We start from the raw sequence: 144,179 nt of genomic DNA, 5'->3' as shown, positions 1-144,179 counted from the left end.
TCTTACTACCCAGTGTAGCAAACCTAATGTTCAAAAATCAATAAAAGAATTATCCACAACAAAGGAGAGCCTCAGACTGAAAGAAATGTTAATCACAAGGCGAAAGCAATATAATCTTGCATAGACAAAGTATTGGTCTACTAAAAATGATCAACATTTTTACAACTATTTACAAAGTACTGTACCATTTTAAAATAAAAATACTTACAACTTCTTACGTTGGTAGCCAAAGTGGGTGTTCAGGAAAGTCTGCTTCCAGGAAGCATGCTCTGTTTAGGTTGTTTTCAATAACAACAAATACACAGGAAACCTTCAATGATTGCAAAGGCCATTACCATCAACACAAAGAAATTATATCTACACTTTCTGGTGGGAGTAACACTCAATCTTATTCAGTTACTTCTTTTCCCTTCCCTGGCCTTTTTGCATCACATACCACAGGTAGGTAGCCCATCCACCATCCCAACTCCTTCAGTGTCACTCTGATATCTGAAAACTAAAAGATGTGCAGCAGTTGCCTACTTTGTTAATAAGTAACTATAGCTGTTCTAATATCCTGTACCAGAGTGCAATGTTCTGTGGTAGACTCTTAACTTCTATCTACCAAGGATTGCTCAATACCAATACTAATTTCAAGGAAGAAAATAATCCAATTTTCTATCACAATTCTCAGAGCCACACTACTCGAACATAAAAATTATTCAATTGTATGAACTACAAATAGGCCCATGAAAGAACTCCATATATTCTATGAATGTGGCCCACCCCACACCCACTAGGCCATGAAATCAGGTAGGTACACATCAACATAGTCAGAATTGAAATTCTGATTCCACAGAAGAAGTTTTGCAAGATTTTGAGATTGTGCAATATGTGTGCAGAATGAAAATTGTTCCAATGATTAATTCACTGTGTGTTTCTGAAGCAAGCTCCTCACTGAGCCAAAGAATAGGTGCTGAGAGGCTTCCAATATTTCAATCCAGAGCTGTACCACTTAAGACTAGAAGCTAAATTTTACGTTGGTAAAGCGGGAATACCGTAGCCCTTCTGGTAAATTAAATCCGACATGATGGTGTCCGGTCATGAACCCAAAATCATCACACTGCTGCATCATAATCAAAATCGGCAGCCCACCCACATTTTGAAATACCTAATTAATAAGCAATTAAGGTTGTTTAGAATCCAATTGACTGGGATAAAACATTGTCCATGCCATATTGCAGTGGGTGCACGAGAAACACAGCCAGTGGGAGTTATGTTTCTTTTCCAGGGACTGTTGAAAGGGCAGGTATAAAGGCTGCAATTTTGACTATACCTAATTTTAAAAGACGATTCATCTGAGACTTAGGTAATGTTGAAAATTTTGCTTTCCATACCATTTTCGTCTGCATCAGGGCAATTCCTCAGGGAAGAGGCCAAAAAGGAAGTGCTCTTGTCATCATTGAGCACCGCACCATTTATGCTGTGAAATGCTGCCCCCTATGGGAATTGTACATTCTTTTGGAGGCACTTCCTCCAGTGAGGAGAGGAGGATGAGGAGGAGGAGGCCAGATAGCCAGGGGCAGGTGCACCATGAGGTGCAGGGAGATCAGCGACCTGCTGAGGAGCAAGGGCCTGGGGAGTGGGGGGAGGGTGGGTGGCAGCAGCAGATACAGATTGGGTGACGGCCCTACCCTGTCAAACGAGTGTACAACGTCAGAATTTCTTACCTTCAGATGACTGAATGAAAGGGCCTCCAAAGACTTATACGAACAAATGAAATAGGAGCAGAAGTAGGCTACTTGGCCCTTCAAGCCTGCTCCACCATTCAATAAGATCATTGCTGATGTTTGTTTTTCGAATTCTACGTTCCTATCTAGCCTCGATAACCTTTGTTTCTCTTGTCTAACAAGAATCTATCCACCTCTGCCTTAAAAAGATTGTGACCTCGCTTCCACTGTCTTTTGAAGTAGAGTTCCAAAGTCACACAACCATCAGAGAAAAAAATTCTACTCATCTCTGTCCTGTACAGGTGCCCCCTAGTTCTGGATTCACCCACAAAAGGAAACATCCTTTCCACATCCGCCTTGTCAAGACCATTCAGGATCTTATATGCTTCAATCAAGTCACCCCTCACACTTCCAGACTCCAGTGGAAAAAGCACAACCTGTCCAACCTATCCTCATTAGACAACTCACCTCATTCCAGATATCAAACTAGTAAACCTCCTCTGAATTGCCTCCAACGCATTTACATCGTTCGTTATATAAGGAGACATAAACTGCACATTGTATTCGGGATGCAGTCTCACCAATACCCTGTATAAATGAAGCATAACATCCTTACTTTTATGTTCAATTCCTCTTGTAATAAAGGATAGCACTCCATTAGCCTTCTGGATTACATGCTGTACCTGAGTACTAACTTTTTGTGACTTGTACTAGAACACCTATGTCCCACTGCACCTCAAAATTCTGTCAAGTTCTGTCGAAGGGTCATGAGGACTCGAAACGTCAACTCTTTTCTTCTCCGCCGATGCTGCCAGACCTGCTGAGTTTTTCCAGGTAATTCTGTTTTTGTCCTCAAAATTCTGCAGTTGTTCTCCATTTAAGTAATGAACTCTTCCTGACAAAGTGAACACTTCACATCTTCCCACATCATACTCCATCTGCCAGATTTTTGCCCACTCACAACTTATCGACATCTATCTGCAAACTCCTTGGGCAGAATTTTATGCTGATCAGGCATGTGTGCGCCCGACCCGATCAGATGCAAAATCGTATGAGATGAAATCAGGCGAGAGTCCCAATGTCATCCCGCGCTCGTGAAATATTTCAGTCCGTAGGCGCACGCAATAGCAGGAAGTGCCAATTAAAAGGCCAATTAAGGTTATCAAAGGTACAATTGTCTCTGAGTTTTGTGGTTGGCAGACGGGCGAATCAGCCAGGGGGACTTTGCATTTTTCATGAAACCTCATCCAAAGGCGGGGTGAGGTTTCCATTATTAAATGAAAGAAAAATAAAAATCCATGGACAGCACTTTTGTCATGTATACGTTCAGGTGACTGATTGTGATGGTTAGACAATTTTTCCTGAATTTAAAAACTTTAGTTAATGCCTTTCAGGTCGTCTGCTCCGAGGGAACTTTCTCCCAGCACTGGCCCATGCCCATGTTGCCATCAGCGCCCGCCCTCTTCCTGATCCCACCTAGCATCGCTAAGCTTCCCGGCACTCATTTCATGCTGGTTGGCTGTTAATACTTATCAACATTCACTGTCAAATGGCTATTTGGAAATGTTCCCAAGGAAGAGTTAATGCCTTTAGAAGAAAAAATAAATGAAAAAATCTTATAATAAATATGCGGAGGCTGACAAAACAGCATTCATTTTTCTGTCCCTCTTCTGTTAAGTCCGGTAATAAGGGTGTTGGATACCAGCCAGTATCTTGCCATGCAGCTATGTTTGAATCTAAACAGTGAACGTTGGCAGGCAAAGTGAGTCCCTCCTTACAGAAAAACATTTCTTGTTAGCCAATCATAGACTTATGTTGATTGAAATGAGGAAATAACATACAATGGAGACTATCCTATCATCCTGAGCAAACAAGAAAGTATAAAAGTGGCAGGCAACATGACTGCCGGGAATAAAAACATTTGAGTGTGGGAAAAGGGTCTTCTTTTCCATTTTTTTTTAAGTTTGATAATTAGTTTAAAATCCAAAAGTGTTCTATACACTTCTTTTCATTAACTGTAATTGTTTCAGAGATGGTTTGGGTACTACATTATTAGTTAACTCTGATTAAGTTTGTATCATTTCTAAATAATCATTTCAATCATATTTTGTTTCAAATCAAATGAAACAATAAAATAACATAAAAATAACATGTTTTGTGGACTATTTGGAGGAGCAGCACCATTACAATATGGTCAAAAATAAGTATTGTGTAAAAATAATCAATTTTGTAAAATATTATATATTATTATCTATTGCAAAGTAAATTCTCAATCACAATAAACTGAGGCAATGCACTGTAACTATTGCAAGTCACAACTGTCACGCCTCACTGGGGATAGTGCGCTGCAATATCAAGCCCCACGACTCCCCGAGCCACGACAAATGTGAAAAAGTTTGATCATACCACCAAATTGCCCTAACTCTATCTAACTGTTTAATTTAGGTTAACAGGATACGAGCATCAGGTTTGTAAACTTAATAAGTAAATTACTGTTTATTGAACAAATTGTCTTTAACTAGTGGCAAAAGAAAGAAATATTAACTGCTAACTTCTAACATTGTAACTTGAACTCTACCCCCTTCTTAAATCCCTATACAAGACACATAAGACACACAAAACATGGATTTTAAGGGCTGAATTTTTCCATCGGTGAGCAGGGGGTGCGGTCCGCTCACCAACGCAAAAATGACGCGGGATGACGTCGGGGGAAACCCCCGACATCATCCTGCCCCATTTAAATCTTTAGGAAGACGGGGGCACAGCGAGATTACTTGTCTGCCCATCAACCTGTCAATGGCCAATTGAGGCCATCGACAGGATAATTAAAACAATTAAAGGACCTGCCCGTCCAACCTTAAGGTTGGCGGGTCAGCCAGGAGCCCCAGCGGGCTTCTGAAGAAACATGAAACCTCATCCGCCAGCGGGATGAGGTTTCATGTGGGTTTTAATAAAGTTTATTAAAGTTTTTGTGAAATTTATTAACATGTCCGATCTGGTGTGACATTGTCACATGATGGGGACATGTTAATGATTTTTAAAATTTTTCAGTTTTTAGGGTTTGAAAACCTTTCAGCGATCTCCGAGGCAGCACTTAGCCTCAGGGAGCCATGCGTTCTTTTGCGCGCATGCACAAAAGAGCGCACTCTCGCATTTGGAAAATTCCCTCCAGCCCGCACAGGAAGCACATGGCGCTTCCCGGCGGACGTCGCGCTGGGCGGGCCTTAATTGGCCCACTTAAAATGGCAGCGGGGCCCGCTTCTCCAGTGGGGATTGGCTCCCCGCCCCACCGGAGATTGGCAAAAAAATTCTGCCCTAAGGGTGGGATAAAACAGTTCAATAGCACCAATCCGGAGTACAGGATTCGATGGAATGATTTTGATCGATGTCTTCCAAATTCCTTTCAGTTCTTGTTGATGACACGAGGTGGTCTCCCAGCACTTTCAGTATTTAGTTCACTGGTTATAACTTGCTTTGCAATGTCTCTAACAGTGGTTTTCCCCTTTTCCTTTTTACAGGGGTTTCCTCAGAGAGAGAGCAGGCTATAGAGATATGAGGAAAAATTATTTTAGATGTTTTCTCTTTGCAGGCCGGGAGCTTTCTGTTTAGGGTTATTGGAATCTTAGACACACAGGAAAGAGAGGTTTTAGGTCTTGTTCCTTTCAGGCGAGGAGCTATTTAGCTGCACTGCCCTCACACAAAACTTGGTCACCTGGTCAGGAGCCAATTAAAAGGCTGTTGTTAGGCAGTTCCCTTGGTCCAGAATTCCTTTCCGGCACCATCTGGTCTTTCATGGCACACTCTGTTCCAGGACTGAAACATTGTAAATATCTTTCTTCCTGTTCCAGCTGACATGTCCTTTATACTGCAGCCATTGTAATTCTAATCCACAGTCCAACAGAAAATCAAAAGATCTGTTCTTTATAACAGTCCAACAGAAATAAAAAGATATGCTTCTTACATGTTTCCACCCTTAAAAGAGATGAAACGCCATTTCAAAAATGTTTTATCACAATGTATGTGACACATGGACAACAGAACGTGAGACTTACTTTCATTCATCCTTCCTCACCCTTATACAATCTTCAGCATTTCTCACCCCTCTAACTTATGTTAGTATATATCAGCGATCACCTTATTTTTGCCTGCAATGTGAACAATCTTTACATTGAATGATTGAAATAGACTCCATCTAAACAGTCTCGCATTTCAAGTTTTAAACATTCCAATGAACACCAATGGATTATGGTCAGTGTAAATTAGTGTATCTTTGTTATTGTGTTGCACATAAACTTCAAAGTGTTGAAGAGACAACAACAACACTAGAGTTTCTTTTCCTGCTTTAGAGTACGTCCTCCAAATATGAGAACACAGTGTCTAACTGTCCCAGTATTGTTGTATTGGTCAATCGAACTGTAGGAGGTTTGCTTCAGGCACTGTCTATTTCTTCTACCTTGCCCTAACTGTCTGTCATCCTGCATTACTTCTACACCTGGCACACTTGCATTGTTTTATCGTCTTCTCTGCGATGATATTGCTTTAACATGTTTATATGACTTAACCATTTCTTCTTCCTATGCTCAGGGGTATAGATAAGTCATTTTACTAACTCTCCTATCTTGTAGGGACCACTAAATTTCACTTTCAGTGGTTCACCCTGCAAAGGCAACAATACCAATGCTTCACCTCCTGCTTGGAATGCTCTAGTTGTAGCATGTTTGTCTGCCATTCTTTCATTTTGGCTTGGAAAATTTTTAAGTGCCCTCATGCTGCTTTACATGCTCCTGTGAGTCTTTCTAGAAACATGGACACATAATCCAACATGGAGGGTTCGTCTTTCTGCTTTAAGAACTTTTCCTTGATCACTTTTAATGGACCTCTTATTTCATGACCAGAGATCAATTCGAATGGACTAAATCTAATAGATTAATTCGGAGAACCTCTGGTAGGAAACAATAAGAAATCTAATCCTTTGCCCCACTCCTTTGGATATTCATGGCAATAGGCCTTAATCATGGTTTGAGAGTCTGAAGGCATCTCTCTAAAGCTCCCTGTGTCTGTTAGTGATAGGCGGTGGACTTTATTTGTTTGATACCCAAATTGCTGATTATGTCCTGGAAAACTTCAGACATGAAGTTAGAACTTTGGTCAGATTGTATTTCAATTGATAGGCCAATGAGTGAAAAACTGAGTTAACTTTTCCACTACCACCTTAGCTGTAATTGTCCTTCAAGGAATAGCTTCTGGAAATTGAGTTGTCATGTCCATGATATAAGGATACACTGATGTCCTGCTTTCATTTTGGATAATGGTCCTATACAATCTACTAATACCTGACCAAATGGTTCCTCAAAAACTGGTATGGGTATTAAAGGAGCTGGTTTGATTACATGTTGAGGTTTACCTACTACCTAGCATGTATGACACGTTTTACAAAATTGCATTAAGTCCTAACGAAGTCTTGGCCAGGTAAAATGCCTGTTTATCGATACTTGCATTTTCCGTATTCCTACATGTCCTGCCATAGGGATTTCACGTGCTACTCGCAATATCTCCTTACGATATTTGGGCGGTACCACTATCTGATGGACAACTGTTCATTCCTCATTTGCAGGTCTGTGAGGGTGTCTCCAGTTTCTCATCAGAAATCCATTTTAATGTAATAGCACTCTAGAACTTCTTCTGCCTCAGCTTCAGTGTGAGTTGTTTAGCTCTGGACCTGTTTTCTGAGCCTCAATAATGAAGACATGCCAAACACTTCCTTTGAATTATCATCCTTAAAGAAAGTTTAGGCTACTTTAACACCTGCTCGTAGTATTACTTTGGCCTCTGGTGATGGACTTTGTTTAGCCATTGCTCTGGTCACCACACACGATGGAAAACTACCGGGAACAACTTCTTGTAACTGCTCCGTCTCTTTAGCCTCTCTCGGACTTTCCATAATTATGGGTGATGCTATAACCTTCACTCCTGCCAAATCATTCCCCAGGAGTAAATCAACTCCATCCACAGGTAACTTCTTAACCACTCCTACAACCACCGATCCAGACAACAAATCACACTCCAATTGCACTTTGTACAGTGGAACCAGGATATAGTCTCCACTTATCCCGTTTACTAATACTTTAGCTTTCATTGAACGCTCAGGAGGGAAAACTAGGTCCTTCTCCAGCAAAAGAGTTCGAGTAGCTCCTGTGTCCCTTAACATAGTTATGCATTTAGCTGTATCATTTGATGAAAAATGGGTTATTTTTCCTTTAGACAAAAACCCTTTATATCTTTCATCTACCCTGTTCACTTCACCTGCATTCACAGCAGTGTTTACGTCCAGACCCTTATTTGTATTCAAAGGTACAATTTGATCTGTGGTACTATCTTTTTGAGTTCCCTTTTCAGACTCACTTTTATGAACTCCAATAAGTCCAATGGGCTTACCTCGCGACTTCCAGCCTTCTGAACAAATATGTCCCACTTTATTACAATGGAAACACTTAGACCTTCAAGTTTCACTTCCACTCTCAGTACCTTCCTTCCTGATCTGGGGAGGAAATCTCAAGGTATTCCCAGCTATCCAATCCTTACCCTGGCTACTTGTCTTCCTTTCACTCTCCCACATCCTATCCTTTTCAAATTTATGGGGGTGATGAAAAAATGGTTCAGTTTTGTGGATCAGCTCATAATCATCAGCCATTACTGCTGCCTGTCCACCAGTTGCAACCCTTTGGTCTTCAACATGGGTTCTTATTACAGAAGGTAGGGAGTTTTTAAATTTTTCCAAGAGAATGATCTGAGAACTTCATAGTTGGTTTCTACTCCTAGTGCTTGTATCCTCCTGTCAAAACTGCTTTGCTTAATCCTTTCAAATTCAATGTAAGTTTGCCCAGGCTGTTTCCTTAAATTTCGAAACTTTTGTCTGTATGTTTCAGGAACCAACTCATATACCCTCAAAGTGGCCTTTTTCACCACATCATAATCCCTAGAAACCTCCTTTGACAGTGAAGCATACATTTCTTGTGCTCTACCTGTCGATTTGTTCTGCACAGGCAAAGGCCAGTTTTCTTTTGGTCAGTTCATCTGTTTAGCTATCTTCTCAAATGAAATAAACAATGCTTCAACCTCCCTTTCCCAAAACCTTGGAAGAGCTTGTGCAAATTTAAACATCCCCACCGGGTTCTGATCTGGAAATAAGTCCTGCCTCACCTACTGATATTTCTTCTGAACTGCCAGCATTCTAAGCTAGAATTCTCTTTTCCTCTTTCGTCCTTTTCTAATTTCCTTTCTTGTTTTATTTCTCTCTCCTGCCTTTCTGCCTGTTCCCTTTGGAATGCCCTTTCTCCATCTGCTGCCTCCAATTCCAAATTTTTTTTATTTGCAGCTGAATTTGAGTCCATTCCAATGAGCCACCCCTTGGAGAACTCAGTCACTCGGGTATTCCCTCCAGTTTCAATGTGCCATCTCTTGGATTATCTCTGCCTCCCTAGTTTAGGCAGGGAATCCGACTCTTAATTTAATTGCCAATTTGATTATCCTGACTTTTGGGATCCTTGTAAGATCATCAGGGATCAGTCCCACTTGCAGGAAAGCTTTAGCAGTTTCCAGTGTGATCTTAACAAACCTGGTGTTTCCTTTCAGCTTTTATTACTTACTAAATCTATACCCAAATGTCGTTGTCTTTTGTTCCAAAATATCCCAGACGAGCCTCCAAACTTTGTCATGACTCACTGGGGATAGCGCGCTGCAATGTCAAGCCCCACTTCTCCCTGAGCCGCGACAAATGTGAAAAATTTTGATCAAACCACCAGAATGCGCCAACTCTACCTATTTAATTTAGGTTAACAAAATTCAAGCACCAGTTTTGTAAACTTAATAAATAAATTACTGTTTATTGAACAAATTGTCTTTAACTAGTGACAAAAGAAAGAAATATTAACTGCTAACTTCTAATACTATAACTTGAACTCTACCCCCTTCGTAAATCCCTTTACACACACACACACACACATATGACACATAAAACACAAAATATGGATTTTAAGAGTGGGATAAAACAGTTCAATAGCACCAATCTGGAGCACAGGATTCGATGGATTGATTTTGATTGATGTCTTCCAAATTCCTTTCAGTTCTTGTTGATGACACAAGGTGGTCTCCCAGTACTTTTATATTTAGTCCACTGGTTGAGAACTAGCTTTGCCTTTTCCTTTTTACAGAGGTTTCCTCAGAGAGAGAGAGCAGGTTATAGAGATATGAGGAAAAGTGATATTAGATGTCTTCTCTTTGCAGGCCAGGAGCTTCGTGTTGTAGGATTATTGGAATCTTACACACAGGAAAAATAAGTTTTAGGTCTTGTTACATTCAGGCTAAGAGTTATTCAGCTGCACTGCCCTCACACAAAACTTGGTCACCTGGTTAGGAGCCAATTAAAATGTTGTCAGACAGCTCCCTTGGTCTAGCACTCCTTTCCGGCACCATCTTGTCTTTCATGGCAGACTCTGTTCCAGGACTGCAACATTGTATATATCTCTCATCCTGTTCCAGTGGACATGTCCTTCAAACTGCAGCCATTGTAATTCTAATCCACAGTCCAATAGAAAATCAAAAGATATGTTCAACAGTCTAACAGAAATAAAAAATATACAATGAATTCCTTATCTTTCAGTTACAGTAAATGAGGCTCAACAAAAAAATGAAACTGGAATAAACAAAACAAAATGGGAATAAACTGTTTTCTTACACATTATATAAAAATATTCACTTAAGTTAAGGAGTAGACTTTCAAAACAAACATTCTCATGCACAAATAACAACAGAAGTCTTGCTATGGACAGCGCAGGAGTTACTCATCAGCCATCCCCCCCCATCACCCACCTCTTTCCAAAACACCTCTCCATGCAAGTGCAGGAGAAGCAACACCTGCACATTTACCTCAGCACTTCTCATTGTCCAAAACCCCAAACACTCCTTCAAGGTGATTTACTTTTGATTTAGTATACCCCAAATTAAGACAGCAAAAAGATTGGACAACTGCCTTGAGTCTGTAAATGTGACCCTGAGCTTCTAGTCGCTTGTCATTTGAATTCTCCACTTTGTTTCCACTCTAATTTTTGTGTCTTCTGCCTCCTGCAGTATTTCAATGAAGCTCAACGCAAGCTCAAGGAACAGCACTGCATCTTTCAATTAGGAACTTTACAGCCTTCTGGACTCAACGTTGAGTTCAACAACTTGAGATTTTAATTGTGCCACCATTTTGTTTCCTTTTTCTTCGCTGTTTTTTTCCCTATTGCTTCTCTTTTTTTCCTTTTCTTTATTTTCGGATGGTAGCGATTCATGATCCTGGCATTCACACCTCCTCTAGACATATCTTTTGTTTTTTTTTAAACTTGTCCCATTAACATTCCCTTTGCTGTTGCAACATGGACTCTTTTGACATTTAATCTCTCCTGCCCACCATCCTATCACAGATCTTCCCTTTTGTTTTACATTTCCAACTGTCCCCAGTTCTGATGAAAGATCACAGACCTGAAATGTTAATTCTCTCTCTCTCCACAGATGCTGCCAGACCTGATGAGCATTTACAGCATTTTCTGTTTTTTTTTCAAGTTCCAAGCACCTGCAGTATTTTGCTTTTGTCTTCTTATATCAAACCTAGATTTTCCTTATGAATTCTGCATGAAACCTCATTCCTAACAATATCTAGGAGCTGTCAAGTTTAGTAAGCCATTCATGTCTGAAAGAAAGAGATGAAAATCATCATCAGTCTAGCACAGTGTTAGAATCAAAACTCTCAATTAGTAGATACATACTGCAACATAATTATGTGGAAAAAAATCAACTAGGTTTCCATCTGCATAAAAATGAGAGGCTTTTCATCAGCATGAAAATGCCAACAGAGGCTTGAATCCATAAGTTGAGCCCCCGAACCCAGCCTCCGCTATTTTCACAGGGATTGGAATGGGGGCAGATTCTAAATCATACATTGGTAATTCATATGATTTTGGTAGGTGTCTGAAACCCAAAATGTGTAGATTAGACCTGGTAGGAGCAGGTCTGAGCCTTGTGGATTTGTTTGGATAGCCAGGGTGCCTTTTTGGAGAGTTAAGATCCTCCTTTGAATATGGCCCTGGGACACCTTTTGGTACACCCTGTCACTGCATCTCACCATTTCAAACAGCAACTCGGGGACACCATCGTGAAAATGGGAACAGCTCATGAAACTGATTGGGGATCAAATGCAGAGGTAAAGCAGCCTGCGCGAGCAGTCTGGTGCATTTTGGGACTGTTAAAAGTGGGCATGATTGTACATAAAAAGTGCATAACTCATGGGAACTTTTAAATCTGTCAAAGAACTGTCAAGTTGTCAAGGGATTTAATTCTGCTGGAAATGTGTGGAGTTTTTAAAAAAGTGCCTGCTATTTCACTCTATCTGTTGACATAAGCTGGAGGGCTATCATGTTAAGATTTGTGCAGTATGACTGATTTTACAAGTGAGCAGTTTGATTGACAGGCCCAAGAGGATAGAAATGTTTGTTTATTTAAGAGATTAGGTGAAGGAATTTAAATATATTGAATGGATTTTTGTCAATGAGAGTTTTTTTTAAAATAGTGACATCATCAATAGACACAAAACTTCATTTTATGTTAGCATGGCTCCCGAGGTTTGCTCAAGGTGGATACCAGGCGAGTTAGCATGGAGGCAGCAAGGGCAAAGGGTGGCATGTGGGGGGAATGGGCTGTCTTGAGTTGGCACTAAGATGGCATAGGGACTATAAAGAGCCTCGGGGATGAGTGGAGAGCATGAGTTGGCATAAGGGATATGAGGGGTCATGATGAGGTAGGTGGGAGGCATGGGATGGCATAGAATGAGGTTTAGGGAGTGTGAGTGATGAGAGCTGTGTTTTGTTTTAATCATTTTTTTAATATCTTCAACATGCTGGGGCACCAAGGCAGGCATTCCGCCCAGCCCACCTCCATGCCTGACCGCCTCCACACTTGTTCCGGGGCCGCCGTTCCCGAAAACGAAAATACGACTTTCTGGGCCTCTTGATCCCAGGTCAGGTTCATGGAGCCAGTAAATGTCCTGTTGCTGGGAAAATCCAGGCCCAAGTCTAAATTATAATTACATGCCCCCTACTGGGAAATCTAGGGAAATCATGATTGCAATTCCATGGGTGAACCTGTCAAAGGTTTTATCCACAACTACAATAATCACAGTGAAACTAATATTCATTGAACAAGTAGAAATGGTCATAAAACCTAGCTTGACCATGTAAAATATGTAATGTATTAAGTTATGTGAGCTGTGCATTTCATTCAAAGCTCATTATAAGTACAAGTTCCTTTGTCTATACCCCTTAAATAAGTTAAACAATGATGGGCCTTTTCACAAAAAGCACCACTTCAATCACATTTTGAAATGTAACATCCCACATAAATGTGTACATCACCACACAACCTAATGTCTGCAGCACATTCTATGAAGTCATCCCCGCTGGCTGAAAATACATTTAATATTCTGCAAGCATCTTTTATTCAAATGCCAGATCTTAGGATGGAAATAACTGCCTTTTCTTTCACTGAAAGTCCTTCCCTGACTGTTTATGCTCTGTGCATTTGATCCCCACTCAGTTTCATTAGCTGTTCCCTTCAGGTGGTTTCGCTGAGTTGCAGTTTGAAAGGGTGAGATGCAGTGACAGGGTGTACCAAAGCTGAGGTCCTCCTCTGCCTGTTGTTGGGCCTTCCCTTGGGGTCTCCCATCAATTTCACTGGTTGCCCACCAACATTCTCACTTATATATGGCAGGGCTCCAAAAACTTGCACTTATCCTTAACATAGTAAAATGTCCCAAGGTGTTTTGCAAAGGCAAAAAAGGAATTATTAGAAGGGATGACTAAAAACTTTGAAGAGGTAGGTTTTAAGGAATATATTAAGGAGGGAGAGATGGAGAAGTTATGTGAGGAAAAACCACAGCTTAGGGCTCTGGGGCACAGAGAAATTTAAGATAGAAGCTGGAGGAATGCATAGTTCTCAGAGGGTTGAAGGATTGTCAGAGATCACAGAGATAAGTGGAAAGTGTTGGAACACCATGAGAATTTTAAAATGAAGGCATTAGTAGACTGGGACCAATGTGAGCTAGCGAGCACAGCGTAATGGGCGATTGGGACATAGTGCAGGGTAAGATAAAGACAGCAAAGTTTTCGATGATTGCAGATATTGAGGACGGAGGATGTAGGCTGGCCAGGAGTATTCAAATAGCGACAAAAGCATGGATGAGGATTTCACCTGCAATTTGTGATGGGCTGAGGAAGGGGCAGGAATATGTGATGTCAAAGAGGTGTCAGTAGATATATAGTCAGAAGCTCAGCTTGAATTCAAGGAGGAAATTGAGGTTGCAAACAGTCTAGTTTGGGTTGAGACAGTGGTTAGAGATTTGCTGGTAAAAGGAAACAGGGTGCTGGGGTGGTAGTGGTCTTGCTAATGATTAGTTTAAGAAAATAGTGGCGTATCGATAGTTATGCCTTACAACCAGGCTGCTATCACAGACAGTGGAGAGGTTGAGAAAAGTGGAGGCGAGGTAGAGCCTAGCGCCATCAGTGAACAAATGGAACTGAACTACATGTCTTCAGACAATGTGACTATGGGGAGTGGGCCAAGGATAGATCTGGAGAACTCCAGAGATGATAATGTTGGGGTGAGGAGAAGCCTTTGCTGGAGGTTTTCTGGCTATGATTGGATAGGTCAGAGTAAAACCAAGCAAGAGCAGTCCTGCTCAGATGGAGACTGTGAAGAAGCATTGGAGAAGAACAATGGTGTGGTCAGTCAAGTCAAAGACTGCAGAAAGGAAAAACAAGGGAGGGAGGTGATGGTGCATGATTGCCAAAGTCATAGAGGATATCATTTGTGACTTTGATCAGAGATTTTTTCAGTGCTGGGGCAGGTGCCGAAGACGGATTCAAGATGTTCAAACATGAACTTCGAAGGGCTGCAATCGCAATCTGATTCCCGAGGCCTTCAGTGCAGTGTAGCAGCATTGGGGAAAGTGAAGCCATGCCCCCTTCTTACAGCACTAGCTGCTGCAAAGCAGGTAAGTTTAAAGGTCCCAGCCAATTTGAGAAGCCAGGAACATGGCAAGTGCGTAAGGTAAGGGGATGGGATGGGTTGGCAGGGTGGGGGTTGGATGGGTCAAGGGGTGGGGGTGGATGGGTCCGGAGACGTGGAATGGGTGGGTGGGCATCAGATGGTTAATCCGGGATCCGGGGGGGGGGGGGGGGGGTTAAGGAGGGTAGTCAGTACTATAGTTACCCAGGAGTTAGAAGTAGTTTTAATCTTTCTAACTCTTCCTGTGTAACTACCCTGGCAAGAGAGTTGGAACCATTCAAAGTCTCTGATTTAAATTGCAGTGTCGGATGGTTCCCAGTGTGGGCTCTTGGAATGCACACATTGAACCAGGGTTGATCTTCTGGTTTGGATGGTAATCCAATGCTGGGCCATGATCTCTCAAATTGACATCGAATATAATTCTGTTGTTGATTACCTTATGGATGCCCAATTTGAGGCTGTTAATTCTATCCTTAAGTCTCCCACTTAGCATAGCACAAAAAGAATATAAGAAATAGGAGCTAGAGTAGGCCATTTGGCACTTCAAGCCTCTTCTACTTCAACTCTACCTTCTTGCACTATCCTCAAATCTCCCAATTCCCTTTGCACCCAAAACATCTGTCAATCTGCCTTGAAGATACTCAACAACTAAGTATCCACAGCTCTCCAGGATACAGAATTTTAAAGATTCACAATCTTTCGAGTGATAAAGTTATTCCTAATCTCAGTCCTAAATGGCTGACCCCTTATTCTGTGATCCTCGGCTTTTCCCCAGCCAAAGGAAACATTTTCTCAGTATCTATCCTGACAAGCCCCTTAAGAATTTTATGTTTCAACTAGATCACTTTTTATGCTTCTAAACTCCAGGGAACGTAGGTTGAGTCTACTCAATCTCTCCTCATAGGGCAACCCATCATCCCAGGAACTAGCCCCAGTAAGCTTTCATTGTACTCCTTCTAGGGCAAAGATGCCTTTCCTTAGGTAAGGAGACCAAAACTGCACACAATAGTCCATGAGGGAGGGGGTGCATGGTAAAGATTTTATAGGGTACAAAGGTAATGCGAAGGACTGCAGACTCAACTGTCTATCACAATGCTCCCACCTTGGGGAGTCTATTCTATTTCTGGGACAAGGCATAGGCAGGGAAGAGGAATGGTGATGGAGAAGCCTGGAATATGATTGTGCGAGTACAAACATCAAGTTGCTGCCTAACTAGTCTATGGCCAGCTCTCCAACTGCTTTATTTTACAGACAAACCTGAGCTCCAACCCATAGATGTTGGTGAAGAGGACACTGCAGGGATTATTCACCCAGCTGAGGTTGCCGTAGTCTTATCCAGATACAACATTTGGATCAATGTAGATGGTACTGTTCAATTTTCTTCTTATTGAACTTGCCATTGAAGGCATTGAGAGGCAAGCACATAGTGTGGGAATAGATGCACATATAGGATAAAGGCGGCAGGCTCCACGCCTTGAAGAAAATAAGTGAACCAGTTGGAGTTTTATGACAATTTGGAGGTTTTGTGGTTATTTTTCCACATACTAGACCAGAAATTACCAGAATGATTGAAAAGCAAAATCCTACAGATGGTGGAAATCTTAGATAAAAAAGAATGATTGTAATGAAAGGTCACAGATCTGAAATGTTAACTCTGTTTCTCTCCACAGATGCTGTCAGAACTGCTGCATATTTCCACTAGAATGATGCAAAATCAATTTCAATCTCTCAACCTCTGGGTTGCAGGTCAAGTACCATAACCACTGGGTCAGTCTGATTGAGCTTGGAGTATAACCATCCATTTGTACATTCATATGCTGGCTGTAAAATAAAGCAATGTAATCTGCCCTTACCTTTCTATTTAGCCTGATAACTGAAAGATTGAAGAAGGGCATGTAAAGACACATATTAAAGATATTCACTTCAGATCACAAAGGGCCATTATTGTTATGCTCCAGGTTATGCTATTGTTATGACTGATGCAGTTGGTAAAGTGGAGTTATTAAAAAACCCGTGAGGGAAACTCTAAACAACTGTCATAACCTATAATTTTCTAAATTCAGGAATCAGACCATCAGTTCTTGAGCTTTTACATTAAACTAGTTGAAATATTTTATTAATTTACACAGGTTAAAAATATATATACATATGGCTACAAATTAATATCATAACTTCTAACAAATTCCTAAATTAATCTCCATTAAGGCATCAGCAACCCATAGACTTAACCAAACACCAGGTAAAGCATTTTCACCTTATGAATTCAAAATGAGGTCCCTTTCATTGTGGAGCCATTTGGAGGTTTGCAGCTGCCTTTTGATCTCACATTGCCTCTGCTCTGCAAACCCGAAAAATACTAAAGTTATACCCACCACCACTGATTGAATCAAATTCTCATTGTCTCACCAGTATCTTTGAATTTTACTTTTTAACAATGAAACCCCTTTCATTGAACCAATTTTAGTAGTAATACAAACATTGTGCTTGGTCGCTTCTAGACAGGCATCAAGTTTTCACCCCACTTCATGAGTGCTCTATTCCAAAAATGCAAATGCACGCTATCTCTCTTCTATATCAAACTAGTACATATCAAAGCACCCAGACAAGCTGGCTTTAATCCAATTAATACACACCCACAGACTAAACCTCTATTTTAAAAGAAAAATATTTCACAAAATACTATATACATTAATAGCTTCATGACAACTATAGTACGTTCAGATATTAAACAGTGCACGCTCTAGAACAAATGACACAGGGAGCACTTATGGAAGCAACCATGGAGGGGAGATGGTGGTAATATCACTGGACTAGTAATCCAGAGGCCCAAGCTAATGCTCTGGGGAACATGGGTTCAAATTACACCATTGCAGCTAGTGGAATTTAAATTCAATTAATAAAATCTGGAATTGAACACTAGCCTCAGTATTGGTAATCATCATTGATAGTCGTAAAAACCCATCTGGTTCACTATTGTCCTTCATGGAAGAAAATCTGCCATCCTTACACGGTCTGGCCTACATGTGACTCCAGACCCACACCAATGTGGTTGACTCTTAAATGCCCTTTGTAATGGCCTAGCAAGCCACTCATCCCAAGGGCAATAAGAGATGGGCAACTGCTGGCCTTGCCAGCGACACCCACATCCCATAAAATACAGAAAAAACAGCAGCACCATTGAATACAAGAGTGTTTAGAACCATAGAACACGACAGCACAGAAAACAGGCCATTCGGCCCTTCTAGTCTGTGCCGAAATATTATTCCGCTAGTCCCATTGACCTGCACCTAGTCCATAACCCTCCAGACCTCTCCCATCCATGTATCTAATTTATTCTTAAAACTTAACAGTGAGCCCGCATTTACGTCAGATAGTAGCTCGTTCCACACTCTCACCACTCTCTGAGTGAAGAAGTTCCCCCTAAACCTTTCCCCTTTCACCCTAAAGCCACGTCCTCTCGTGTCTATTTCTCCTAATCTAAGTGGAAAGAGCCTACTCGCATTTACTCTGTCTATACCCCTCATAATTTTGTAAACTTCTATCATATCTTCCCTCATTCTTCTACGCTCCAAGGAATAAAGTCCTAACCTGTTTAATCTTTCCCTGTAACTCAAATCCTTAAAACCTGGCAACATCCTAGTAAATCTTCTCTGCACTCTCTCAATCTTACTGATATCCTTCCTGTTGTTAGGCAACCAGAACTGCATTCAATACTCCAAAGTTGGCCTCACCAATGTCTTATACAACCTATACTCAATACTTAAGATTTATGAAGGCCAGCATGCCAAAAGCTTTCTTTACAACCTTGTCTACTTGTGAAGCCACTTTCAGGGAACTATGTATCTGAACTCCCAGTTCCCTTTGTTCCTCCAAACTCCTCAGTGCCCTACCATTTACTGTGTATGTCCTACCTTGGTTTGTCCTTCCAAAACGTAACATCTCACACTTTGACGCATTAAGTTCCATCTGCCATTTTCTGGCCCATTTTTCCAGTTGGTCCAGATCAATCTGCAAGCTTTGAAAGCCTTCCTCATTGTCCACAACGCCTCCAATCTTAGTGTCATCAGCAAACTTGCTGATCCAGTTCACCACATTATCATCCAAATCATTGATATAGACAACAAACAACAATGGTCCCAGCACAGATCCCTGAGGCACACCACTAGTCACCGACCTCCAGTCTGAGAAGCAATCATCCACTACCGCTATCTGTTTTCTCCCACACAGCCAATTTAGAATCCAGTTTATAACCTCTCAATGGATACCATCTGAACTAACTTCCCATGTGGAACCTTGTCAAAGGCTTTACTAAAGTCCATGTAGAAAACATCCACAGCCTTTCCTTCATCTACTTTCTTGGTAACCTCCTCGAAAAACTCTACAAGGTTCGTTAAACACGACCTACCACGCACAAAGCCATGCTGACTATCCTTAATCAGCCCTTGGCTGTCCAAATAATTATATATCCGATCTCTCAGAACACCTTCCAATAATTTACCTACTACTGACATCAGGATCACTGGCCTGTAATTACCTGGTTTACTTTTGGAACATTTTTTAAACAACGGAACAACATGAGCTACCCACCAATCCTCCGGCACCTCACCCGTGGCTAAGGATATTTTAAATATTTCTGCCAGGGCCCCTGCAATTTCTACACGAGTCTCCCTCAAGGTCTGAGAGAATATCATGTCAGGCCCGAGGGATTATCTACCTTTATTTGTTGTAAGGCAGCAAGCACCTCCTCCTCTTTAACCTCTATATGTTCCATGAAACTACTGCTCGTTTCCCTTCCTTCCTTATACACTATGCCAGTTTCCTAAGTAAATACTGATGCAAAAAAAACTGTTTAAGATCTCCTCCATCGCGTGAGGCTCCACACATAGAAGACCACTTGATCTTCAAGGGGACCAATTGTGTCCCTTACTATCCTTTTGCTCTTAATATACGTGAAGGTAAACCCGAAGGGTTTCTACAAATTATCTGCCAAAGCAACCTCATGTCTTCTTTTTGCCTTCCTGATTTCCTTCTTTAGTATTTTCTTACATTTTCTATACTCTACAAGTACCTCATTTGCTTCTTGTTGCCTATACCTGCTTTATACCTCTCTCTTCTTCTTAACCAGATCACCAGTATCCCTAGAAAACCAAGGTTCCCTATGCCTGTTAACTTTGCCTTTAATCCTGACAGGAACATGCAAATTCTGTACTCTCAGAATTTCGCCTTTGAATGCCTTCCACTTACTGAACACATCCTTGCCAGAAAACAACTTATCCCAATCCACTCTTCCTAGGTCCTTTCTCATTTGCACAAAATTGGCCTTTCTCCAATTTAGAATCTCAACTCGAGGACCAGACCTACCCTTATCCATAATTAGCTTAAAACTAATGACATTGTGGTCACTGGACCCAAAACGTTCCCCTACACATACTTCTGTCACCTGACCTGCCTGGTTCCCTAATAAGAGATCAAGTATTGCATCCTCTCTCATTGGTACCTCTATATATTGATTTAGAAAACTTTCCTGAACACATTTGACAAACTCCAAGCCATCCAGCCCTTTTACAGTATGGGAATCCCAGTCAATATGTGGAAAGTTAAAATCTCCTACTATCACAACTTTCTGTTTCTTACATTGGTCTGCTATCTCTCTACAGATTTGCTCCTCCAATTCTCTCTGACTATTGGGCAGTCTATAATACAACTCTATTAGTGTGGTCACACCTTTCCCATTCCTCAGCTCCACCCATATGGCCTCTGTAGACGAGGCCTCCCGGCTGTCCTGCTTACACACAGCTGTGATATTTTCCCTGACTAGTAATCCACTCCTCCCCCTTTCATCCCTCCCCCTCATTCACATCTGAAACAACGGAACCCCGGAACATTAAGCTGCCAGTCCTGCCCCTCCTGCAACCAAGTCTCACTAATAGCAATAATGTCGTAATCCCACGTGCCTTAAGCTCATCTGCCTTTCCGACAATACTCCTTGCATTGAAAGAGATGCACCTGAGAACATTTCTATCACGTACGGACCCTTGATTTCTGTCTATACATGCATTCCTCGCTTGACCTTTATCCTCCTCCACCTCACTATCTGCTCTAACACTCTGGTTCCCCTCCCCCTGCAAATCTAGCTTAAACGCCCCGGAGAAGGATGTTAGTCCCCCTCCAGTTCAGGTGCAAACCGTCCCGTCGGAACAGATTCCCCCCTTCCCTGGAACAGAGCCCAATTGTCAAGAAACATGAAGCCCTCCCTCCTGCACCATCTCTTTAGTCACGTATTTAGCTGTGTTATCCTCTTATTTCTAGCCTCACTAGCACGTGGCATGGGTAGCGCTCCTGAGATCGTAACCCTGGAGGTCCTGTCCTTCAACTTAGCACCTAACTCCCTAAACTTCTTTGCAGGACCTCCTCCTCCTTCCTATCCACGTCATTGGTCCCTACATGGACCACGACATCTGGCTGCTCACCCTCCCTCCTGAGAATACTGAGAACTCGATCCGAGATATCGCGGACCCTGATACTTTAAGATGGACATGAAACTTGAAATGGAGTCTATGAATAAAGACTAATAGCTACCATAATCTATGAACACAAAAACATAAAAGAAAGAATTAATCTGAAGATGAAAAAATGCTCATACAGAGGACAAAGAATAACAGATTTTAAGTTCAATGCACTCTTTAATGAATTTGTTTACACAAATGAGTATAATGCTAGAAATGAACTAGGGCTGTAGAGAAGGCTTTGAACTAAACAGTGAGGGGAGGGTTGGAAAGTTAAAGATGTAGGATAGCAATATGGGTAATGATAACCAGAGTATGACAGGAAGGCACAGAGCATACAAACATAAGAGTGCAATACCAAATGTCAGTATAGGGAAAGATAGTAAAAAGGCAGAATTAAAGACTCATTTGAATACTTGCAGCATTTGTAACAAGATGGATGAATTGACAGCACAAATAAAAATAAATGAATATGGTATGATAGCCATTATGGAGACATGGGGCAGAATTTTGCCCTTGATGGGCGGGCGGGCCTGACTGACTCGGCGGCGGGTGTGCAGCCGATCGCCACTGCCGAAACGGGCCCCACCGCCATTTTACATTGGCCCGCCCGATGGGAAACACTATGCGTTTCCTGTGCAGGCGGGGGGGATTCCCCAATGGCGCAAAAAAGCATCTCCCTGAGGCAAAGTGTTGCCTCAGGGAGATCGCTGAAAGGCTGTCAAATATTAAAAATAGAATAAAAAATTCATTAACATGTCCCCTGCTTGTGAAAATGTCATACAAGATGGGACATGTTAATGAAGTACACAAAACCTTTATTAAATGTTTCTAAATCCGATATCAAACCTCATCCTGCCACTGGATGAGGTTTGTAAAAACAATCACTTACCCATCTCCCCTTTGGGCCCATGCGCTGAGCCGAAGTTCGCACAGACCCCTCAAAATCCTGGTCAATTGGTGAGTTAATGGCCTTAACAGCCCTTTAATTAATGGCGGGCGTGCGTCCCGCTGCATAGCGTGCCCAGTGGGCTAAGTATCGCGATGCCACGCGCTGACATCGGGACGCTCGCGACATTTTAATCACTGACGGGCGGGCTCTGCCACCTGCCCATGAGCCAGAAGATTCAGCCCATGGTTACAAGGGTATTTGACATTTCAGAAGGATAGGAAGAAAGGAATAGGATGTTGGGTAGCTCTGTTAATAATAGATACTTATAGTAGTGAGAAATGATCTTGGTTCAGAAGATCAAGATGTAGAATCAGTTTGGGTTCAGATAAGAAATAGCTAAGAAAGGAAGTCACTGGCTGGAGTAGTTTATCGGCCCCCTAATATCAGCTATACATAAGACAGAGTATAAATCAAGAAATAATGGGGGCTTGTAATAAAGGTACTGTAATCATTGTGGGAGCTTTTAATCTTCACATAGCTTGGACGAATCAATTTGGCCAAGGTAGCCTGATGGATGAGTTCTTGGAGTGTATTTGGGACAATTAGAACAGTACATTCTATAACCAACCAGAGAACAGACTGTTTTAGACCTGCTAATGCAAAACGAGACAGATTTAATGACCCAGAATTAATAGTAAAGGATCCTCAAGGCAACAGTGATCATAACATGATAGAGTTTCACACTCAGTTTGAGGACGAGAAATGTGGGTCTAAAACTTGTGTCTTAAACTTAAATAATGGCAATTACAAGGATCTGAAGTTGGAGTTGGTTAAAGTGGGCTGGGAAAATAGATTAAAAGATAGAGGAAGCAATGGCCGATATTTCATAATTCTCAACAAAGATACATTCTACTGAGAAAGAAAGACTCAACAAGAAGGATGCACCATCCGTAGCTAACTAACGAAATTAAGATTGGTATCAAATTGAAAAAGGCATACAGTGCTGCGAAGATTAGTGGTAGGCTAGAAGATTGGGAAAATTTTAGAAACTAGCAAAGGATGACAAACAAAAATATGAGTACAAGAGAAAACTAACAAGAAATATAAAAACAGACAATAAAAGCTTCTACAAGTATATAAAAAGTAAAAGAGTAGCTAAAGTGTGCGTTGGTCCGCTACAAGATGAGACTAGGGGATTAATAATGGGAAACAAGGAAGTGGCAGGAGCTTTGAACAAGTATTTTGTATCTGCCTTCACAGTAGACACAAAAAGCATCTCAAAAGTAGTAGAAAATCAAGAGGCAAAAGGGAAGGAGGGGCTTTAAAACAAACACCTTCACTCGAGAAAAAGAACTGGGAAAACTAATGGGGCTAAAGGTCAGCCACAATCTTATTAAATGCCAGAGCAGGCTCAAGGAGCCGAATGGCCTCGCGTTCCTATGTCTAATGATCTTATGAAAATATACAAAGAATACTGAAAAAAATGAAACTAAAAGTGAATAAGACAGTGGGCCCTGGTGATAATACTTCAAAAGGAACAGGAGAGGAGATTTAGGCATTCAGGCACACAAATTAAAAGTGAAAGGGCAAGCTCATAAAACCGTTACATAAAGCATATAGAATCCCAGTTTTATAAATAGAAGTGTAAAAGCCATTAATTAGTTAGATCTCGGTTACAATATTGCACCTGATTTTAGGTGCCCTATTTTACAAAAACAACCAAGGCATGATGGGCCAGTATTGAAGCTATGGCTATCAAAGCACAATTTCACTGATCTGGCCACTTGTTGTATGGAGGACTTGACTCACAAAACAACTACTTTATGCAGAACTGAGTTCTGGATAAAGAAATGTTGATGGCCAGAAAGATAGAGATAAAGGTAGACTTGAATCTAACCTAAAGAAATGTGATCAGGCAGTTAGGCAACAGTTTTAAACAAGCTAGGGTTGTCAATAGGAGAAAGTGTCGAGGGAGAAAAGTGACAGTCTGTTGATGGTTGTCTTTCATGTCAGTTTTATAGTAAAATATCTCTCTCTAGAGTTGGTTTACAAAGTCAACTAAACGCTCGCCAAATCTCAAATGTTATCTAATGCTGAGAAATAATCTCACTCAATATTTTCACTTCACATCCGTCTTCACCCAAGAGAATGAGGATGAAGGTATTGAACTCGGAGAGAGACTGCGAGGTTCTTAAGCAAATTGATACAGGGAGTGACAAGATATTGGAGGTGTTGGCAGGCTTAAAAGTGGACAAATCTCCAGGTCCAGATGGTTTGTGTCCCAGACTGCTGAGGGAGACAAGGGAGGAGATCTCAGGGGCTCTGACCCAAATTTTTAATTCCTCTCTGGCAACGGGGGAGGTGCCAGAGTTCTGGAGAACAGCTAATGTGGTTCTGTTATTTAAGAAGGGTTGTAGAGAGAAGCCAGGGAACTACAGGCCAGTGAGTCTCACGTCAGTGGTAGGGAAACTATTGGAGAAAGTTCTGAAGGAGAGTATCTATCTCCACTTGGAGAGGCAAGGTTTGATCAGAGATGGTCAGCATGGCTTTGTCAGAGGGAGGTCATGCATAACAAATTTGATTGAATTTTTTGAGGAGGTGCCCAGGTGTGTAGATGAGAGTAGTGCAGTTAATGTAGTTTATATGGATTTCAGCAAAGACCTTCACAAGATCCCACATAGGAAACTTATAAAGAAGGCATATGCACATGGGATACAGGGTAATTTGATAAGGTGGATTCAAAATTGGCTTAGTTGTAGGAGACAGAGGGTGATGACAGAAGGATGCTTTAGTGACTGGAAGTCAGTGTCCAGTGGCGTACCACAGAGATCTGTGCTCAGTCCCCTATTATTTGTCATTTATATAAACGACATAGATGACTATGTGGGGGGTAGGATTAGTAAGTTTGCGGATGACACAAAGATTGGCCGGGTGGCTAACAGTGAGGTTGAGTATCTTGGGCTACAAGAAGATATAGACGGGATGGTCAAATGGGCAGATGGAATTTAACCCTGAAAAGTGTGAGGTGATACACTTTGGAAGCAGTAATTTGACAAGGAAGTATTCAATGAACAGCATGACACTAGGAAGTTCTGAGGAACAAAGGAACCTTGGTGTGTGTGTCCATAGATCTCTGTAGGGAAGAGGGGCATGTTAGTGGGGTGGTGAAAAAGGCATATGGGACACTTGCCTTTATCAATGGAGGCATAGGTTACAAAAGAAGGGAGGTCATGTTGGAGTTGTATAGAACCTTGGTGAGGCCACAGCTGGAGTACTGTGTGCAGTTCTGGTCACCACATTATAGGAAGGATGTGATTGCACTGGAGGGGGTGCGGAGGAGATTCACCAGGATGTTGCCTGGGAAGAAACATTTAGGTTATGAAGAGAGGTTGGATAAACTTGGGTTGTTTTCGCTGGAGCAGAGAAGACTGAGGGGCGACCTGATCGAGGTGGACAAGATTATGAAGGGCATGGACAGCGTGGATAGGGAGCAGCTGTTCTCTTTTGTTGAAAGATCACAAGGGGGCATAAGTTCAAGGCGAGGGGCGGGAGGTTTAGGAAGGATGTGAGGAAAAACATTTTTACCCGGGGGGTGGTGACGGTCTGGGATGTACTGCCTGGGAGAGTGGTGGAGGAGGGTTGCCTCACATCCTTTAAAAAGTACTTGGACGAGCATTTGGCACATCATAACATTCAAGGCAATGGGCCAAGTGCTGGTAAATGGGATTAGGTAGGTAGGTCAGGTGTTTCTCACATGTCAGTGTAGACTCAATGGGCCAAAGGGCCTCTTCTGCACTGTGATTCTGTGAATGCTGGATGAAAAAAAGTGTTAATCACATCCACTGCATTGAGAAATTTCACAAAAGTGTAAGCTTCAGTATGGTCCCATGGTTAACAATGCTATATTATAAGATATAAAGTTACACCTAAGGGAAACGTAGTTTGCTTTTGCTTTTTTTTTAAGTATCAATCACACCCATCACAGACTGTGAATAATCTTTTCTGTTTTGCATTGTACTTAAAAAGCATAGCTTAGATTGGTGTCAATATAATGCTCCACCTGTGGAAGTAATTAGTTTGTATTAATGCAGGCATGGATCCATGATAGTAGACATACTGGATGACAAGGTACTGTGTTCAGCGTTAAGTAACAATTTTGTGCAGAATTCATTTTTCTTGTTTAATGGCTCTCTTTGAAATGGCCATGTAGAAAGCATGCAATTAGTCAATCGTTGCCATCAGATGACCTGAATGGAGCATTGCTTGTCACTGGACCCATTGACAAGCCAACAGTGTCAATTTAATTTTTCAGTATTTTGCTCAAGTACATACCCTATTAGGAGCCACACTACATCAATTGTTACACTGATGATTAATTGGCTGGTGGGAATCAATGCTGATGCCCAGAGTCCTCGCACAAATCTGGAAAATAAAATGAAAATTTGCACGTTTTGAAACAGAATATACCTGTAAAAACAATGAAGACTAGTTAATCAACCTACTTTTATGACTTATCCCAATGCAATCAAAGGGGAAATCTGAGAAGCAGAGAATGCAATTATTATACCTGGAGAAAATAAATTGATGCAATTGGTGTCCTAATGCTTAATATGTCACAGGAGTAGGAAACAAATGCAGGCTCACCTATTTACAATGTCATGACAGCATTTTGGCATTTATATTTAGTGTATGATGTTATGATCTCCATGGACCGATAACTTTTAAAAAGATATCTGAATCCCCAGTGACTGACTGGAAGGATCACAGGACAAGATTTCAAGTTTTAAGACTTTTACTGTAATAAACAAACTAAAAGCAACATTGTCTAAACACTATTCAGTAAGGAACTTATACATTAAACTACAGAAAAGATCCCATGTTTAACATTTAAATGATCAAAAGTCCCTCTCCATGGTTATATTTTACTCTGTCCCTTAAGTGGAAACTTCATTCTCCAGGAACCAGTCTAAAGCAATTCTCAACTCCCAATGATTTGCTTCCTTTTGCCATTTCCAGTCAGATAACTTCTAATCCCTAAACTGATTTTCACAGTGAGGGTTACCCTGGAGATTTCTCCATCTAGCCAAACCTAAGAAAATCTGTCAGCCACTGTAAATTCTTGCAAACTTGGGTCTTTTCAATCCGAGCTCCCACCCACATTCTGCATGGTAAACAATAGAAACTGGCTGCCTCTATCTCTCTTTCTCAGATTCTAGCAGACTGGCCTATCTGAGGTCCAGGGATATCTTAAGAAATCTATAAGTCAATACTACAATGGCTCTCTATGGACTCTTCCCCTCTCAAACTCCATCTCCAGGGAAATATGAATCACATAGGCCTTGTATCTAGGTAGAAATGCTAACTATCTATCCTCTCGACCCCAACTCCATTCTATCCTCGAATTAAATAGACATGTTTAAAGTATAACTGTTGATAAAGACAACCTTTGTCCCTACTTTAGCCCTTAACAATCAAGCCACCCAAACTTCTTGTTGGGTAGAATGTAGAACAAGCCACATGACCTCCTTCATTCCTCCATTTTAAACTAAATTAAAAAGACAGTGCCAAAACATAACCTTACAAAATTCATACTCATAACAATGTCCCAGTTAGGTTTTACGCAAACAGTGTACAAGTTGCCTATGAAGGATTTATTTCTACACAATCTGAGGGGGAGCATGGGGTGGAATGGGGAAAGAAAACTAATAGATGGTGCTGTAATTTTTTTTTGTCAGGCAAGTAAAAGTGAGTTTTACTTTACCAACATCTTATGTACATTGATGATAAGTTGTTGATAATTCACAATGACAGACAGGTATTGCATTTTTATTTGCTGAATCAATGAAAAAATACAATATCAATTTCCCATAAACTAAAAGTAGTCTTCAGAAAAAAATGATTCTTCAGATATCTCAACTCCCTTTTAAATGATCTTTATCTTACAACAGCTTAAAATAAGTCTGATCGGCAGTAGTAAAAGCTATCCAGTGTGAAAGATAGTCCTTTAAGCACTCCACGCAAAGCTAACACAATTTCAAAAATAAAAGTCTCTTATAAAATAAAAACAAAATAATTCCTTTATCAGTGTGTATCATCTTATTATCTTCACTAAATTATATCTCCTTTTACATCTTGTATCAAAACTTTCAGGTTTTCTTCTCTGCTGCAGTGTTTGGCTGGCCTGTGAGATAGGCTTCATAAATGACATTCACAAAGTTGGTATCGTTCTGAAATTCAAAATAACAAAAATGCAGAAGTTAGAAAATATTCAAAATTGAATGTTTACAAGATATTACAAAATAAATTGCTATAAAATTTTTTTAACAGGGCTACCACACAATCAGGAAATGACAAAAATCTTACCAAGTAAATAGAGATGCTGATCCCAATTGGTTAACACATTCATGAGTTCCCAAGAAATTAAACTACCTCAACTTTAACAGAGCATTTCCAATAGATGAGCATGGAATTATTTATTGGAACTGTTACTGATTTACTGTCAAACCTACTTTCACAATTATGAAATGGGTATGAAACACAATCAGTATTCATGCCCAAGGGTTACGCAATATTTTTAAATTAAAAAAAAATTCCTACTAAATGTGTGAGAAAACTATTTATGTCTAAGAACCAAACAATGGATCAATTATTATTGAACAGGAACTGCTGGTGCAGACACGATGGGCCAAATGGCCTTCTGCTGAACCAAGGCAACAACCTCAATAGAGTTGTGTTTTCTAAATACATTATATTTGAAGTCATGGAATGGTGCTTCTTTGGGCCTTTGCTGTGTTGATGAATTTATTCTGCTTGCTAAGTCAGAGGAGGATCTACAGGAGTTGGTGGATCGTCTTGATCAAGGCAACCAGAAATACAGTCCCCTGATTAATGTTGATAAAACACAGGTCTTGGGGATGGGTGGAAAGAATAGCAAGATTTTGATTAACGGAGTTCAGCTTGAACAGGCTGATATCTTCCTTGGGTCAATCATCACAGAAGATGCAGAGTACCAAAGAAATTCAGGCTAGATTTAACAAGGGTCATGGTTGTGAACTCACAAAAGAGTATTGAGTACCCACAACATCCTGATTACAACAAAAATTCTTCTTCTGAAAGCACTTGCGTGGCCCGTGGCAATGTATGGCTGTGAAAACTGAACCATTAAGATGAGTGATGAGGCCCAAATATAAGCATTTGAAATGAAAGGACTCATCTAGATATTACATGTGTTATGGACTGCCAAACAGACAAACAAGAGGGTGCTTGAGAAAGCTGGTGTTAAGGGGAACTTGTTGGAGGCAGTGATAGCAAGGAAGCTCACACATGAGCTTTTGGACTTGCAAACAGGAACGGAGTGATTGGAAAAAGAGGTGAAGCAATGCAACACACCTGGAAAATGTGCACAAGCAACATCTAAGGTGGCATCGATGCATAATATCAGAATGTGGACTGGCCTCTCTACGAGAGGGGCAGTGAGGGCAACAGAGAACAGAATTCAGTAGGGAAAGATTATTCATCGTGCAGGCAACCCTCAGAACAAGGACGGATGATAGACAAGGATTGGTGCCCAAGTAATTTAAAACAAAAAATTCCTCTTATCTGTAGGATCAAGTGAGATGGTAGAATGGCTTTTGAATTTAAAATATTAATATTAAACTTTAACCTAAAAAAAGGAGAAAAAAATGACTAGTCTCTGTGACATAGTAAATAATAAATATATGTTTTTGAATTAATTTACAAGGTTATTACATGCAGTGACCAGAGCAATTCTTCCTCCAGAAGGTCCCAAATTAATTTATTAAAAAATTATACCTGCAAAAGGTACAAAAGGGTTTCCTGGAACTGAGTCTTGGTAAGCACATTTGGTGTTTTATTAATCAGCTCTCCCATCTGTGCAGCTGGATGCAAACAAACATTCAGCTGTTTAGGAACTGGAATGGTGTCTGTCTGTGGCAAAGGTATGGCACTTGCTTCTACCCCCATCATTGGCTTTCCCACTGTAGACTGGGCGAACACCATGGGCGACATCAATAGAGATGGCACCACTGTAGCTGGAATGCACTGTGGGGAAATTGCCTAATCAAGAAAGAAAACAAACAGCTAAGAGAAATACTAAAGCAAAGTATAACTGTAAATAAAAACAACAATTTAAATTAGGAATTTCCAATAATTATGCCGCTTTATCTTGCATAGTCTTCCAGAAAAGTAACTTCTGTTTGCTGTCCCTCGTTTTTAAAATTTCTTTCTTAAGCTTTTCTCCTTGTTTCATTTTCCTTTGTTTCCCACTAATCTTCCCAGGACCTGTTTGGATAAAACAATGGAATATGCTTTTCAGTTTCAGGATTGGGAGACAAGATTAAAAAAGAGTAGGACCACGAGGGTTTAAGGAATTTAAGGAATACTCCCAGTGCCACTCAGATTAGAAATTGTAAGATAAAGAATGTGAATGCATGGATGAAGACTGTAAAGAAGGGAGAGGATCAGATTTCCAACACATTAGGTTCAGTCTTTTACAGTTTTATCCACTAGTTTTTTGTGTCATCAGCAAATTTTGTGATTGTGCTTCCTGTACCCAGATTCAGATCATCTATATATAACAGTGGCAAAACCAGTGTAAGACCTTTGTTCAAGAAAGGAGAAAAAGATAAATTAGGTAACTGCAGACCAGTTAGTCTAATGAGTTGTGGGAAAACGCAAAGGAGTAAAAATTCATTTGCCTTTCATCCACTTGCACAGACACATTGCAACTACTGCCATATTATTTAAGATGCTCCTTTGGCATCCTGGCAGCTATCTGAAATAAATGCTGACTTCATTCAAATGGAGCTTTGGGTTTGCATTAGAACCCTTTTGAGAAATTGGTGCCAATTCTTAAACCTGCCCAAACATGGCACATTCAAGAAGCAAGCTGAGATAGTGGTATTTAAAAGGATCCCACCATCTTTATTAAGTTAAGTCTCTGGATAGTTGTTTTTGACTGCTGGGACTTTTGCAGTGCCTACTTTGGGATACAGTCACCACTTGCCACACCCCTGATGCAATCCATTTCCAAAACAGTCATGACATCCTCCTCATCTGGGAGAGGACCTGAATGAACACTTTCTCTCATCTGTCCATACTTCCTCTAATAATGACAGTGAAGAGGGTAAGAGGTGCAGGGTGAGGTGTCAGAAGTAAGAGGGGTGGAGTGAAATGCGCTACAATAATTGGAGCAGTGTGATGTGGTTCATTTATTTCAGGGTCACACAAAGAATGAGGTGAGATACGAATTAGATGTCTTATCTTAACAAGTTCAGTAAAATCATAAATGTTTTCCTATATTGCAGCCTTGTTCTGGGGTGATGCTCCTGGTGCTGACATGCATGCTTAAGTATATTGAAAAATGGTAGTCAAATTCTTTATTTCCTCTCTGACTTCTATCAACAGTTCATGTCATCAGTGGCTGATGGCTTCTCCAGGCTGCGGCTTTCCATTTTTTTCAAAACCAATTCCTTTTCTTTTTAATGGTCCTCTCTAACAACTGTTTGATATTCTCTATACATCTACTAATCACTTTGACTATTATTTGTAAAAATTGCTGAAAAGTGTATAATTTTTCCACCACACCTTAATCCTCTTGCTCATGCATTCAGTTCTTTGCCTCTCATATTATTAAAAAACTGTGAGATGTACCAGTTAGCCCAAGGTATATAGTATATAGCAGTAAGGGAAAGGAGTACTGAAATTTAGCTGCACTAAGGATGATTCTGAACTTTGGCAAAATTGGGGTGGATATCCTACAGTTAGGCAACACTGTAGTAGTCCTACCCAGGGTTGGCAGCAAGAGGTTTGGGAATTCTTTGATCTGGCATCACAGGGGAAAGGGAACCTGAACTAGGGGTGGTGTTTGGACTTACCAGTGAATCCCTGGTGTCTGTAATTGCAAGACTAAGATGCCAACTATAGTGCTCCTACCACTTGTGTGTCTGAAATCAATTAACAGACAATGGATTAAACTTGCAACATTCCTAGTCTGAGTGACTGAGTATCTCATTCATGTGCGCTTTAAGGAAGCTTCAATTTACTTTATCACCAAGTGAAAGACAGTGTAAATAAAGAACGTTCACCCAGTCACAAAATTGAAAATTATTAAACGCCACCTTTGTAGCACCACTTCAGATGCTAGCTGTGACTCATTTGGTAGCACTCCCACTTCTGAGTCAGAAGGTCGTGGGTTCAAGTCCATATCCAGGATTTGAGCACAAAAATCAAGTCTGACACTCCAGTACAGGAGGAGTGTGGCACTGTCGGAGGTGCTGGCAGATGAGCCATTAAATCCAGGCCCCGCTGTGGTCATGAAAGAAAAAAAAAGATTTGCATGCTACATAGTGCTTTCCACAGTCACCAGACATCTCAAAGCACTTTACAGCCAATTAAGTAATTTTGAAGTGTCACTATTGTATTGTAAGTGACACAGTTGTCAATTTGCACACAGCAAACTCCTACAAAAATCAATATGATCATGACCAAATAATCTGTTTTTGTATTGTTGATTGAGGGGTAAATATTTACCAAGACATTGAGGATAACTCCTCTGTTCTGCTTTGAAATTGTGCCTTGGGATTTCTTTTTTATATCAACCAGTGATGGCAGATGGGGCCTCAATTTAACGTCTTATCCAAAAGTCAGCAGCTCAGATAGTGCAGCACTCCTTGACTTATTGCCCCGTGGTGTCAGCTTTGTTCTTTTGCTCAAATTCAGGAGTGAAGCTTCTGCACAAAAACTTCTGACTCAGAGACGAAAGTGCCACCAACTGAACCACAGTTAGTACCTTAAATGTTGCTCCAAAGGTGCCATTTTAATAATTTTCAACACTGCGACGTGATAAGGCACCACATAAATGCAAGCTTTTCTTCTTTCTTTCACTTTAAGGTTTCAACTGCTTCAACTACTGAAGGTGCAAGTCTGCTCAAAAAGAAAGCTGTTTTAGGATTACAGTGAAGCGATATGCCTATTTGAGTTGCCTCAGATTTGCCCCTGAATCAAAATGTTACAAACTGCTTTGATGTATTGTTACGTCTTGAAATCTTTGAGATTGTTTCCTCTAGTATGAAAAATTGAAGAGCCTGCAATAGTGCAGCAAATAAAAGCAGCAATGACAATATGGATGGATACTGCGTACAAACTAAATGAACAGTAAAGAATATACAACAGTTACAAATTACAATAGGTCACAATATTAAGTATTTTTTATTATTTTGGTTTCCTGCATTCACAGGGAATTACCCACAAGCCTCAAAAGCTTTAGGATTTGTTGGTGTGGTTGGATCCACCTTACCTTTCCTGAGACAGAGATCTGGGTTGCCTGTGGCAGTGTTTCTAAATGGTAGCTATGTCCCAAATTCTATTGAGATGAACGTAAAACTGATCCACTTTTATCTCCATTGACTGGTATGTGTTTCAAAACGACTCAATGAGAATTCAAAATGGTATCAAATCACAATGGCAAAAATGTTTTGCAACTTTGAAATGCACACCACTTTAACCGCTAGTTTCAGATCATTTTTTTGGAAGTCATTTTCTGCACTGACAATGAGTGTAGAGTTAACTCATGACTTACATCAAACTATTATTTTTAGTATAATTTGAACTTTTGTGACCAAAGTTTCACTTAACTGCATGTCACGAAGACTTAAGAAAGCCTGAATGCATAGCATAGAGGAAAATGCACAAACCTTCAATTTGAAAAAGGCAGCATATTTTGTAGCCATCTGGATATTATTGGCTTTAAACAGTTCTTGCACCACATGTAGAATGTAAGCCATGCTTTAAAACATATGTAAATTAATTCAAAAGTTTACATTAACTTTCTTAGATATTACTTAGAATATTACAGAGGATGGAGTGGACAGTTTAAAGATGTCAACTGCAAGAATTAAGGCAAGAGAAGAAAGGCTAATATCTTCTCAACTTTGTTAGCAAGTATTTGGGTTTCATCAGAGTTTAGGCTAAGATGAGGTTTGTGAGTAACTGTTCCCTTAGTGATTGAGTTTGTAACATTACAAATTAAGTCACAGGATGTGTGTGGAGTGTAAGCAATGAGCCATTCTAGATTGACATCAAGCGGCAGAGGATGGAAGTCCCCGGGGAAGGAATGCTGAGCTCAAGAGCCAACTGCAATATTTCAGCAGAAGAATTTCTGAATTACAAAAGCCAACTATTATTCTAGAGTATAATTTGAAATTGAATGATGAAAATTTCATTTCATTGGATGTTACTGAGATTTAGGAAAGCCTGAATACATAGGTTTAGTGAAACCCGTGTTAGTGCTTTGTTCTAGAAGGTAGCCATTGAGACAGAGAGTGAGAGAGGGTGTGTGAGACACATATTTACATTCTCCGACTGGACATCAAGGACATCAACTCTGCTAAATCTACACCACAATGCTTGATGCATTCTTTCCACTCGTTTGTAATTTACCTTGGGGGTCTCATTAATAATGAGTTTTTTGGTGAGGTATTGCAGCGCCACCTACAGGCATAGTACCATTAGCCACATTATTTTTAATGTATAATGGATACAGTTAAAATTTGTCTGCTTTTGTCTGCAAATCAAGTGAGCAGAGCAAAGCAGAGTCTCTTGATGGCTTCTCCACTATTTGTTGGATTCTTAAGTATGTTTGGGTTAAAAAAAATATCAATTCTCAGGGCTTTGTTTTAACCCAAAAGATTCTTCTGCTGGTGAAGGGCTAGCAAGAGCTCAGCTTAACTGTAAATCAGAATATCTTCCAATAGATTGGTCAAAATCACTTTTCACAGCTTTTACATAATTTTCTCAATAAATTGGACTAATTAGTTTATCTCGTCAATTTTCTGGTCTGAGCTTAACGTTGTTATCTCCTTAGTGTAACTAGGGCTGGGAAATTAATGCAGTCGTCCTGGTGTTGCCTACATCCCAAGAATAAGCTAATGAAAATAGAGAAAAGGAAAATATGGCCACATAGATAAGATGTTGAATGGTGAAAAGCAAAGGAGGGGAAAAAGATAATGCTTTTCAGACTGGAAAGGAAATGCGTAAATACATATAAACACTAAGTCCTCAATTAAAGTTATAGTTGTATTCCTGAAAAGTGCAACTTAAGTGAAACAACATTAAACGATTCAGATTTTTCCATTAAAGCCAAAGTATAAGCTGTAGTAAGGATCTTTTTCATCTTAGGATAACATTAAAGCATTATACTCTTAAGTTGAAATACTGCCTCCTACTTGCCACAGATCCCATTCCCTGACCCCGTATCTTACAGCCAACTCTCCAGTTCATGTCCTCTGCCGCTCCCTGACCCTTCCTCTCGTCGAGCCTTTCATCCCTGCCTTTCTCTCCTGAGCCCTTGCTGTGAGTGAGGGTTCTGGAGAAGAGTGGCGAACGACAGGAAGCCCAGCTTCAGCTTGCAGCCATGAGCTGCAGAGGTAGCAAGAGGAAGCAACAGGGAATGGCAGGGGCAGAGGACTGGCAGCAAGAGAGAGCATCAGAGGCAATGAACTGGAAGGTCAGCAGCAAGAGGGAGTGTCAGGAAATGGCAGAGGCTGTGAACCAGAGGGCTGGCAGTAAGAGGGAGAGTCAAGAAACAATAAAGGCCACTCCAAAACAGCGCTGATAGGGTCACACGGCTCTTCAGGCTCAGCATTAAAGCACTTTAAAAAAAACTTGTGTTGCTAAGCGCAAGTACGGGTCCCATTAACTGACTGACAATAAAGCGGAACAACTTAAAACAACTTCCTTAATAAACCTGCAGTCACTCAAGTGACCATTATTTTTGTCCCAAATTATTGTTCCTAGAAGTTTCCTCACCATCAAGGTTAAATTGTTTGGCATGTAGTTGCTTGGTCTATATTTGCATCATTTTTTGAACACGGGTATAACACTTGCAATTCTCCAATCCTCTGGTACCAGCCTTGAGTCTAAGGAAGACTGGGAAATTATGGTCAGCGCTTTGCAAGTTTCCACTTTCACTTACCTCAGTACCTTCGGATACATCTTATCTGATCCTGGTGTGGAATCACACAAGACAGACAACCTATCCAATGCCTCCTCATCAATTTTAAACCCTTCAAGTGTCTGAACTACCTCCCTTTTCACCATGTACATCATCATCTTAATTGGTTCTGCCCCATGCACAAATCTCCTTATTGATTCCTAATTGGCCTCACACCACCTTTTACCATTTAAATGCCTATAAAGACTTTTGGTTCCCTTTCATTTTAGCTGCCAGTCTATTTTCATGCTCTCTTTTTGCTTTTCTTATTTGTTTTATCACTCCCCTCCAGAGCTTCCATGTTCAGTCTGGTTCTTGGTCGTATTATCCAACTGACATCTGTCATAAGCACACTTTTTCTTCTTTATTTTAATCTCAATCTTTTTCATCATCCAGGGAGCTCTGGATTTGTGTGCCCTAACCTCTCTCCTTTGTGGGAATATATCTTGAATGTGCATGAACCATCTCCTATTTAAAGGCAGCCTATTGTTCAGTTACTGTCGTGCCTGCTAACCTTTGATTCCAATTTATCCGGCTCAAAAACCATCCTTACTCCATTAAAGCTGACTTCCCCCAGCTACCTATTCTTACTCTGGATTGTTCCTTGTCCTTTTCCATAATCAATCTAAATCTTATGATACCATGATCACTGTCCCCTAAAAGTTCCCCTACTGGCACATGAGGCTTGGCCTAAATAGCCAAGTGGTTATGGTACTGGGTTTGTAACCCCAAGATCAAGAGTTCAAATCTCACAATGGCAAACTATGAAACAATGTAACTTCATCTGAAACAGATGGAAATGGGCTTGTACTCGAAAGAGTTACTGGCACATGATTCACTTGGCCCACCTCATTCTTAAGAGCCAGGTCTAGCAGTGCCTCCTTTCTCATTGGGCTGGAAGCATACTTCTGTTTAAAATTTTCCTGAAAACAGTCAGTTAACAGGGCCCATATTTGCACTTAGCAACACAAGTATTTTTTAAAAAGTACTTTCATGCTGGGTCTGAAGAGCCACGTGAGCCATGTCGGCACTGTTTTGGAGCAGCCTTTGCTGTTTCTTGACCCTCTGCCAACCCTCTAGTTCACAGAAAGGGAATATCCTTTCCCTCCCTACCCTTTACACGACTACTATCCCAGTCTATATTCAGTTAATTAAAGTCACCCATTATTACTATAATTCTTGCCTCTCTGTAATTTCCTTGCAAATTTGTTCCTCTACATCTTGCCCCTGGTTAGTGGCCTATATACTATAATGAGCAATTCAATTTGTACCATTTTTGTTCCTTAGCTCTGGCCAAATATATTCAGTCTCTGACCCATCTGGGGCTTGCTCTCTCTTCAGCACTGCAATGCTCTCCTTAATCAATACTATCACCCCTCCTCCTTTCCTCCTCCGATTTTTCCTGAACACCTTGCATTCAGGAATTTTAATACCCAGTCCTGCCCTTCTTTGAGCCATTTCTCTGTTATATCACATTTCCACATGGCAATCTGTGCCTGAAGCATACTAACCTATTTTCTACACATTGCACATTTACATACATGCAAAATAACCCTAATTTAGTCTTAGTTATTTTCCCTTACTCTGAACCCAACCAATACCTTACTATTTCCTACTCTAGTTCTATTTGTTTCTCCCAGTTTCTACGCACCTTGGCATTCCTCTCTGATATTACCTCTTGATTCCCACATGCCCACAAAGTTAGTTTAAATCCTCCCCAATAGAACCAGCAAATCAGTCCTCAAGGAAATCAATCCCAGCTCTGTTTAGGCATAACCCATCCAGCCTGTACAGGTCCCATCTCCACTAAGGCCAGTCCCAATGTCCCAAGAATCTAAAGCCCTCCCACTCCTGCACCATCTTTCCAGCCACACATTCATCTGCTTTATCCTCCCAGTTCTATGCTCACTTGCATGTGGAACTGGAAGTAATCCAGAGATTACTACTTTTGAGGTCCTGCTTGATAGTTTTGGACCTAGCTCCCTAAATGCTGAGTGCAGGACCACATCCCTTTTTCTGCCTATGTCACTGGAACCAATGTGGACCACAATCACTGGTTGTTCACCTTCCTCCTTCAGAACGCTCTGCAGCCTCTCAGGAACATCCCTAGCTCTGGCATCAGGGAGACAACATACAATCCTAGGTTTACACCTGCGGCCAGAGAAATATCATCTATTCCCCTATCAAATCTCTTATCAAGAATGCTCTTTCAGTCTTCTCTGTTCCTCCCCTTGTAGAGTTGATCCAATTGTGGTGCCAGGGGCTAGATTCTGGCTCCACTCCCCAGATGAACCATCACTTCCATCTCAAAACTGAATACTGATTGAGTGTGAGATGCACTCAAGGGACTCCTGCACTACATGCCAGTTTCTTCTTGACTATCTAGTGGCCGCCCATTCCCTCGCTTCCTGGATATGCTTAAAGTGCAGGGTGACAATATCTATAAAAATACTATCGGCAAAGCTCTCAACCTCACAGATGCACCACAGTGATACCAGCTGCAGGTCAAGCTGCTACAACTGATGACATTCTGCAATTCCCTAATAATAATTATCTTGTGATCATTGTTTAGCAATAAAATTATACCTAATCTGATTATTTTACTACAAGTGTGCCCTTTCTTGTTAATATTTTCTTGAGTACCATCTTAGTCTATTAATCTCCCTTCTTTTAAAATACATTTTTTATATGTTTTATCACTTATTATTTTAATAGTTAAGCATTAAATTTTTTTTGCAGTTTGATATTTGATCTAATCTCCCAATTCAACTGTGGGGCCCCAGCCTATGATGCACTCCTTTTCCTCTTGCTGATGCTTACTTGATTTGCACCTTTTCATTCCGTTTAACCATCCTGATTTATTTGCCAATTTTCTTTCCATTTAGTCTTGACAAGCTTCTTGTTCTTAACTTTATATTTTCACATTGAACCTAATTATATTGCAGTCACTCTTCCAAAATGGTCCTTTACTTTATGACACAAACCTTTCAGCATAAGGTTGTTCACTCATTTACTGGTGCAAAGCAGTAAAGAAACAAAGGCCCAAACTATTTACCAAGCCAATTATTTGAAGCAGGAGTTATGGATAGGAAACTCAGAAGTATCAGGACCCTGAACGCGGATAGTCCCTCTCCAGGTTGGGTAAGATAGGAAAGCCTACAGCAGAATATTACAGTGAAAGAAGAGGTAGGATATATCCCACCTGGGGGTTTTGAGGAAGCAAGGCACAACTGATTACTGGGGGGAAAAAGAGGGTCTTGTGGTAGTTGGGAAGGGGTAGAGGTCACGTGGCTGAAGAGATCACTGAGATATACAGCATGATTAGCAGGGGGGCAAGATGGCGAATGGATGGGTGGATGGGGAGCAAACAACAGGGCTTTACAAGTTAGGAAACACTGTTCCTCCTCTTGATCCACAAGTAGTGCTATAAAGGCACTTAGCTTTATGGATCTGGCCCTTTCCACCTCCTTTTACTGGCTGGGCTTCTCGAGGCCTAGGAAACCTAGCTAAGGTGTATTGAAACTAAAAAGGCTGATAATGGGTCCATGCAGCCTCTATAAAAGTTTTTACCAGCCAATCCGCTTTCTGAGTTCCTGGTTGCCTTACTGGCCCATTAAAAACAGAAATAGGCAAGTTCAAGCCCAGTTAGAAATTTTAATTTCTTATTTGGCCCAAACTGACTCATATGAGGGTTAAAATTACCTTCAATTTTCAGGCAGCTTAAATTTTGAAAACAGTTTTGTACTCACAGCTTAGTTAAGATGATTATCACAAGAAACTTGCATAAATGGAACACAAGAGATGAGGAGAAATTTCTTCACCCAGAGAGTGGTGAGCCTGTGGAATTTGCTACCACAGAAAGTAGTTGAAGCCAAAACATTGTATGTTTTCAAGAAGGAGTTAGGTATAGCTCTTGGGGCGAAAAGGATCAAAGGATATGGGGAGAAAGCAGGAGCAGGCTATTGAGTTCGATGATCAGCTATGATCATAATGAATGGTAGAGCAGGCTCAAAGGGCTGAATGGCCTACTCCTGATTCTATTTTCTATATTTCAGAACATACAAGACTTCAATGCAACACTACATGTTCTGAAACTTAATTGTCCAACTACTGAAGGAACATTACTGCAACTTTTCTTCTCACTAATGAAGATTTTTTAAAAAAGTAATCTGGCTACTTTAGATCTTCATAGTACAAATGATTCTGGTTAAACATTTTGTCAATTGTTCATAGCACAATCTTTAAATCCCTTTCATTGAGGTTTTCTTACCTGAAAAAGTAAGTTCTGCTTTTCTGAACTGATGGTTTTCTCTGTCTGAGAATCAAAAGGTTTCATTGACGAATTAGGCTGATTGACGACAGGAGGTGGCTGAGCTGAAAACTTAGCTGCTAGAGTCATTTTCCCAACATGATGTTGCTGCTCCTGCTGGACTATCTGAAGCTTCTGAAACAATTCATGAGGAGGTATGATACCCGAGGCCTGTATTTGGTTATTACAATTATTTGAGGCAGCAGTTCTCTTGGGCTTGTCTAAAGCCGGAACATGCAGCATTTTAGGTTGCACTTCTAGGTTGGAGCTAAGATAGGCAGCGTGAGACTGAGAAATAGGCTGCATCTTGGAACCATTCTGAGATCTGCTGAAGTAAAGTTCTGACTGTATTACAGTAGGACATGATGAAGGGAGTGGTGCCTGGGTACAATGAAGCTTCTGAAGCAAATTGCGAGTACTCTTAGAGAATAAAGGACTGGATTCATCCGAGGTCTTTTGCTGTGAAGAGACATTTCCTTTCGAAGACAGTGAATGGAAAAGTCCTACTAATGATTCTCCCATATTTTTTTCACTTTGGTTTTCACAAAGATGATTTTCTGGTAACTCAGACACTGGATGCAGGTCAACTCCACGACACATTAGTTTCTGAATAGCAGGACAAAACTGTTTTTTGATGGTTTGAGAAGTTTCATGCTCTGGCAGTCTCCTGGGCTCCTCATAGGACAAGGAACGTACTACAGCTGGTCGACCAGAAACTCTATTCTTGGATTCGTGTGTTTCATTTGACACGTCAGTTAAAGCAGACTTTTGTGTACCAAACAAGGCTGCCAAATTCAAATGCTTTGTTCCCAATTCAGTGCTCTAAAAAAAAAGTATTACTTTTGTGACTAAGAGAATTAACTTCAAAGTTTTGTGGAAAATAAATAAAAAACAATGTCAGCAAAAAAAATGTTGCTAGTGCTATTTACATGGGAGAAATTAGTATTTGGGCAAAAGCAAAAATAAGTAGAAGCAATTGGTGAAATGTTTCAATATAAAAGAGCTAGACTCTCAAAAGCCCCAAAACAAGGAGAAAATGCAGCACCCAGTTGAATTAAAAGGATGTATAATAGAAAAATGGATAATTGATTGGAATATTTTCAATAAATGCAGCATGGACAGTTTTTAATGGGAGAGCACCTTGGAGAAATTAAACACATGAGAATTTGATGAAAAAGGAAATTACCACAGACATCTCAGAATGAAAAAGACACATACAATAGATGGCTGAAAGGATGTGAAAAATGCATGATAATCAAATGTAAAAATTGACTTTACAAAGTACAGGAACTTACACAGGCAACAAATGTGAGGGATTTTTTGAAATTGAATGGATAGTATAAAGCTCAGTAGATATGTCCCCACAGGTCTGTGTAAAGACCAAGCTAATATTAGACCTGCAGAGCAAACCAGAGACTGGAATGTGTGACCAGTACAATAAGGGGTAGGGTTGTCATGATATGGAAATGTGCTGAAAGAAAGCCACAAGTAACAAGAATACATACTAGACTAAAGTTGGTAAAAGAAACATGGAAAACATATGAAGCTCCAAGAGATCATTTTAAAAAACACATCCCTGTTCAATACTGCAGAAGTAAACAAGGTTTCATAGTAAAGGAAGCTGGAAAATGAGAGGAGACAGCATTGGTTAAGATAGCTCCCAGAAGACTGTAGCAGCAGGGGGTTCTTTGCTCCAGAATGCAGACAGCCATGTGCGCCATAAAGGTATGGCCTAAAAGGTGGAGAATTGTCTACCTGCAGCTAGACTACATTGAGAAAGAGTTAAAAGGGGTACTGTAGGACTCAATAAAGGATCGCTGCTGGTAGCCCATCCATGCCTTTATTACCTTTGGAATTGATAATTCAACAGACTCTAGGTCTCCCACCTTGCACTCTCCATAAACTTAAGCTCATTCAAATTCTGCTGCCTATATTATAACTCGCACCAAGCTATTCACCCATCACCCTTGTGCTCGCTGGTCTACATTGACTCTACTTTAAAGTTATCCTTGTGTCAAATACTTACATGGCCTTCTCTGTAATCTCTTTCAGACCTACAACCCTCAGCAATATCTGCACATCTCCAGTTCTAGCCTTTCGCACAACCCCGATTTTAATCATTCCATCATTAGAGGCCAAGACCCTAAGCTCCGGAATTCCCTCCCTAAACCTCTCCACTTCTCTTTTCTTCTTTAAGACACTTCTGAAAACCTACCTCCTTAACCAAGTTTTTGAGAGTGTCAAATGTTATTCAATAGCACCATTTTACTATGTTAAATGCACTACATAAATCTTTGTTGTTGTTGATGTTGTTGTAGGAGGCTTATAAGCAAAATTAATCAAGTTTTGCTCCACCAGATAATCTATTTTAGTGCCATTGTTAGAGGGATAAATACTGGCCAAGATGCTAGGGAAAACTCCCCTGCTTCTTCTCAAAATAATGCCAAGGGATCTAATACAGCCACCTCTTTGTTCTCTGTTACACTTCCGCTATTTGGGAAAGGAGGAGTTGATTAAGAAAACCGAGGATATAAATGAGAATGGAATGGAAATTGACCTGATAAAGCTACAATGTGAATGTGTGCATGCTAACAAGTGGAAGCAGCATGGTAAGGATAGAGCTAAGCGATCCCACAACTGATCAGATTTTGCTTCATTTTGAAAGTAACTGCGTGATATTCGAGCATAGAAGTTCAAGAAGGCTCACCACCACCATCTCAGTTCTACACTCACTTCCACAATGATTTTACTCTCTCAGGTAATTAGTTTTTTAAGCTTGTATTTTTATTTTTGATATGTGAAACATCTGCTGACACTAAGTTACAGAATTATTAAACTGTACATTATTTTATACTATAGGGCCAAGTTTGATCAAGCTAATTCTCAAAGACCTCCAAAATTCTGAGTTTTCCCAGCTCTCTTATTTTCATGCTCTCTTTGGACCACTTGCCCACCTCCCCAATGTGCTCTCAGCCACCAGCTCTCTGCACCGAGGCCTTGCACCACAGCCAGTGAATACTCTAATGCCTCAACCTATCTATGAATGCTTCTTATCCAACCAGTCTTCTAAAGATCTCCCATTTCTCAGATTCCAAATGTATTTGAGGTATGATCGAAATAAATTCCCATGATGGGGTAGGGTAAGGCAACCAAAGCCAGAGCTCCCTGGATGATGAAAGAGATGAAGCAGGAAAAGGGGGTGTATGTCAGATGCCAGGTTGATAATACAAGTTGAGAACCAGGCTATATGTAGAAAGTTCAGAGGGGAAGTTCTTCTTATTCTTTCAGTGGACATGGGCATTGCTGGTGAGGTCAGCATTTTTGTTGCCCATTCCTAGTTGCCCTTGAGAAGGTGGTGGTGAGCTGCCTTCTTGAAGCGCGGTAGTCCATGTGGTGTAGATATACCCACAGTGCTGATAGGGAGAGAGTTCCAGGATTTTGACCCAGCAACACGAAAGGAACAGAGATATAGTTCCAAGTCAGGGTGGTTTGTGACTTGCATGAGAACACCATCACCAATTGCATCTGCTGCCCTTGTTTTTCGAGGTGGTAAAGGTCATTGGTTCAGAAGGTGCTGTTGATGGAACCTTGGTGAGTTACTGCAGTGCATCTTGTCGATGGTACACACTGCTGCCTCTGTACATCAGTGGTGGAGGGAATGGATATTGAAGGTGGTGATGGGGTGCCAATCAAGCAGACTGCTTTGCCCTGAACGGAGTCAAGCTTCTTGAGTTTTGTTGGAGCTGCACTCATCCAGGCAAGTGGAGGGCATTCCATCACACGCCTAACTTCTGCCTTGTAAACAGTGGTCAGGCTTGAGGGAGTCAGGAGGTGAGTTACTCCCCACACAGTTCCCAGCCTCTGACCTGCTCTTGTATGCATAGTATTCATATGACAGAATTACCTGGAAAAACTCAGCAGGTCTGGCAACATCGACGGAGAAGAAAAGAGTTGACATTTCGAGTCCTCATGACCCTTCAACAGAACTAGGTGAATCCAAGGAAGGGATGAAATATAAGCTGGTTTAAGGTGGGGGGTGGGGGGGGGGGCGGCAGCGCAGGGGGAGAGAAGTGGAGGGGGGTGGTGTGGCTGTAGGGACAAGCAAGCAGTGATAGAAGCAGATCATCAAAAGATGTCACAGATAAAACACCCTGGTCCACTCCTCCATCACCCCCTACTCCTCAACCCCCACCTATGGCACCTCCCCATGCCCCGCAAAAGATGTAACACCTGCCCCTTCACTTACTCTCCCCTCACCGTCCAAGGGTCCAAACACTCCTTTCAAGTGAAGCAGCATTTCACTTGCATTTCCCCCAACTTAGTCTACTGTATTCGTTGCTCCCAATGCGGTTTCCTCTACATTGGAGAGACCAAACGTAAACTGGGCGACCGCTTTGCAGAACACCTGCGGTCTGTCCGCAAGAATGACCCAAACCTCCCTGTCGCTTGTCATTTTAACACTCCCCCCTGCTCTCTTGCCCACATGTCTGTCCTTGGCTTGCTGCATTGTTCCAGTGAAGCCCAACGCAAACTGGAGGAACAGCAGCTCATCTTCCGACTAGGCACTTAACAGCCTTCCGGACTGAATATTGAATTCAACAACTTTAGGTCTTGAACTCCCTCCTCCATCCCCACCCCCTTTCAGTTTCTTCCCCCTTCCTTTTGTTTTTTCCAATAAATTATATAGATTTTTCTTTTCCCACCTATTTCCATTATTTTCAAATATTTTTAAATCTTTTATGCTCCCCCCACCCCCACTAGAGCTATACCTTGAATGCCCTACCACCATTCTTAATTAGCACATTCATTTAGATAATATCACCAACTTCAACACCTATGTGTTCTTTTGTTCTTTTGTCTGTGACATCTTTTGATGATCTGCTTCTATCACTGCTTGCTTGTCCCTACAACCACACCACTCCCCTCCACTTCTCTCCCCTCACCCCACACACACCTTAAACCAGCTTATATTTCACCCCTTCCTTGGATTCACCTAGTTCTGTTGAAGGGTCATGAGGACTCGGAACGTCAACTCTTTTCTTCTCCGCTGATGCTCCAGACCTGCTGAGTTTTTCCAGGTAATTCTGTTTTTCTTTTGGATTTCTAGCATCTGCAGTTTTTTGTTTTTATCTATATTATTATAGTATTCATATGGTCTAGTTCAGTTTTTGGACAATGGTAACCACCAGGGCTTTGATAGTCAGGGATGTTGATGGTAATGCCATTGAACATCAAGGGAATATAACTAGATTCTCTCTTGTTGGAGATGATCATTGCCAAGGGAAAATGAAGAGGGACAGAGCAAGTATGGGAAAAGACTTAAAAGGACAACCAAATGTCTTCTAAGGTATATAAATAGTTAAAGGGTAGTGAGAGAAGGGGTTGGAGTCAATTAGGAGTCAAAAAGGGGATCTACGCATGGAGGTAGACGACATGGCTGAGGAACTAAAAGAGTACTTTGCATCTGTCTTTACTAAGGAAGAAGGCATTGTCATGTCATAATGAAATAGGAAGCAGTTGTACTTAAAGTTAATAAGTCACCAAAACAGATGGGATACATCCAAGGATGCTGAAAGAAGGGTGAAAATTTTGAGTGGCACTGGCTATATCACAGAATATTTACAGTGCAGGAGGTCATTTGGCCTATCAAGTTTGCACTGACCCTCTGAAAGAACATTCTATCTAGTCCCACTCCCCTGCACAACGACAGCGCGTCTGACTCCAGATGAAAAGGCTGCGTGTTCAAATCATGTCAGGTTCACGGAGTTTCACTGCAGTTCAAATATCCCCTGCCTTATCCCCATAACCTTGCACATTATTTCTTTCTTTTCAGATAGCAATCCAATTCCCTTTTGAATACCTTGATCGAACCTGCCTCTCAAGGAGTTCGTTTCAGACTCCAACCACCCTCTAAGTGTAAAATGTTTTCCTCACATCACTTTTACTCCTTTTGCCAATTATTTTGAATCTATGCCCTCTAGTTCTTGGTGATTCCTTGAGTGGGAACAGTTTCTCACTATACCCCTCAGGATCTTGAATACCTCTTATCAAGTTTCCCATCAGCCTTTTTTCTTCAAAGAAAACAATCCCAACCTCTCCAATCTATCCTCATAGCTACAGTTCGTCATCCCTGAAATCATTCTTGTTAATGTCCTCTGTATTCTCTCCAATGCCTTAACGTCCCTCCTCAAATATGGTGTCAAGTATGGTGCTCAGAACTGGATGCTGTACTCAAGAGGAGGCTGAATTATTGTCTTATACAAGTTCAACACGATCTCCTTGCTCTTGTACTCAGTGTCCCTATTAATAAAGCCTAAGATACTATATGCTTTATTAACTGTTCTCTCAACAAGCCCTACCACCTTCAATGACTTATATACATATACACCAAGCTCCCCCTGTTCCTGCACCTCCTTTAGTGTTTCGCCCTTTATTTTATAATGTCTCTCCATATTCCTCCTGCCAAAATAAATCACCCCACACTGCTCTGCAGTGAACTTCATCTGCCACTTGTCTGCCCAATCCACCAACATGTCTATGTCCTTTTAAAGTTCAAGACTATCCTCATCACAGTTGACAACATTTCCAATCTTCATATCATCTGCAAATTTTGAAATCATGCCCTGACCACCACAGTCTACGTCATTAATATATATCAGGAAGAGCAAGGGTCTAATACTGACCCCTGGGGAACTCCACTACAAACCTGCCTCCAATCTGAAAAACATCCATTAACCTTTGTTTCAGCCAATTTCTTATCCAAGTGCCTGCTCTCCCAACCACTGAAGTCAAATTGACTGGTCTGCAGTTGCCGGCTTTACCTTTGCACCCCTTTTTGAACAAGGGTGTAACATTCACATTCTCCAGTCCTATGGCACCAACACGGTGTCTAAGGAAGACTGGAAGATTATCACTAGTGCTTCTGTAATTTCCACTCTCACTTCCCTCAGCACTTTTGGATGCATCTCATCCAGTCCTGGTACCATATGATTTTAAGTAAAAAGATAGCCTAAAATCTCCTCCTTCTCAATTGTTAATTCTTCTAGTGTACCAGTTACCTTCTCTCTCACCTCAGCCTGGGTAGCATCTTCTTCCTTTGTAAAGACAGATGCAAAGTACTTGTTTAATACCTCTATTTCTTCTGTCTTCATGTGCAAACCCCCTTCTTTATCCTTAAATCGGCCCTACTCTTTCTTTTACCACCTTTTTACTATTTATATGCTTATGAAGCCCTTGGGGTTCCCTTTTATATTAACTGCCAGTCTCTTTTCGTGCTCTCACTTGCTTTTCACTTACTTTTTCACTTCCCCTCTGGTTCTTCTATATTCAGCTTGATTCTCCATTGTATTTCCTACCTGACATCTGTCGTACGTTCACCTTTTCCTTTTCATCTTCACCTCTATCTCTCTCATTTTCCAGAGTGCTCTGGGTTTACTTGTCCTACCTTTCCCTTCAAGGAAATACACCTTGACACTGCCTGCAATACTTTTTCTTTAAAGGTAGCCCATTTTTCAGTCACTGTCTGTTCTGCCAACATTTGATTCCAACTCGCACGACTCAGATGCTTTCTCATCCCATCAAAGTTGGCTTTCTTCCAATTAATTATTCCTATTCTAGATTATTCCTTGTCCTTTTTCATGGCCAACTTAACCTTATGATACAATGGTCACTTTCCTCTAAACGCTTTCCCACTGATATTTGATCCACTTGGGCCAACTCATTCCCCAGAACCAGGTCTAACGTCGCCTTCCCTCTCGTTCAACTGGAAACATAGTGCTGCAGAAAATTATCCTAAACACATTCCAAGGACTCTCGCCCCTCTTGTCCCTTTGCATTATTCCTATCCCAGTCTATAATTGGGAAACCAAAGTCCTCCATTATAATTACTCTATAATTCTTCACCTCTCTAATTTCTTTGCAAATTTGTTTCTCTACATCTCTTCCACTAGTTGCTGGTCTGTATACTACACCAATGTTATTGCACCTTTTTCATTCCTTACCTCTAGCCAGAGAGATTCTATCCTTGTAGTTCACCAATCTTGTTAACCACGCTCCATGCATTCACATACATCACATTAACCCTGATTTAGGCTTTTTTACTTTTTCCCTTATTCTGACCTCATCTAATGATTAATAGGTGCAATAACATTGATTGGTGTGATTATATAGACCACCAACTACTGGAAGGGATATAGAGAATCAAATTTGCAAAGAAATTACAAGAGGTGCAAGAATTAGAGAATAATTATAATGGTAGATTTCATAGAAACATAGAAATTAGGAAGAGTAGGCCATTCAGCCCTTCGAGTCTGCTCCACCATTCATTACGATCAGGGCTGATCAACCAACTCAATAGCCTGCTCCTACTTTCTCCCCATATCCTTTGATCCCTTTTGCCCCAAGAGCTATATCTAACTCCTTCTTGAAATCATACAATGTTTTGGCCTCAACTACCTTCTGTGGTAACGAATTCCACAAGCTCACCATTCTCTGGGTGAAGAAATTTCTCCTCATCTCAGTTCTAAATGGTCTATCCCATATCCGCAGACTGTGGCCCCTGGTTCTTGACTCCCCCACCATCGGAAGCATCCTTCCTGCATCCACTCTGTCTGGTCCTGTTCATAGTTTTCTATGAGATTCATAGTTTCTATGAGAATTTCATGGGTTTCTATGAGATCCCCCCTCATTCTTCTGAACGCCAGAATATAATCCTAACCAACTCAATTTCTCCTCGTATGTCAGTCCCGCCATCCCAGGAATCAGTCGGGTAAACCTTTGCTGCACTCCCTCTATAGCAAGTACATCTTTCCTTCGATAAGGAGGCCAAAACTGCACACAATATTCCAGGTGTGGTCTCACCAAGGCCCTGTATAATTGCAGCAAGACATCCCTGTTCCTGTACTCAAATCCTCTGGCTATGGAGGCCAACATACCATTTGCTTTCTTTACCATCTGCTGCACCTGCATGCTTACCTTCAGTGACTGGTGTACAAGGACACCCAGGTCTCATTGCAAATTCCCCTCTCTCAATTTATAGCCATTCAGATAATAATCTGCCTTCCTGTTTTTGCTACCAAAGTGGATAACCTCACATTCATCCACATTATACTGCACCTGCCATGCATTTGCCCACAGTTTGTCCAAGTCACACTGAAGCATCTCTGCATCCTCCTCACAGTTCTCCCGCCCACCCAGCTTTGTGTCATTTGCAAATTTGGAGACATTACAGTTAGTTCCCTCATCTAAATAATTAATAGATATTGAGAATAACTGGGGTCCCAGCACCGATCCTTGCAGTACCCCACTAGTCACTGCCTGCCATTCGGAAAAAGATCCGTTTATTCCTACTCTGTTTCCTGTCTGCCAACCAGTTTTCTATCCATCTCAACACACTACCCCCAATCCCATGCGCTTTAATTTTACACACCAATCTCTTACGTGGGACTTTGTTGAAAGCCTTCTGAAAGTCCAAATAAACCACATCCACTGGCTTCCCCCTCATCGACTCTACTCGTTACATCCTCGAAAAATTCCAGTAGATTCGTCAAGCATGATTTCTCTTTCATAAATCCATGCTGACTCTGTACGATTCTGCCACTGTTTTCCAAGTACTCAGCTATTAAATCTTTTATAATAGACTCCAGAATTTTCCCCACTACCGACGTCAGGCTGACTGGTCTATAATTCCGTTTTCTCTCTACCTCCCTTTTCAAATAGCGGGGTTACATTAGCTGTAGGAACTGTTTCAGAATCTATATTTCAATCTATAATGATTCAATTCTCCTTAAAATGGGTCGAGGTGGGGTGGGGGGGCGTGATGCCAGAGGATTAGAGAACTGCAAATTTATGCCATTGTTCAAAAAAGGTGGCTTTCAAAAGAGAATTGGTTAAGTACTTGAAGGGAATACATTTACAGGGCTATAGGAAAAGGGCAGGGAGTGAGAGTCAAAATTACTCTTGCAGAGAGCTGGCATGGGCTAAACCGGCAGACTGTCCTCTTTCTGTGCTGTAACCATTCTATGATTATATTTTCTCAGATCTCTGTGCTCCAAATGCCCCAACTTATAGGACCAGCCCCATCTACGGGCTCCCATATTTCAACACAAAACTCTTGCAATCTTACCTCACAGCCTTTGTTAGTCTAATCTTGAGCTCCATATTCCTTTTCAAACCACCCATATGCATAACGTCTCTCCAGCTCCATTTCATTTTTCCTCCCTTTTATCTTCCTACATAACTGAAGTCTTAAGAAGTAACAGATAAATTAAGCACAGAAGAAAAACAAACATATGTTGTGTGCCCACATGGGATATATAAAAGAGAGATAAGTGAGGGGGTTGAACAAGACAGAGGCAGAAACAAATGGTGCAAAGCTGGACAGCATGATACTGATTATCACAATGAGCTAAGTGTGGCAAAAAGGGAAAGAAAAAAGGTGAAATAGAAACAGTGGGAATTAAGTAGATACAGTTATTGGAAGGGAGATCTAATATCTTTCATCTGTAAACATGCCCACAGGAGAACATATGTAATTTTATACTAACATGAACTTGTATATCTCTGACACATACAAAGAGACATTATAAGCAACGTCATAGAGCTACTGGTGAATCTTAAACCCGTTACCTTGTCCTGTTGCTGTATTTGTTGGTAACGGGTGTCTGTTCCAATCTCAGTCAGTTTAATTGGAATTGGCTTGATCAGGTTTGAACTGTTATGAATCAGACCGGAACTAGTTGTTATCTGCTTTGGCTCAGAGGACTGTTTGACCTGGAACAAAAATTTAAGATACTAAAGTTGAATGATCATTATTCAAGAGCCAGGCAAAGACCGTTTCCAACAAGACAGAATCTAAGCATCGCCCCTTGACCTTCAATGGCGTTACCATTGCTGAATCCCCCACCATCAACATTCTGGGGGGGTTACCATTGACCAGAAACCGAACTGGACTAGCCATATAATACTGTGGCTACAAGAGTAGGTCAGAATTCTGCAGAAAGTAACTCTCCTCCTGACTCCCTGAAGCCTGTCCACCAACTACAAGGCACAAGTCAGGAGTGTGATGGAATACTATCTGCTTGCCTGGATTAGTGCAACTCCAACAACTTTCAAGAAGCTCAACACCATCCAGAACAAAGCAGCCCACTTGACTGGCACCCCTCCATCCTCAATGCATAATGGGAACAGTATGTACCATCTACAAGATGCACTGCAGGAACTCACCAAGGCTCCTTAGGCAGCACCTTCTAAACTCTTAACCACCATCACCTAGAAGGTCAAAGGCCGCTGTCACATGGGAACACCACCACCCAGAAGCTCCCCTCCAAACCACTCACCATCCCGATTTGGAAATATAATGCCGTTCTTTCATTGTCACTAGGTCAAAATCCTGGAACTCCCTCTCTAACAACACTGTGGGTGTACCTACACCACAAGGGTTGCAGCTGTTCAAGAAGGCAGTTCAACACCACCTGCTCAAGGGCAATTTGGGGTGAGCAATAAATGCTGGCCTAGCTAGCAACACCCACATCCCATGAATAAATTAAGAAAAATTACTCAGAGGTACATTTTAACTTGTATTGTCGGGTGAAAACCTAGTGGTGAAGGATCATCTCAGTTGGGCCAACTCCTTGTTTCTGTGTTGTAAGTTCCATGCAAGGCATGAAGCTGACCCTATCAACGGATGATGTCAGTAAGCGGCAGTTCCTGGCAAAGTTGAGAAGGGAGGATAAGGATGGATACTTGGTGTGAGAGTGGATAAATAAACACTGCTCGAAGTGCTGTGCCTGTGACTGATTATGAGTTGGACCAAGCGAGGGTAGCCCAACCTAGTGGTACAACTGTGGGGAGACCAAGGAGTTTCTTCTTAAGCCATTGTGCCATTTACTGTATATTCTGACACAGAAGTCGAATTTTTGAGGCAAGAAGTTAAGGATCAATTTTAACACTAGCAATATTCAGGGGTTTATACACATGCTTGATTTGGGTTCTCGCAGCACCAGTGCATGGATTGGTTATACAGCTGAGTCTACTGGTTAATCAGCTGCCCAAGCTAGTTGCTATGACAAGGATGAGTGCACCCTGATGAGGTCCGGTCTGCTGCAGTCTGGCAAGTTGCGGTGTATAGTTCCGAGCCCATGCAGCGAGTTGAGATAGGCAGATTGTACGGTTGCAGTTGTGCCTCCTCGGGGAGCACCGTGGGCCGTCCACAATGGTGATGTTAGCAGAGCATGAGCTCGAACAGCTTTCAGTGGACAAGTAGACTGACATCAGGGCTTTCCCAGACAACACCACTTACCTGCCACCTTCTTTCATTAAGTGTGTGAAGTGTTCTAGGGGGAGCACAGAAGGGAGGGGGTAAGGCAGGCAAAGAGTTTTGAACCCTGAAAAACTAGGGTCCACTTTTACATGAGGTATATGAAAAATTACTAAATTTTAAGTCAAAAATCATGGATCGACTTTCACATGAGATTGACTTTTACATGGGTATATACGGTACATTGAGTGTTATGTACATCACATGCTACATAGAAGTTTATGAGCTGGACGCTTATGATCGTGGTATGTTTAAGGTTGGACTCATGGTGATGATAGCTAAACACAGCCAGCATTCCTCTTCCTACTAACGGCTGGGGAAAATTAACTGTTTGTTCTGATATCAGGTGTAGGATATATTGTCATTTGTTAAGTGGTATTTGGTGGATTTTATCTGTCCCAAGTTAGTCTTGTTTAACTATTGACATTGCAACTCCTGCTATACCAGGTTCATGAAATATTTTGTCAAGTATAATTCATGGATAACAAACCAATGGACTGACTTCAAATACATTTCTGTAGCTTACTGAACTGTTTTTGTTTTACTCAAAACTACTCTGTCCCACAGAGACATCGTAAATAAAAACAGGATAAGATTGCAACCTGAATAAACCAGGCTGAGAAGATATCTTCCACTCCATTGCATCCATTCAGTGCAAATGATCCACACATTCATTCTTCTCCATTGTTTACTTGGATCTTAGTGGCCTCCACACTCACCTTGTTATATTCGTGTTCAGCTTTGAAGAGCATCTGCACAATGTCCACAGCTTTGTTTTGACGTGAGATTGGTGATCCAACTTCTCGATGGGCCTTCAACTGTTCCAGCTGAGTTAAGCTGAAGTTAATAAAAAGGAAACATAAAGCTTGAAATAACATTTAACAATAGTGTACAACTTCTATTTTCACAAATAGACATTACATCCTTCTTAGGTATGAAATCTGATCCGGTTTACATGCCAAGATAATTCAGAAAGATTTTAATTTGTTCTCGGGATGTGAGCAAGATTGCCTGAAAATGAGATATCTAATTTCAAGGAATATACCACATTAAACTAGCTTCTCAGAAGTGCATAACAGTGGTGAGCATTAATTCAACTATAGATTTTCCTTCACAAAATCCAGAATTGCTGGAAAACCTCAGCAGGTCTCATGTGTGGAGAGAAAGACAGAGTTAATGTTTCAAGTTGGTATGACACTTCTTCAGAACAGATTTTCCTTTCTTTCTTTTACAGAATAACCTGGTCAACAATCAGTGCTTGTCAATGAATGGAAAGATGCATATCCAAGCTTCCTAACTCTTTCTATGAGAGGAGCCTCGCCAATTAACTGGAGATAATTTTGCTCTTTATGAAAGTTACAGCATAACAGGATCTTTATTCACTTTGCAAATATTCCATTAGAAAATTGACTGAGGTTAATTATTTTCAAATCAACAAACTTTATTGCTTTTGAAATCCAAAATATGGTAATGCTCAGAAGCTTGCAATATCATGTTCAGGCTATCTTGTTTAATTTTAAATTTGGACTTACTTTTTCTTACACCACCCTTTCCTCATCTCCCCACACCATTTTTAGCATGTGCATGGAAAAGTACTGCTTCATCTTGGAGAGAGCAGTCAGGAGTGGCATTCCCATTGTTCTTATGAAAATGACGATTACCCCTCCACAAATGGATATTTTCATCAGGAAAAGACCATGTGTGGGAAATTAGAGGCACAAATATGGAAAAAATGAATACATGAAAACATTTTGGCAGACAACATATCTTCCTTAGTTATCAATACCAATGAACTGTTAATTTCTTAAATTGATACAGATACACCTGCACTAGTGAAAAAGCCTTGAACTCCAGTCAACCCACATCCACATATTGGCTTCGTTGAAAGGGTGAGCTGATCAATCTTAGGCAGAAACTCTTTTTGAGGAGCTGGAGAGTAAGGGAGTGGCGAGGGAAAAAACCAAATAGTAAGAAAATCTGATATGCTTCATCACACTCTGGTACTGGACGCAAGGAAGACATCTTTGTGAATACAACTGATGCCAATCAACTTGCTTTTTTCATGAATGTTTTGCTTACAATTTTGAAATCTTAAGATCTTTAAAGTAACGCTGTGAATGAATTGATTTCATATGTTTAAACAGTCAAATATGTACAATTCACTAAGATTAGCATAACCCTGTGGTTGGTGCATGTCTGCTTTTAGCATTTTTGCTCATATGACAAGCTTTTGTAAAACAGTGGTTGTTCTTACCTCAAGTCACCATCCTTTTTTAAGCTATATTGTCTCTGACCCTCTCCACTTTTCAAAAACTGAAGTTTCTTAATTTGTTCAACAGAGATCAGAATAATCTCCACATACTATACATGTAAAATACAGTTTATAAAAGCTGCATATGCTGGGAATTAGAGTTAAACAGAATTTGTTGCAAGTAAATAGGTCTATCGTCATCTTCACAAAAAAGATAAATTCATTGTCACATGTTACTTCGTCAGAATATTCTATTCTAAAACTCTATTGCATGTATCCTGTTTGGTTTGTTGGTCACCAATCTACATTGGTTCCCCATTCTCAAAATACTGATTTAGAAATTCAGTGCATCCATTTCAGGGTGTTTGGGTGCATGGTCAATCCTGAATGGTGAGGTCTCAAGCCCCATTTCCATTGAACTAGCAAGCTGCAGAGTGTGGCAGGAAAATTGCAGGTGTAGTGTGATTGAAGATTGGACTGTTGCTGGTGTCTAGTGGACCTCAGTTTAACAAGGAAGTAGATGACCAAGGCGAGGAGCAGGTCTGGGTGGAGGAAGGAACAGTGACGATTGGTGGGAAATAACTGACAACATCTTGTGCTCTTCAAATGTTCAGGTAGTATTTGTGAAAAGGATTTGTATTTACATAGCATCTTTTACAGCCACAGGGCATCCTAAAGCACTCTACAGGCAATGAAATACTTGAGGTATACTTGCATGTAAGAAATGCAGTGTCCAATTTGCACATAGCAAGGCTGCAGAAACAGCAATGCAATAATGACCAAATAATGTGTTGTTGGTCGAGGAACAAACATTGACTAGTATACAGCAGAGAACTGCCCTACCCTTCTTCAAAATAAGGCCATGAAATCTTTTACTTCCTTCTGAGTGGGCCAACAGGACATTGGTTTAACTGAAAGACAGCACCTACGACAGTGCAGCCCTGTCTCAGTACTTCAGTAAGTAGGTTTTAAAATATTTTGTTGGTTGGGACCCAATCAATTCAATACAAATCTGGAATTAAAAGTCTGGTGATGACCATAAAACCATTGCCAATTGTCGTAATAACCCATCTGGTTCACCAACAGTCTTTTAGGGAAGGAAATCTGCCGCCCTTACTCAGTCTGGCCTACATGAGACTCCAGACCCACAGCAATGTGATTGACTCTTAAATGCCCTCTGAACAAGGGTGATTAGGGATGGGCAATAAATGCTGGCCTAGCCAGCGATGTCCACATCCCATGAAGCAATAAAAAATAGACATTCTCTTTGCGGGACCGCCTGTTAGGCTGCAGCTTGTACAGGAACTAAAACTACTCTTCAGTAAAATTGTTGGCAAAATCCTTCAAAACCTATGGAAACAGTACATAAAGATATGCAACTAGCAAAGTGAAATGCAAGTTTTAGAAGGATAATGCAAAAAGGTTTGCTTTTGGCTTTATTCTAGCACTAAAGTATATCACTGCCTCAATGTAAAACAGTATCTCACTATTTTGTCTTATTTTCTATCAAGACACTAGAGCATTTTGGTCAGGATCCAAAAAAGCATGCTCCTCACTTCTAATTATCAAAGCTTTATGACTGTCCATGAACTATGGCATTTACGTCTGCTGGCCACGTTTGCTCTGCTCTGTTCTTGAATTGGCTAGACAAGGGACTATGTGCAGACTCCATTAGAAATGGGTAACATAAACAAAATCTAAACCATAGTGCTATCTCCTGGTCCTACCAACGAAGGATGTGGTACAGAATTATGGGTACGATATTTCCTTTGCAGAACACCTTCTTCATCTGACTTGTAGTGATTGTATACAAAAAGATTGGTGGGGGGGGAGCAGGGTAGGGGTAAACTGGAGTAGTAAAAATATTCAAAAATAAACAACGGTCAAGTTTAAAACTTTTTCCAATACTTACTTCTTCATTAGTTCTGCAATCCTTTGACATTCGACCTCATCATAGAACCAGATCCCATAGATAGACACTGAAATAAAAAAACACAAAGCATGCATTGGAGAAAATGCAAGATAACATTTATTCTTCAGTATTTTTCCCACTGCCAATGCTAACATTCAAATGTTCACTATCATGTAGGGCAAAAATATTTATGAGTGATATGTTAACATACAAGGTTCTGAACCAGTGTGTGTTACAATCTACAAGTAGGAAAATATCTCGCCGTAGAAAGAAGGCACTATCTACAGTCAGGAAAAAGTTAGACATAGCGCATACTCTCCTGAAAATAGCAACTCCTGGCTTATGAAAAATAGTCATCAAGCTGTGGAGAAGTTATATCATGCATCTAGCCAGAAAATGCTATTAGCTCAAAGCACAGGACTCAAACTTGAGGCACAATTCAATGCCTTGCAATCAAAAAAAAGAAATTGTAATTCCATCAGTGACAGTACATGTACTGAACCTTTAAAAGGTGCGCAGGGGTTTGCTGGAGTATTTTGTCAAAAAGCCTACACCAAAAACTTGCTGCAGCCTCTCTGGTTTGTTGCTAAATTTGCTTGACAAAGACCAGCATGCTATCATTAATTTCAAGCAGCAGAAATATTTTGAAGCACTAAAGGCAAACAGTAAAGTAGGAGAGGGCCTTCTGGACTTGCTCTAAGTTCCTCAGTCTTTAGGGGGATCCAATAAACTCCATAACTTAAAAATGTACAAAGGTCACCAGCAAAAGCTGTAACAGGCTCACTTCAGAGTGGGATAAACTGATTAATCAAAACATATGTAAAAACTAGTTATCAAGAACTTCTATATTAATATGCTACATTTAGTTGTGTAAAGTGTTACAATCTAGTTAGGGACCAGTAACGTTTTGTTTACTTACTAAGAGAATAACTTTACTATAGAAAGTCAGAGGGGTAAAACAATTTTACAATATCTGACATACACTCTAACATTCAGAATTAACAAGATACATGTGAATTAACAGGAAAATTATGGCCAAACACACTATACAGCACCATAAATGGCAGATGCAACCAAGACAGATGACATGGATTCTCAGCAACCCACCCAGGCATCAGTATCCACTGCGAGTTACACAATCTCATTAAAACTGTCTCCCTCATGAGGTATTTCAAGTGTTCATATTCGAAGGTCTAACCTCTGAAATCCCTCTAAAAGTTGCTCCAACTTGGACTACCTCAATGACTGCTCACCTCCTAATAGTTTAATCCCTTTTGCTGAGACTATGTTCCCACTGGCCTCCCAAGGCAGTAATTCAGCACTGACTCATTTGCACACCTCCAGCTCTTCACCCCCGCCAAGCAGAACACCACTCCAAAGGGTTACTTTGGTCCCAATATCCCGGAGCATGGAGCTGCCGACCTTTCGCTGCTTTTTAAGCTCTGTAGGGCTTCCCTGGGTCTTCACTCTGTGGAGCCTGCCAACAGCAGTACTTTGCCTTTAGGAGCCTCTTCTTCAGCCTCCCAACACATCCAGTCATGTGGGCTCAATTCCATGGTGGTTCCTACTGGTGGTGGTCTCCTCCTCCCGGTGGCCTGTCTCCCTGGGTCCTCCCTCTCTGGGATCTCTCCCTGGGTGTTCTCTCTCTGCCCCCAAGGCTCGTTGTTTTCGCACCACACAGACACCTTTCTGATGTCCTGAATGAGCCCCTTAACTGAAAAAAAAACTAGAACAGAGCATGTGCAGGCTGTCACCTTGTTGTACTCCACACATGCCCAGAATTCTTGGGCCTGCCAGTAAACAGAGTCCTCAGCCTCTGCCTAGAACCAAGTAAGCTCCCATTTCTTGACAGGAGACAGTAAATGAAAGCAAATTTCCCAATTGCTGCAGGAATGTAAACACAGACATATATGATATAAATTGTGAATAATCTAATTGTCAGATAGTACATTCTCCAACATTAAGGTCTTCAGGAATATCAATATTCCGTGGACCCAATTCCTCAGAAATAATTTTGTTTTTAAACGGTTGCATGATATTTATCTATTTTCACAGCTTCACTTTAGGCTGGTTTCCTAACTTGCCTAAACACCATTAATGCAATGAGAAATCTGTACCAATACCAGATTGAATGTCTAAACATTTTCATTTGAAAATGGTTTATAGTAACAAGATTATAAACAGCATAATTGTTGGGAAATACTTTGCAGAAGTATAAGTCACAGATGAATATCAATTGGCAACAAATTTTGCCATCACACTGAAGTGACAGAGAGGCCACAATAAAGTCCAACTCAATTCTGATCTGATTAAAATTTCAATGAATCATTTTTTTGACTAACCTAACGATTCTTAGATCAGTAGGTCTTGTTAACATTAACAGCAATCATGTGCTGCAAATCTATGCTTGGATCCTGCACTCTTGTTCAACACCCACTGTACCATCTTGGTGACCAGGAGCACTGCATTTAAATTTAAACAAGATACTCCAGCTGGGAAATCCTTTCAGCCACTAAGCAGTGTAGTATTCACCAATACCACCATTGCACTAGGTTTTGGTACTAGATCACAGTGCAGTCCCACTTTTATCATTGAATACATCCAAGGTGATTTTTGGCAACTTGAACCTTTTGAGTCCCCAACCTCCCTGCATAGAAAAGAATGTTGCTACAGATTATTATTCTATTATCTTCACATTCCACTACTCAAAATACAACTTGCAGATATACTTTAACTAATTTCAGAGCAAACCAGATTAGTGCTAGTGAGAATGTGCTTTTTGTTTTGCCAAATCATACCATGTACTGAATTAGAATGCACACTTAAGCATTACTCTCATTTCTATATAATTTAAGGTAACAAGGCACCAAAGTCCAATTATGAGGAGCATTCACAATCAGATTTTCCACATAAGATATGATTATAGTGACAACTGGATTGTTTGAATAATATGGGAAGAGTGCACTCCCTCTAAGCATGCCTCCTGTCTACTGACCAAGGAGCTCCACTGGAAGCATCAGTTAAGAAAATTGTCCAGATTTACTGAACAAAGGATTTTGAATGGTGGGGGGCGGAGAAGAAAGGACTAGCAGCCAAATTTAAAATATTTTTCCTCGCCACTGTAATTACTAACAGTAGGCTGATACAATGGAAATTGTTGAAATCTTAGAAAAATAACCCTGACACATCCCAATTTTGGTTTGGTATCTATATAACTCTTTTCAAACAACAATGTGCTGAATACACTAAGATCCTGCAATATTTATCCCAAAAATCACCAAAACAATCTTTAAAGTGCTAAAAGTATTTTTTTTAGTAGATTCCATCAACAGCCAGAAAACAGGGCAGAATTTAATGAGGGCAGCAAGGGCCTGACATCCAATATCAAAACTGGCAGCACTTCCAGGATCCCCAAAAGAATTAAGTCCCTAATTATCAGTGGGAACACTGTCGCCAGGCCTCCTGGCTCCATGGGGGGACATTAAATTGCTGCATCTCCCCCACTGGAGTGGAAATCTCAACTCCGGATTTGCCAGTCAAACAGAGGCTAGCAGTTCTCCATTACCGGCAGCTCCACTCAGAGCGGTGGCTGCTGTCAGTAATACACTTGGGCCTTCAGTAGAGTTCATCATGGGATCCCTGGAGAAAGGTAAGTGACGGTGAGATGGGGGGGCCACAGAAAGGAGGGATGCTGCTGGGGAAGTGGGGGGAATGAAAAGAGAGCCAAAGGAATGGCTCTCAGCGAGCCCTCCCCATTCCTGATGGAGGGTCCCTCGATCAGGTGCTGCGACACATTTTTTAAAAAGTATTTAGCTTATTAATCACAGCAGATCAGTGGCTCTTGAATATGTCGTATCTTACATGAATAAAACAGTACTCAAGTTTCAATCTTAAGTAACACAATTTTCACGTCAATGCTTCGAATACAGGACCCCTTGCTAGGTCTTTGTCTCACATGGCGAGTCCCCTAACCATCGCTGGTTGAATGCAATTAATGCCCACTTGAGAGCATCAATTGACATCCAGGAAGGCAGGCTTTCCCATCTGGACTTAATCAGAGATAGGTGAAAAGATAGCATGGTCGCCACCATGCACCATCCCGCCTGATCACATGGCCCAACCTCCCGTCTTCAAACTTGGCTCTGGGTGGTGGGAGGGGCATTAAGTTCCACCCATGACTTCTGTGACTGCACAAGAGCCTTGAGGTTAGGTGTCACAGTCTGGTCATGTGTGAGGTGAGGTGGTGAGTATTTCTTAAAAGGATTTCCTAGCCTTTACCTGGAAAATTATATTATTTTAGATTGAAACTTGAGCATTGTTTTATTCATGTAAGATAGGACATGTTAAAAAGCCACTGATCTGCAGTGATAAATAAATTAGATGTTTTTTTAAAAGAATGGCAGTTTGTCATATTATCAGGCATAAATTTTGTAGTGTTGTACATAATAATTGTATATAATATTGTTTGATAAGCAGATGACATTGCCCAATCACACTTTTTACTGCATTGTTAAGCATAAAAGCAATGCTTGGGTTGAAAGTGCAAATGAAAGGAAAATAAAAAAAATGTGCGTCAGCCGTGGCTCAGTCGGTGTCACCCTTCCCTCTGAGTAACAAGGTTCCAGGTTCAAATCCACTCCAGGGCTTGAGCACACAAAAAATACCAAGGTTGACACTCCAGTGCAATACTGAGGGAGGGTGCAGTGTCAGAGATTTCATCTTTCAGATAAGATGTTAAACTGAGGCCCCATATGCCCTCTCAGGTGGAAGTGAAAGGACCCATTTCAAAGAGGAGCAGGGGATTATCCACAGCATCCTGACCAACATTTATCCCTCAATTAACATCACAAAAATGGATTACCTGGTCATTATCATATTGCTGTTTGTGGCAACTTGCTATGCCATGTTTCCTACATTACAACCGTGATTACATTTCAAAACTTCTTCATTGGGCTGTTAAATTGCATAGAGACATCAGGTGATCCTCAAGTGAGATTACATGAAAAGCCTCTCTTATTAAGGAAATTATAAAGAAACTCAAATGAAAAAAATAAATTAAAAAACATGAAATTGTAGACATGAACCAAGAACTTGTGAGTTAAAATAAATGTGTAATCTATAATAGTAACATATGTGGAAGTCAGGAATGTTGTGTAGCTTTGAGGAGATGAAGTTTCCATGGGCCTACAAGCTCTTGCCTTCTCAGTGGTGGAGGCTGTGGGTTTGGTCAGTTGGTGCGGTGCATCCTACAGATCATACACATTGCAGCCAATGCATGTCAGGCTGTTTAGAGCAGTGGATGAAGTATTGGTCAACTGAGCAACTTTGCGCTAAATAATGTCAAATGTCTTTAATGATGTGACAACTGAACCCATCCAAGCAAGCAGTATTTCATCATACTTCAGATGGTAGTGGAGGGGGTTTGGAGTGTCAGGTGGTGAGCTATTCACCACAGAATATCCAGCCTCTGATTTCCAATAGTCGCGACCTATGTCCAGACAATCAAGATGTTGATGGCGCAATCTCAATGATAGCAATGACATTGAATGTCCATGTAGATGATAAGGTTCTCTCTTGTTGATGATTGGTTGTTATTGATCAACTAAATATAATAAAATCTTCAATCATGTCATGATCTTGTGATGAAATGTTGAATGTCAAACCCTGAACCCATAACCTTCTGTCTCAAATGTGACAGCAATGGGCCAAGCAGACATGTCATTAAAAAAACAATCTGAATTATATCAGGCAGTCAAAAAGAAATGATTTGTGGCATTCACTCTAATAGAACATCAACACAAAAAGAAACCTTTCACATCCATTAATATTCTGTAGTAATGCAACACAAGCTATTTAATAGCACGTTCCATAAACTTATACTGAAGTTATATTGAAATTATACTGACTGATACATACTTTCCACATGCTTCCCTCGGGCTTATGAAAAATACTTTAAAAGTGTTTGCTCTCCAAGGCTCCATAAGACAGATGAATAATTGTGTGTTTCAGGTTATGCACATTTCTTTTCCTTTCTCTCTCTCCACTCCCTGCCCCCACACAGCTGGACTTGAAATGCAGAGAATGTTTTAACAGTTCATCACAAGATCATGACAAATTCTTGGAGAATTTTATAATCTTAGCTGACTTGTAATTCAGGCATTGCTGAAGCTTTTATCTTTGCTTCCTCTTAATTGGATGAGGGCTCCATATCAAAACGTCAGCAGTGATGCAGAGATGCATGCCACAATTTAATTACTTGGAGTGGAGGATGACAATGTACATAGCTATCTTCCTTCATTTCTCTTTGAAGGCATGCATCGGAAACAATTAACAAGCTTGCTCACCCAACATGTGCCTTACCGAGCTGAGCTCTGAATAAATAACTCTTGAACACCTTCTGAGACTGATTAACGATACTACTGATTTTCACTGAATTTGTATGTACTTTCTATGAAGATAGAATCATCACCTTGCAAGGTAAAATGCTTCCAGCAGTTTTTCATCAAAAAGATTCCATACAGTTGTCCAAGCAACCACAACAAATAAGGGATACCAAGTATAAAGGCATAATCGTGAAGGAGACACAGCTGAACTGCTTCTACACTTGCCCAGGAGGTAGGATTTTCTCATGTCTTTGCCCATGCGGGTGATAGCATAATGTAAGATAGTATTCTAAAAAAGTTGTTTTAAAATTGCAATTTAGATTTGGGTGCAAAATTCAAAGATATCCTAATTGCATCTCAAATTTATATCACCTACCTTTACAGGTACCTGAATGCTGATGTTTCCCAGTCCTATTTTTCCCCATCAATGCCAGAAGCATAACATAGATATGATAATTATACAAAAATAAAATTCAAGTTTAACACTTTAACAAAATGAACTATATTCAATACTAGGACTGCATTTGCCAATGCTCGGTATGAAATTTAGAGTAAGCTTGGCAGTTTTAATTTACCTCAGTTAACAGGTTAAATATGACCAAATTATCTCCATTTCCTGAGGCTTTCTCAAAAAATATAGGAAGTTTTTGAAGACCTAATGCACTATTATAACACAGCATAAAAATATTTTTACCAAACCACTTTTCAATGTAGGTCACAGAATTTATATAATCCAAGCAAAACTAATTTCAAAGCAATGCCGCAACAGAGATTCATCAGGTAATTTAAAGTATACTTCAAAAACTCTTCACATTTTTCTCCTTGTTTAACATGTATAACATGAATAGGTGAAACTTATTTTACTGAACTGAACTAAAGGACTGAATAAGTACTTGCAACTACACACAGTAGTCTCTATTTTGTGTGTGCATTCACTTCACTTTCACTTAGGACAGGAATCAAAATCTAATAACAGAATCAAAACATTGGTATAACATGCTCCACAACCTCAGGATGTTGTAAAACACTTTACAGCCAATTAACTATTTTTGAAACATAGTCACTGTTTTAAAGTAGGAAATACGGCAGCCACAAATTAAATGATTGGATCATCTATTTTGGGGCATTGATTCAGGGATAAATGTTGGCTTAGACATTGGGAGAACTCCTATGCTCTAATTTGAATGGAGCCATGAGATCTTTTACACCCACATTGGGCAGTTGGGGCCTAGGTTTAATGTCTCATCGAAAAGATGACACCCCTATCAGGCAGCCTTCCCTCAGTATTGTACTGAACTGCTAACCTGTGTGTTCAAGTCTCTGTTTGGAGCTTGAACCCACAACCTCTGACTCAGAAGCAAGAGGACTACCACCAAGTGTTAATTGTCTCAAACACCATTTTATAATTTTCTGCATAGATTTGACTCCCAGACAGGGTTTTTGATCAAATCGCTCCATTACTTACTCTGTTCTCCCTCCACATCTGGAGGCATTGATTCCCTTACTTAAATTCAGTTCCAGTGGCTGTGCTCATCCTCTGTAACCTTGCCTAAGTGGCTACCATTCATGAATAAACATCAGAGATATGTGGTAGCATTCTGACAGCAGAAAATGTCACAATTGAGCTCAATCCTGTCCTCATCTAGCATCTATTTTGCCTGTTCCTATCCCTTTTGCCAAAATGCGTCACCCTCACCCTTCTGTGTATGAAATTGCATCTGCCATTTGTCTGCCCATTCTCCTAGCTTATCCATGTCCTGTTTCAGGCAATTTGGATCATCTTCACTCACTGTTTGCCTTTCCTCTAAGTTTGGTATCATTGGCAAATTTTGAAATTTTACTCTTTATTCCATTTCAACTGATATTTTGTCGGAATCCTCTTCCTTAGTAAACACTGATACAAAGAAGTATTCTAAGCATTCTAGCCTTGCCATGTGCCTCGAAACAAATATTACCCTCTTTATCCCGAATAGGACTCATTACTACCCAGTTATTTTTTATATGCTGGTAAAGATTTCTGTGTTGACAGCCATTCTATTTCATACTCTCTCTCTCTCTCTGCCAATCTTATTTTCCTTTCCACCTCCCCTCTCAACCTATTGTATTTGACCCGGTTCTCACTTGCAGAATTTCCTGACATGCATCATACACCCTCCTTTTTTGTTTCATCATAATCTCTATCTAGACTATTTAGATCCTCATCATCTAAGACATCCCATTTTTGGCTCTTAACTTTAGCCCTTGTTGGTATGTACCTACCCAGTACCTGAAACAGCTTTCTTAAAGGTCAGCCATTGTTCCGTTACAGTTTTTACTGTTGGTCTCCGTTCTATTTTACCTGTAAATGACTATGACTCAGACAAATACATGTGCAACATAGGCCATTGTAAGCAATGAGGAGTAGGAAACTTGGCCAACTATTTTCCTTCCCCAACACAGAAGCAGTCAAAAAAAATAGGAGCAAAACTACTACCCTGAATGAAACCAGATAACTCAACACAGGCTGGAGATTGAATCTGATGTTAACTGCATAAATCAAGTGTACACAAGTGTGTGTATGTGTGTGTGTGGGGGGGGTTAAAAGTCATTGGTTAATTATTTGTACACTTGAAAAGACACACTTTGTGACACTGGTGGTAAGCTGCTGAGTTAGGAGCTTTACATTTCGTAATGTTTCACTGTGAACAAATCAAGAACTGTGTAAAGATTGACTTTTGGTCTTCACCAACTAACTGTAAAAAACTTAACATTGGCTGCATTTTCTGCCAGTGCCATTGTGCACAGTTCTGGTGTTTTACTCTGTGGCGTTATTGCAAGCAACAGAGTAGGCAGTGGCCAGGAGCAGAAATGCTTATCAAACAGTTATTGGGGTTGCAGGGCAGTATTTTACAACTTCTGCTTCCTTAACCAGTATTCCTCATCCCCAGCTCTAATGGACGCTTTTGGAATTTATCTAGGGTTTCATAAAATGTTTTGATAGTGGAGCTTTCAAAACATTTAAAATCCAATCGCGGAAAGGGCGGATGTGTGTACACACAGATGTAAGTGCACAACCCGGAGTTCTCTCCATGATCCTGAAAATTGGGTTGGCAGCAGGGCAATGAAATCAGGTTCTGCCAGGTCAGAATCAGCTCTGAAATTAAGGTGGCAGACTATTAGATGCCCCAAACACAGGCAATGAATGGAGAGGGATATGCAAATAACACCATATTAAGGGCAGCATGTTTAAGTGAAAAAACAAAAACAGAATTACCTGGAAAAACTCAGCAGGTCTGGCAGCATCGGCGGAGAAGAAACGAGTTGACGTTTTGAGTCCTCATGACCCTTCAGCAGAAAAGTTCCCAGTCACTGCTTCTTAGAGGGTGCCAATCTGTGCAACATCGTTGGCTTACCGTGGTTAAATAAATCAAACGCATGTGCTCTTCAAGTCACGAGACAGGCACAGCAGAGCGACATCAATGAAATGGGTATTGGTGGCCATCTTGCGTTGGCAAGAGACACTGTCTCCTGAGACTTAACATCTGAGGCTTAGGGTGATAACTTTATCTCTAAGCCATTTGGGAGCTTATTTTAAAGGCATCTTGCAGTCAGTTACAGTAAATATAAGCAGATGATCAAAGCTGCAACTGACTCAAACTTGAAGATTTCATTAGGAACATTTGCGTCTCCCCACTTAAAACAATTGCCTTCATTATATGGCTTCTTATAATATCTAATTTCAAGGAAGTCAGAGCGGAGTAGATGCTCAGTGGTCAGAAATATGGATGGAGATTTATTCCATTGAATCTCCACTCTTGTGCAATGGAATATTTTCTGATCGGCTTTAAAGTAAATCTAAGATGGTTTCACCAAAAATAAACAAGTAGTTCATTTTATTACAGTGAATTAAGATCACATACAAACAAGCATAGGCTGGTCTTGAAGCATGTGCTCATTACATCAATGTAAAGCGGAGTTTAGAGCTCAGCATGTTACTGGTTTGACAAGAAGTCAACACTTAAGGGGGATGAGCTGTATAAATTCCAGTGTATGTGAAATAAACTTTGCTTCTGGGTGTTAGTGTGCTGAACTTTTCAGTGTTGGTATTTTTGGAGTTTTGTTTGGATGTTTCATTCCAAAGGTTCTGGCAGCAAAATTTTTCCTTCATACAATTAAGAGTTTGAGAGCGTATTCCAAAAATTTTTGACAAGGAAGAGGGTGACGAAAGAAAAGATATGAGGCATTTATTTCTTTTACGCCTGCCTGTTAATGACACAGCCGAGTGCCACCTGCAAAAGTCCAAGGGCACTGCCTTCACAGGCACATTTCATTCAAGAAGTAGTGAATGACAAAGGGCACTGTCAGTTCAACACTGCTTGCAGATAGACTCCACCACAAGCCCATGAACGTGTATGCCTCAGACTTTTCAATCTCACAGGAAACAACAGCAACAGTCAATCAGCAGTTCACAGGTGGATCAAGCAGGTTGAGTGATTAAGTGTTTTGCCTTTACTAAATACACAAATCTTTCCTCATTAGAAATCTACAAACAATGAAAGCACTGGATTCTTTTTTGCATCATTCAAAGGTATCCATGTGGCCTGCACTCATTAACTTGGCTTATAGGAATAAGGGCTTCCACTTCAAAGTATAGACAGTCAGTGATCATCAAACTAAGATCATGCAAGTGAATGCCTGCTTCTTATGGGGCAGTCAAGATATCTTCATTTTAAGATAATTCTCTTTCCAAGTTCAACTCATAAAGAAAGAATAGTGCAACAATTCCTTTATGCTACCCCCTTCAGCCCTGGCTCCAATGACCACTAATAGCACATCAAAAATGCAATTGTGCTGTCATCAAGATCGTCAAAAAGCTTTATATGCAAACTGAAGCAGTGATTCAGATGATTGGAGACATTGGGAACTTTTTTACAATACAGCCCTGCCCAGGTGTCCAAAACCATTGTAGTCTGTGGCATTTTCCCCACACAGTCATCCAGAGAGGTACAATTAGGAGGGCACATGAGACCCACCACAGCCAACAGCAGAAACAAGCAATGACAGCAAACCAGAAGGGAATCCTACTGAATCACATTTGCCTGCAGCAAGAGACATGGTAGGCTTTCAGGGCAGAGGTTTTCAACTACATTTGCCCACCAAATTAACACACCATTCTGCACAAGCATTGTGTAGGAATCACATTCACCTACTACAACACTGATCTCTATAATGACAATTACCCCGGGTCCCATTTATATCAACTGCTAACAAAATTAACCTACACCGTCCAAATAAAGTGGTCAAAATAAAGTGCAAAAAATTAATGGCGCAATTTTCCATGATGACCATGCACTTTTTTAAAAATAAAAGCAAAATACTGCGGATGCTAGAAATTTGAGACAAAAACAGAAAATGCTAGAAAAACCCAGCAGGTCTAACAGCATCTGTGGAAAAAAAAATGTTAATGTTTCGAGTCCGTATGATCTTCTTTTGAAGAAGTCATACGGACTCAAAATATTAACTATGCATTATTTTATTATTCATTCAAGGGCTGTAGGCTTCACTGGCTGGGCCAGCATTTATTATCCATCCCTGTTTGCCCTCGAGAAGGTGGTGCTGAGCTACCTTCTTGAACCACTGCAGTCCTTATGGTATAGGTACACCCACAGTGTTAGGAAGGGAGCTTCAGGATTTTGACCCAGCAACAGTGAAGGAACGGTGATAAATTACCAAGTCAGGATGGTGAACGGCTTGGAGGAGTATTTCCTGGTGGTGGTGTTCCCATCTATCTGCTGCCCTTGTCCTTCTAGATGGTAGTGGTCGTGGGTTTGGAATGTGCTGTCTGAGGAGCCTTGGTGAATTCCTGCAGTGCATCTTGTAGATGGTACACACTGCTGCGACTGTGCCCGGTGGTGGAGGGAGTGAGTGTTTGTGGATGGGGTACCAATCAAGCAGGCTGTTTTGTCCTGGGTGGTGGCAAACTTCTGGAGTGTTGTGGGAGCTGCACTCATTCAGACAAGGGGAGAGTACTCCATCACACTCCTAACTAGCACCTTGTAGATGGTGGACAGGTATTGGGGAGTCAGGAGGTGAGCTACTCGTCACAGGATTCCCAGCCTCTAACCTGCTCTTGTAGCCACAGTATTTATATGGCTAGTCCAGTTCATTTTCTGGTCAATAGTAACCCCCAGGATGTTGATAGTGGGGGATTCAGTGATGGTAATGTCATTGAATGTCAAGGGGCGATGGTTAGATTCTCTCTTGCTGGAGATGATCATTGCCTGGCACTTGTGTGGCGTGAATGTTACTTGCCACTTGTCAGCCCAAGCTTGGATATAGTCCAGGTCTTGCTGCTTTTGGACATGGACAGCTTCAGTACCTGAGGAGTTGCGAATGATGCTGAACATTGTGTAATCATCAGCGAACATCCCCACTTCTGACCTTATGAAGGAAGGAAGGTCATTGATGAAGCAGCTGAAGCTGGTTGGGCCTAGGACACTACCCTGAGGAACTCCTGCAGTGATGTCTTGGAGCTGAAATGACTAACCTTCAACAACCACAAACATCTTCCTTTGTGCTAGTAATGACTTCAACCAGAGGAGAGGTTTTCCCCCAATTCCCATTGACTCCAGTTTTGCTAGGGCTCCTCGACGCCACACTCGGTTAAATGTGGCCTTGGTATTAAGGGCAGTCACTCTCACCTCACCTCGGGAGTTCAGCCCTTTTGTCCAAGTTTGAACAAAGGCTGAAATGAGGCGAGGGGCTGAGTGGCCCTGGCGAAACCCAAACTGGTCATCAGTGAGCAAATCATTGCTAAGCATATGCCACTTGATAGCACTGTTGATGACCCCCTTCCATCACTTTATTAATGATTGACAGTAGACTAATGGAGCAGTAATTGGTCATGTTGCATTTGTCCTGCTTGTACAAGGCATACCTGGGCAATTTTCTGCATAGCCAGTTAGATGCCAGTGTTGCAGCTATGCTGGAACAGCTTGGTGGCAAGTTCTGGAGCACAAGTCTTCAGTACTATTGCTGGAATATTGTCAAAGCCCATTGCCTCTGCAGTATTCAGTGCCTTCAGCTATTGATATCACGTAGAGTGAATTGAACTGACAGAAGACTGGCATCCGTGAGCTGGGGACCTCCGGAGGAGGCTGAGATGGATCATCCACTCAGCACTTCTGGCTGAAGATTGTAGCAAATGCTTCAGTCTTATCTTTTGCACTAATGTGCTGGGCTTCCCCATTGTTGAGAATGGAAATATTTGTAGTGCCTCCTCCTCCTTGGGTGATTTGTTTAATTGTCCACCACCATTCACGACTGGATATGACAGTACTGCAAAGCTTAGATCTGATCCGTTGGTTGTGGGATGGCTCACCTCTGTCTATCACTTGCTGCTTATGTTGTTTGGCACGCAAGTAATCCTGTGTTATAGCTTCATCAGGTTGACACATTTTTAGGTATGCCTGGTGCTGCTCCTGGCATGTTCTCCTGCACTCTTCGTTGAACCACAGTTGATCCCCTGGCTTGATGGTAATGGTAGAGTGGGAGATATGCCGGGCCATGAGATTACAGCTTGTGTTCGAGTAATATTTTGCTGCTGCCAATGCCCCACAATGCCTCATGGATGCCCAGTCTTGAGTTGCTAGATCTGTTCGAAATCTATCCCATTTAGCACAGTGGTAGTGCCACACAACATGTTGGAGGGCATCCTCAATGTGAAGGCTGGACTTCGTCTCCACAATGACTGTGCGGTGGTCACTCCTACCGATACTGTCATGGACAGATGCATCTGCGGCAGGCAGGTTGGTGAGGATGAGGTCAAATATGTTCTTCCCTCTTGTTGGTCCCCTCACCACCTGACACAGACCCAGTCTAGAAGCTATGTCATTTACGACTGGCCAGCTTGGTCAGTAGTGGTACTGACCAGTCACTCTTGATGATGGACATTGAAGTCCCTCACCCACAGTACAGTCTGCACCCTTGCCACCCTCAGCACTTCCTCCAAGTAGTGTTCAACATGGAGGAGTACCGATTCATCAGCTGAGGGGGCTTCATTTGTGATAATCAGCAGGCGGTTTCCTTGCTCATGTTTGACCTGATGCCATGAGACTTCAGGGGTCTAGAGTCAATTTTGAGGACTCCCAGGGCAACTCCACCCCCCACCCCCCCAACTGTATACCACTGTACCACCACCTCTGCTGGGTCTGTCCTGCTGGTGGGACAGGACATACCCAGGGAGGGTGATGGTGGTTTCTGCGACATTACCTGTAAGATATGATTCCGTGAGGATGACTATGTCAGGCTGTTGACTATGGCAGGAATAATTGGTGTGCTGTGAAATCTAATCTTTACGCCTTCTAGATAAGAGTTCAGTAGCAGCAGTAAACAAAATGAATGAATTCTGGGCATCAGCAGAGGTCTGTGAGATCTCCTGTCTCTGCTCTCCTCCAATTGCTCGTACCACATCTAATAATGTGGAAACTGTCTACTCTACCATTGACATTTGAGCTGAACGAGTCAAATATGACAGCACCTTAACAAGCAGCAGCCTCATCCATGTTTATCACCCACACCCTAGCTGCTGGGTACATACCGCACGCTCTGTTGGTAAACAGAAATACCTGGAAAATCATTAGTCTAATGATCTACATGGGAACAGACCTCCACAAGGGATATTTCCATCCAATGCACAATGAACTTGGAGTGGACAGCCTCTTGGAGACTGGAATTCAAGGGTTTGGATTTTCAATCCAGAGTTGGGAACCCAACACCCAGAACATTTCCAGGTCCCAACCATCTGTCGCATGAATTTCAGAGGCCTAAGTGGCCAGGGGCAAGTTCGGCGTCCAGAGGTGGGGCATAGAAATGGAGGGCCCTACGAAAAGTGAGCAACAGCCATGACTGGGTCCGCTGTTTGCTGAGGAGATGGCGCAGGAGGGTTTGCAGAGGGCTAGCATTAGCATGGGCAGGCCTCCCACAAGTGACCCCAAAGTTCTCTGATGCCTCTCTCTCTTAACGAGTTAATCAAGGCAGCCGTTGAGAGATGAGAGATACTGTTCCTGGCACTCGGCAGAAGAAATTTGCCCAGAGACACCAAAACGGCCTGGATGGAGGTGGTTGTGGAGGTCAGCAGCAGAACAGTGACCAGGAGGAACAAAAACAAAAACAGAAATACCTGGAAGAACTCAGGTCTGGCAACATCGGCAGAGAAGAGCAAAGTTGACGCTTCGAGTCCTCATGACCCTTCAACAGAACTAAGCAGAAATAGGAAAGGGATGAAATATAAGCTGGTTTAAGTGTGGTTGTTGTTGGGACAAGCAAGCAGTGATAGGAGCAGATAACCAAAAGATGTCACAGACAAAAGAACAAAGAGGTGTTGAAGGTGGTGATATTATCTAAAAGAGTGTGCTAATTAAGGATGTAGAGCAGGACAAGCAAGGTAACTCTAGTGGGGGTGGGTAGAATACATTTAAAAATAATGGAAATAGGTGGGAAAAGAAAAATCTATATAAATTATTGGAAAAAACAAAAGGGAGGGGAAAGAAACGGAAAGGGGTTGGGGATGGAGGAGGGAGTTCAAGACCTAAAGTTGTTGAACTCAATATTCAGTCCGGAAGGCTGTAAAGTGCCTAGTCAGAAGATGAGGTGCTGTTCCTCCAGTTTGCGTTGAGCTTCACTGGAACAATGCAGAAGCCAAGGACAGACATGTGGGCAAGAGGGCAGGGTGGAGTGTTAAAATGGCAAGCGACAAGGAGGTCTGGGTCATGCTTGCGGACAGACCAAAGATGTTCTGCAAAGCACTCACCCGGTCTGCGTTTGGTCTCTCCAATGTAGAGGAAACCACATTGGGAGCAACTTATATTTCACCCCTTTCCTATTTCTACTTAGTTCTGTTGAAGGGTCATGAAGACTCGAAACGTCAAATTTGCTCTTCTCCACCAATGCCAGACCTGCTGAGTTTTTCCAGGTAATTCTGTTTTTGTTTTGGATTTCCAGCATCCGCAGTTTTTTGTTTTTATCTCTAGTGACCAGGAGGATGTGGGTCTAGTGTCGTAAAAGGTTCAAAGACCTGATAGGATTTGGAAAGGTGACTGACAAGCAATAACCACATGACAGCTCTCTAACTCTGTACACCACAGCATACACATGAGCTAAGCAGATTGAATCCTCATAGTTCTCCCTTGTATTATCAGAGTAAGTGCACAGTCGCATCAATAAAATTGAGAAGTGGGCACAACAACTCTCGTCAATGTCCTGCTGCAATAGGTGAGGGAGGGCAACTGACTCATACAACATTCACTTTTCATCCTGCAGAAAAAGTGAGCTCAAAACAGTGAGCACTGTCTCAAATGGGGACACACACACACACACACCTCAGATGAGGGCAGGAACCACAGGCCTCTCAGCTTATGTCGATACAATGGAACAGGCTGCCTCCGCCTCACCCTGTAGAAGTGAACACAAAGCACCTTGCCATTAGTTGCACTTGTAGATATCTTGGGTAAAGTTTTCTCTATTCATTTTGCCTTTCAATTCTCCTGTAATAATAATTGATTAAGCTTTCAATCAGACTTATGTTATTAAAGCTTGATGTCAAAAGTGAAACAAAGCTTAGGCTTGGCTTGGTGGTGTTCCATGGTGTGTGATGTGAGGCAGTGCTGCTAGTGGGTGTTTTTGGGAGGCAACAGGTGTATCCAGATGTGTGCTTGCTGGATAATTTTTCTCTCCAATGAAAGTTGAGTTACAAAGACATCCGTCATAGGGTTGAGAGATGCTCAAATGAAGTTTTTTTGCATCAGCATGGACCCTGTGGCCATGCCTTCCTGCTGATCGCCACAAGTCCTCTGCCCAATGTCTGGGCACCAGGGCTCCTCTGCAGCATTCCCTTCATCTTCCTCCTTCAATGGAGTTCTAGACTCACCTTTTCATCCAGCTCCATTCCTCTTTGTATAGTATAGTGGCGTAACATACAGGTGGCCACAATGCGAGACACCTTGGCTCATACTGGAGGGCACCACCCAACAGGTCAAAGTATTAGAAGCGCAACTTCAAGTTGCCACTAATCTGTTCAATGCAGGTTTGTCAGTAGATAGCACTGGTTGCAGCACTCATCTACACACATGCCTGAGTATGGATAGATGTCAGGAGCCACCTCCTCAAAGAATAACCCTTATCCATCAGCAGCAACCCTTAGAATCTGAATGTTGGCTTGAAGAGGTGCGACACTTGGGACTTGCGCAGGATGAAGGAATCATGACAGCTGCCTGAAACCCAGGCACACAACTGCAAAGGTGCACTTCCTATGATCACAGATCAGTTGGACATTCAATGAGCCTTTTGTGTTCAAGAATCTGGCTGGTTGGTCTATCGGTGCCTTGATGGCTATGTGGGTGCAAGTGGCAAGCACCATGGACCTTAAGGAATCCATCAAAAGTGGCAAACCTCCATGTCCTCTGTGCCTGCGGTGGACCATCTGTCTCAAAACAGATGTACTCCCTTGCCCTCTAGAATAGGGCATCCATGACCTCCATGGCGGTGTGACGAAATGCTGACAGTAGGCTGCCACCCAGTGCCACAGCTGATCCTTGGAAGGGCACAGAAGTAAAAAAAATGCAGTTCCATGGTATTCTTGACGACTGCAGGAGTCTGTCAAAGGGTGTGCGAAGCCTCAGGTCATTGTGGACCAAAGCATAAATGTCCAAGGCCAACTGCCTGGATAGACAGAGACTCCAATAGCACTGGTGCTCTGTCATTTGAAGGCAGCTGACTCTTGGGCAGTACAGCAATTGTCTTGGGGAGGGCCTTTATCCTCTTGCAGCCCCTCTGTGCTCCTCTGGACAGGAGGGTGCATCTGCTTAAGTTCCTCCTCGCTATTCTGTCACATGTCAGAGTAACTTGCTCTTTCAAATCGCTCTGTTGTCAGTCGTTCATTCACAAGGGTTTCCTCTGCCAACTTCTGCTGTCCAAGTGATGCTAGTAGCCTCACATCCCTCTCAGGAATCCCACCGCTCATTGTTTGCATATGCAAGCCTCACACCACCAGCAATGGAAAATCTGTGCCACTGGTTGAGAAACTAAGCATTGCTTTCAGTGCTCCCGATGTGCCCCAGATACTGTGTTTTCCTTGTGACTTCTGAATGAAAATTTCAAAATGCTCCTCTGAGACCTGTTAATGAGCTCATTTCGGTTAACCGGAGGCAAGCTGGTTCACAGCACCCACTCCCTCCTTTTGAAAATTATTTTGCATTCCACAAGCATTGGGATTCAGTAACATCCTTTAAGGACAAAATCTTCAATGTGCGCCCCCACCCAAATTCGCCCACTGAAAATTGAAAATCCAACCCAAGATGTTGATCGTAAAGTCTGAGCATTCAGAGATACTCCAAATTCAGCTCAGGGAAAAAAAGACTTCCATTTATATAGCACCTTTCACAGCCACAGACTACCCCAAAGCATTTTACAGTCAATTAATTATTTTTGAACAGTAGTCGCTGTTGTGACCAGTGTCTTGTACTTCTAGAAGGCCTACAGAAACACAAGAGAAAGCTATGTTAAATGGTAGCTGAAACACCTTGTCAAACAGAGCTTACTTAGCTGGAGCATATGTCAAAGCGCTTTGCTGTAGTGTACTGTGTACATACAAGGATCAAGAAAAATCTGACACAATAACTATGCAATAGTCAGAGCTATGTGGTCTCACAGCCAACAGATCAGATAAAAGTTCTGCAAGTCCTGCCACATCCAGTCCTGACCGGTGGGGGACAATTAAACAACTAACAGAAGGAGGGGGCTCCACAAACATCCCCATCCTCAATGATATGGGCCCCAGCACATCAGTGCAAAAGACAAGGCTGCAGCACTTGCAACTGTCTTCAGCCAGAATTGCCGAGTGAATGATTAATCTAGTCTTCATCCTGGGGCCACTAGCATCACAGATGCCAGTCATTAGCCAATTCAATTCACTCCAGGTGATATCAAAGAACAATTGAACACAATGGAAATAGCAAAAAAGTAATGAACCCCGACGACATTCTGGCAGTACTACTGAAGACTTGTGCTCCTAGCCAAGCTGTCCCAGTACAGCTTCAACACTGGCACGACCAGATAATGTGGAAAATTTCCCAGGCTATGCCCTGCTCACAAACAACAGGAAAAATCCAATCCGGCCAATTATCGCCCATCAGTCTACACTTGATCATCAGCAAAGTGATGGAAGGAGTCGCCAACAATGCTATCAAGTGGCACTTGCTCAGCAATGACCTGTTCACTGACGTTCAGTTTGCATTTCGCCAGGGCCACTCAGCTTCTGACTTCATTACAGCCTTAGTCCAAACATGGACAAAAGAGCTGAACTTGAGGTGAGGTGAGAGAGACTGCCCTTGATATCAAAGTATCATTTGACAGAGTGCAGCATTAAGGAGTGCCAGCAAAATTAAGTCAATAGGAAATCAGGGGTAAACTCTCCATTGGTTGGAGTCAAACCAAGTACAAAGGAAGATGGTTGTGGTTGTTGGAAGTCAATCATCCCAGTTCCAGGCCATGACTGCATGAGTTCCTCAGGATAGTGAACTAGGACCAACCACCTCCAGCTGCTTCATCAAGGATCATCCCTCCATAATAAGGTCAGAAGTAGAGAGGTTCACTAATGTCTGCAGTGTCCAGTACCATTCGCGACTCCTCAAATATTAAAGCAATCCAGATTCACATGAAGCAAGACTTGAACAACACTCAGGCTTGGGCCGATAAGTGATAAGTGCCACACAAGTGCCAGGCAATGACATCTCTAACAAGGGAGAATCTAACCATCTCCCTTTGACACTCAACAGCATAACCATTAATGAATCCTGCACCATCAACAACCCGGGGGTTATCATTGATCAGAAACTGAACTGGACCAGCTATATAAATATTGTGGCGACAAGAGAATGTCAGAGGCTTGGAATTCTGCAACAAGTAAACTACTCCCCCCCCCCCCCCCACCGTAGCTCCCACACTCAAAAAGCTCCAATAAGAGCAGCCTGCTGGATCAGCACCCCATCCACCACCTTAAACATTAAAAATACTGGAGCTCCCTTCCTAACAGCGCTGTTGGTACACTACTGCTGGAGGTACGCCAGATGAACTGCAGCGGTTCATCACCACCTTCGAGGGAAATTAGGGATGAGCAACAAATACCGACCTTGCCAGCAATGCCCCCTTCTCACAAATGGATTTAAGGAAGTATTTTATCTGTAATGCATCTGATTCTTGGCTTTTGTCACAGCGCACACACGTGGAATTTAAAAGGGACTTGCATTTATATGGCCTTTCATGACCTCAGGATTTTCCAAAGCGACTTACAGCCAATTAACTACTTATTAAAATGTAGACAGTCTTGTATTGTAGGAAACGCAGCAGCCAATTTGTACACAGAATGATCCTACTAAAGCAATGAGATGACAGCCAGATTATCAGATTTTTTTTTAAGTCACATTGAATGAAGAATAAGTATCAGCAAGGGCATGAACGAAGACTCCCCTGCTCATCTTCAAAATAGTGTCATGGGATCTTTTACCCCCACCTGAGAAGGCAATCAGGACCTCAGTTTAACATCTCCTCCAAAGGATGGCTTCCCAGTCAGTGCAGCACTCCATGAACTGGAATGTCAGCCTAAATTCTGCCATTAATTTACTGGGGTGGGGCTGCTATCCAATGTAGTCAGGGCATAGTATGAGATCCAGCAGAAATTCTAACTTAACACATGATTCACACTTATCATTCCAAGGAGGGATAGTTAAGCCTGCAGCTAAGGTAAATCTACAGTGCATCAACTGCTACCCATTTTTCATTTACTGCGTTGTAAATCTGTTTGGCAGTTTATATATTGAACCAAGCTCAAGCGCAGTGCTCATTCTATCACCTTCTGAAGTTGAGGAACAGTAAGTGACTTGCTATAACTAGCAAGCCCAAATACAGTGATGAAAGTTTATTTTGACATTGTGCCTACTATGAGTTACTTTGATATTGGCCAGGTAATGGCACCCTCTCCTTCATAGCGAGAGGACTCATCCATTGGAGCACTCTGTAACGTTGAAATAAAAGAAGTCTAGAGTAAATCCACACCAACCGAGATATAACTGATATCACCCAATTAGAAAGATCTTCAAGGGAGCCTGTTCTCCATATGCTTTCAAGCTTCAGGAAGTTGAGCATGTCTTATCTAAAATCATTTGAAGGAATGCCTCCCAGTCAGGTCAGCTCCTCCCTCTTATGTGAAACCTTACAGTTGGCCCTAACTGTGGCCATAGTTTTAAAAAATTGTGACTGCAGATAGCCTTAACAATACTACCCAAGGCTTCTGATTTCTATCAACTTATGATCAGTGCAGTTTTGAACCCTCTATATGGCACATTGTTGAAACTCTAGCTACCATAAAAATGCCAGGAATAAAAAGGAGAAGAATGGCACAAAAATAATTCAGCCTCATGGTTTTTACAGCCCACAAATTACAAATGGGGCTTTTACTCAAATGCACTATTTTTCTTTTGCAGCTTAATTTGTTACAATGATTGCAGCTATTGGGGGGATAGCCTTTACACTTGTGAATGATCAAAATAGTCACAGGGTGGGGGCTGCTCTTGCTTAACAAAAACAAAAATACCTGGAAAAACTCAGCAGGTCTGACAGCATCCGTGGAGAGGGACACAGTCGACGTTTCGAGTTGCTCTTGCTTAATGATTTTTAAATCTGATTAAAGCAAATATCCCCAAAACTAGTTAATACTACAGTTTAACTTTACATCCTAACAAAAAAAGCTTTCTTGATGGTTAATGCAACCACAGTACTTTAAAATATGCCTTATATTGTTGAATGCAGTAGGAGAAAAAACAGCTAGAATGGGAGGGAATTATGAAAAAGGCCTGATTTTCCCCCCCCAAACATTTTGAATATATGTAACATACAAATCAAAAACTCAAAGTAGAACTTTAGTCTTTTGTAGCACTTGAGTTCAGAGTTTAATAGTAATTGTGATATAAAATCAAGATTTTGATCCAGGCTTTCAGATTCAGACTGCACCAAATCAATAAACTTTGAAGTTATCCAGCAGCTCAGTTTAATGCACAGAATTGCTTCACATCCAAATTGAGCTCCTCTATCTTATCTCAAATTTTGTTAGAACACAGAGTGTTGGCAGAACACTCTTAACAGTCAGTCACATAGACTGACCTATATGCAACCCAGCCATGACCAAAGCTTCCTTCGACCATAAAAGGTTAGAGTAGACAGCAGACGGGAGCCACATATCTCGTCTCATTCTTAACACTATTTTTTTGAACCTATTTATAATCTGAAAAGGAATAAGCCTCAACAAGGCTTCACTGCACCTCCACAGACAGTTTTTAATTGGTATCTGCACTGTTCTGTATCAGGGACAAGTCCAAAATGTGCTTTAAAAAAATACAATTTTACAAACTGACACTTTACAGGAGTACTCTGTCAAAGCAGAAACACAATTTAGGCAGGAAAATAAAGACTTAATACCATACAAACAGCAGCAATGTAAGCACAGACATGTGTGCATAATCCAACACTTGGTTTTATACTGGATTACTAGATTTGATCAGTTCCTTTCCTAAGTTCCTTTACATACTCTTCAGTGAATATTTATGATTCTCAGTTTTACAGTTTTGAAAGTTCCTCTGACTGAGTGGAGAATAAGTTATAGTTCATGTATTTCTCACTTCTGCCTCATGCCAAATACTACTGGTAGTTCCTAACATGGCTATAACACTTTCATCTAATGTACTTAGCAGTCTTAATACAAGATTTAAAAAAATGGTAGAAGTTATTGTTGTGATAGTGTGCTTGCTAATGTATTAAAATGACTATACTTGTAAATTAATATTTATGTCATCATAGGAAGTGATGCAATACAGCAGTATCTTAGTTAGTCTGCACATGCAGCAACAGTAAGAAAAATTCTCCATTAAAGATCTGTATTCAACCTCTACACCTGCCTTCAGCTTCGTTTGTATGAGTCTAGAACAAGATAGTACAACAGGTCTAACATTCAGATGCCTCAGTGAATTGTTAGAATCACCGTCAACTGGCTCATCGTTTCTGTGTTCTCCCTTCGCAAGAGAAATCTAAAATAAAACCCGCCAACCTATCAATTTCTCATAGCCATATATCATCAGGTTCAAATATTTAACATATTTGCCCTTAAAACATACAATTGCCTCCACCTCAACTAGTCCACATGTCAAAGCATTCAATGATGCAACAAGCTTTTGCATCAATAAATTTCTCCTAACGTGCCACTTGGTGATAATTTTAAATTGATGACCTCTTGTCTCTGACTCCCCAACCAGAGGAAATAATGTTCCCCTGTTCACTCCACAAAAACCCTTCATAATTTTAAATCTTAAAAGCTTTTCTCAACTCTAATGGAAATAGACACAGTATTTTAAATATCTACTTATAACTATAGCGTCCCTTTACTGGCCGCCATCTTGGTGAATTTGCATTGTGTACTCTTTTGAAATATAATGTTCTTTCTATAATAAAATGCCCAAAAGTGCTCAGCATTTTAACTGTGCCTTAATCAATGTTTTATACAAATTTATAATTTAGTCATTTGGGAGAACTCGAGTATTACTGAAAAGAAAAGATATGCTGTCAAAGCTTTTTGTCTTACACTCATCAGGACAAATTCGCAAGAATGCCAACTATAAAGAGAGCAACAATTTATACTGATTGAGGAGACCGTGCTGGTTTGTTGGCAGTTGGACTCTGATTGGTAGAGACATTGCCATGGAGAATGCACCAGGGAACGGTTAACAGCCAAACTTTTATTGAAATTCAAATGAGGCAGGTTGACTCTGATTGCCCTTGGGAAGAACCAGGGAATGGTTGTGCCCCAGGCTTTTACTTAGTTGAAAAAAGGTGTAATGTGAGAACATGCACCTTCTCTTTGCAAAGGCAGGGCTCTTGTAGCTTCCAGCACACGTAAGTGAGCCACACCACAAGCCTGACTGAATCTTAAATTGGTTGTCAGTGTAATTCTTAACACAAATCTGCATTGTTTTGCAAATGTTCTCCAATCGTGGATTCACATCTAACGTTGGACACAATGTTTTGAGTTTTTAAAGCACCGCTTGGGTAGGTATGGTCAGTACTTTGCCTGTTGCAAACAGCCGAAGGGACATGCTGTTTGATAAGATCTACCAGTCACTGGGATGTATGGCCTACTTACCTGGCATCACACTGTCCCTCAGATTCATATTCAACATCACTCATTTGTGTGATGGGAAGAATATCTTTTTGGGAGTATCCTGTTAGTGGAGCATATCATTCGTGCTGCTATTGTATAATAGCAGCGTGAAATGGCTAGCTTCACCTGTTGCTCAAATTATTCTGGAGTAATCTGAGGTAGACTGGGCATTTTTCAGGACCAAAAGTGATGGCCTTAGGCCTATACATGAGTTTGCGCAATATACAGCGAGCAACGATCTGACCAGGGTGACCATTATCCCACAGGATGGCTTTGATGACCCCTATTTCAGCATCAAACTGCAGGTGAGCAAATGGCTCAGGCCCTTTTTACAAGGTTGCCTATAAGGCCAATCTTCTAGTGCGCGGAACTGTCGGAATCCCAATGTGTAAACTGACCAGAGAATGTAGGCTTATGGTAGACAGTAGTGGAGAACCCACTGGCAGATTTCTCAACGAGCTGTCGAGGAAAGGGAGCTCAGTTGACTACTCCATTTCAAAAGTGAATTTGAGCGCAGACTGGAGTCCATTCAAGTGTGCAAGGAAATTCTTCCATGCAGTTGTGAATTCAATTTTAGCAAACGTATCATCTACATATCGGGAATATGCAAGGGGTGGGAGGTTAAGTGTCATTTCATCAAAGATGAGTTTCTCCTGGAAACCAACAAAGATGTTTGTGAAGGCTGGTCCTAGAGGGAATCCCCTGGCAACATAATCTAATTGGGCATACATGGTGTTATTAAAACTGAATATCAAATGGGCTATCCTGATCAGATCATTGCTAGCTATATATCGAGCAAACTCATGAATGGGCCTAAGGCTGCCACTTTCGGTCCTGAAAAGCACACAATCTATCTCAGATTACCCTGGAAGGGTGAGGGGTCTCAAAAAGTTGAGGAACAGATGAAGCTAGCTGTTTCACATTGCTGCTGTGCAGTAGCAACACAAATGGCATTCTCCAGATGTTCTGCCTATCACACAAATGAGTAATGCGATATATGAATTTCAGTGTTGTTTTGATGCAGGTGTGTAGGTCATATGTTCCAGTGACTAGCAGATCATTATCAAACAGCGTGCCCCTTCAGCTATTCACAACAGGACTGCACCCAACCTGCTCATGTATGTAAAACTCAAAACATAGTATCCAACTTTAAATGCGATTCTGCAATCGGACAGCACTTGCTAAACAATCCTGATTGTGCTAAGAATTATACTGACAACCAATTTAAGATTCTCAGTCGGGCTCGCAGTGTGGTTCACTTATGCATGCTAGAAGCTACATATATTCACATACAGGGCCCTGTCCTTTGCAGAGAGAAGGTACATATCCCAGGCATTGTGCCTTTTTCAACTAAACAAAAGCTTGGGCGATAGCCATTCCCTGGTGCATTCCCCAGGGCAATCAATCCCTTGACCAGAATCAACTTGCCTGGTTTGAAATTAAACAAGAGCTTGGCAGTTAATTGCTCCCTGGTCTATTCTCCATGTCAACTCTGCTACCACGGGCTGCTTGCCAACCAATCAGCACCCTCTTATCACGCAGTATAAATTGCTGTTCCCTTTACAATTGTTATTCTTGTGAATCTGTCCTGACGAATGTAAGACAAAAAAACTTGGACAACACGTCTCTTTTTTCCAGCAATATTCAATTTATAATTTGTCTTCACTCACTGTACTGAATGCAACTATTTATAAAACTCAAAATACAGATTTTTTTTTTTAGAACTTTATCTTCCTGTACTAATCGGAAATTATGTAATTCAACCTCTGTACCTCACGTTGGTCTTCTTCCTTCAGTGCTGAGTGAATACTTGCATTCCTTGTTTTTGATCTCTAAATACATTAGTTTATGGCAGCCATGCAATACTTATTTCTCAAAGTTTAACTGCTTGTTTGGATTTACTTTGATGACAGCCTTCAGGAGTTGGAGTTTCATCGATTGTAAATTGCAAGAAGTTCTTATACTATAATAAGTTGTAGTATAAATGCAAGTCATTCTTCCACCCTCACTTGGAAGTAGCTAGGTGCATTTCAGGTTAATCTGACATTTAATTATCCATTTTCCTAACTCCCATTCTACCTCTTGCCCCGTGAAGAGATCAGGATATCATTATAGTGTATGCAGTTGTTAATCCTGAAATCCTATAGTATATTATATTGTTATACTATTGAATTTTTAATTTCTTTGAATGAAAAGCACAAGTTTATACCAAAACATGCCATGAACTGTATAATAAACAGAATGTGCCCGCAGCACTCCCATTTTAAAGGACAAATTTCAAAATGTGATGTATGAACAGAATTACACAGTAAGTGTACTCAATCACGTACGCTATGTTGCAAAGATGATCAGTCTTAACAATTCAATTTGGGAACTTTCTCTTGCCCCCACCTATGCGATACAGAAGAAGTTGATTAACGATGGATTGATTGAATATTGCTCTTTTTCAAAAAGTGTTCTATAAACCAAGATGGATGGCATTTCAGAAGAAAAATATCAAAATATTCACCTTAATAACCAAAATACTTATTGTCAATCTAGTTTCTAATAGAACACTCAAGACAGACAATTCAGTTATTAGAAGTCAAAGTATTTCAATATTTTCCTAAATAAGCAGCATACACAGCATTACAGACTGGGACGGGAGGAGTTCGCAGTTAATTCTAGCCCCACTTCTCCGCAGATCTTAACAATAGTTTAAATATTTAACTCACCCATAAAACCGGCCAACTGATTACTTTTGATGCTGTTATTCCCAGGCTTCTTTCAGTAAACACAAAATATTAATTATAAAACAAACTTTTTAAAAACAAGTTAACATACAAGTTGTAGCTTAGAAGTGTAACAATTTACCCCCCTTTTTTAATAAAACATTCAAACCCCATACACTCACTCTCAAACAAAACAAACACAGTCCCCTGCAGAGGCTGCAGTGTAGGGACGTATCTTATAAAATGATAAAATTTGAAAAGATCTCAATGCTAACAGGATTCTTAAGTCTGTTCCTTGGTCTGAAGTTCCTTGAGATGGATTTTTTGGTGAAACTGTCTTTGATGACTTACTTATCACAACTTTGCAGACTTTCAAAATAACATATGAGTTATCCCGATGACAGATCTCTTTAGACCATATGTAACACAAAAGTGGGGCGGAGAGAGGGAAAGAGAAAATCTTTTCTTTGTAGCCTGCTTCTAAGGTACACCCACACACACAATGACTGAGAATTTTAAAAGACTGAGATGTTCAAAGAACACTTCTGTTAGGCCAGATGTTTTTAACCAACCAGGAAGAGTCTTTAGCATGGCAACAGCAGTTCTTCGTTAACTTAGATATACAAAGTATCTATTCCTTCTCCAGATGTTCCCTGCTGGACATCTATTTTGACCCATCATTTCTTGAAGAATGGCATATTCACAGCCCGAATTAGTATTGCAAACTTTTAAAAACTCAGGAGAAAGAATGTCCAAATTTCAATGTCTTTCAATTTTAATTAGAAAACGGGTTCCTCACACTACTCCAGGAGTCCAGATGCTTAATAAACAACTATATGCCCGAAATGAGAGTTCTCAATTGAAATCTGCTCATTTCAATGTCACCATCGTTTACATTCCTGGCAGTTTCCCACAGTATAATACGAGTTCCAAATGTTCATTTTTACCCTTGTTGTGGACAATCTGTGGACCACAGATTGATATGTTTTAAAGAAGTGTTTTAATCCCTTGTCTGCTATGACTCAGGGACAAGGAAAAGACAAGTTGCCTCATCAGTTTAAAAGGCAAGAACAAGCATCTATTTCTCGACACCCAAATGTGTATTTGCAACAGCACCCAATCTCTCTCACAGACAAGTACAAATAAACACAAGAAAAGGTGATTACAAAAGAGGTAGCATGCACTTAGGTTTTTAAAAGTCCAAAAATTTACCATTATACTTGAGTCTTTGCAGGTCTGATGATTTCCTTTTGGTCCAGTGAAGAAATGGAGCTTAGAAATTTCAGCAACAAATTTGCAGTGCCTTACTACTTGCAGCAACAGGTTCTGGCTTTGCTCCAATCAAGGTACAGTTGAGCCCCTGTCGCAAAGATCTGGCTTGGTTCTTCAAATCAGTCAGTAAAAGGGCTAGCCCCATTCTCAGCCTGTCAGTAGATTCTAGACATGGTCCTTACTTTGCTGGCCTGGATCTCCTACTTCTGAGTCTCCTTGCTACTCAGACTGACTGACTGAGGCTGCTTTCAATTTGTGCAAATAGATGTTCCTTATCACAACTCGGTTTCTGTCAAGTGACCATAGTATCTGTATTTCCATTGTCTGCACAAATGGTCCCAGATGACTAAATTTAAGATTCTTGTTTCTGATTGGAGTGTGTCACTTTCAAATTTAACCTGGAATTCAATGGCATTATGATCACTATTTCCCAGCGGATCTTTTACTATAACATTACTAATTAACTCTGCTTCATTACACAATGCTAAATCTAAGGTAGTTTCATCCCTAGTTGGTTCCAAAATGTATTGGTTCATGAAACTGTCACAGAGACATTCCACAAAGTCATCTTCTAGACCACTCTTGCCAATTCGATTGTCCCAGTCTATATAAAGATTAAAATCCCCCCACAGTTATTACATTGCCTTTGTTACAAGCTCCAGTAATTTGTTTAATGCTCTGTTCAACAATATAACTACTGTTAGGGGCCTATAAATCTATTCCCACCAATGTTTTCTGACTCTTGCTATTTGTAATTTCTACCCATACTGATTCTACTTCATGATCTTCTGAGGCTAGATCTTTTCACTCTAAAGTCCTTATGTCATCCTTTACTATGAGGACTACTCCTCCTCCTTTGGCATTTTGTCTGTCTTTCCGAAATATTGTGTATCCTGGAATATTTATTTCCCAACCGAGATCACTTTGTAAGCACCTTATAACTTTGATCTGAAATCTGTGCAAAGTTAGACCATCTTGGCCAACAATAGGAGTGCCAGAGATAAAAACAAAAAAAACTACGGATGCTGGAAATCCAAAACAAAAACAGAATTACCTGGAAAAACTCAGCAGGTCTGGCAGCATCGGCGGAGAAGAAAAGAGTTGACATTTCGAGTCCTCATGACCCTTCAACAGGAGGGTTGCTTCACCTTTCAAATAGCTAGATTTCCTGGCGATCTACTCAGTGTGATTAGGAAATCCGTCTGGAAAACACTGCTGACAGAAACTGGAAAGGTCATACATTCCAGCCGCAACACTAATCTCTAATGTTGGGAAACTCCTTTTCTGAAGTACAGTTGGGACAGACTGCAGCAGGCAGTTTAGTGTTTCAATGGACACTCTGTATATAACAGCAAACTTTGTGTGGCCAAACAGAAGTGCACGAAGTCGTCATTCTGTTACAGTATTTGATGATCTTCCTGCTTGCCTAAAGGGTTGAATGGGATAACTTTTCAAATCACAAAGATGCAGTAGTCAGGACTGAGCTTTGGTTGAGAAAACACACTGGTAGGGGAGCATTATTTTGAGGGTCACCATTCAGCACTTTGGAGCATGACCTGCTTTCTGGTAGAATACTTGAACTGCTTTAGTCCCATGGTTTTCTCACTTATAGAGGGGTTCTTTAAAGCAGAAATTGACAGCAGAATCTGGAACTCTCAACGGCATCACCTATCTTGGTTACATCACCTAATGCCCAGTTGTCACATTGCTTGTAAAGATTATAAAGATCCAACATAACAAAACCTACTCTCATATTAGATATACACAATTCTAAATTCACAATATTTAAAATATATGTACCATACATACTTGCGTAAAAGTCGACCCCTTGCCTTCCGGCCTAAAAAACAGAATTATTCATATATTTCAAGAAAAAGTTACCCCTAGGTTTTCAGGGAGCAAACCATTTTGTGATTATTAATTACTTACCAGTAATTACTACGATTCATTAATTTAAAGATGCACATGGGAATCTTTAGCGTTTCCCTCCACCAATTCTAGTGGCAATCTCCCTGCCAATCAACAAGACTAATATGTGCCACATGCCCTATCACAATGCCTTCAAGAAAGAATAGCAAGTACGCAGCTCAATTTAAAATGAAAGCCGTAGCATTCACTGAGAAGACTAATAATTATGCAGCAGCAAGAGTTTAATGTTTCCAAGAAAATAATTAGTGACTAGAGAAAGATATCCAATAAACTAGAAAAGATGCCAAAGAATAAATACGCAGCAGACAGCAAGCAAGCGGCCTTACCCAGAGAAAAAAATAACAGAATAGATTAATGAGCGTCTGCAAAATGGTAATATCATCACTCTGAAACCACCCAACTCAATGCACACAGAAGCGACAAAAGGTGGTATTCAAGAAATCAAGGCCAGTGTCAGGGACGCATGAGATTCATGAAAAGCCATAATTTAGTGCTCCTTCAGAAAACTAAGATTTCACAGCTTCTGCCACCTGAACTTGACAATAAAATCATCAAATTTTCCACTGCTGTGTCATCCAATATAGAGTTAAAAATGCATATCAATTGACTTCCATTGGAAATATGGATGTAACACCAATGAACTTTGATAGGCCAACAAAGATGACAGTTATCAAGATTGATTTAAAAATTTGTCCTTGGAAAGATGGCTGGCCAGAAGACACAGTTGACAGTGGTCCCATCTTATTTGGTGGATGGGACAAAATTAAATCGAATGGTGATATTCAAGAGCAATGTCCTCCCCAAAGAAAAATTTCACAAAGGCATTGCCATCCAAGTTCATGAGAAAGGCTAGATGGATGAAGGCAGCTGCAAGCAACTGATCAAAAAAATGTGGAATTTGGTCCAGGAGGACTGTGCAAAGAAAAGGGTCTGCTCATTGAGAACACATTCAAATTCTACCTTGCCAATAATGTATTCCGTGATGTGAGATTAACTAACACCAATGTGGCAGTTACTCAAAGCAGTCTTACAACAGTTGTCCAGCCCTTGGATGTGTGTATAAATAAACTTCTCAAGTGTAGTATCAAAAGATGTGAAATAATTGGATGTTGAAAGGTGAAAATACATTCACCAATGGGGGAAGATATCCAAGCGCCCTCACGAGCAATATTGTGACAATGGGTCAAGGTGCATGGAATGAACTTGATCCCAATATTGTCAAAAAATCATTTCTAAAATGTGGACTTTCGAATGCATTCCATGGTATTAAGGATGATTACTTGTGGAATGACGATGCTAAAGTTACCGCTACTAATGATGATGATTTAACTTATATTAGGTTTGATGAAATGTATATAGCTTGCAAAATTATAAATAAATAAATGTTAGAGAATTAATATGAATTCTTTAGAATCGTTGGTTTTAACTTTATTCCATTGCGACTGTTTTTATGGGCCCAAATCAAGCACACGTCAGTCATTCAAAAACATTGTCCGCGTAAAAGTCAATCCATGACTTTTGGCCTAAAAACTGTCTCAAAAATTCAACTTTTACTTGAGTATGTTTGTTAATTTCAATACAAGCTCCAATTATTCAGGAGGTGGAAGGGACGGGGGAGCTTAGTGAGATTACAATCACTAGGGAAGCAGTACTGAGCTGCAGTCTGACAAGTCTCCGATTTCTGATGTACTTCATCCTGGGGTCTTAGAAGAGGTGGCTAATGAGGTAGAAGATGCGTTGGTGTTAATTTTTCAAAATTCCCTAGATTTTGGAATAGTTCCATCAGACTGAAAAGTAGCAAACATAACCCCTCTATTCTAGCACTTAGAGAAACACAAGGTAATTGGGAAGAGTCAGCATTGTATTGTGAAAGGGAAATTATGTTTAACCAATTTGCTGGAGTTCTTTGAAGGAACAACATGCACTGTGGACAAGGGGGAGTCTGTAGACATACAGTACTTGGATTTCCAGAAAGCATTTGATAAGGTTCCACATCAAAGGTTATTGCAGAAAATAAAAGCTCATGAGGTTACATATTAGCATCGATAGAGGATTGGCTGGCTGGCAGAAAACAGAGACTACGCATCAATGGGTCTCTTTCTGATTGACAGGATGTGACAATAGGAGTCACGCAAGGGTCTATTCTGGGGCATCAACTTTTTACAATTTATATCAATGAGTTAGATGAGGGAAGTGAAGGCGTGCATGATAGCTAAATTTGCAGATGACACACAGATAGGTAGGAAAGTATGTTGTGAAGAAGGCATAAGGAGTTTGCAGTCGGATATAGATAGGTTGAGTGAGTGGGCAAAAATCTGACAGATGGCACACAATTTGGGAAAATGTGAAGTTGTTCACTTTGACAGGAAGAATAAAAAGCAGAGTATTACTTAAATGGAGAACAACTGCAGAATTCCAAGGTGCAGAGGGGTCTAGGTGTTCTCATGCATGAGTCACAAAAAGTTAATCTGCAGATACAGCAAGTAATTAAAAAGGCTAATGGAAAGTTATCCTTTATTAGGAGAGGAATTGAACATAAAAGTAGAGATGTTATGCTTCAGTCACACAGGGCTATGGTGAGGCCACATATTGAACAGTGTGTTCAGTTTTGGTGTCCTTATTTAAAGGAGGATATAAATGCATTGGAGGCAATTCAGAAGAAGTTTACCATATTGATACCTGGAATGAGCGGGTTGTCTTGCGAGGAAAGGTTAAACAGACTGGGCTTGTTTCCACTGGAGTTTAGAAGAGTGAGGGGTGACTTAATTGAAGTATATAAGATCCTGAATGGTCTTGACAAGGCAGACGTGGAAAGGATGTTTTTTTCTTGTGGGTGAATCCAGAACTAGGAGGCACTGCTTTAAAAGTAGCAGTTGCTCTTTTAGGACAGAGATGAGAAGAATTTTTTTTCTCTCAGAGGGTTCTGAGACTTTGAAACTCTCTGCCTCCGAAGGCAGTGGAGACAGAGTCATTGAATATTTTTAAGGTAGGGGTAGATTGATTCCCTTGCCTAACAAGAATCTAAAGTTACCGGGGCTAGAAGGGAATGTGGAATTCGAGACACAAGCAGATCAGCCATGATCTTATTGAATGCGGAGCAAGCTCGAGGGGCCAAGTGGCCTACGTCTGCTCCTATTTCCTATGTTCATATTTATGTTTTTACTACTCAACACATTGAATGTTATGTCTTGATGATGTTATTCATCTCTCATATGTTAACAACCTCTTCAAAATAGTATTTTGTATGATATAGATTGTCACATACAGCCATAATTAAATCAACAGTTACAAGTATTACAAATTGATAACTATCACACATGGTCTATAAATTTTCTTCAAGTTAAGCAGAATATATCTTGGCAATTAGTTATGCATTAATTTAATTCAACTCTATTTGATTCTTTTGTTGAAAAATACACAGTCATGAACAGCTTTCAGATACAATAAGATAATGAATTTGGTGTTTTACACATTGTTCAGGTCCTGTAATCTTACATTCCCCCTTTTCCACCAATAGCATTAGAAGTTACATATTACTTTTCGGTCTCCTTGTACTACACATCTTATTCCCGTTTGAGAAGGCAGGAAGGCAAACTCTTTCTAAGCCTTTGCCAACAGCACTCTAATTTGGCTGCCAATAGATGGACTAGCACAGCTGGGAGGTGACTTGCCTGCAGTTTGGTTCCTTCAAGTAAACTACCAAAGATCCAGATAACACTTTTTTTTAGTTCAGATCTACATTTTTACTAACAATGATTTTTCTATGTCTCCAAAGACAAAAAGGTGTACAGATAAAACTGTATGCCATTACAATATAAATTATTGACGTTAAATGATGCATATAGGACCAGGGTCTGCTTTTTATTCAAGTGGCTGTCTATACTGTGCCAAACAAATGTGCATAGGGATTTTTTTGGGGGGAGGATGAAAAGAAAACAAATTTAAACACAAATCCACAATCTTAAAAAAGAATATTCATTCCACCTGAGGTTAGTTACTATGTTGTTTGAATGTTCAACTCACTGCCCTGAGTGTGCTTTCCTTTCATCTCCTTATCTTCCACATCTCCCAAAAAGTAAGGTCCCACTGTTATTTGGGCTCCTCTCACAGATAAGAGGGTAGACTGACTTTCTCTCTTAGTCACCATCAATGAAGCTTTACTTCTTTAGCGTAGGACCTTTGTTATTCCATGGAGCATTCCATTATCATGAAACACTGGGACACTAGCTAAAAACTGGTAAAATTGTGTACAAGTTATAAAAATGGAAATGCTATAGCGATTATGATTCAAATTGAAGCGCTCTTACTGACTGTACAACATTAAGGCAGGGGGTCACTATGTGATAGTCCTAATCAATAGTCAAGGGGAAAAAACAGCTACTTCTGTTCAATCCAAGTCAGTTTTGTTAGTTCAGGAGCAAGAAACAGTTAAGCCAAGCTGTGTCTGAAAGTTAAAAATGGTCAATATATACAGTACAATTTTATCAACAAAGCACAGTCACAAAAAAGAACTTCCAAACTTACATTGTGCATTTCTATAGAGCAGAAAAGGGTCTTGTAACTGAAAGTCCAAATCCTTAGTAATTGGTTCAGTCCTGTTCTCCACGCTAAGCCTGTTCATGATGGTGAAGCCATGCCTTGGAGAAGCAGATCTAGAATCAAAAGCAGAGAACGGCAAGTCAGAATAGCATTGACAAACATTTAAAAAATTGACAACCTTGCACTGACAATCTATTTCTACCAGTTAATCCAAGTATCTACAAATTGCTGTGAACAAAGAAAAAGCACCCACAGTAAAAGAGATATTGATGGACTGTGTATATTTGAAAAAAAGTATATTAAAAAGTATGCAAATTATTTTTTCATTCATTACACAAAATCATAACCATCACCGCACCAAAAGTGGAAAAAAATTGTTCTTTTGAAACATTACCGAGCAGGTAAGCAGTTACATTGCTGCCTAAACTAACATCCTTGCCTCCTGAAAACTGATCCTTTCCTAAAGTGGATTTTGGAAAACTGTACCTTCATCATGTGTTGGAATTTTTAAGAACAAGGGGTGTTAAGCCAAGTAGTATTAGCTGGGACACTGACTTATTGGCATTGCAAATGGAAGGGACTGGTAAGAATTCCACAATCTGTCAATATGGACATATGAAAAGATAAGCATAAAAGACCAAGTCATCAAGCTAATCACCATTCCTAATGGTTGAAGCATCATGATTAGGCATTTCTTGCACAATGCTCATTGTATCCTAACCCTAAATCCACCGTCCCCCATCCCAAGAGGTGCAGCATTCAAACTCCGGGCAGATTAGTGCTGAGATGATCTCTCATCATTTTGTTGTATTTGGGAGGAATAGATCCTAGGGTCCTGGTAGAGCAGGGATGGGGTTCCAGAAACATCAAAGATGTAGGTTCTGGAGACATTGGTGCAGTTATGCTGGTATATATACCTGGTATCCAGGTATGCTGGACAAGGAATCCTGTGATTTTAGAGATTGGGAGTATCAGGGTAATCCTTCAAGGAGGCAGCAAGGGTAAAATAATGTAGGGATTTGCAGGCCAGGGAGGGAGTTCAGTGATTTAAGAACGAAGTCCTGGGTTTAGTGCAACTCGGGAAAGAATTTAAGAGAATAGGAGGCGCAAGAGAGTTAGAGTACCAGTGCCCAACAGTACAAAGGGACTGGGTCCAGGGAAATAGTAACCAAACTAAACTTGGGCTCAATCTCCACTCCCTAATGCATTCATGCCTCTTTCTTCCCCGTCCACAGTCCCTCTTACACCCTCCGGTATCATTCCACTACTTTCTCAGTTGTCAAGCCAGTTTCTGCCTTCGTAATGTTGTCTTCGCCCTTTTAAGGATTAGTATTCTGCTTCTTCATGGTCAGGATGGAAAATTGATCATCTCTAGATCTCATTGTTGTTAAGCTGGTTTAAGCAAATCACAACTTTTAAATCTCCTGGATTGTACAACCTCACCAAACTGGAAAAAGCAAATAGATTCACTTTAGAATTTTGAAAAATCCTATTTCTGCAGTATGGATCAACAGTTTCAGAAACTGCATTACAATCAAGTACTGGTGCATAAAAAGGCAATCCCACAGAATGTTTCAATATTGGATGACTAATACAATTTCTCTTGTTAGAACATTGAGTAGCTCTACAGCACTGGTGGAACATTTTACAAGCTGCACCCAACCATAACATTACCTTTGAATGAAAAATGCTCTGATGAAGGATAATAAAAGCCAAGCACAAATTACACAATTTGTAGCAAGATTTGGGGGAAAAAATACCGAATGGAAATTCCAAACCATTCCCCAGCCCCACATCCCATCATGATTTTGTGGTGTTGTTATTCTGCCTGTACCCGACTGAAAGAAATCGGTGACATTGCTGTTACTCTGACAATAAGATACAAAGAGCTCCTCAAAGTCTGACAACTGCAAAACTCACATGAAATGCTAAATCTACATGTGACAGAGCCAATATCCTTATGGCAAACATGACATATCAAAGCAAGTTGATATGACATGCAATGGAGCTACACTACAAGAAATGCTTGCTGTGAAAAGTGATTTCTGCCAAGTGCTAGCATATCATTCATGTTGGACATTGGGCAAGCAATTCACATATTCCATTCAACACAGGAGGAAAGGAAAGCAGGATGCAATGACAACTGTTTTTTGCATTGTAATTTCAACCTATCAACAATGGAAACCAGCGCATTAGACAAGAGCACAGGTAGCTAACTCTGAAGCAGCAGACTTTTCTGATTGCATATTCTCTGTTGGCAGACAATGGCTTTGCATCCATTGATGGAATTAATGAAGGATCTGAGTGCTTACCAATGTGAAAATTATTGATGCTTTGGTAATGAATATTGCTGCTAGAGAGAGTAAGAGTAAGTCCAAGCAACTGGGTCCCATGGGCAGGGAAAGATAGAAAATCAGCCCTGCCATAGCCTCTCCTATTTTTGTGACTTGAGAGTAGAATTGACAATATTGTGGCCAAATGTGTAGTCAGCAAACTGTAGGCACAAAAAGCAAACAACATAAATCAAGTACTGATGAAAAATAACTGAACTTTTCATTGCACAGCTTATATGGCATTCATGTTTCAAAAACACTTTTTCCCAATAGTTTGATTTTAAATATATTGAAAATTAATACTTGTTTAAAGCAAAAAATCAACTTCAAAATCAATAGGCTATATATATCCTGCCATGTGTAAAACTGAAAAAGCACTCTTATTAATTAATCAAGAGGCTTGATGGCAATTTAGTAAAATACCTCCCCAACTTTAGAGCAAAATATATTCTTATAAAGGTGTAGCCTTTAGTGCTTTATATGTATATATTTTTACAGTCAGACATTGTTTCATCACCATTTCTTGTATTTAGAGCATTTCAATCTCAGTTATCAATATTTTCAGATGGTGTTTTAAGCCAGATATAAAATTTCTGTAGTTTGCTACTACAAAATTCAATTTTCAATAAGAATGGGCATGGCACCAAAATCTCTACAAAAACCATGCAGGGTTAAAATTTGTCATCTACCTCTTCATTTGTGTCAATTTTTTTTCCCACCTCTCCTGAAGCTGTTGACTCCAAGTAGCCATTATGTGTAATGTTATGGCAAGGCTGATGGTAAATACTGAGCTGCCCAAATCCCAGAGGGAAACTCGAAACAACTACCAAAACAGTTTTTGCAATTGGTATAGTATGAGGTGTTCTGAAAACAGGAAATGATCTCTCCAACTATTTGTGATGATTTTATAGTGAACATTTATTAAAATAAAGCAATAAAAAACACAATTACACTTCAACACAAGAATGGCTTCACATAAAACAGTACTTTAAAAGTTCCACAAGATCCTAATTTAACTACCCTCAGAGCTAACTGTCCCCTTTTCTGTTGAGCAACAACCCTTCTATAGATTTCAAAATCTACATAATTCCAGTAATTTTTACCACACAGTGCCTTTATTTCCTTGGGATGCCCTCAGAGGCTGACAGCACCTGGTTCTCCCAGTCTGGCCTTGTTCACTCTGTCTTCTGGTATTTCAGACCAGCTATCCTGCTGTCTTCTGGGAGTTCTAAGCAGCTACCCCCACTGAAGCTTCAGTATTTCCTTAAATGTGTTCCTTCCCTTTGATCTCTCTATTGTCTCAACCAGTCTCTTCAGGAATGCTTTCTTTCCAGAATTGATTAAACTTGTTTCTTTACCCTAGCTCTTAGACTTATTAAAAACAAACTTACCCTATTTTTACCTTACACCTTTTTACAACTTGCATATAACCCCTTCAGACTAAAACAACTCAATTCAAAACCACTCCTATTATTGCTTTATGTAAAATTATGATTGAAGTCCCCATTTAGTTCATTAACATATCAAGACCACTTCTTACTGTTGGTTTTAGGCTCTTGCAGTCACTCGAGCTCTTACTCCAATACCATATTTACAAACTTCCAACAGCCTGTCTTCCAGTACATAAGAAATATGACAGGGTTATTAACAGAATAAAAACATCACAATGTCTTGTTTCTTGACAGTAAATTAGCCTTTACTCCGAGTACTGGCATGTTATTCAACCTGGGGAACCTAGTGAAGCCCATTCCCATCCTAATCTGATTTCTGCAATTCCAACAGCGGTCCATGAATACCAAGCAGGACCTTAAATCTTGGCTAATCTTCATTTTCCAAATCAGGGCAACGACGTTAACTATACTACGCTACCACTATCTCACATATGAGATCCACCAACTCTGCACAGATCAGCAACTGAACCTTCAACCTTCCTTCTTAGTTCAGTCACCCACTGAATAAACTCTCAGAGCCATCAGGAAAAGATGTACCAATTTTAAATTTCAAATTAAAAATGTATTCTATAACTGATGAGAAATAAACTAATGGCACTAATTTTAGGGCATCATTATTTTCATCTACCTGAACTATAAAATTCAGTTTACTGTAGTACAAACAGATGGAGCCAATTTCTAATGTGGTCAGTGGAAGTTTATTCTGTTTTCTACTACTCTTCCCCCACTCCCACTGTCATGTTTTCTCAAAACTCCTTGGAAAATAAAGCACTCATATAGTGGCTGCTATAAGAAACTTCCCAAGATGCTTCAGAAGAATTCCCAAGATGCTTCACAACAAGGGAGAGATCAAGTAATAGTGGAGGTGCTCAGGGAGGTTACCAAAAGTATAGCTGAGGAAGCTTTTAAAAGGTAAATGAAAGAGCGGCAAGGGCTAAGAAAGGAATTCCAGAGTGGTGCCGAGACAGTTGAATATTAAAAATATTGGAAGACTTCCAGAAAATACATACAATGGGTAAAGATGAAATGGCTTGAATTCATAGTATCCAAAGCCAGCAAATCTTGCAGTTGAACATAAGGAACCATTATTCTCTTCTTTGAAGGGACTAAGTGAATGAAATAGTTCAGTTTTCATACAGCACAGCGTTCAAAATGATGTTCCTGGCAATAAACAGCAAGCTATTTCAGACTCGACTGCTAAATATATTATCCATATATGGGCATATATATGTATTTACAGACATACACAAATGTATAAGGAAAAAAAACACTGCTGCATGGATTACATTTTCACAGCTGGAAAATATATTTTCTTAGCATTGCATATGGAGGGTTACCAAACCTCAGCATTGCACCAGATATTCCTGGAGCAGTGCATTTCATGGAATTCCGTTTCATGGCATTCTGTTACATAAATGTTTTTCTGCATCCTTCAGCTCACAAACATTTTGCATGTTGATTTGCTGGAGTGCAAACTGGGAACAGCATAGTGAGGACAACAGGACATCGAGGACCTCAGTGGAACCAATAAGGGATCTCCTTAACCAATTAACTTTAGGGGTCAAGAAAGAAACAGATCAATTGAGGTGAATTGAAATAAGGAACTGAGACTCAACTCAGGTATATGAAGAGAAATAGGAAGGAATTTTATGGCCACTTCCACCAGCGGGATTTTCCGATCCCTGCTGAAGTCAACGGACTTTTAAACGACTCACCACATTTTCCAGCCCTGCCTCTGCTGCAACGGGGCAGTAAAATTCTTCCCATAGATTATGAAAGATTTAACTAAGCAAAAAATGACAGAAATAGAAAAACAAAATTAAAATATTAGTTTTAAATCTTGAACAACGAGCTACATGAATGAATGAGATTCTACAGCTTAATCTGTTTAATTATGGCCACAGGCCGATTGGTCTTGTATTAATGATTACCATGTTGCTAAAAATGCACTTGGGATGTTAACTTACAGGCTTAAATTTGTGGTTGGTTTAATGTGCAAATGAATGAGTGAATCTACGGAGTTATTAAAAATGAAAATAGGCGAAGAGCAGGATTCTGTTCATGTAAAGCAACTGGCAAAATACCGTAAATTCATGAGCAAGTTCTAAAGATATGCCACTTGTAGCGTATCTCTCTTTTCTCTCAACTTGTTAGCTGAGTTACCCATTAATGTGTGCCACTAACACAATGTTATATTTCCAGCAAGTTCCAGCCGATTATCTTTTAAGAAAACTTTGTTTTCCAAACATTCAAACTCATTAAAACACTAGCTGGAATCTTTTTTTTAAATTCATTTACGGGATGCAAGCATCACTGACAAGGCCAGCATACATCGTTCTTGAAAAGATGGCGGTGAACGGCATTCTTGAACCACTGCGGTCCCTGTAGTGCAAGTACACCCATAGTGCTGTCAGGAAGGGAGTGCCAGGATTTAGACCCAACGACAGTGAAGGAACAGCGGCGATATATTTCCAAGTCAGGATGGTGAGTGGCTTGCAGTCAGTGATGTTCCCATGTATCTGCTGCCCTTGTCCTTCTAGACAGTATCGGTCGTGGGTTTGGAAGGTGCTGCCTAAGGAGCCTTGATTTCTGCAGTGCATCTTGTAAATGGTACACACTGGTACCACTGTTTGTCAGTGGTGGATGGGGTGCCCAATCAAGCAGGCTGTTTTGTCCTGAATGGTTTCAAGCTTCTTGAATCTTGTTGGAGCTGCACTCTTCCAGCCAAGAGGAGAGTATCCCATCACACTCCTGACTTGTGCCTTGTAGATGGTGGACAGGCTTTGGAGAGTCAGGGGTGCATTACTCACTGCAGGATTCCTAGCCTCTGACCTGAAGATGCTGAAGCTGTTTGTGTCCAAATGCAGCAAGACCTGAGCAATATCCAGGCTTGGGCTGACATTTGGCAGCTGTGTCAATCAATGGCACTACCATCGCTGGATCCCCCACTATCAACATCCTGGAGGTTACCATTGACCAGAAACTGGTGCTTAACTGGCGACAGTGCTTAAGGCTGGCCTCAAAGAAAGCTGTCCACAAAGACCTAGCAATCTTTGTGGCAAGGATTTCATCCTTTCCTAAAGCTAATTTGAATCTGCTGCCAAATCTAGGAGATCTCCAGGTGTTCAGTAACAGTGATGTCATTAAGCAGAGTAAGCAGCCAATCACAATGAAATAGTCTCAAAGATAGCAAGTAAAGTGCACCGATTATCCTTCACTTTGAAGCCTTACAGAAAGTGAAAAAGGGACATATACATTAGAGCAAAAATATTGTTAACCTCATGTTAACGACCTCACAACTAGCAGAATGCAAAAATTTGACTAACACAAACATAGGGTCAGAAAAATTCTTCAATATCCTTACGACTTAGTACACAGTTAAGAACTCAGTTACTTCATTAAAAGCGCAACCTTTTCAGGGGATTTTAATAGCGATATTACAAGTTCTTGTCAGTTCAGTTATTAGTAATTGATTGCAGTCTGCAGGACTTCAACAGCACACCATCTGGAGAAATGTATTATCACTGATAGCAACTTTTGGATTTCTGTGTTTAACTGCGCGTGTGTGAACACCAGAAGTTGGTGTAAATTTCAGAGGAATAATGCTGGACAACGCTGACAGCTCTTGTCATCACCACTACAACGTCCAAGCCAATATTTTCTGTAAAACCTAGCATCAATACACTTTAACCTGATTGTAAGGAGCCATTCTTCTCAGCAATAAGAATCGAGTTGACGCTATAATTTTTGTACTTTGAATTTAATAAATTTCATCAGCATGTTGCAATAGACAACTGTTTTTACCTCTGGGTCCTGGTTGGCAGATAACATGATGTTCCTCTATCTGCTGGCCATTATGGTAAGTACAATGTGAAATAAGTTTGAGCATGTCAATTAATTCGTGAGCAGGTCCAACTGAGTCTGCAGCACAGAACTGTCCCAACCTCAGGACAAATTTGTAATCTCAATTAGACGGCTGGGATCAGAAATGAAAAACTGCTCATGTGGGGTGTGCTCATCTGAGGTTCAAGCAGAATATTAAATAACTGTATTTGCATTTAGCTGTGCTATTTCTGCCTTGAAGGAAGGACCGAAATGGTTGGTTTTATTCCCAGCACCAACATCTCTCAACTTGATGACCATATATAAAAAAAATCATCAAATTTTCATTTGCTTTTAGGATCACATCAAGTTTGCCTTACCTATGCCAAATTAATTTATAACATAAATATTTTGTTCCTTTCCTTCTGAAAGTTTCTAACCTTTGTACTCCAGCTTCTTCTTATTATTTATCAAATAAATGTATGTATATACAATAAACCAAGGTTTTCTAAATTGTGGTCTTCTCTAAAGCTCCCAAAAACCCATTATGCAATCAGATGTCAGGACATGTTGCTCAAAGATAATTATAACATTTTATATCATTTTTGAGCCACCTTAGGATCTGTGTCTTGCTGAATTACAGATAATGCTCTTTTGATCTTTTAAACAGCAGCACCTAGTTCAGTGTGCTGAGATGCAAACAGTATTTTCCATAGTTGTAACAATGGTATAACAAGCATTTATGCATATGAAAGAACGATGAGAAAGCTTAATTAATTTCCTGATGTCAAACATACTATAATAGTCAAAACTATTTTTTTTTAAATGTTCTCATGTGATGCTCCAGCAATACACTTCTATCAAGTACCAATCTTCAACCCAAGAAAATAATGTCCCATCACACTTCAGGTAAACCCAAGTCAATAAGCAGATACATAGTTTCCACATTTTAAGAAATGCAATTTTAAGTTGCAGAGAGTTAGGTAAAATGCATTTGCGTTCAAATAAGGTCACTGATACTCTGTTTTGCCAAACATTTTCATGAACCATTACCCATTCTAATACTAAAACATCACGACTGTAGCAAAACAGAAGAGATTAAATTCATCATGTATTGCCTCCATTATATGCTGCATAGAGTTTTACATATTCGTACATATATTTGTTACCCAAAGAGAGGTGAGAATGTGGAACTTACTACTTCAGAAACTAGTTAAGGGTAACAGTATGGATCCATTTAACGAGAAGCTGGATAGTATATGAGGGAGAAGAGAATGGAGGGTTATGCTGACAGACGAGGAAGATTGAGAGGAGGCGAGTGGAACATAAACGCTGTTGTGGACTGGCTTAGCTGAATGTTTAGGGGAGGTGGTGGCATGGTGGTAATGTTGCTGGGCTAGTGACCCAGAGGCCCAGCCTAATGCTCTGGGGTCAAGTGCGTGAATACCACTATGTTAGCTGGTGGAACTGAAATTCAGTTAATAAATATGGAATTAAAAAGCTAGCCCTGGTATTGTGACCATGAAACAATTGTCAATTATTGTAAAAACCCATCTGTTTCACTAATGCCTTTTCGGGAAGGAAATCTGCCTGTCTTTACCTGGTCTGGTCGACATGTGACTCCAGACCCACAGCAATGTGGTTGACTTTTAAATGCCCTCTGAATGGCCAAGCAAGCAACTCAATTGTATCAAACTGCTACAAAATCTACAAAAAGGAATGCAACGGGACGGATTACCCAGCATTGACCTAGGCACCAGAAACAATAACGGCAAAACCAGCAATGTCAGCCTTGCAAAGTCCGTCTTATTAACATCTGGGGGCTTATGCCAAAATTGGGAGAGCTGTCCCACAAATTTGTCAAGGAACAACTTGACATAGTCATACTCATGGAGTCATATCTTCCAGACAAGGTCCCAGACGCCACCATCATCATCTCTGGGTACATCTTATCCCATCAGAGGTGGGGGCACAGAGGTATACAGTCGGGAGGGAGTTGCTCTGGGGGTTCTCAAATTGACTCTGGGCCCCATGACGTCTCATGGCATCAGGTGAAACATGGGCGAGGAAACCTCCTGCTGGTTACCACCTCCCACACCACCTCAGCTGATGAATCAGTACTCCTCCATGCTGAACACCATTAGGAGGAAGCACTAAGGGTGGCAAGGGCACAGAATGGGTGTGAGACTTCAATGTCCATCATCAAGAGTTGCTCTGCAGCATCATGAGTGACCGAGCTGGCCGAGTCTTAAAGGACATAGCTGCTAGACCGGGTCTGCATCAGGCGGTGGGAACCAACAAGATGGAAAAACCTACTTGACCTCATCCTCACCAATCTACCTGTCGCAGATGCATCCATGACAGTATTGGTAGGAGTGACCACCGCCCAGTCCTTGTGGAGACAAAGTCCCATCTTTACATTGTGAATATCCTCCATCATGTTGTGTGGTACTACCACCATGCTAAATGGAATAGATTTCAACCATATTTAGCAATTCAAAATTAGGCAAACATGAGGTGCTGTGGGCCATCAGCAGCAGAATAATATACCACCACATCCTGCAACCTCATGACCTGGCATATCGTCCACTCTACCATTACCATCAAGCCAAGCGTGGTTCAATGAAGAGTGCAGGAGTGCATGCCAGAAGCAGCAACAGGCATACCTAGAGGTGTCAACCTGGTGAAACTACAACACAGGACGACTTGCATGCCAAACAGCAAAAGCAACATGAGATAGATAGCCAAGCAATCCCAGAGTCAACGAATCAGGTTCAAGCACTGCAGTCCTGCCATATCGAGGCATGAATGGTGGTGAACAATTAAACAACGAACAGGAGGTGGCTGCATCGCAAATACGCCCATCAATCATAGGGGAGCCCAGCCCATCAGTGCAAAAGGCAAGGCTGAAGCATTCGCAACAATCTTCAGCCAGAAATGCTGAGTGGATAATCCAGCTCAGCCTCCTCCTGAGGTCCCCAGCATCACAGATGTCAGTCTTCAGCCAATTTGATTCACTCCAGGTGATAAAGAAACAGCTAAAGACACTAGACACTGCAAGGGGTATGGGCCCTGACAACATCCTAGCAATAGTACTGAGGTCCTGTGCTCCAGAACAAGCTGTGCTCTTAGCCAAGCTGTTTCAGTATAGCTACAGAACTGGCATATGCCCTACAATGTGGAAAATTGCCCAGGTACATCCTGCCCACAAAAAGGACAAATACAACCCAGTCAATTACCACCCCATCAGTCTACTCTTGATCAAAGTGATGGAAGGGGTCGTTGACAGTGCTACCAAATGGCACTTACTCATCAATAACCTACTCACTGACGCTTAATTTTTAGTTTAGGTTCCGTCAGGGCCACTCAGCTCCTAATCTCATTACAGCCTTAGCCCAGGCATGCACAAAAGAGGTGAACCCAAGATGTGAGGTGAGAGCGATTCCCCTTGACATCAAGGAAGCATTTGATAGGATGTGGCATCAAGGAGTCTAAGCAAAGCTGAAATTAATGGGAATCGGGGAAAAACTCTCCACTAGTTGGAGTCATACCACGCACAAGGGTTGTGGTTATTGGAGGGCAATCATCTCAGTCTCAGGACATCACTGGAGTTCCAACGAGTAGTGCCCTAGGCCCAACCATTTTCAGCTGCTTCATCAGTGACCTTCCCTCCATCATAAGGTCAGGAGTGGGGATGCTTACTGATGATCGCGTAATGTTCAGCACTATTCGCGACTCCTCAGTAACTGAAGCAGTCCATGTCCAAATGCAGAAAAACTTGGACAACATTCAGGCTTGGGCCGATAAGCAGCAAATATCATTTGCACCACACAAGTGACAGTCAATGACCAACTCCAATAAGACAGAATCCATTAACATTAACATTGTTGAATCCTCCCAATATCAACATCACAGGGGTTACCATTGACCAGAAACTAATCTGGACCAGCCATATCATACTTTGGCTGCAAGAACAGGTCAGAGGCTGAGAATTCTGTGCAGGGTAACTCATCTCCTGACTCCCCAAAGCCTGTCTGCCATCTAGAAGGCACAAGTCAGGAGTATGATAGAATACTCTCCACTTGACTGGATCAGTGCAGCTCCAACACTCAAGAAGTTCAACACCATCCAGGACAAAGCAGCCTGCTTGACTGGAACCCCATCCACCACCTTCAACAGTTACTCCCTCCACCACTGACGCACAGTTATATTGCAAAATATATAAGTGTTTCAAGGCCAGCTTCAGTTCTAAATCTTCATCAACTGGCTTTCTGGAATTGATTATGATAGCAAAGAATGGTTGCCTAAAGGAGAAGAATGGAAGCTCAGACAATATTTTTTTTTAATGAACATACATACAAATTAGGAGGAGTAGGCCACCTGGCTCCTCTAGCCTGTTCTGCCATTCAATTAGATCATGGCTGATCTGATTGTAACCCAACTCCACATTCCCACCTAACCCCGACAACCTTTTACCCCTTGCTTATTGTTAGAACCATATGGCAGCAGCATGTACCACCTACAAGATGCACTTATCAAGGCTCCTTCAACAGCACCTTCTGAACCAGCAACCTGTATCACCTAGAAGAACAAAGGTAGAAGATGCATGGGAACACCACCACCTGCAACCTCCCTCCAAACCACACACCATCCTGACTTGGAACTATATCGCTATTCTTTCACTGTTTATGGATCAAATTCCTGGAACTCCCTCACTAACAGCATTGTTGGCATACTTGCACCATATGAACTGCAGCGGTTCAAGGTGATGGCTCACCACTACCTTCTCAAGATCAATTGGGGGTAGGCAATTAAAATCCTGGCCGAGTCAGCGACGCCGACACCCAATGAAAAAACAAAAAAAGTTAAGTTAGTAATTGTACATTGTTTTTAGCCATATACAGGTTGTGGGCATTAACTGATGATTCACCTGAATCCCTACAAATAGACAGAGTGAAACTGTGCTGGTTGTGATTTGGAGGTGTATACTTGCAAAATATATAAGTGTTTCAAGGTTAGCTTCAGTTCTAAATCTTCATCAACTGGCTTTCTGGAATTGATTACGATAGCAAAGAATGGTTGCCTAAAGGAGAAGAATGGAAGCTCAGACAATATTTTTTTTTAACAAACATACATACAAATTAGGAGGAGTAGGCCACCTGGCTCCTCAAGCCTGTTCTGCCATTCAATTAGATCATGGCTGATCTGATTGTAACCCAACTCCACGTTCCCACCTAACCCCGACAACCTTTTACCCCTTGCTTATTGTTAGAACCATATCTACAAGAACTAAATTTTCTTTTCAGATGTGGAAGGACATTGCATTATTTGGACACTTGGGACCCAACCTGAATATTTTTGTTTTAGAATAAAGGTCATAAGCTCATCTTGGACTGAAGCAAGCTTGCCTTTTCCAAGAAATCACATGACGTCAGCTAAATGGCCAGCATGGCAATTATAGAGAAAAACAATTTGTCTCTTTGAACTGCAGCCACTTTAATTGATGGGAAAAATCTGTTTTAATGGCAAAGGCCGAGTAATTTACTAGAAATCACCAACAGAAGAGCTGAACTTCTTGTTTTAAACCCAGCTGGGAATGAACTGAGAAGGGGAAAAGCTGCCCAGCTTGCTCGCTCCTTGCTTTGCTTAAAATACAGGGTGATTATCAGTACCCAGCTAGGAATCTTCATCCCAATGGAACTCATCAATATTTGGAAACCCAAGAGGCTAATACGAAGAGGATTGATCAGGCTCTGTTTTCCTCTATGTTGAAGCTCTGTTGGTGAGAATCTCCAGGCATCTACAGGGACTAGTAACCCATCCTTACAAGAGGGAGCACCAGATCAATAGTGTCAAAACCCTGCGAACTTCATTCTTTTTATAAAGATTTTTCTTCAACTGTCCATCTCTGCAGAGACCCTATTTGTTTGACCTTGTGTGCGCATATGCTGGGGGATTTTAAAAGAGATAGATAGATACACTTTCAGATTACAAATTGTGTTAACCAGTTCTTGCAACTTGTTTTTAAAAAAGTTTCATTTTATAATAAATCAATCATTCTGAGATCATTGAAAGAAGCCTGGTTAAAGTCTCCTTTAATCTGGGTCTAACAGTAGCGAAGGTAAATAATTGGCTTTTTTGGTAAGTGAATTAAATATTTACATTGATTATATGACCTGTGGAGTAGTGCGGCTAGATAAATTGTGCATTCCTCCCATCCTGGTCATAACCTTATTAAGAATCGATCTACCTCTGCCTTAAAAATATTGAAAGATTCTGCTTATACTGCCTTTTGAGGAAGAGAGTTCCAAAGACTCACGGCACTCAAAGAAAAACATTTCTCCTCACCTCTGTCTTAAATGAGTGACTCCTTATTTTTAAACAGCGATCCCTAGTTCTAGATTTTCCCCACAAGAAGAAACAGTCTCTCCACATCCACCCTGTTAAGACCCCTCAAGATCTTACATGTTTCAGTCAAGTCGCCTCTTACTCTTCTAAACTCCAGTGAATACAAGCCTAGCCTGTCCAACATTTCCTCATTAGACAGCACTCCTATTCCAGGCATTAGTCGAGGAAACCTTTGAACTGCATCCAATGCATTTACATCCTTCCTTAAGTAAGGAGACCAGTACTGTACACAATACTCCAGATGTGGTCTCACATAACCTCCCTACTTCTGTATTCAATTCCCCTCGCAATAAATGATAACATTCTATTCGCTTTCCTAATTACTTGCTGTATCTGCATACCAGCCTTTTAGGACTCATGTACTAGGACACCTAGATTCCTCTGCATCACAGAGCTCTGCAATCTCTCACCATGCTTCATTTTTATTTTTCCTGCCAAAATGGACAAAACTACAATCCTTGTAGCCATTTGAAAAATTACAGAACGTAAATGTTAGGGCATGATGTTCTCAGAGTCTGAACTCTGTGACCAGTGGAAGAATAAACTGGATATGTGAACAGGGATTATATTACCAACGAAGAGGAAACAAGGTAGGGCCTCGGCTTGGTCTCTTCCTACAAGGAATAAAATCAGAAGCAAAATATTTTGAGTTGGATGCATGCCTGTCAGTTGGATACTGATGAAGATTTAGACCTTAGAAGAAATTTACAAAATAATAACCCTGCTAAATGTATGGTTAGGCTTCGATAGTTTTCAAAAAACAGATAGTCATTCCATGGAGAAATATATCCTGGACTTTATCAGATTGTATAAAAGGTTGATGAAATTCAATTTGGAAATCCCTAGATCAGTATGAGCACTTAAATTGCAGTTTTATGCTAAAATATCTCATATGAAGAAACTCCTGGTTCTAATTGGTGTTTGGTTCTCAAAGGGAGACCCTCATACATTACATGTCTGTTGCCATACAAAAATTCCTGGGGAAACAATCATTTTTTGCAGTCTTCATGGAGCAATTGGGACATTCCACAGTAAAAAAAAAGAATGGAAGACTCAATGGTTGCCAGATTTTGAATTACCCAGGGTACAGGCATCAATACCATAAAAGACAGGTAGAATGAAGATAAAATCACCTTTAGAAGATCTGGCTATTACAGAAGACAAAATTGGAACAGTAATAATTGGCCAATGAATCGCAGGACTGCCCAAGGAACAGTTAATAGGTGCTTCAAGTGCGACTCGCATGCAAGAACTGCCCAAAAGGCAGGGTTTTCGAAATGACACATGACGCTCAGAACTCTAAGGAAGAGGAGAAAGATAAAGATGAATCCGAACAAATTATACTGGTCACAGGGAGATTTAGTCCTGTGATGAATGTGTTAGTTCTTGACATGTTTAACTGTTCAGTGTTCAGAGTGCTTGCACTTCAACAGTATGCAGAACAGATTGATTAAAATGTTATCCAGATTCACTAAGTAGTGAGGAACGACACAAGATTAAGGGACATAAAAGTACTACTTGCTTCAGATTTAGTAATGACAACACATTGAATTACAACTCTCTTTAGTGACCTCAATGTAAGTTAACTGGAGTAAGCCATTTTATTAGTACAAATGTGGTCTCTAGTGAGATACCTATGCTGTTGAAGAAACTTTCAATGGAAAAGGCAAAAATTAAACTTGACATAGCACATGATAAAGCAATAAAGCAGAGAAGCACCTATTAACTGATAAGGAGATTTCTATACCACAAAAAAAAGGGTTACAGGAAATGGGAAAGTCATGGTAATGGGTCATTATTTTAAGACACTACTTATCAAGCAGGGCAACCGAACTGTTAAGATCATTCCTCACGATTAATTGGAATTAATTAGAAAATCTCGGATTCAGCTGATAGAAGCAAATCACACACCTTGTACCTCAAGCACTCGTGTTTTGTGATGAAGTGCTGAGGAACAGAATATAGTAAATCAAGGCTGGGCAGTGGCAATGTAAGTGATGACACACAGGACAGTGCTATCACATCCAAAGGCCAACTGCATACATTGGATACTCAGGTGACATATTCCAGAAAGATCTAGTGAATGGAAGGATGTGGCAATTGTAGGGAGTGCAGGAAAAGCTACTGGCAAAATTTAACATTGGTTAAATATTCACAATGAAGGCCAACAGTGAGATCCATGGACTGGCAGAATGGGATGTGTGTGGAGAGTAAGAAAGCACAATACAAGTACTGATAGTGGGTCTAGATGTGACTTAAGTCAAGAAACAATCACGTTGAGAAAGACCCTAAAATTCTGGAAGATTTTAATCTCATAGTAGTTGTTACAACAGACAAAAGTGGAAGTAGAATCCGTAGCTTGAATATATTATGCAAATAAAAGGTCACAATACTGTCTCAGAGAACCAGAACCATGAGTCCGTATGTTTGTGACATTTTGGTGGTTGCCAATAAACTTGAAGATAAACTAAGTGCAATTAGATAGTTGGAGAGAATTTGGAGTTTATTCTGAGGTACCAGATAAAGGGCAACTAGCTTTGTCACACAGATAGATTTCCACTGTAAACATCCTCAACAATGGTACTTATAAGACTAAAGCAAGTCTAATTACCATGGGCTTTGAAGAGTGCCTCGGTAATACAAGTGTTAGAGTGGGCACTTCCTCAGCTAGAAACGTAATCTTGACTATCTTTTGAGCTGTTTTGACCACTAGTTCATGGAAGTGTAGTGTAGATCAATTAATATAAAAGCCATGTTTCTGCAGTGCAATTCCAAAGCTAGAAACTAATCCCAAGCCACTTGAGTGGGCAGACAACTTCCTTCCAGGTCTCTGAAAGGCCATTCAAAATCTAAGAACTAGGAGGTGCAACAAGTTTCAACTCTTGGAATAACCTGGCCTCCCTTAATATTTCACTGCACAGCCATCGGCAAAGCTTGCTGTTTAACAAAACTGAAAGCATACAGGAAAATTGTACCGTTGTTGAGCACACCATTTGAAACATCTTACAACTCAACATATAACAAACTTGTATAAAAGTAGAAAATTGGCATATGGCCTAGACATGGAATTTATTCCATAGGCACACCCAGAAGTTAAACACAAATGCACCCATTCCAGGATGTCAAGTTACACTCAAATTTACTGCCAATCCCATTAGAATACAAACATTCAACCAACACAAATGGGGTAAATAAATGTAAACAATTGGGGCCCACCACACATTTCTCTTTTTCGCTCCACAGACTGGAACATAAAACTTGACACCCCAAGTGTAGTACTGAATGAGTATCGCACAGTTGGAGGTCTCTGGGCACAAATACAGAGGACATTCAAGGTCAAGTAATTCAGACATTTAGTGCAAAAAATTGAACGTCACACGTAAATAAAATTATGTCCTACTGATTGTCCATACCTTGCATAAACAAATAAGGTCCCTTCGACGTCAGTCTTCTCCTGTGATTAAAAAGGAAAATTCATACAGCCTTTAATATTTATGAAAGTCATGCATCGTATGGTACAGGAAATTAGCGGAAACTCAGTATAAATGAAAGTGCGTGACAAATCTCAATTAAAAATTAAGATGCAGCATTATATTTTAAAAAACTATTTGAAGGTTTCTGTACTAGTATAGATATACCTGCGTATCTCAGTCAGACCATTAAGGGGATAGAGCAAATGTATTGAGTGCCAAAAGACAACTAAACTCCACATTTCATATTAAACAACTCAAGTATTAATGACAGAAAAGCTCAAGAACAAAAGACAGCATAATATAAATAAAGTTCATTCAAGATTTAGAATCAGCACAGTAGAGGCCTGGAAGTAGGTCATTCATCCACCTTTTCCAAATTGGGAAATGGTATGATTCTGCATGATCTAGGTTAAGGCTTAAAAATAAAAAAAAAATGAAGTTTTTTCTTAAAAGACTGATTGAAAGTTTGTAATACAAACTTCAATTTTTAAAAATGGCTTATATTTGTGCCTTGAGTGTACACAATGCCAATTAAATGTCTTCCAAAGTGAATATTATCCATGAGAAGAGCTCATACGGTTCTCAATAGTTTGTCAGCCATTCGGCATCACTGCAGGTTATGCAGGCACATAAGACGAACACAGCCTTGTTAAAATTGAGACTGAGTTTTATTCCACTATAAGCTTGGAACAGTAAGATTCTACCAAATGTGACCTATTAGTGAAGTAATTTACAAAAAACTGCAGTTATGGGGAATCTGAAACAAAACTCCGCAAATCAGGCATATTTGTGAAGAGAACAGAAATTCACCTTTCAAGTGTGGACCCTTCATCAGAGCACTTCAAGTGTGTTACAGACCAATTGGCACAGACCAATTTCACCCCTAATATGCTTACTTTCTTATAAATTTTGATGAAAATCATAGCAGCACTTCAAGTGTGACACATATGAATGCAGGTTTGATCTCTTATTGATCATGAACTGAACCAGAGACATATCAAACAGGAAGAGGCCAGCCAGAGGCTGTAGCACTCTTTCAGCATATAGGGGAAAGGGAATTCATGAGCATGAGACTCATTTGGGCAGTACTTAGAAAGACACACAGTCTACTACTGACAGTTGCTCTTAGCAGCAAAAGCATGGTAAATCTATAAATTAAATAGATAATAAGAAAACGGTGTAAATCACAATTCTGAAGAATGGAGATCACAGTCAAGTAAAGTGGTACAATCTTTCATGCACTGTTCTGTAATTCGCAAGAATGAAATGCAGCTGTTACTAATGATTCTGCTATTTTCTATCTCCAACTCCTCTAGATCCATCTTTTATTTCACTACTTGTCCCATTAGCACCCCGTTTTATCTTATACCATCTTCCCCTGTGTTTTGGTTCGGTGTGTTCTGTACACCAAAGTGAGAATAAAGTTAAATTCCTTCTTGCCTCTAAAAAGTCATGCTCCAAAAATAATAATCTTGTGCATTAAGCACTAAAAGCTTAAACAGAAAATAACTATGAAGCTTAAACAGAAAATAACTATGGTCTTTTAATTTTAAATGACTAGAAGAATACCATAATTAATATTTAGTTCTTCACTCAGTGCATTTAATATTAGTACATTTTCATGCTTTATGCATTTAGTTCTGTGGACCGCCACTATAAACTACACAAACTTTGCACAGAAATTTTATCAACCTATAAGTATTAAATTCTCAGTTCTATACATGCTGTATTAGCTAGAAGACAGGTAAAATGCATATTTGTCCTCCATTGCAATATTCCATTGAACAATAAAAACAAACATGGTGCAAGGAATTAACTGTGCACATAACATGGAGAAAAGAGCTATTACCAGCAGAAATCTTATTTGCAGTACTTATAGCATGGGTTTTATCTAGTTCTTCACCAATGCATTGTAATGAAAGTACTTAGCAGAACTTCTTGAAGCTTATCATGATGCAAACCAATTAGTTTCATCAAATGGCCATAGACCTTAAGAATTGTAATATTTTAAGCATTCTTTGCATCTTTGAACCAGATCATCACAAATTAACTAAAACAAAATACTGCTGCTGCTGGAAATATTTAATAAAAACAAAAAATGCTGCAAATACTCAGCAGGTCAGGCAGCGTCTGTGGTGAGAAAAAGAGAGTTAGTGGCCAGAATCTTCCAGCAGCCCACCCTCGACCCCCCACCTCCACCCTGCAGAGGGGCCGGTGAGCCACTGAAATCTCCACACACATTGGCAGGACTGGAAGATCCCGTTGGCCTAAGAAGGCTGGAAAATTCCAGCCAATGTTTTGGGGCAATAGCCTTTTTATTAGAACAGGAGAAATTTAAACAGGTTTCAAGCAAGTGCAGAATGCAGTGGAAGCTGGGAAGGGAGAAAAAAAAAGGAAGGTCTGTGATAGGGTGGAGGGCTGAAGAGGTTAAATGACAAAAGGGATGATGGTGTAAGATAAAAGAGGGTGCTAGTGGGACAAGTAAAGAAACAAAAGATGGATCTAGAGGAGGTGCAAATGGCAATAGCAGAATCATTATTAACAGCTGCTGTCAGAAAAAAATGGGAGCTGTGATTATGATCTGAAATTTCTGAACTCAGAATGCTGAGTCTGGAAGTATGTAAAATGCCCAATAGAACGATAAGGTGCTGTTCCTCAAACATCTGTTGAGTTTCATTCAAACAGTATGCAGGGGACGGAGGACAGAGTTCACAGTGGGTTGGGGCAAAGATTTAAAATGACAAGTAACTGGAAGCTCAGGGTCATGCTTGCCAATTGAACACAGATGTTCCACTAAGTGATCATCCAGTCTGCATTTGATCTCCCAGTGTTGAAGAGACCACATAGTATAATGTATTCACCGCTAACAAAGTTGAAACTTTTAAAAATAAATTGCTCTTTTATCTTGATGGAGTATTTGCAGCCCTTGATGGTGAAAAGGGAGTAACTAAAAGGGCAGGTATTGTATTTGCACAGAAAGGTGAGGTGGGAAAAGAAAGAAGTGATTACAAAGTGACCCAGGGTGTCACAGAAGGAGTAACTTTTAGTATACTGAAAGATGAGGGATTGTGTGTTTGGATGTAGCATCATGGTGGAGCTGGCAGAAATAATGGAGGATGAAAGGCTGATGGGATAGAAGATAAGGACAAGGTGGTATCATTGTTTGGGAGGGAGGGGGAGGGGCAAGAGCAGAAGTCTGAGAAATAAGATAGGCACGGTCGAGGACACTGTAAACCACGGTGGAGGTGAATCCGCAGTTGAAAAAAAAAGAAAAACATATGGGAAGTATTGATATAAAAGGTGGCATCATCAGAACAGATGCCACGGAAACTGAGAGAATAGAATAATATCCTTAGAGGAAGTAGAGTGGGATGGGATGTTTGGAGAAGATATGGGGTCAGAATCTCAGCATGGGGTCAGTTAGGACGCTAAGGTCGGGAAGAATCTGGTTCAGTCAGTGGCTGGTGGTGGAGGGGAGGTTAGCAGCAAGAATCAAGAATATGTGATAGGACCAAAAGCTCTTCCCAATATTTAGTTGGAGGAAACTGAGCTCATCCAAAATTGAATGTCACAGTGGGGCTATCAAGAGGTCTTGAAAAGGTCTGGAGTTCAGTATCATCTGCAGACAGATGGAAATTGACCCCAAATCTTCATTATAATGTTTCCAAGGGCAACATGCAGATGAAGAGGAGGAGTAGGCCAAGATCATACCATGGGCCTCTAGGAGCAACATTCCTTCAGCATCTAACATTAAAAAAACACTCCCCACTCCCCAAACAACTTGCTTAAAACTGTACTTTCCAATTCCAAATGCAAGCTTCTGATTCTCTTACTTTTCTCTGCGCAGCTATTTCCTCAAATTTACTTAAGATGCAGTCACTCATGCCATACTTTTACTGTCTCCAAACTTCCCATTCCCTTAAAATGATTCTCATCTCTGCTCCTTCAAATAAGCAGGGCATACAACTAAATAACTCTGGTGCAAAACTGGCTTAACCATTTATCAAGCTCTACACATCAAGCTCTACAGGGCCTCACTCTTCTACTATCAAACTTGCTAGTATTTCTGTGGCGAGTAACTCACCTCCTGACTGCCCAAAGCCTGTCCACCATAGTTTTGTTTTCCTGAAGGGTAAACGGGCCGCCGTGGAGATGGTAACTTTGGCCAAGGGTTTGCTTTCCATGTCTGGTCAGAGCGTTCGTCAAACTCACCACAAAACTGGTCCTGACTTTTATGACAAGTATGGAAATGCTATCCTTTTGAGAGGATTAGCATTCTGTGTTACAGTCTAGAGTTATGTTGTGACGCAGGCTGGGCTCACATGGAACATGTCTCCTATTGGCAAGATCACCCCTCAAAATTGGAGAGAAGACTAGAGGAATGGATTAAGTGTTTGCAAGAAATTGAGTACAGATGGGCTGGATTGCAAATTTGCTTCCAGGCTCATGGCTTCTGCTGTACTGATGACCTCTGTATATTGGGTCTCATAGTAAAGCAATAAGTTATAGAAACGTTTTAAAAAATCTACAAGGCACAAGTCAGGAGTGTGATGGAATACTCTCCACTTACCTGGAAGAGTGTAGATCCCACAACACTCAAGAAGCTCGACACCACCCAGGACAAAGTGGCCCCCGCTTGACTGACATCACATACACAAACATTCACTCCCTCCACCACGACTGCACAGTGGCAGCAATGTGTATCAGCTACAAAATGCACTGCAAGAACTCACCAAGCCTCCTTAGCCAGCACCTTCCAAACCCACGGCCACTACCATCTAGAAGGACAAAGGCAGTATACACATGGGAACACCACCACCTGGGAGTTCCCCTCCAAGCCACTCACCATCCTGACCTGGAAATATATCACTATTCCTTCAACATCGCTCAGTTAAAACCCTAGAACTCCCTCCCTAACTGCACTATGAGATGGGCAATTAATGCTGGCCTACCTAGCCATACCCATATCCCATCACTGAATAAAAAACATTAACGAAGCTGTAAAAGTAAATTCTAATTTCTTTCAGTTTTGGTCAGTGATTGACAAGGTTCCTGCTTATAGGCACCTGCATAACTAGATAGAACTGGTTCCTTAGCCAGCAGTGACTGACTCACCTGAATCTGAGCTAGCATAAATGCAGGAGATTCAACGGATGCCAAAATAAGTTGCACAAAGGTGCAGCTGGAGATAGAATGCATAAATCCAGGAATGTGGTGAGTATTGCTGCAAAACAACAACATAGTTCTCCTTGTTTTAACTGAGCGATGTTGAAGGAATAGTGATATATTTCCAGGTCAGGATGGTGAGTGGCTTGGAGGGGAACTCCCAGGTGGTGGTATTGGTATTCTTGAAAAGTATCTTGATGAGCGCACAACGAAAATCTTTGACATGTCTCTTTTTTTCAGCAATACTCAAGTACTACGAAATGACAATTTGGTAAGTGAGGGAATCTGGTGCAGTGAGGCAGGTGTTGTTGTTCTGGCCTTTTACAAATCGGAAAAGTGCAAGAGAGGAAGCCGGAGTCAGAGAGACTGGAGGGCTAAAGCCCAGAGGTATTAAGTAGGTGTGAAGATAGGTAATTGTTGAGTTTTTAGTTTTCTTCCCCCCCACCCCCTAAACTAGGGCAGTAGTTTAAACCAGTACTTATGGAGATAAAAACAAAAAACTGCGGATGCTGGAAATCCAAAACAAAAACAGAATTACCTGGAAAAACTCAGCAGGTCTGGCAGCATCGGCGGAGAATAAAAGAGTTGACGTTTCGAGTCCTCATGACCTGTTGAAGGGTCATGAGGACTCGAAACGTCAACTCTTTTCTTCTCCGCCGATGCTGCCAGACCTGCTGAGTTTTTCCAGGTAATTCTGTTTTTGTCTTAGGGAGATAGGTTTGGTAGGACTGAGTGGCTTGCTAGGCCATTTAAGAGTCAACCACATTGCTGTGGATCTAGAGTCACATGTAGGCCAGACCAAGTAAGGAAATTATTGAACCAGATGGGTTTTTACATCAATCGACAATGGTTTCACGGTCATCAGACTTCTAATTCCAGATTTTATTGAATTCAAATTTCACCATCTGTCATGGTGGAATTTGAACCCAGGTCCCCAGAGCATTACCCTCGGTCTCTAGATTACTAATCCAGTGACAATACTTCTATGCTACCGCCTACCACGTGGTGTAACTACAAAGGGCAATTAGAGATGGGCAATAAATGCTGGTCTAGCCAACAACACCTATATCGCTTGAACAAATTAAAAAAAGATACAAGTATTATGTTAAATTTATAGCGTAAGCAGTTAAATTCCCTAATTTAACTACAGATAATCATTGGTTGATATTTTAAATGTGAAACCTAATCAGTTAAATACAAACGAAATGAAGATGGCAGAGCAGCTAAAGCATGTGGGAGTTTGTGGATACCTGTGTGAGCCATGGCAAACACATCTACAGTAAGTGTCTGCAGCTCGAAGAACTTCAGCTCTGAGTCCAAGCTTCAGCCAATGTGATACAGCGGGGAAGGGGAAAATTACTTGGACACTTTGTTCCAGGAAACAGTCACATCCCTTCAACAAGATACTTCAGATTTGGTTCCTGGTCAGCGAGTGGCGTGTGTGACTGTAAGAGAGGCAGGTATGGGAATCCAAAAGTAGCAATTCAGGAGCCTGAGCCCTTGCACTTGTCCATGAGGTTTAATGCTCTTGCAACCTGTGTAGATGAGAGCAGGAGCTGCAGAGACGATGAGCAAACTGAACACATTGCAGGGAACCATTTGGTGGTGGTGGTGGTGGTGGTGGTGGGGGAGGAAGGAGGAGTACAAAGGAATGTAGTTATCATAGGGAATCGACACTTCTTTGCAGCCAAGAGTACAAGTCCGAAGGCTGTGTTGCCTGCCTCAGGGCTGGAGAGGAACTTGGCATGAAAGGGGAAGGATCCACTTGTCATGGTCCACGTGAGTATCAACTAAGAAAGAGGTTCTGCTGAGGGAGTATGAACAGCTAGGAATTAAATGAAAAAGAACCATAAAGGTTATAATGTTGGATTACTACCTGAGCCACAAGCAAATTGGTGTAGGATGAATAAATTCAGAGAGTTGAATGCGTGGCTCAAAGGTTGGTGTGGGAGAAATGGGTTTCGATTGATGGGACACTGGCACCAGTACTGGGAAAGATGGGGCTGTACCATTGGGAGGGTCTTCACCTGATCTGCACTGGGACTAGTGTACTGTTGAATCATAAAATGAGGGTTGTAGAAAGAGCTTGAAACTAAATAGTTAGGGGTGGCATGGAGGGTTCACATGGGGGAGATTTAGAAAGTTAAAGAGAAAGAACAAAGCAATAGTGTAGGGTAGCAATGGAGTTAACGATAACCAGAGTGTGATAGGAAGAGGCAGAGAGTACAAACAGAAGAATGTGTCAGCAAGTAATGTCAGAGTTGGGAAAAATGGTCAATAAGACCTAATTAAAGGCTCTTTTATCTGAATGCACACAGCATTCATAACAAGATGAAAGAACTGATAGCGCAAATGGAAAGTTACTGTATGATATGATAGTCATTACAGAGATATGTTGTAAAGTGACTATGGCTGGGACCTGAATATTCAAGGGTATTTGACATTTGGAAGACATGTAGAAGGGAAAAGGAGGTGGGATCACTCTGTTAATCAAGGGTGAGAGTAGTAAATTATCTTGGCTCAGAGGATCAAAACGTAGTGTCAATTGGTGGAGGTAAGAAATAGCAAAGGAAAAAAGACACTAGTAGGGGTAGTTTATTAGCTCCTCGACAGTAGCTACACTGTAAGACAGAGTGTAAATCAACAAACAATTCTAAGAAAGGTACCGCAATAATTGTGGGAGATTTTAATATGCGTATAGATTGGATGAATCTAATTAACCTTGAACATCCTTGCTTTAAATTTGATACCATCCTTAAATTCGTTAGCCATGGATGGTGCACACTTCTCATAGTCCATTGAGGAAGAAAGACCCTACATCTTTGTTGAGAGTTATGAAATATCTCCTTAAATGTATCTTAGAGGATGATTCCTTGGAATGTATTCAGGACAGTTTCTTAGAACAATATATTCTGGAACCAACCAGGGAAAAGGTTATTTTAGACCTGGTAATGTATAATGAGACAAGATTAATAAATGTAAAAGGTTCTCTAGGCAAGAGTGAAAAATGTAAGTCTGCAATTAGACTCTTAAATTAAATAAAGGCAACTATAAGAGTGTAAGGCCAGAGGTGGCTAAAGAGGACTGGGGAAATAGGTTAAAAAGTAAGATGGTAGAGAAGCAGCAGCAGACATTTAAGGAGATATTTCATAACTCTCAAAGATATAGCCCACTGAGAAAGACTCTGCGAGAATGATGCACCAGAAGGATGCACCATCTGTAGCTAACAAAGTTAAGGATAGTATTAAATTTAAAGAAAGGATGCACAATGTTGCAAAGATGAATGGTAGGCCGTGAGATTGGGAAAATTTTAGAAACCAGCAAAGAATAACGAAAAAAATAGAGGGAGAAATTGGAGAATGAGAGAAAACAAGTAAGATATAAGACGGTAAAAACTTCTACAAGTATTAAATGGAAAAAATGCAGCACCGGTGAGCACTGGCCCCTTAGTGTTATGAGCTCGAGGGAGACCATTAATTTTTAAAAATAAACTTGTACTCAGTTATTAACTGAAAGAAATTATACCACAAGATTTCACGTTTTATACAAAAATTTTTACTGCACAAGAATTAAACAAAGCACACACTAACTTAATATATTTCATATATGCTCTGAAAATCTTAACAACTTTCCTTTCTGTTTTTAATTGCATCCAAGAGCACCATCACCCACCCTGACCCATATATTACAGGATCTTGAGGGTTCTTTCACATTTCTTGGTATGAAGCCAAGGTGTACCACAGCTGTTAGGAATTCAATTTAATTCTTCTCAGTTTCCTTGTCTTAACACTTCCAGAACCCGTTCTCTCTGCCAATCTCTTTCACTGGTCTTACCAGGCAGATCTGAAAATTTTACTACCTCATGGACATGGACTTTTCATTCTGAGCATGGACTCCACTCTCAATTCCTGCTTAATGACTCCAGATGAGAACATCCCCAAGTTCTAACTGCTGCCAGATACACAACTCCCTTCTTACAGCCTTCCAATATCTCTCTGCTGGCAGCTTTCTCACAACCTTCCAAGCTGACTCTGCTTGTTTCTATCAGAAAAACACTCAGACAAGCCCCACACAAAAGGGTAGTTCCATACAACCTATCCCCATGGCAATGTCACACCTAGGATGTCCCAGATAGAGATTTAAACTCATTACATTTTATCTTTAAAACAACAGTGCTATCAAGGGGCACTTGCTTAGGAAATAACCTGCTCAATAGCACTCAGTTTGGGTTCCACCAGGATCATTCAGCTCCTGACCTCATTACAGCCTTTGTACAAACATGGACAAAAGAGCCCAACTCCAAAGGTGAGGTGACATTGACTGCCCTTGACATCAAAGCAGCATTGGACCAAGTGGGGCATCAAGGAGATTGAGCAAAACTGGAGTCAATGGGATTCAGGGGGAAAACTCTCCATTGGTTGGAGTCATACTTAGCACAAAGAAAGATGGTTGTGGTTGTTGGAGGTCAATCACCTCAGTTCTAAGGTATCACTGCAGGAGTTCCTCAGGGTAGTGTCCTAGGTCCAACCATCTTCAGCTGCTTCAATGACTTTCCTTCCATCACAAGGCCAGAAGTGGGGATGTTCACTGATGACTACACAATGTTCAGCACCATTTGCGACTCCTCAGACACTGAAGCAGTCCATATCCAAACGCAGAAAGACCTGGACAATATCCAGGCTTGGGCTGTTAAGTGGCAAGTAACATTCGTGTCACACAAGTGCCAGGCATCCCCCACTATCAACATCCTGAGGGTTACCACTGACCAGAAACTAACTGGACTAGCCATATAAATACTGTAGCTACAAGAGGTCAGAGACTAGGAATCCTGTGGAGAGTAACTCACCTCCTGACTCCCCAAAGCCTTTCCACCACCTACAAGGCACAAGTCAGGAGTGTAATGGAATACTCCCCACCTGCCTGGATGAGTACAGCACCAACAACACTCAGAAGCTCGACACCATCCAGGACAAAGCAGCCCACTTGACTGGCATCCCGTTCACAAACATTCAATCCCTCCACCACCGATGCACAGTGGCAGCAGTGTGTACCATTTACAAAATGCACTGCAGGAATTCATCAAAGCTCTTTAGACAGTACCTTCCAAATCCATGACCACTTAGAAGGACAAGAATAGTGATGCATGGGAAAGCCACTATTTGGAATCTCTCCTGCAAGCCACACACCATCCTCACTCAGAAATATATCACCGTTCCTTCACTTTGCTGGGGCAAAATACTGGAACTCCCTCCCTCACAGCACTATGGTTGTACCTACATCATATGGACTGCAGCTGTTCAAGACAGCAGCTCACCACCATCTTCTCAAGGAAAATTATGGATGGGCAATAAATACTGACCTAGCCAATGACACCCACATTTTTTGAAAGAATTTTTAAAACCCTTTAATTTAATTGATCTTTCTAACGCAAAAAATAGCCCTCTTACTAAGCTTCCTGACTCCGTCAAAAAACCCAGTGTCTAAAATTTGCTTTTAGCTTCTTTGATCTGGGAAACTGACATGAATAAGTGCTACATCCCCAGTTTACACTCCAACTTTGAAGCATTTTCCAAAATGTTTTCAAACAAACTGGCTCCTCCCATTATAACCAAAGTTGCCACTATAATCCTGTGTGAATATCTTTTACCACCATTCCAGCAACACAATAAAACTTCCCTTTTCAACAATAGTTACCCCGTGTCTGTTCGAATTGCGTTTACTTCAGGGTTGTTTATCAGTTTCTCAATCTGGTGTTTCCATTATCTTTTTGTTGAAACTGCAATCCCAACCTAAAAGTTTTATTCCTAAAGCATACAAATTATGAAATTAAACATAACAAGAGTCAACATGATTTTGGAAAGGGAAATTGTGTTTAGCAAATTTATTAGAGTTATTTGAGGATGTAACAAGCAGGGTGGATAAAAGGGGAACAAGTAGATAAAATGTATTTTGATTTCCAAGAGGCATTTGATAAGGTGCCACAAGCTAAGAGCTCATGGTTTTGGGGGTGAATATTAGCATGGATGGAAGATTGTCTAATGAATAGGAAACATAGTTGGGAAAAATGGCTCATTTTCAGGTTGACGAACTGTAACTAGTAAAGCGCCACAGGGATCCGATATTAATGACCTGGATGAAGAAACTGACTGTACTGTGGCCAAATTTGCTGAAGATACAAAGATAGGTAGGAAAGCAAGTTGTGAGCAGAACACAAAGGATGGAAACAGATACATATAGGTTAAGTAAATGGGCAAATATTTGGCAGATGACATATAATGTGGAAAAATGAGGTTGTGCACTTTGGCAGGAAGAATAGGAAAGCAAAATATTATTTAAGTGGAGAGAGACTGTAGAATGCTGCAGTACAGAAGGATCTAGGTGTACTTGTATACGAATCATAAATCATTAGCATGCAGGTACAGCAAGTAATTAGCAAGGTCAATGGAATGTTGGCCTTTATTGCAAGGGGGATGAAGTTTAAAATATGGAAGTCTTGCTATAATTGTACAGGGAAGTGGCGAGACTACATGTAGAGTATTGTGCACAGTTTTGGTCTCCTTACTTATGGAAGGATATACTTGCATTGGAAGCAGTTCAAACAAGCTTCACTGGGTTGATTCCTGAGATGAGGTTGTGCAGATTGGGTCTATATGCACTGGAGTTTAGAAGAGTGAGAGGTGATCCTATTGAAACATATAAAATTCTGAAAGGGCTTAAAATGGTAGATGTTGAGAGGATGTTTCCTCATGTTGGAGAATCTAGAACTAGGGAACACAGTTTAAAGAAAAGGAATCACCCATTTAAGATGGAGATGAGAAGTAATTTTTTCTCTCAAAGGGTTATTAGTCTTTGGAATTCTCTTCCAAGCAGTGGAGGCTGGGTCATTGAATATATTCAAGGCTGAGTTAGGCAGATTTTTGAATGACAAGGGAATCAAGGGCACAGTCAGATCAGTCATGATCTCAGTGAATGGTGGAGCAGGCTCGATGGTCTGAATGCCCTCCTCCTGCTCCTATTTCTTATCATCTGATGCTCTCCCCTCATGCCCTCTTTGACCTGATCTTGTGCACGCGATCCATCTCCTGTTCCTTTGATCCTATTCCTACTGAACTGACAACTTAACTTCACCTTCTGGTCCCTTGTCAGTTGATATCATAAACATGTCTCTCTCTTCAGGTGTTGTCCCTCCCTCCTTTAAATCTGCTGTCATGGCCCCTCTCCTTTAAAAAAACCATTGACTCCACCATCCTTGCAAACTACCATACAGGTCTCCAACTTCCCTCTCCTTTCCAAAAGTCCTTGAATGTGTTGTCAGCTCCAAATCCATACCCTAAGCTTCTGGCCTTTGGAAAGTTTTAATAATATATTTCCAGACTCGCAACTCAATCTGCCGTTTAAACTTCAGTCTGCAAACATCAAAGCAGGATTCCAGGCTGACCAACAGTCTGCATCAGGTCTAAGCCTCCCCGAACCCTATTTCTCTGCAAGATTCCTGCCACCACCTACCGAGCAGACCAAGTCTCAGTATACTAACCTCATCTTGCTGTGTCCCCATCAACTTTAAAGGAATTCTGCGAAATCTTGCTTGATCTAGCTGAACTGTAGCTCCTCTATGAAAGAACACTCACTGGACTCTGACTTTCTGGATTCTGGCAATCATGTGACCTGATATCCACATCTGTGCTGCTTTTTCTTTTAAGTTATTCATTGTTGTAAAATCTCCTCTTTCCTATCTTCTTATTGTGTGCCTGTGTGTGTATAAAGTTGTGGCCATTCCCCGGGTTTGAATGTATGAATAAACTTTACTTCTGATTTAACCCTAAAGTGAGTTTGCTGTGAGTCACTTAAAAAAAATTGATCTCACAAAAGGGGATTTGGGGAAACATGCCACAGCCTATTTCAAAAGTTAAATACCTCTGCTTACAGACAGGCAGCGAGAAAAATAAAGGGTTTCAGTTTTGCCTCCCTCCCCTATCCGTAACACTTGTTACTAATATTACTCTGATGTACTTTTATGTAAATGAAAAGTACCTAATATGTCATCAACAAACACCAAAATAATCTATCTGGTTATCTATCCATTTGATCTTTCTGTGGTCATGTTTTGTGCAAATTGACTGTGTGCTTGACATAACAGTGATGCACTTCAACATTGCAAAATGTTTCACAACCAATATCCCAGGGCTACATAAATACAAACGTGTTCTCTCTTAATGCTTGCACCGAAACAGACTGTGTGAAATGTTCATGTGACTTTAATTGCCATGAATAAAATGTGAGCTAAAAGAATTTCCTTTAAGAAACTAAAATACCATATGTTGATAGAAACAACAAGGAACTGGCTGGGTTCAAATCAAGCCCAGACCAATGGAATGAAAGACTTCTCATCTACTGACTACAAGAGTTCTTCATGGAAAGAGTGCAGTAAATTAGTAGGACATAGACTTACTGTGCAAAACTTGTCCTAAATTTGACACTAATTAACAATTTTACTTCAGGTGGTCGGTCTATGAAATAGCTAAAACGTCAAACTGGTGCAGTCAGGGGTTTTTTTTTTAAACTGAGAAAAACTATCGGAACCCAAATCCCTTGAAGCTAACAGTGTGCCTGAAATGGAGAAAGTCCCAATACTGTCACTTCAGGAAGGATTAACAAAACAAACTGAAAAAGATTCAATATGGAGGTTAATTCGCACGTCCGATTTATTTTGCATTATATTACAGTTTTACTTTGTGTGTAAATTACACATCTAAAGTAATGCAAAACAGCCTAGCAACCGCACCCCAGCACAAGTACAAGGTCTGGAAAAGAAGTGCAATTCAGACACTTGACATTTTCACCTACATACTAACTTAGTCATTACCACTGTTTTATCTTTAGATAAAGTTATTTAATTGCACAACATACACATGCTGTTGGAATAAAAGTAATTATCAGAATTTCAGTCAACTATTTTAAAAAGCTCTATCAACTATCATTGACAAAAACAAACACCCTTCTAACAAAAATTTGGCTAATATATAGCATGGTTTGAATGGGATGGCCCTCAAACATTTGAAGGAGCCGCAGGGGAGTGAAAGAGAAATCTTGCAAGGTGTATCTCATTTATACAATGATTCGGGGTTCACTCTTAGGTTGCATTTTGCTCTTCTTATGGACAAGTAACAAGGTTCTACAATAGTGGCAAGTGGCATCTACTTCAACAATTGGAGATTTAGAAAAATACTAAATTCTGATTTTTTTCACTGCTTGGGGAGGGTGGGGGCTCTGTTCTGTAAAAACGCTACAGCAGAAACATTGTTACTCAAAAAACACTAATGTACGTTTTATAAGTTGGGAGGCGCAGAAAATGTAATATTTTAATAAAATACACCAGAAATTACAATTTATATGACTGTATGCTAGTTAGATTCCATTCAATCTTGAAAACCATCCTGCAAGAGGCCAAACCAAAAGCTTATGAAGACAATACAAAAGATCATTAATATTTGAAAATTGTAGGCCCGAATTCTCTAAGTTCTATTTTAGCATCATTTTTATATCACATTTTCTAGGCCATTAACATCCCAGGCATCACAGTTCCAGATACGCCTTCGAATATATTGAGGTCATGTCAGACCACATTTTTTCGAGTCTCTGCCTAATTTTGTTGCATCGCTGTTTGTCAACAATTTTATATTCATTTATTTGTTTTGTTAGAAGGTCTGTGAGAGTTGAACGTCCCAAGAATAGTCTACAAAGGTCTCACATCCTTGAATATACATCTTTTAAAGAGTGACCCGAACGTTTGTTGTCAGGTTTAGCAACAGGATAAGACAAACACAATTTGACATATAAAGTCCATGAACAGCTTTCGAAGTAATGCCAAATCCAAAGGCAACAACCTGTCCTTTTACCTCCCTCCAGCAGCAGCGGCGGCGATGTCGCTTCAATGCGTTACCGAAATTCCCCAAACTCGCCTTTCCTCGCACTAAACTCACCCATTCGTTATCTCTTTGACTGAAGGTGTATAGCGCTACTTGACTGGCCACATCCATAATATGAAAGATGTACGGATCCTGCCTCTGTAATGCTGCGAGGCTAATATCAAGACCTCTGCTCCCCGACACCCCCGCCATCTTGCCACAGCAAACAGGCAAGACAACATCTGCTGGAGAAATCGAGGCAGACAAAACCGTCATCTGCAGAGCCATCGAACACAATAAAAAAACATAGTGAGCAGGTTTGAGGCAGGCGGGAAAGTTGCTCGAATGCAGGATTGTCCAACTTTTTGGCGTGATGGCTCAGATTTCAATTTTTTTTCACTCAAAGGGGCCGATGAGCAAATTTCAGAAAGATAAGGTTTAGCACAACATTAAACATTAATTTAAAAAAAAAACAATGTCAAATTAAGCAATAAATGGATCATTTAAAAATGAGAGTAATTAATAAAAATGTCAATTAAGAATCGCCAAGAGCACAGCTAACCAATAGAACCTCTTTTTTTGCCTTTATGCTTAAAATGCAGAACAAGAGAGACAAACTAGGCCCCAAATTCTGGTCACCAGGGAAATAGTGGGGACTGGGGCTGAGCGAAGGATAAAAACAAAAAAACTGCGGATGCTGGAAATCCAAAACAAAAACAGAATTACCTGGAAAAACTCAGCAGGTCTGGCAGCATCGGCGGAGAAGAAAAGAGTTGACGTTTCGAGTCCTCATGACCCTTCGACAGAACTTGAGTTCGAGTCCAGGAAAGAGCTGAAATATAAGCTGGTTTAAGGTGTGTGTGTGGGGGGCGGAGAGATAGAGAGACAGAGAGGTGGAGGGGGTTGGTGTGGTTGTAGCGACAAACAAGCAGTGATAGAAGCAGATCATCAAAAGATGTCAACAACAATAGTACAATAGAACACATAGGTGTTAAAGTTAAAGTTGGTGATATTATCTAAACGAATGTGCTAATTAAGAATGGATGGTAGGGCACTCAAGGTATAGCTCTAGTGGGTTTTTTTTATATAATGGAAATAGGTGGGAAAAGGAAAATCTTTATAATTTATTGGGAAAAAAAAGAAGGGGGAAACAGAAAGGGGGTGGGGATGGGGGAGGGGACTCACGACCTAAAGTTGTTGAATTCAATATTCAGTCCGGAAGGCTGTAAAGTCCCTAGTCGGAAGATGAGGTGTTGTTCCTCCAGTTTGCGTTGGGCTTCACTGGAACAATGCAGCAAGCCAAGGACAGACATGTGGGCAAGAGAGCAGGGTGGAGTGTTAAAATGGCAAGCAACAGGGAGGTTTGGGTCATTCTTGCGGACAGACCGCAGGTGTTCTGCAAAGCGGTCGCCCAGTTTACGTTTGGTCTCTCCAATGTAGAGGAGACCACATTGGGAGCAACGAATGCAGTAGACTAAGTTGGGGGAAATGCAAGTGAAATGCTGCTTCACTTGAAAGGAGGAAGTGAAGGGGCAGGTGTTGCATCTTTTGCGTGGGCAAGGGGTTGTGCCATAGGAGGGGGTTGAGGAGTAGGGGGTGATGGAGGAGTGGACCAGGGTGTCCCGGAGGGAGCGATCCCTACGGAATGCCGATAAGGGGGGTGAAGGGAAGATGTGTTTGGTAGTGGCATCATGCTGGAGTTGGCGGAAATGGCGGAGGATGATCCTTTGAATGCGGAGGCTGGTGGGGTGATAAGTGAGGACAAGGGGGACCCTATCATGTTTCTGGGAGGGAGGAGAAGGAGTGAGGGCGGATGCGCGGGAGATGGGCCGGACACGGTTGAGGGCCCTGTAACTGAGAGAATGGGATGGAGTCCTTACAGGAAGTGGGGTGTGAGGAGCTGTAGTCGAGATAGCTGTGGGTGTCGGTGGGTTTGTAATGGATATTGGTGGACAGTCTATCACCAGAGATTGAGACAGAGAGGTCAAGGAAGGGAAGGGAAGTGTCAGAGATGGACCACGTGAAAATGATGGAGGGGTGGAGATTGGAAGCAAAATTAATAAATTTTTCCAAGTCCTGACGAGAGCATGAAGCAGCACCAAAGTAATCATCGATGTACCGGAGAAAGAGTTGTGGAAGGGGGCCGGAGTAGGACTGCAACAAGGAATGTTCCACATACCCCATAAAGAGACAGGCATAGCTGGGGCCCATGCGGGTACCCATAGCCACACCTTTTATTTGGAGGAAGTGAGAGGAGTTGAAGGAGAAATTGTTCAGCGTGAGAACAAGTTCAGCCAGACGGAGGAGAGTAGTGGTGGATGGGGATTGTTCGGGCCTCTGTTCGAGGAAGAAGCTAAGGGCCCTCAGACCATCCTGGTGGGGGATGGAGGTGTAGAGGGATTGGACGTCCATGGTGAAGAGGAAGCGGTAGGGGCCAGGGAACTGGAAATTGTTGATGTGACGTAAGGTGTCAGAGGAATCACGGATGTAGGTGGGAAGGGACTGGACAAGGGGAGAGAGAAGGGAGTCAAGATAACGAGAAATGAGTTCTGTGGGGCAGGAGCAAGCTGAGACGATCGGTCTACCGGGGCAGTTCTGTTTGTGGATTTTGGGTAGGAGATAGAAGCGGGCCGTCCGAGGTTGGGCAACTATCAGGTTGGAAGCTGTAGGAGGGAGATCCCCAGAGGAGATGAGGTCAGTGACAGTCCTGGAAACAGCGAAGGAGTTGGTTTTAACTAACACTGACGTTGTGTTCACCTTTGGTGGAACACACTCTGCGCTGGCCTCGGCGGAATTCATACAAAAGTGGGGGTCAGAAGCGGGTTGCCTTTCAACCTGGGTTTTTCTACTCTCCCAAATTGCTCTGTGGGTAGGTTTTTGGGGTGGTGGGGGGGTTGGAGGAGGGGAAGGTGTGTGTGTTTCTGGCTCACTACCAGTCTTAGCCTTCTCGCTTTCACACTCACACAGACTCACTTATTCCCCACCCAGACCCGCGAGGTTTAGACATTTTACTGCTGGGAAGGAATAGCTGTGAAGGTGCCAAGACGGATTTCCTCCCTCTGCCCTGTCAGACACTGCCTGTCCCAGTCGGGCGCTGCTGCTATGACTGTTGCTCCTCGTGGCCTTCCTGGCCCGGTCCACCATCTTAACCCCTGAACTCCTTTAGGGTGCCGGTGCCTGCGCAGGAGGGCGAGAGGGAGAATGCAGCATGACCACACTTTCACACTGCTCCTCCAATCACAGACTGTTTCTCGCATTTGTTGCTGATAGGTTCTCTCCCGCATTCATAGCTGTTAGGTTCACTGGAGAGCCGGGGAAACAAATGTCTCAGTATTGGCTCTGTCAATTCTTTCATAATCTTGAACGTTGATGAACGTGATAAGTAACATTTGCGCCACACAAGTATTAAGCAGTGACCATCGCCAATAAGAGAGAATCTAACTATCTCTCTTGATGTTCATTGTTTTATTCTTTCATGGGATGTGAACATCGCTGCCAAGGCCAGTATTTGTTGCTAATTCCTAAGTGCCCTTGAAGGGTGGTTGTGAGCTGCTTTCATCAATCGCTGCAGTCCACCAGATCTAGGTACACCCACAGTACTGTCGGGAAGGGAGTTCCAGGATTTTGATCCCTTGACAGTGAACGAATGGCGATATAATTCCAAGTCAGGATGGTGTGTGGCTCGGAGGGGAACTTCAACAAAATTACCATCATGGAAGAACCCCACTATCTACAACCTGGGGATGAACATTGACCAGAAACTTATTGGACCAGCCATATAAATACTGTGGCTACAAGAGCAGGTCAGAGACTGGGAATTCGACATCAACTAACTCACTTTCTGACTGCTCCAAGCTTGTTCACCATCCACAAGGTGCATGACAGGAGTGTGATGGAATAGTCTCCACTTGCCTGGATGAGTGCAGCTCCAACAACACTCAAGAACCTTGACCTCACCCAGGACAAAGCAGCTTGCTTGATCAGTACCCCATCCATCACCTGAACTATTCACTCCCTCCATCACCAGTGTACAAGGGCAGCAGGCATATGGGAACATCATGACCTGCAAGTTCCCCTTGAAGCCACACACTATCCTTACTTGGAGCTATATTGCTATTCCTTCCCTGTCACTTGGTCAAAATCCTGGAACTCCTTCCCTAACAGCACTGTGGGTGTACCGACACCACATGGACTGCAGTGGTTCAAGAGGCAGCTCACCACCTTCTCAAGGGCAACTAGAGATGGGCAACAAATGCAGGCCTTGCCAGTGCAACTCACACCCCAAGAACAAATTTTAAAAGGTCCATCAATTTTGAAGCCATAGACTTAGTTAATTTGAACTTTTAACTTTTAAAAAATGTTATTGTAAACTCTACAATAATTTATTGGAGTCAAGTATGAACAATCAATAACAATGTGCATTTATATGGTGCCTTTGATCTAATAAAATGTCCCAAAGCACTTAACAGGGGCATTATAGACTAAAATATGATGCCAAGACATGTAAGGGGATATTAGTGCAAAATGACCAAAAGCTTGGTCAAAGAGGTAGGTTTTAAGATGTGTGCTGGAAGAAAGTGAGGTTGAAAGGTGAAGAGGTTTAGGGAGGGAACTCCAGAGTTCAGAGCCAAGGCAGCTAAAGGCATGATGATGAATGGTGGAGCAATTAAAATCAGGAATATTCAAGAGACCAGAATGAGAGGAACGCAGAGGGTTGTGGGCTCATCTTGGGGTTCAAACAGTCGGGTTCAGTTTCAGACTGCTAGGGAGAAGGATAGAGTTGGTGTCTAGGGAGTGGGGTTTGTGTCAGGGTTCCCTGTAAGCTGCACAGCCATGCAGAAATTGGAAATGTGCTGCACAGAGGCCAAATAGCCCATGGAAAAACAGTGATCCCTTTAAGTTGCCCACACATGTGGCCATGCGATAATCCTAACGGTACCGTGAAGTGCAAGAGTACAACCATGTGCAGTGAAGGAAAATTAGACGGAACATTTATGGTCACTAGTTTAGTGAGAATAGGGCTGAGAGAGCAGGAGGGGGTTTGAATGGGCCAGTTGGTGTCATGACAGATAGGTGAGAAACTGGAGAATGATACAAATCAAGGGCTGGGGCAGGGGAAGCCTTAGAGGAAGGCTAGCCATGTGGACTAGAGAAAGGGAGGGAAGTGGCAGTGCCAGTGGATTATTGATTGGCTTCAGAAAAGGGAAGCATTCGTAAGGGCTAGAAGGCTGGGAACAGATGAAGCCTGTGGAGAATATAAAGAAAGTAGGAAGAAATTTAAGCAAGGAGTCAGGAGTGCTAAAAGGGGTCATGAAAAGTCACTGGCAACCAGGATTAAGGAAAATCTCAAGGCCTTTTATACATATGTAAAGGGCAAGAGGGTAGCCAGGGAAAGGGTGTGCCCACTCAGGGACAGAGGTGGGAATCTGTGTGTGGAACCAGAAGAAATGGGAGAGATAGTGAATGAATACTTCTCATCAATATTCACCAAAGAGAAGGACTTAGCGGTCGATTTGTCTAGGGAAGAGTGTGTAGATAGCCTGGATCATGTTGAGATCAAAAAAGAGGTGTTAGGTGTCTTGAAGAATATTAAGGTGGATAAGTCCCCAGGGCCAGATGGGAACTACCCCAGAGTACTGAGGGAGGCAAGGGAGGAGATTGCTGGGGCCTCGACAGAAATCTTTGTATCGTCACTGGCTATGGGTGAGGTCCCAGAGGACTGGAGAATGGCCAATGTTGTTCAATTGTTTAAGTAGGGGAGCAGGGATAATCCAGGAAATTACAGGCCAGTGAGCCTTACGTCAGTGGTAGGGAAATTATTGTAGAAGATTCTTCGTGACAGGATTTACTACCATTTGGAAGCAAATGGGCGTATTAGTGAGAGGCAGCATGGTTTTGTGAAGGGGAGGTCGTGTCTCACTAACTTGATCGAGTTTTTTGAGGAAGTGACAAAGATGATCGACGATGGAAGGGCACTGGATGTTATATACATGGATTTAACTAAGGCCTTTGACAAGGTCCCTCATGGCAGACTGGTATAGAAGGTAAAGTCGCATGGGATCAGAGGTGAGCTGGCAGGATGGATACAGAATTGGCTTGGTCATAGAAGACAGAGGGTAGCAGTGGAAGGGTGCTTTTCTGAATGGAGAGCTGTGACTAGTGGAGTTCCACAGGGATCAGTGCTGGGAGCTTTGTTCTTTGTGGTATACGTAAATGATCTGGAGGAAAATGTAACTGGGTTAATTAGTAAGTTTGCAGACGACACCAAGGTTGTTTGAGTTGCAGATAGTGAAGAGGATTATCAAAGGATACAACGGGATATAGATCGGTTGGAGACTTAGGTGGAGAAATGGCAGATGGAGTTTAATCCGGACAAATGCGAGGTAATGTATTTTGGAAGGTCTAATACAGGCAGGAATTACACAGTAAATGGCAGAACACTTAAGTGCATCGAAGGGCAGAGGGATCTGGGTGTACAGGTTCAGGACACTGAAAGTGGCAATGCAGGTGCATAAAGTAGTTAGGAAGGCATATGGCATGCTTGCCTTCATTGGCAGGGGTATTGAGTATAAAAGCTGGGAAGTCATGCTGCAGATTTATAGAACTTGGATAGGCCACACTTGGAATATTGCGTGCAATTCTGGTCACCACATTACCAGAAGGATATGGAGGCGTTGGAGAGGGTGCAGAGGAGATTTACCAGGATGCTGCCTGGTCTGGAATTATTAGCTAAGAGGAGAGGTTGGAGAAACTCGGATTGTTCTCACTAGAGCGATGGAGATTGAGGGGCAACTTGATATAAGTTTACAAAATTATGAATGCCATGTACATAGTAGATAGTCAGAAGCTTTTTCCCAGGGTGGAACAATCAATTACTAGGGGACATAGATTTAAGGGGAGAGGAGAAAACTATAAAGGTGATGTGCGGGGCAAGTTTTTTACGCAGAGGGTAGTGAGTGTCTGGAATTCGCTGCCAGAGGAGGTTGTGGAAGCAAGTACGAGAGTGGTGTTTAAGAGGCAGCTTGCCAAATACATGAATAGGATGGGAATAGAGGGATACGTACCCCAGAAGTGCAAAATGTTTTAGTTGACGGACAATATGATCAGCGCAGGCTTGGAGGGCCGAAGGGCCTGTTCCTGTGCTGTACTTTTCTTTGTTCTTTGTTCTTTGTTCAATCATAGTGACAAAAGAATTGAGTTCCACACACTAGTTAGAGGCAAGAATGGAGGAAACAGGGAGATGGGTTTAAGAAGATGATTTGTAATTGAGAAAAGTAGCTGGGGGTTACCTTTGTATTCCAGGGTGATCCTGGAACAGTGAGTCATTTTCACAGCCGAAAGCAGGACCCAATAGTGCTTTATGTGGTCTAGCCATATCTGAAGGTGAATGGCTAAACTAGTTTTTTGCCATATCTGTGTCCCTTGGACTAGGAGAGTGTAGATGAAGGCCAGGAGGAATGGCCAGGCAGAAAGAGAGTAATGGTTTCAATGAGAAGGGCATCAAAGTTCAAGGTGTGATTGAGCAAATCTGTAACTATGGATATGTCATGGTGAATTGAGGGTCAAAATCTGGACTGTTGGGATTTTGGAAGTGCAATTGCAATTGATTACAGCAAAATTATTTTCCAAGAGTGGACACATAAGGATTTGGAAATTAAGTGGGATTTGCATGGAGAACAGTGAAAGGAAGTAATCAGAGATGGCCTTATCTGTGATTTCTCAGAGATGTATTTATTGGTGCCAGAAATTCCTGCAAGGAAGACTCAGCAACAGCATGTACCTATCTATTGACGTGGCCACACACTCCACAAATAACAAGAAGAGTGTTGACACTGTATGTCAGAACCCCACAGAAGTTAGCAGTGTTCTTCTCCAAGCTCTCCAACATGCAAAACCTTCCTGCATTCAACAATTACTGACACACAGCAATTGTATTTTAAATACTGAGCTCCTGAAGCCTACATTTCTGTCCCCTTTAGCAGAGCTCAAAATTGAGCTTGTCCTCTGGTCAACTGTTTCTATTGTCACCCTTTCTACTTGAATTTGCTCCTGCTTACTTGTGCTCACCAGGTGTACCACCAGGTTATCATGTTGAATATGTGTGAGAGATTTTAATGCAAAGAGAAAAGGAAGGCAAGGAGCTCAAACACTCTGCAGTGTGTGGCCTTCAATCTCACCATCTCCAGGGCTGAATGCACTTCCTCCACTAATTGTGTCAATCAATCATAAAATGTTTACAGTCATGCCTGTGCCAGCTCTCTGCAAGAGCAATCAAGGTAGTCCTGCTTTCCTGCCCTTTTTGCATAACCCAACAATTTTTTTTTCATTTCAGGTGCTTATCTAATTCCCTTTTGAGAGTTAAAGTTGAATCTGCCTCCACCAGATTTACAAGCAGTCCATTCCAGATCATAACCCTTGCAGTGTAAAAAAGATGCTGTCAGCTTTGATTCTTTTGCCAATCATTTTAAATCTGTGTTCCCTGGTTCTCAACTCTTCCTTCAACAGGAGCTGTTTCTCTCTACCTGCTCTGACTACACCTGTGCTTCCCAAACTTTTTCCCACTGTGACCCCATTTTAATGTTTTAATGTTTTTTAAATTGCCATGACCCCAGAATGGGAAGTGGTGAGGAAAAGGTGATACTGTTTTGAAGGTTCTGGAGGCAGTGATGGAGCTTTGATTTGGAAACCCATGATTTACATGTAAGAATTAATACAAAAGGATGTTTGCAATGTGATATTGTCTGAGCCTTCTCTGAATATTTTAATTTAATAAAATTACCATTATGATGTTTTGGCCAACATCAAACCTGAAGCCCTGTCTCAAGCAGTAGTGAAATGTACATTTAAAATGTCTCACTCTTAGGAGAAAGCAAATACAGTTGCAGGGTTTTTGAAAGGGGTTTTCCTGCTCTTTCTTCCCTGACAAATGTGCCAATTCTATTGAGCCTGAGGACCTGTCACTGCTGCTCAGCGTCTCCAACTAAATTTGTCTGGACGGATACCCGGCTACCGAGAGAGAATTCCTCCACCCTCTATTTGCTATTGGATTCCCTCATTTATTCATTAACTTAAAGCTAATAGTGTGGTGCTGTAACAATCTCCACCGACCCGCTCCTTTTAATACATGAACAATAATATTAATCCCTGTACACATGGATTGCCCTCACTTACCAGCAGCAAAATGGAGGCCACCTCCAGCAGATCTCACAGCAACCAGCCGGAACGTTGCTGCAGAGCACACCAGGAATTGTAGTTCTATCAAAGTCATCCATTGCAAGAGTTCCATTCAGGCCTTGTTTCATCTCCACAGTAGTCATTGTTGTCTCAGATGTGAGGGAGCTCATGACCCTGATTATTCATCCTGTGACCCCACTGGGGGGTCTCAACTCATGGTTTAGGAACCCCTGGTCTACACCATTGTGAATTTGAGTACTTCTATCAAGTTTCCTCTCAACCACCTCTTCTCTAAAGAGAAAAACACGAGCACCTCCAATGTATTCATGTAACTGAAGTTCTTCAAACATTCTCGTAAATCTTTGCAGCACTTTCTCTAAAGCCTTTCTAAGGTGCAGTGTCCAGAATTTAATCCAGGTGAAACTAAATCAGTGTTTTATAAATGTTCATCATAACTTCCTTGCATTTTTACTCTATGGCTCTATTTTTAAAGCCCACATTTTTTTAACCACATTCACAACCTTCCCTATCACTTTCAATGATTTGTACAAATATACACCCCAGGTTTCTGATCATGAATCCCCATTAGAATTGTATCCTTTAGTTTATATTGCCTCTCATTGTTTTTTCCGGACATAATGTATCACTCCACACTACTCTGTATTCAAATTCATCTGCCACATGTTCCCCATTCCAATCACCTGCCAATGTCCTCTTGAAGTCTTTCACTATCCTCCTTACAGTTCACAATACTTACAAGCTTTGTGTCTTATGAAAATGTTGAAAATGTGCCCTGTACTCCATTGTCTACATCATTACTATTTATCAAGAAAAGTAGTAATCCTAATACTGACTGCTGTGGAACACCACTATATACACTCCTGTAGTCCAAAAACCAATTGTTCACCATTAATCTCTGTCACTTAGCCAGTTTTGTACCCATACGGTAGCTGTCTCTTTCACTGCAGGCTCTTCAACTTTGCTGGAATGCCTATTATGTGGCACTTTATCAAAAGCCTTTTGGAAATTGATATACACCATGTCAATCACATTACACTTATCAACCCCTTATGTTACCTCATCAGAAAACTCAAAGTAATTAAACATTACCTGTCTTTAACAAATCCAAATCCATGCTAGCTTTCCTTAATTAATCTGTACTTGTCCAAGAGACTGTTAATTTTGTCCCGGAATATTATTCCAATAAACTTTCCCACCACCAAGATTAAATTGACCGGTCTGTAATTGCTGGGTTTATCCAAGGGTGTAACATTTACATTATTCAGCACAGACATTTTCAATAACAACAGCTTTTCCAGCACCTATGATATACAAGATATCCCAAGATGCTCCAAAGCTGCATGAGAAACATTAACACTGAGCCAAATAAAAAGACATTGGTTGGGGGGGGAGGGAAATGACCAAAAGGTTGATCAAAGAAATAAGTTTGAAAGAGTTTCCCATAGGAGGAGAGGGAGTGGAAAAATATGTATTTAGGGAGGAAATTTCAGAGAATGAGACCTGTGCACTTGAGGGCTCAGCCATCAATGGGGAGAAAAGGGAAGGGTATGCAAATGGAACTGGAGTTAGAGAGGTGGGAAGTTTACTGTAGGAGTTATAGGGTTGGAGGAAGTTACAGAAGGGTTTAAAATCAAGATAAGAATTTTCACTTCAATAAGCATAATAATTCACCAAAGTTCCAAATGGATAATGTAGGTATATATCCAGTTAACTCCTTTGCAGTTCTGTGCTTTACTTTATGAAGACATCAAAAACGTAATTAAAATGATGATACATGTTAAACCTGCACCAGATGACAAAAAAATTCCCTTTCCATCAATTAATTCTTGTGAGGAAGTAACTTACAGCTACATTGCTTTTTCCATAAGTTCAAACCCATTGTTGATTGATCCAATAATTGGTATCAGGTATGAAATTACAATTGAAATTTAATTCTCTACTCTGGCACGTTACACCTCACTTTAAGCTAGGGCATGCATTTCTTCCACTGAGGAAGGTGAAACTTATTGGGCGATAATTTGCTTTAGCAAGGCATCTAACAGTGTCTGCCATTAGTTAGATTTGCCCTTGTATGTTTAAATATTTAAATATTTTGCATGATTTGCTCATAAAAATGTGAGCCAATAATGTTGCAGCAAGGGAAGCCAGACATTTCGGACCTGAATGAATGGAAATGTATCTCCTTAACCAATAAAGTTAAACAATTGTGAAATTATAATGAAGGATGTAGAAGGATGAGTAGAGTGGGTGAATTCAATGTCAAAGCGGGTACAGAAAGTAAAATAAAGAGAATGAAAGAAATATTTGATTAAGAGAGTGAGAGAGAAATGAGACAGAAATAATTAAAATTTCACATTTTTAAAATCTTCAACAACAACTTAAACCTGAAGGATTGAGTCTCCAAACAAGTAATTGATTTTCAGTGCCAGAAAAGTTGTTGACAGCAATTAACACTTATCGTGCCATTAAAGGAATATTTAGACTAGAATGGACAAGCCTTTACTTGGCTAGCTTAGTTCATATCTACCATGCAAAGCAATTTCTCACCATTCAATGCATTTCAATGGTGAGCCAACAGTGAGAAACCATTTTTGCAAAACTAATGGGGCAGCAGTGCAACCTGGACAACAATCTTAGGCTATTTGAATTTAACTGCATTTTCCCCTGTGCATAAATAATGGTGGGTGCCATTAGCCTCATTATTATTTTGACAGGAAAATCTGGGCCTATACCACAACTAAATCACGCCTGCAGCTGAATATAATTTTTTTCGTCTATGATTATAAAAAGTTGAATTTTGTGTTGATTTATCTGATCAATGTCTTGAAATTTATTTTTATATATTGATGTGCCCTGAAGGATACATTATTATTATGGTTCTTGGAAATCATTCTGGACTGGCACAGATGACCATTTGAATTTATTTGTTCTAAAACTTGGTTTGACTATCATTAGTGTAAAACTGAGACAATACAGTATGTATATTATATGAAATGTAAAAAGGCATTATTTTGGCACAACCCATTAAACACCTGAAACGTCAATCGTTTAAAGAAGTTTAAAGAAGTATTTTAAGATTTCATTGTTGATTTATGAAACAATAATGATCAAACCTTGACTTTACTAACAGCATAATGCACACCAATTAATAATTACTCTGATGGACAAATTTGCAGGAGTATTTGCTCAGATATAAATTTATTTCCATACATCACCAAAATCAGGGGATGAATTAATATGTTTTATGCATTAATAAGCTTAAGTACAAATTGATTCAGTTTATTTGTTATGCTGTGGTTGTACTTAAAACAAAAGTTATATCCCATAACTGAAATCACTAAACTCTACGTGGACAATCTGTGTTGTGTTTTTTTTAATCAACATTAATTCTTTCAGAAAATCAATTTTATTGAACTGTTGAATCACTGATATTGACAGGATTATCAATTTAGAATCAGGATGGCAAACAGCCAGACTACACCTGCATGCAGTTGATATATCACCACAGTAACCTGTTCTTATTTAAAAATCAAGATTAAGTCGCTTAAAATGCATAATGCTGGAAGACATGCTGAGGGAAGCATTTCAATGATTGATTTCATTGTAAAACTCTTAGCTAAACCACATCTATCACTAGAAACACAGATATTGTCTTAGTATTCAGTCTCAGGTGGGTTTGAAAGCATATTGTGTTGTGAATATTTCATTCATAATTCATATGTTTTAGAATATAATTTTTAGTTTTATGAATTAAAGTGTTAAATTTAAGATAAACGTAAACAGTTGCTTAAGAACTGGTATGCATCTAATGTAAATGCAAGCTTGGGTTGATTACATTTAAAAGATAACTTGTGCTTATGTTACAAGGTCAGCAGTCAAAGAAACTTGAACAATGAATGATCCACCTCTGGACTTGTAATGGAGTCATATGATCTACACCTGTCTCAATAAAAGATGTTAATTATTTATGTCATGTTTATGCTGTCTCTACTGGGGATTATATTAAGAATTAAGAATGTAAAGTTTTATTTTCAGTTTAAGATGAATTGGGGGTTGCTTACTTCTGGGTTTGGTTTAGTATGCCCGTGTGTGTTTAAAACCATACTTGAACTTTTGACCCTGCTGAGAGGCTTTTAGAAGCAAGAAAGCTATGAGGTTGCTATGGAGTAAATTGCTGAGGGTGCAACTATGTTCTAAAAGAAAAACTGCTGGGTTTTGGGGTTGTTTTTTTAGGAAAAAAGTAAGCGGAAGAGGAACTGACCTGGAGTTTGCAGACATCCAGTCTATTATGATTAACCAGAGAACCAGTGTTTAGAGAGGAAAAGAGGGAGTTCTATAGAATTGGGTAGGACGAAGTAGTTCTGTACAGAGAGGAGAGGTCTAACAACAGAATAGATGCCAACAGAATGTCTATGTGTGTCTGGTGGGTTTGCCTATACTTGGACCAGGAGGTTGTTTTGGTAGAAATTTACCATAGACCTGAACTGTGACCTGTGCAACCAGACCCAGAGACAAAGGAACTGCCTTGAGTATGAGTATGTTTGAAGGCCTATCAGAGTGAAAGCGACAGTAAAAAAAAAGTTAAGCTTGGCTAATTCTGTTGGATTGAGTTTAAGGTAGATGCTTGTATTGTTTAGAATCATTATCTTATTTGCTAGTGAACATAACATAAGAACATAAGAACTAGGAGCAGGAGTAGACAATTCTGTGCTCTGTGATCAGGGTGATATCATGGAGAAACAACATGAAACTTTAAATGCACCTAGTGCACTTTAAATATGCACCCGGCATGATGAAGTGGCGAGGTGATGGCATGGTGGGTGAATGAGAGCCCACCCACCATCGAAACGGCATGTTTCCTGGGAATGCATGATTAATGAGGTGGGATTGGGACAATATGGCGTGAAAAGCCACCATTGCAGCCAATGGATAAAATGTCCTTTTTCCCATCCACTACCACACTTAGTGCAAACCTGGGACCATTCTGCCCACTATTCCTTTACCCTTTCGTATATCTTCTATATCTCATATTGGAATTCTCACACAGCATAAGCAACAATCAAAATTATTGCCGCCTGTGCCATCACGAATTTTGTTTGAAATAATCCAATACAAGGGTTATAAGTCCACACTAGTGGCTATCTTGCAGCATTCATGCTTCCCTACTTTCTGAAATGTCTACTTAATCTTATTATCTTTTAACAAATGCACCAGGTGTTTTTGTGAGTATTGACTTCAAACTAAGCGATAGTGTTATGACCACAACAAATGTTAATTTCTGAGCAAACCAAATCCAAGGGGAAAACTTGGTTTAGGGGCCATTCCCTTTTTTTTTGGTATTCTGTAAATGAGAAGAAAATATACTTATCTCACCAGCATGAAGTTCAGTAACACTTTTTGAGATTTTAAAAATTAAAAGTTAATGTTTCATGAACAAGAAGAAAAGAAAATTTAAGCACACAAGATTACAGTTACACAGTTAAAACTAATCTTAGAAAAGATCCCCCAAAAGACTCCCTACTTGGTCAGACCCACAAGTAAACACCTTCCAGACAACACTCCCTTATATATGTTTAACTATAAGAATAAAGTAATATTACCCAATGCAAACTGCTGTAGCTTTCATAAACACATACCATACAACTTTTTAAACTCCCTTCTACTCTACTTTGGAAACCCAAGACTTCAGAACAAGATTGCTTTTTGCAGCCCAAGACTTTTCTGGCTTGACTCGATGCTTGATTCAAACTGTACCTTCTCCCAGCCTAGAGCTGTTTCCAGGAGATCTTCCTCACACAGCCAACAGCTAAGCTCTACATAGGAACTCCAAAATACCTTTCTCCCCCTTTCATCTCAGGGTCCATTATTGTCACGCCTCTTTGAAACTCAAATCCTTCCAAAGATAAAATATTTTTTCTTTTATTTTGTCTCTGCTTTCAGGTCAATTAAATGTAATATACTCTCTTCTGTTTACGCATGGAACTCCTGTTAGATGCAAAAATGTTTCTTGTTACCTCTGACTTCCCTTTGATATTCAAACAAACTCTCAATTTATCTAAAAATGCAAATGTTAGATGTTAGATCCAACCTATCTACTTGTACCTCAAACCCACCATAATATCTCATTACAAGTGCACAAACCTAACACCTCTATCCTTTCATGCCTTAAACCTCCCAGACAGCCTGTCTCCAGTAAACTTTCCCCAGCTTAATTAAATCTTTTATACACACACACACACACACACACACACAGTCTTCTTTACAGAACAGAATAATATTCCCCAACAATGTAAAAATAAACAATTCTCACAATAGATGGGATATATAATGTTCAATAGAATGGAATTCAATGGAATTGCTTGGATTGCTTTCTCTTCCAAAAGCAATTTAGCTGTCAATGTGTTGCATTATAATGACAAACCAGTACCAGAGTTTTGCCTCCTGTCTTTATAATTCCACTCTTGTGTGTGTACAGAACTATGTTCATGTGGCAGAGCATTCACTAATTCCTACTATCATGCTGACTTTCATGGTCATGATGCAGTATTTTTATTTGCCTTTACACACTACGATAATTTGTTTCTTCTTCCATGATTCAAAGCCTTTATTGCAGCTTGGGAAATTATCATCAAGTATAATTTCACAGGCCTGAACGGAATGTTGTTTTACCGCATGACACCAGCAGGTCAATGTGGTTTCTTTTAAAGTACAACATTCACATCTGGTGCAATCCGCATGTCATCATTCTTATTCAAGGGCATAGATATTCCTCATATTGTTTGTGCATCAGACCTTCATTAGAGTCTACAATCAATATTGATAGTATATGGTGCACCTTCTAGCGTTGATTCCCATTATTGGTTAGCAGTAGTCCCAATACTACCAGTATGATATGCAAGCAAAGGTTCTGATGAAGGGGTCATCGACCTGAAATATGGGAAATATTTTTCCCCCGTCAGGGTGGGAGTGGGCGGGCTCCTGATCAGCGGCCCCAGTCAGGGGCACGCTACCATCTTACGTGGGTGGGCCAATTAAGGCCTGCCCAGCGTGATGTTCACCAGGAAGCGTTATGTGCTCCCTGTGCAGGTGGGGAGGGGGATTCCCTCAGCCGAGAGTGCACTCTTTCGCGCATGCACTTGGAAAAGCACACAAATCTTCCTGAGTCTAAGTGCTACCTCAGGGAGATCGGCTCCGTTTTGAAACTTTTAATAACGGAGTATAAAAATTTTCCCTGCCATGTCCCCTCATTTCACACTGTCACATGAGTTGGGACATGTCCATAACTTTCATTGCAACCTTTCATTAAAATTTAAAAACCCTCATGAAGTCTAATCCCGCCAGTGGATGAGGTTTCATGTTTTTTCACAAGCCCTCCTGGGCTCCCGGCCTGCCCGCCAACCTTAAGGTTGCATGGGCAGGTCCATTAATAAGCTGAATTGGTTTCTTAATGGCTTTAATAGGCCGTTGACAGGTCAGCGGGCGTGCAGCCGAGTTGGCTGCACGCTTGCCAACCTGAAAATGTAAATGATGTGGGATGACGTCAGGAGTGACACGTCATTTTATGCCCCCTGCACGCTGACGGAAAAATTCTGCCCATTAACTCTGTAGGCAGGATTTTGCCCTAGGTTGGCGCGTGGGCCCCACCGGCTCGGCGGCGGGCTGGCAGCTGAATTCCGCCGCTGAAGTGGGACCTGCCGCCATTTTAAGTAGACGGGCCAATTAAGGCCCACCCAGCGGGCTGCCCGACAGGAAACGCTATGCGCTGCCTGTGCTGGGGGGGGGGGAATTCCCAGCTGTCAAAGTGTGCTCTTTTGCGCATGCGTGCGAAACAGTGCACTGCTCCCTGATACTAAGGCCTGAATTTTCCCATCAGTGATTTGGGGGTGGGGCCCGCTCGCCGACAGGAAAATGATGCAGGATGACGTTGGGGGGAAACCCCGATGTCATCCAGGTCCATTTAAATTTCGCTGCCCACCCACCAATGGCCAATTGAGGCCATTGACAGGGTAATTAAGATAATTAAAGACCCTGCCCATCCAACCTTAAGGTTGGTGGGCAGGCCCGGAGCCCCAGTGGGCTTCTGATAATACTTGAAACCTCATCCATTGGCGGGATGAGGTTTCATGTCCGTTTTTAAAAACTTTAATAAATTTTATGTGATATTTATTAACGTGTCCCATCTCGTGTGACATTGTCACATGAGGGGACATGTTAATAATTGTTTTATTTTTCTATTTTTTAACTATATAACACTTTCACTGATCTCCCTGAGACAGCACTTCGTCTCAGGGAGCTTTGGGTGCGAAAGAGCGCACTTTAACAGATGGGGAATCCCTCCCCCTCCGAACAGGCCACTGGGTGGGCCTTAATTTGCCTGTCCACTTAAAATGGTGGCAGGGCCCGTTTTGGTGGTGGAATTCAGCTGCCTGCCTGCTGCCGAGCTGGTGGGGCCCGCCCGCCAACTGAGGGCAAAATTCTGCCCTAAGTGCTGTCTCAGGGAGATTGATGACAGTTTAAAAAACTCTAAAAATAGAAAAATATTATTAACATGACCCCCTCATGTGACAATGTCACACGAGATGGGACATGTTAATCAATATGACATAAAATTTATTAAACATTTTTAAAGCGGACATGAAATCTCATCCCGCCAGTGGATGAGGTTTTATGTTTTTCTATTGCCCACTGGGGCTTTTGGTTTGCCCACCAGCCTTAAGGCTGGATGGGCAGGCCCTTTAACTACCCTAATTATCCTGTCAATGGCCTTAATTGGCCATTGACAGATCGGCGGGCGGACATCTGATTTCACTGTCCGCCCGCCTTTCTCAATATTTAAATGGACCAGGATGACGTCGGGGTTCCTCCCAACGTCATCCCACGTCATTTTGCCATCAGCAAGTAAGCCACGCCCCCAAATCGCCGACAGAAAAATTCAGGTCTGTTTCTCTTCACTGATGCTACCTGAACTGCTGAGTGTTTCCAGCATTTTCTCCTTTTACTTCTGGAATGATATCCTTGTTTCTGGTCATTGAACCATTTTTTCAGTTAGACTTGGATCTTCCTTAGCTCCCACACTACAGGCAGAATCATCTGAGATTTGCATCAAGTGCAGTAGTGAGTGGGAAAAAGAACGTTTTATCCGTTGGCTGCAATGGTGGCTTTTCACGCCATATCATCACAAGCCCATTTTATTAATCATGCATTCCAAGGAAACATGCCATTTTGATAGCAGGCAGACTCTCATTCACCCAGCACGCCATCATCCCGCTGCTTCCTCACACTGGGCTTACTTAAAGTGCAGCCACGCGCACACATCTCTGGTTCCAACCCAGGACTGCTGCAAAGAAGACATGGTCCCCAAAGGCAAGTAGATTGCAGCACCCCCACCACCCCCCACCCCCTGATTCAGTGATGTATTCATGGAACGTCTTTTGGATGCCATGGAGGCCCACCGTGATGTCCTCTAAACCCGCTCTGGCTGCAGATGGGCAGAAACATCACCAATCCGGCATGGGAGGTGGTGGCAGCGGTGGTCAGTGCCAACACCCTGCAAAAGAGGACAGCCACCCAGTGCCGAAAGAGTATGAATGATCTCCTTCGTTTCGCCAGGGTACACCACTCTTTTCATTACTCTGAACTCACACTCACAAACCCATCACACATCCATAATGATCACACACTGCCAGTTCAAGGGATATCACCATTTCTCACACACGACTTCATTATCCTCATCTCATCCATCGCACTACTCACCATCCAAACATGCCAGGCATACTTATCATCTGGCTTGTCAGGCAACCTGCTTACACTCCCTCCATCTGTCTTCATATAGGCCAAGTTGGCAGACTACGAAAGCTGGAGGTCACAGACTGGTGGTGGAATGCCTTGAATAAAGGTCCTCACAGACTTTGAAAATAGAGTCATACAGCTGGCTGGCAAAGATCTGGACCATTCCTGCGCTGATGGTGAGGTTGGCAGTCTCTACCAAGTGAGGATCCAGCAGAGGAACATCCATTAGACAACCATGCTGTGAGCGATGTGACCTGTTCCACAGTCCCTTGCTATGCACTAATTATCTCTCCTTGCTTTCACAGGCACACCTGGGAAACAGCTGATGGAGTCCACAACCCAGGGCCTCCAGTCAAACCCCAAAGAAACCTTCGGAAAGGAATCTAAAGGCACCTTCATTGCAGACAGGTCACAGCACTCAGCCACATCCTCTACCAGCGCTGAGAAACACATCTTGGTGGAACCTAGCTTTGGAGTAGTCTTGGGATCACAATCTGGTGAGCACATTGCACTGTCTGATCCAGAGTAGGCCGCAGAGGGGACTTCCCAGGTCTCTGATGCTCA

The 144,179-nt window shown here is 41.1% G+C and overlaps 1 protein-coding gene across 7 annotated transcripts; it reads right to left on the bottom strand.

Annotated features, from left to right (window-relative positions):
- Positions 1 to 26,976: 26,976 nt before the first annotated feature.
- Positions 26,977 to 127,756, bottom strand: dcp1b (decapping mRNA 1B). 7 transcript variants are annotated; one of them, XM_041215797.1, is made up of 10 exons: positions 127,605 to 127,753; positions 124,707 to 124,876; positions 109,501 to 109,541; positions 92,059 to 92,186; positions 57,002 to 57,068; positions 53,558 to 53,675; positions 51,149 to 51,292; positions 40,484 to 41,344; positions 30,015 to 30,278; positions 26,977 to 28,429 (listed from the first exon to the last, which is right to left on the bottom strand). In XM_041215797.1, the coding sequence occupies exons 1-10, from the start codon at positions 127,636 to 127,638 to the stop codon at positions 28,349 to 28,351; spliced, it is 1,908 nt and encodes a 635-aa protein (XP_041071731.1). In that variant the 5' UTR covers positions 127,639 to 127,753; the 3' UTR covers positions 26,977 to 28,348. The 7 variants fall into 7 exon arrangements, with proteins under 7 accessions (XP_041071731.1, XP_041071732.1, XP_041071733.1 ...); XM_041215798.1 differs by lacking the exons at positions 109,501 to 109,541; positions 124,707 to 124,876; positions 127,605 to 127,753 and adding exons at positions 84,337 to 84,385; positions 85,546 to 85,580; positions 87,415 to 87,445 and having other exon boundaries at positions 92,059 to 92,187; XM_041215799.1 differs by lacking the exons at positions 109,501 to 109,541; positions 124,707 to 124,876; positions 127,605 to 127,753 and adding exons at positions 84,337 to 84,382; positions 85,546 to 85,580; positions 87,415 to 87,445 and having other exon boundaries at positions 92,059 to 92,187.
- Between the last annotated feature and the right edge of the window lie 16,423 nt (positions 127,757 to 144,179).

The sequence above is a fragment of the Carcharodon carcharias genome, chromosome 21 (genome assembly GCF_017639515.1).
Source record: "Carcharodon carcharias isolate sCarCar2 chromosome 21, sCarCar2.pri, whole genome shotgun sequence".
Taxonomy (NCBI): Eukaryota; Metazoa; Chordata; class Chondrichthyes; order Lamniformes; family Lamnidae; genus Carcharodon; species Carcharodon carcharias.
Note: the sequence above shows the minus strand (reverse complement) of the source record. Positions and strands in the feature narration are given on the sequence as shown.

Coding starts and splice junctions, on each gene's coding strand:
- dcp1b (XM_041215797.1), bottom strand. CDS start 127,638: ATGTCTAAACCTCGCGGGTCTGGGTGGGGAATAA. Junction 92,187..109,500: donor ACCTTATTTGTTTATGCAAG/GTATGGACAATC, acceptor TTTTGATTCTAG/ATCTGCTTCTCCAAGGCATG. Junction 51,293..53,557: donor CTGAACACGAATATAACAAG/GTGAGTGTGGAG, acceptor TTTTTGTTCCAG/GTCAAACAGTCCTCTGAGCC.